This window comes from Nicotiana tabacum, chromosome 16 (genome assembly GCF_000715075.1).
Source record: "Nicotiana tabacum cultivar K326 chromosome 16, ASM71507v2, whole genome shotgun sequence".
NCBI lineage: Eukaryota > Viridiplantae > Streptophyta > Magnoliopsida > Solanales > Solanaceae > Nicotiana > Nicotiana tabacum.
In genome coordinates this window covers 168,222,436-168,366,614 of record NC_134095.1, presented here as the reverse complement: position 1 = coordinate 168,366,614, position 144,179 = coordinate 168,222,436, and the positions used below count along the sequence as shown (strand labels likewise).

At 38.5% G+C, this 144,179-nt stretch overlaps 7 protein-coding genes across 9 annotated transcripts in view; 3 read left to right on the top strand and 4 right to left on the bottom strand.

The window, feature by feature from the left end:
* LOC107769755 (insulin-degrading enzyme-like 1, peroxisomal) overlaps positions 1 to 1,457 on the bottom strand; it is a 17,900-nt gene extending 16,443 nt beyond the window's left edge. For all 3 annotated transcript variants that reach the window (XM_075233613.1, XM_075233614.1, XM_075233615.1), the window contains exons 1-2: positions 1,119 to 1,457; positions 779 to 854 (exon numbers count right to left, since the gene is read on the bottom strand). In XM_075233613.1, the coding sequence (XP_075089714.1) occupies positions 779 to 854; positions 1,119 to 1,247 (205 nt within the window). In that variant the 5' untranslated portion in view covers positions 1,248 to 1,457. The remainder of the gene's footprint in view (positions 1 to 778; positions 855 to 1,118) is intronic.
* A 63,750-nt stretch (positions 1,458 to 65,207) lies between these two features.
* Positions 65,208 to 79,916, bottom strand: LOC107821603 (insulin-degrading enzyme-like 1, peroxisomal). The gene is made up of 26 exons (XM_016648039.2): positions 79,666 to 79,916; positions 79,451 to 79,526; positions 77,948 to 78,015; positions 77,734 to 77,825; positions 77,546 to 77,619; positions 77,393 to 77,436; positions 76,322 to 76,373; positions 74,968 to 75,090; positions 74,779 to 74,891; positions 73,977 to 74,139; positions 73,176 to 73,268; positions 72,939 to 73,024; positions 72,035 to 72,121; positions 71,507 to 71,610; positions 71,274 to 71,376; positions 71,073 to 71,168; positions 70,642 to 70,831; positions 70,383 to 70,444; positions 69,883 to 69,987; positions 68,326 to 68,527; positions 68,041 to 68,249; positions 67,697 to 67,821; positions 67,544 to 67,595; positions 67,364 to 67,450; positions 66,182 to 66,304; positions 65,208 to 65,780 (listed from the first exon to the last, which is right to left on the bottom strand). The coding sequence occupies exons 1-26, from the start codon at positions 79,798 to 79,800 to the stop codon at positions 65,529 to 65,531; spliced, it is 2,916 nt and encodes a 971-aa protein (XP_016503525.2). The 5' UTR covers positions 79,801 to 79,916; the 3' UTR covers positions 65,208 to 65,528.
* A 10,127-nt stretch (positions 79,917 to 90,043) lies between these two features.
* Positions 90,044 to 92,566, bottom strand: LOC107824796 (putative disease resistance protein RGA1). Its single transcript, XM_016651603.1, has one exon. The coding sequence runs from the start codon at positions 92,564 to 92,566 to the stop codon at positions 90,044 to 90,046; it is 2,523 nt and encodes an 840-aa protein (XP_016507089.1).
* A 1,477-nt stretch (positions 92,567 to 94,043) lies between these two features.
* LOC107824801 (disease resistance protein RGA2-like) lies at positions 94,044 to 100,496 on the top strand. Its single transcript, XM_016651607.2, has 2 exons — positions 94,044 to 96,719; positions 98,260 to 100,496. Exons 1-2 carry the CDS (start codon positions 94,176 to 94,178, stop codon positions 98,266 to 98,268), a joined length of 2,553 nt encoding a protein of 850 aa, XP_016507093.1. The 5' UTR covers positions 94,044 to 94,175; the 3' UTR covers positions 98,269 to 100,496.
* Positions 98,410 to 101,271, top strand: LOC107824797 (putative disease resistance protein RGA1). The gene is made up of 3 exons (XM_075232437.1): positions 98,410 to 100,186; positions 100,695 to 100,725; positions 101,142 to 101,271. Exons 1-3 carry the CDS (start codon positions 98,410 to 98,412, stop codon positions 101,269 to 101,271), a joined length of 1,938 nt encoding a protein of 645 aa, XP_075088538.1.
* A 177-nt stretch (positions 101,272 to 101,448) lies between these two features.
* Positions 101,449 to 104,428, bottom strand: LOC107824802 (protein TEEBE-like). The gene is made up of 3 exons (XM_016651609.2): positions 104,284 to 104,428; positions 102,737 to 103,234; positions 101,449 to 102,193 (listed from the first exon to the last, which is right to left on the bottom strand). The coding sequence occupies exons 1-3, from the start codon at positions 104,369 to 104,371 to the stop codon at positions 101,670 to 101,672; spliced, it is 1,110 nt and encodes a 369-aa protein (XP_016507095.2). The 5' UTR covers positions 104,372 to 104,428; the 3' UTR covers positions 101,449 to 101,669.
* Positions 104,429 to 113,979: 9,551 nt separating this feature from the next.
* Positions 113,980 to 115,100, top strand: LOC107824799 (uncharacterized). Its single transcript, XM_016651605.1, has 3 exons — positions 113,980 to 114,221; positions 114,500 to 114,657; positions 114,721 to 115,100. Exons 1-3 carry the CDS (start codon positions 113,980 to 113,982, stop codon positions 115,098 to 115,100), a joined length of 780 nt encoding a protein of 259 aa, XP_016507091.1.
* The last annotated feature ends 29,079 nt before the right edge of the window (positions 115,101 to 144,179 follow it).

Sequence of the window (144,179 nt, the reverse complement as noted above, 5' to 3'; positions counted from 1 at the left end):
GGGTCGGTTATATGAAGCCTCACTGACCATGTTATTCCATAAAAGCTCATCTCAGGCCAATATTATACCCAAAAAAAAAAAGATGAATAGCACCCACGCTACAGGAAAAAAAACCTTTGTTTGCTCCATTAACACCCCAAATTCTTAGTTCAACAAACTCGTTCATAATTGATTAAGAAAAGCATCATTCTCCAAAGTTACTTCAAGAACAAGACTCAATAAAATACTAGGTGATTTTTCCCATTTACCTAAGCTTAGAAGGTACCTGTACTGGTGGGAGGTAACAGATACCCAGAAAATAGTCGAGAAGCACGCAGAGGCAGAGCCAGGATTTGAAGTTTATGAGTTCTAAACATGCCACCGAACCCATAGCTTGTTTTATACTAGATTCGCAATTTAGAATTTGTACATATTTAATGGATTTCCTAATACAAATACAGGATTTAAGCAAAAGCTACCACGCTAGCTCCACCATTGGATGTGCACAAGTTGGCCCGGACGCCAACATTATCAGAAAGGGCAGCGCGATGCAGGGTTCGGGGAAGGCACGGACCACAAGGGTTTATTGTATGCATCCTTATCTTGCACTTTTGCAAGAGGCCGTTTCGACGGCTCTAACCCGTGACCTGCTAGTCACACGGCAGCAACTTTACTCGTTACGTCAAGGCTCCCCTTCAACCGTTATAAGAAAGAAAAGAAGAAAAAAAAAGAACTAGAGCTAATACACTAGCTTATTTGACTAAGATTTGAAAGAAGCTATTGCACTAACTTAACTTACCAAGAAAATGAGCAAGGCCTTCAAGACCCTTAGGATCACTATAATATCCCACAGGCACGTCCATAGAAGCAGCACACTGATCCAACAACATAAAAAGTAAATTTATACAAGAATCCAACTCAACAAATTCATATAAAAGGGGCAGCCCGGTGCACCAAGCTTACGCTATGCGTGGTGTCCAGGGAAGTACCGGACCACAAGGGTCTATTGTCCGCACCCTTACCCTGCATTTCTGCTTGTTTACACGGCTTGAACCCGTGTACTGCTGGTCACACGTCAGCAACATAAAAATAGTTCAAAAATTTTCATATATTTTCAATAAAAATAGTTCAACAAAAACCTTGTCTGTTTCAGGATCACTGATGAGGAGGACTTCAAGACAGTTTTGAAGGACTATTCTTCTATACTCCCTCTTATCTGAACGAGCCTTAAAGATCTCCACAGGTTCTTCTACTGTGCCCACAGCCATTTTTTTTGAAACCCCAACTGCTCAAACGCACAAATTTTTAAGTCCAGGAATGCAAATGGGTATTTCAAGAATCAATGAAATAGAGAAAAAGAGAGTAAAGGGTAAGCGCAAAATGTGAACTTGGTTTAAGAAAATCTGTTTTCTTGAAATATAGAGAATTTTTTTGTGCTCTTGCTAGAGCAGAGCAAAGACTTTTGGTTAGTTGGGTTTGCTAGAAATGAATAATTTTGGCTAATTAATTTGAAAACCATTTCTTAGCACCAATTAGTGTTTGACAAAGTTTTAAAAAACTGCTTTTAAGTGTATTCAAAATACTTCTAAAAAAGTATTTTTCGAGGAAGCTACTTTTTTCTGTTTTTACAAAAGTACTTTTAGAAAAAAAAAATACTTTTAGCAAAAAGAAATTGCCAAATAAGCTGTAATATAGGAGAAGCAAGTGGCCAATGCTTAGTCGTCTTTTCATTTCAGTAATAGAAAACTTGGCGGTTGGTCAAGGAATGTATGTAATTGTAGCAAAATTGGAAAAGAAAGTTTTTCACAAGTCACTCACTCTTAAAAATAAAATAAAAAAAGGAGGAAGGAAAATGGTATAGAAATTTGCACGGCGTGTACCCACCACTTTTGACTTGAATACTATGATTTTTCAATTTTTAAAGCTCGAAAATCTTATTTAGGAGTGAAAAATAGAAGTTAATGATCCATTATTATTAAAATCGTCTGAATTTTGGTAGTTTGTGATTAAACTTTTAGTTCAAACACAAATCTGTAAAAATCTCAAAACTTTATTGTTGGACTTTGGAAAATAAGAAGACAAAGTTGATCTTTTTGATTTGGTATTATTTAACTAAATTGGTGGTCGAGGATTATTTGTGTTTGTATTTGAAAACTTTGTTTCAAAATTGAGATCATTTAGAACAGATTTAGGAAAATATTTGGGGGTTTTCCTGAACCTTATGTGGGATATTGATGTTTATGTCCCTTATTTATTTATTTGTTTTTGGTAAATAGCTTTTTTATTAACCAAAAAATGTATCATTTACAGACTCCAAGCAAAGAGCCGGCCTCTTGCACTCCTAATTACATTTGACAATCCCTAGCTTAGCTATACTAACAATAGGAAATCAAGGAAATATTGAGCTATCTCACTAAGGGTATGAACTCAACAGACTCAAAGGTTTGCGTCATTTCCTAAGGTTTTGTCCTCTAATGTGAATATGTACTGCTATTTCTCTACTAACTCTATCTTCATCATAGGTGCTCTTCTGGAACCTTAGTAGATTCCTCTCCCTCCATATGACATAGACTGTCATTGCATATACACAACCGGTGATAGCTCCCAGTCCACTCTTCCACTTGGCCATACTGCATACCCATTGCAATTCATGTTTGGCATCGCCTATGTTCCTGATGTGCCCAAGCCAGTTCAGTAATCTCAGCCACAATGCACCTATAACAGGGCATTTAAAGAATATATGTGCATGAGTTTCAATGTCACCATGACAAAATACACAAGCGATAGGAGCTTGTATGCTTATCATCTGCAGTCGATCCACTGTTGCCAACCTATTTTGCACTGTTAACCATAAGATAGATTTCTCTCGTGGATGGATGTTTCATTGCAGTGTAAGGCTTTTCCAGAGGACTTTTGGGTGCCGAGGTATCAGGTGTAGGTACATCTTTTTAATAGAGAAGGAACCATCCATGTTCTGCATTGTTCCTAACTTTGCAAGTTAGTCACCTTGTACCATAACCTGTTGTATAACCATATCTTGAGTTTCCATAATCTTTCTAACTACCCAAGTTGTTGTCTTAGGTATGGTCATGAGTTAAGAGATTGTTTCTTGATGTAGTAGCTGTGTACCCACTTTATCCAAAGACAGTCCTTTTTCTGTGCAATTGACCATAACTACTTTATTATTGCATCCTTGTTCCATATACATAGATTCAGTACATTCAATCCTCCAGCTGCTTGAGGTAAACACACTTTGTCCCAAGACACTAGTGCTTTCTTTGATAGATTAATCATTTCAATCCATAAGAAGGTTCTACACAGACTTTCAATAGCTTTCATTACCTTCTTTGGTATCATAAAAATCTATCCCCAATAAGTTTGTATTCCAAATATTACAGACTTTATCAACTGAAGTCTACCTGCATAAGAGAGGAGTTTGGTAGACCAACACTTCATCTTAGCAGTAATCTTTTCAATAAGAGGCGGACATTGGACCACTAAGAGTTTTTTAGATGACAATGGAATCCCCAAATATTTGAAAGGTAGATCACCTAATGAGTAACTCAAGAGTTGCACTATGTCTTGTTTAATGTCCTCTATCACACAAGCTATGTAAATGGAGCTTTTGGTAGCATTAACATGTAGACCTGAAGCTTGTGAGAATGCTTGAAAAGCACTATTCAATAGTCTAACAGACTCCTTATCTGTTCTACAGAACATAAGCAAGTCATCAGCAAAACAAATATGAGTTACTCCCAATTTCCTACACTTTGGATGGAAATTAAAATCACCATTTATGATCAGTTGATTCATCTCTCTTTGCAAATACTTCATAGCTATGACAAAGAGATAGGGGGACATAGGGTCCCCTTGTCTGATTCCTCTTTACCCAGGAAAAGGCTTGGTGAACCCTCCATTGATGACCAAAGAATAGGAAACAATAATTATACATTCCATGACCCATTGCACAAATTTGTGGGGAAAGTCAAGATCGACCATGACTCTTTTGATAAAGCTCCATTCCAATGTGTTATATGCTTTTCTAAGGTCCACTTTTAGTACACATCTAGGGGATAAACCTTTTCTTCCATAGCCCTTGAAAATTTTATGGCTGAACAGTATGTTGTCCAGGATGGATCTGCCTCTGATGAAAATTGATTAGGATTGGATGACAATATCACCAACAACCTTGCTGAATCTTGTAGTTAGAATTTTGGCTATAATCTTGTACAAGGTGGTACAACAGGCAATTGGCCTATAGTCTTTTACCTGATTTGGTGAAGGAACCTTAGGCACCAGTGTAATTGCAGTAAAATTGATAGCATGCAACATTCTGCCAGTTTGGAAGAAGTAGTATACAACTGCATAAACATCCTCTCTGACCACCTCCCACTGCTTGAGAAAGAATTCAATAGGATAGTCATCTACTCCAGGTGCTTTGTCCAGGGGTATTTCTTTTATGGCTTCCAAAATTTCATCATTTGTTACCTCTTGCACTAGTTGACATTGTTGTTGATAGTTCAGACAATTGCCTTTTTTTTTACCTCTGTATTTGGACAAGGTAGTTCTGAGGCTTTTCCCCCATAAGCCCAGTGAAGAAGGATATGAATTCCTTTTCTACCAATTTGGGTTCTGTTAGTTTGATACCACACTCAGTATAAACTAAAGTAATAGTGTTCCTAGCAGTTCTCATCCTCTATTGTGCATGAAAGTATTTGGAGTTTGTATCTCCACTAGTAATCCAGGTTGCCCTTGATTTCTACCTTAGGACCTGTTTTTCTATACTGCTCCACTTCTCCAAATCAAGCCAAATTTGTCTTTCTTTTTCAATAAGGAGTTGATCTTGTGGTTGGTGCTTGATTTGCTTGTGTTACTTCTAGTTCCTGTCTCTGCTACTCAAGCTTTTGCTTATATAATGCCATATAGGTTGTTAGTTCCTTCAAGTTGTCCTTTAGAAGTTGCAGCTTCCTCCACACTTGATGTATAGGGTCGTCCCTCACTGTCAAGTGCCATGTATCCTTAACATTTTCCCCAAATTCAGGATGGTGTAGCACATTTGAGAAGAGCTTAAAAGGTTTAGGGTGCAGCTGAATCCTTGCACCACAGTGAATAAGAATTGGTGAATGGTCTGATACTGAAGGATTCATGTAGTCAGCTTCAATGTGTCCATATTTCTGCAACCAGTAATAGTTCCCAAATGCCCAATCAATTTTACTGTGCACCCTGCTAGTGCCTTGTTGCTTGTTGCACCGTGTGAAATGCCAGCCAATTGCCTTCAGTAGACTCAGCTGCAAGGTATCAATATAGTGTTGGAATTCATGTATCTCTTGTTGAGTTACATGTGCTCCAGTCCTGTCTTCAGTAGATAGCACATTGTTGAAATCTCCATATATGAGCCAAGGAGTCTATATCTGGCTCCCGATAAATCTCAGTCCATTCCACAAAGCACATCTTTGATGAAGGTCATTATTCCCATATACTATAGTCAGATGAGTGAAGAAACTAGTAGTAGTCTCCTCTACTATGCAATGGATTAGCTGTTCAGCTGTGCTAATAATCTAAACTTTGAGATGCTTCTTCCACAGTAACCATATCCCCCATTCAGTTACAACATGATTCCCAATCAAGTACTATTTTCTTCATTATTTTTTTGGATTTTTGTTCTTTAACTCTAGTCTCAATGCATCCAATGAGATCTACTTTATTCTTATTCAAAAAGAACTTCAACTCTTTTTGTTTGAAGGGCTTGTTAAGGCCTCTAATGTTCCATGTTGCTATTATCATGGGGCTTACGCCCATTCTCCTCAGATGTGGAAGCTGCAGTCTCCAAGGTTGAGTACCTGTTTGTGGTGGCTACTCTAACCTCGTTATTACTTCTTTCATTTCTATCCGGTTGATTACTTGTCTCAGGTTGTCTCTTATCTTGATAAACTTTAGATATCATCTGATTTGTAGCAGTAATCTCCCTTTCCTTTCCTGTAGAAGGTTGTTTGGCAGTGTCAATCTAAGCCTCATTTGTTGTTTTAGCAGCTGCTTTTACTTACCATTCCATTTTCTGCAAATTCCTTTTGTTTCTTCTTTTCCTCCTCCTCTTAGGCTCTTTGAACTTCTCCTCCTCATTATGTTCATGCTTCCAACAATTGTCTTCTACATGACCAAATCTCATACATTCAGTGCAAAATCTTGGCCTCCAGCCGTATCCCATAGGTTGATAGAATACTCTTATTGGTGTGTTAATGTCTAGACAGTCTAACAAAGGTTGGGAGATGTCTACCTCAAACAAAACCCTTGCGTATGATATTTTCTCCATGTTTGCTATGTAATTATTAGTGTACACCGGTTTACCCACAACATTAGCCACCTTGCTTAGAGCTTCAGTTGACCAATATCCTACGGGTAATCCAGAAAAAGTCACCCATAAGGGAATTTTCGTAATGCACTCTGGGTTAAAAGTGAAGTCAATTTTCCAGTTCTAAATAATGAATGGTTTGTTATGATAATATAAGGGCCAGATTGTAGCACAAGCTCACATTCCTCAATAGTATTGAACTTAAAAATGTAATATCCTTCATTATGCATCATAATTTGTGATTTTGAGACAAATCCCCATACTTTTGTCACGTAATTCTCTATTGAGTTCATGGACGGAGTATCCCCAATCACGTATCTAATTAGAGCAGACTTCCAATAGCTCTCATGTGACGACCCAACTAGTCGTCTCATGTGTTACCACTCTGTTTTTCCCCATTTATGCTTCTTTATGCCTTGTTATCCGTATTTTGTGATATCGGGATGGTCGGATCGAACTCAGAATGATTTTAGTAAGATTTGAGACACTTAGTCTCTTTTAAAAAAGCTTAAGTTGGAAAAGTCAACTAGATATTGACTTATGTGTTAGAGGGCTCGGAAGTGAATTCCGAGGGTTCGGTTAGCTTCGGGAGGTGATTTGTGACTTAGGAGCGTAATCAGAATGAGTTTTGGGGGTTCGGAGTAGATTTAGGCTTGAATTGGCGAAGTTGATATTTTGGCGATTTCCGATTGGTAGGCGAGATTTGGATACAGGGGTTGGAATAGAATTCCGAGAGTTGCAATAGTTCTGTTGTGTCATTTAGGGTGTGTGTGCAAAATTTCAGGTCATCCGGACGTGGTTTGGTTGAGTTTTTGATCAAAAGCGAAATTCGGAAGATTTTAGAAAATTTGAAATTCGGAAGATTTTAGAAAATTTGGCTTGAATCCGATGTGTTTTGGGTGATTTGATGTTGTTTGAGGTGTTTTGATGATTGGAACAAGTTTGAATAAGGTATTAGGATATGTTGGTGCTTTTGGTTGAGGTCCGGGGGGCCTCAGGGTAATTTCGGATGGTTGACGAAAAGGTTTGAGACTTGTGAAGTTGCAGAATCTCACCTGCTTTTGGTATTTCCGCACCTGCGGATTGGGGACCGCAGGTGCGACACCGCACTTGCGGAAGAGGAGCCGCAAAAGCGGATTTTTGGAGGAATCGACATGAACCGCAGAAGCGGTTGGAGTACCGCATCTGCGATGGCGCAAATACGGACAGTTGACCGCAGATGCAGAAAAGAGAGCTTAAGTGATTTCCGTAGAAGCAGAGGAAAAACCACATATGCGGTACCGCAAAAGTGGCTATGAGATTGCAGATGCGAAAATCCCTGGCCAGAAGGTATATATTGCTTCCTTCGCAAATTTTTGCAAAATACTCCATTTTTAAAGACGGGAAAGAGGCTAAGGCATAGGATTTCGAGAGGAATCAAAGGATATCAGTTAGGTAAGTTCCCCAAGCTTAATTACTTGGGTTTAAGATCATTTCTTCATTGTTTAATCATGGTTTTAGTGGAGATTAAGAGAGAAAAATTGGGGATTAGGGCTTGAGATTAAGAGAGCTTTAAATGGGGATTTGAGGGGTCATTTGGACTCCGATTTCAGTGTTCTTAATATGTATAGACTCGTGGGAGGATAAGGATTTCCGTGGATGTGATTTTTATCGAGTTTCGAAACATGGGCCCAGGGGTCGGGTTTTGGTAATTTCGGGATTTTAGGTATTATTTGATTGTTTTCGCTTGGGCTTCGTTCCCTTAGCATTGACGCAGTGATTCTGATTTTGGATAGATTAGACGCGAGAGGAGGCCGATTCGAGGGGCAAAGGCGTCGTAGAGTAGTATTTTCACCGGTTTGAGGTAAGTAACCATTGTAAATCTGGAACTGAGGGTACAAACCCCGGTATTTGACTTGTTTTGATAAATGCGGTGACGCACATGCTAGGTGACAAGCATGTGGGCGTGCACCGGTAGCGATTGTGACTTGGTCCTTCCCGTAGCGACAGTTAAGCCGCGTATTTGATTTGGAAATATTATATTATTCCATATTTTGGATATTTATATTGTATTATGGGTTGTATGCTATGTGTGGGGCCTTGTGCCGACCTGTAGAAACCCTTAGGGGCATTTTGACTGTTTTTCCTCACTTTACTTGCTAAAAACATATCCCTAGTCATGTTTTACCTGTTTAAATGTTTAAAACTGGTTTCATCTTTCCACTTCTAATTGTGAGGATTGTTTGGGCTGAGTTCCCTAATTTCTATTGTTGTGCCCGAGAGGCTGTGAAGTTAATGATTGAGAGAGGTTGAGAACCTAATAGTGAGGATATTATATGTATGATCGGCCTGCGCGCCGCAGTGATACTTACATGGATCGGGCTGCACACCGCAGCGATATATATACTAGATCAGGCTGCACGCCACAACAATATGTATATTGGATTGGGCTGCGCGCCGCAGCAATATGATGCTTCGGCTGTAGGAGCCCCTCCGGAGTCTGTACACCCCTAGTGAGCGTAGTCGACTATAAATTACGGATCGGGCTGCACGCCGCAGCGGTTACTATGATTTCTATTACTATGAGATATTAGTGAGCCTGAGTGCTGAGAGTGGGTATTGAGTGACAAGAGTTGAGTCACGAGTGATTGAGAATGTTACAACCCATATCCACATGTGTTAGTTCATGCCATATATTAGTTAACATAAATCCAAGAAGGAATTATCTTTGAGATGATAAGAAGTCAATCCTATTGGTCTTAAGTGATACAAGAGTGTATAAGGGCGATTAACAAGTATTAGAAGTTAAATGAATCAAGGATGTTGTAACTCGTATTTTCAGGTAAATCTAGCGGTGCTTAATACACTTAAGAGGTCATGTATTAAGGTATTTTAATCATATAATATCCGTATCATAAGTGTTGAAGTCAAACGAGTTATGAAACAAAAGTCGACAAAAGTTGTTGCAACTTAGGTTCATAATTTTACTTAAACATTAGGTCAAATATTTCTAATCTTTTCTCCTAATTTACAAGGAATTACGGGGTGATCTACCAGCCAAATTAAAGATCTATGAGTCTAGTTTCCAACTCATTAAATCGTTTATCGATACGATGTCGGAGTAGAGATATATTCGTATTTTGGCGAGACTGCACCAAGCACCTCTCTATGGGGCCCAATAAGGAGGTTTAAGATATTTGGACCTATATAGGATGCCTCCAACCCATTTTAAGTCATTTATTTTCACTATTTTCAGACCTTAGAACCCTAGGAACATCCTCTCAAGGTTCTCTCAAGATTCAAGACCCAAAAAAAGGGTAAACAACATAAATCAATTGTCGGGAATTCCGTGGCGCTAGTAAGTCTCTTGTTCTTCTTGTTGTTTCTCATATTTGTGTTGTTCCAGCTCATGTGGGAGGTTGTTTTAAAGGTTTTATATTCTGTAAATACTCCCTCATGTTCTTAATATCAATCCTAGGTGATTTCAAGCCTTCTAAAGTGATTCTAGTGCCGAAAAACACTAATTGATCGCTAGTTTCGCTTTTTTGTTGTTGTGGCAGCATTGGAGGGATATTTCATGAAAATGTAAGGTCAAATTGGAGTTGTTCTTTCTTTATAAAGGTAAGGAACCTCTTACTCTATATGTATTTAAGATTATCCAAGTTGCGGCTAAGCCATTGAAGCTAGAACTTGTGAAATATATATCGAAAGGCTTGGTAGTAATGTTATTGTTTTGTGGATTGTTTTGCGTTGCTGTTGGGCTGCGTATTTTACTACTGTTTTGTGGAGTTTTGGAGGAGGAAGGGTGTGGATAAACACCATATATATGTAGGGTTGTGGGATAATAGTTATTCGTAACATTTCTGGGTCGTTTGACACGACTACGGTGGTCGTCGTATGTATGGAGTGATTAGGCTGTGCGTGGACTATTTTGGGAGGCTCAATATGTTTATTATTGATGTTGTTTGGGCTGTTTGGTGATTGTTTGGAATGGTGTTAAGTCATCTATATAGGGGAGGTGTTGTCCGTTTCAACGTAAAATAGGTTGTGGTCGATACATAATAGTTATGACGCTTAAATGATAACGATAGTATCGTTTCTCTTATTATAGACTAAGGAGTTGTGACAATTGCATAGCTTGAGATTTGGGCAATATATACAAGGTATGTGAGTCTATCCCTTTCCTTCTTTTGTACGACTCCAATTGTACATAATGTAATGAACGAGCTTCCAAGATACTCTACTCTTAGAAGCTAGCAGTACTTATATTGTTTTCCCTCTTATGGAACGATTGATGTTAATGTTGCTTATCTTATTCTTATGTTATCAATGTTGTTGGTACTTCCTGATTCTTATAAGGTTCATAGTGAAGAGTTAATCCTAATAACGTGTACAGAGGATACCGACCTTACGTCACTCCGAAAGGTTTAGAATATGATTCCATGAGTAGAGCATACATTATATATATGTATCTATTTTACTCTACTAAGCCACGCTATAGTTGGCTGGGTACGGCACCTATTGTGCAATTACTGATCAGTTGGGTTTTACCGAGCTCCACATGGCCGGGTACGATACTACCGAGCCTTATGATGGCTGGGTATGTTTTTTTTACCGAGCCTATTATGGTCGGGTATGATATGATGATGATGATGCCCACAGAGGCGTATGGTTTAAAAGTTTATGTATTTATGTATATGTATCATGTATTTCATGTCAGTAGCCCTCATAGGTAATCAGATGTTACAGGTTGTATATTCTCTATCCCTACTTACATTACTGTTCGTATTTATGGTTCCCTGCCTTACATACTCAGTACTTTATTTGTACTGACGTCCTTTTGGTTGTGGACGTTGCATGTCATGCTGCAGGTCCTGATAGACAGGCAGGTGCAGCTCCCCCACCACAGTAGGTTGTCTAGTTTAGCGGTGATTGGCGAGATCCCTTCTCCGGACTTGCCTTGGTCTTGGTATGCATTTTTGTTATAGACATTATGGGTATGTCGGGGCCCTGTTCCGGCTATATTGCAGCACTTATGTTCCTTTAGAGGCTCATAGACAGGTGTCAACTCATGTATAGTTTGGTATGCCTTGTCGGCTAGTTTTTATTGTATAGTCTTTCATGGTAGCGTGGTAGCTCATACCTTATATGTAGTTTCTTGATTGTCTGGTCATCCCCTGCTATATATGCTCATGCCGTCATATCTTATTGCTGGTTGTCCATGATCAAGGTCTACCTTTTATATTGATCTCGTCAGCCCTAAAAGATAATAAAGAAGGTTAGATGAAATGTACGTTGGTGCTCGGCAAGTGTGGTCGGGTGCTAGTCATGGCCCTCTAGTTTGGGTCGTGACAAACTTGGTATCAGAGCAAGTCTGTCCTAGGGGTTGTCTATGAGCCGTGTCTAGTAGAGTCTTGATTATGGATGTGTAGCGCGCCACATTTATAATCAGGAGGCTACATGACATCTAGGGTTGTTACCTTCTTCATGAATCTAGATCGTGCGTAGAGTTGAGTCGTAAGTGTTCGTCTCTAATATTCACTTTGTTTTCTTTCAGTAATGCCTTTGACTAGGAAGCAAACAATTAGTAGATGGCTTGATACAGTTGCGGGATAGGGTACCAGTCAGGTGCCCCAAGCCAGAGCAGGACAAAGTGAGGCTCAGAGTGAGATGTTGTCTTATACCTCTTCTACTCCATCTCCTCCAGAGGATATTAGGAGGCACCCAGCACCTCCAGTTCCTCCGTCTGGCACTACAGACCAGGATATGCGGAGTGCTTTGCAGTTATTGACTAGCTTGGTAGTTGCTCAGGCTCAGAGGCAGAATACAGGTGATGCTGAGAAACCAGTTAGTACGAGAGTTCGTGATTTTATTAATTTAGACCCTCCAGTGTTTACCGGATCAGACCCCAAGGAGGACCCGCAGACTTTTATTGACCAGGTTCATCGTACACTTTGGGTTATGCATGTTAGTGATACAGAGGCGTAGAGTTGGCTTCATATTGGCTACGGGATTTAGCGGTTCTCTGGTATGATAGTTGGGTGAGATCCAGGGGTTCGGACGCTCTTCCAGCTATGTGGAAGGAATTTTCTGAGGCCTTTCTTCGTCACTACTTGCCAGTTGAGATACGACGAGCTAGAGCTGATAAGTTCTTGAACCTTAGACAAGGTAATATGAGTGTGCGAGAGTACAATATGCAGTTCGATTCTTTAGCAAGGTATGCTCCCCATATGGTGGCCGAGATGAGTGATAGGGTGCATTTGTTCGTGAACGGATTGGGACCACATCTGATAATGAGTGCACGACAGTCTCCTTGGTGGAGGGCATGGATATTTCCTGTATTCAGGCTTATGCCCAGACCCTAGAGGATCATAAGCGCCAGCAGAGGGCAGATAGGGAGCAGGATAGGGGCCAACATAAAAGGGCGAGATTTGCAATGTATTCCAATGACTTCAAAGGCAGCGTCAGGCCCCAGTCTTCGAGGAGTTCGGCGCCACCTGTAGCTAGTGCTCCCCCACAGTTTCAAAGGCCTCAATATGATCGATTTACCCATTCTGGTCCAGGTCAGAGTTCGCAGGCATCAGGCTCGCAACATCACAGGGATACTAGTCAGACGAGACCCACAACACCACGTTGTGATCATTGCGGCAAGTCCCACTTTGGACTGTGCCGTCGAGGTTCTGATGCATGTTATTCTTGCGGACAGCCTGGCCATATAATGCGGGATTGTCCTAACAGGGGGGTGATGGTATGGCTCAGCCGACTGGATCTGTGTCTGCTTCTTCCTCATCAGTTTGACCTCCAGCACGGGGTTTTCAGCAGTCGACAGGTCGTGGTAGAGGTAGAGGTGCAGTGCCGAGTTTGAGGGGTGGTCAAAATCGAACCTATGCTCTAGTAGGTCGACAGGATCTCGAGTCATCTCCAGATGTTGTTACAGGTATATTGTCTGTGTTTTCTTATGATGTATATGCGTTTATCGATCAGGGATCTACATTATCATATGTTACACCCTTTGTGGCTAATAAGTTTGGCATTGAACCTGAATTGATAAGTAAACCCCTTGCGGTATCTACTCCGATAGGAGATTCTGTGATTGCTAGAAGGGTATATAGAGGTTGCACTGTGATGATTTGTAGTCGTCAAACCTTGGCAAATTTATTTGAGTTAGAAATGGTTGATTTTGATGTGATAATGGGAATGGACTGGTTGGCCTCATGCTATGCAAATGTTGACTGCCGTACGAAGATGGTTAGGTTTCAATTTCCTGGTGAACCCATCATTGAATGGAAAAAGAATATTGCTACACCAAAAGGTAGGTTTATTTCCTATCTTAAGGCAAGGAAAATGATCTCAAAAGGTTACATTTATCATTTCGTTTGCGTTAGGGATGCGGAGGCAAAACTGCCTACTTTACAATCAATCCCCGTGGTCAACGAATTCCCAGATGTTTTCCCAGATGAACTCCCAGGCCTTCCTCCTGAAAGGGAGATTGAGTTTAGCATTGATGTGTTGCCTGACACTCAACCGATCTCTATCCCTCCATACAGAATGGCCCCGGCAGAGTTGCGAGAGTTGAAGGTGTAGTTAAAGGACTTGCTGGATAAGGGCTTCATTAGACCTAGCACTTCACCTTGGGGTGCACCAGTCCTATTCGTGCGGAAGAAAGACGGGTCATTACGGATGTGTATCGACTATCGACAGTTGAATAAGTTTACTATAAAGAACAAGTATCCACTTCCAAGAATTGATGACCTGTTTGACCAACTCCAGGGTGCCAAGTATTTCTCAAAGATTGATTTACGTTCAGGGTATCATCATGTGAGGGTTAAGGAGAAGGATATTCCAAAGACGGCCTTCCGGACAAGATACGGGCACTTTGAGTTCTTGGTGATGTCGTTCGGGCTAACAAATGCCCCAGCAACTTTTATGGATCTCATGAATACTGTATTTAGGCCCTATCTTGATGTGTTTGTGATTGTATTCATTGATGACATTCTAGTGTATTCTCGTTCGGAGGCGGAACATGCGGGCTACTTGCGGATAGTATTACAGATGCTTCAAGATCGTAAGTTATATGCTAAGCTCTCCAAATGTGAATTTTGGATGAACTCAGTAGCGTTCCTTGGCCATGTGATATCTGATGAGGGTATTAGTGTCGACACTCAGAAGATTGATGCAGTAAAGAATTGGCCGAGACCTACAACACCATCAGAAGTCCGCAGCTTCCTAGGGCTAGCAGGATATTATAGGCGGTTTGTGGAAGGGTTTTCCTCTATATCATCACCATTGACTAAGTTAACACATAAAGCTACCAAGTTCCAGTGGTCTGACACTTGTGAACATAGTTTTCAGGAGCTGAAGAATCGATTGACATCCGCACCAGTGCTCACTCTCCCTAAAGGAACAGAAGGTTATGTGGTATATTGTGATGCCTCAGGTATAGGTTTGGGGTATGTATTGATGCAGCGTGGGAAGGTGATTGCTTATGCATCAAGACAATTGAAGAAGCATGAAAAGAATTATCCAACCCATGATTTGGAATTGGCTGCAGTAATATATGCTTTGAAGATATGGCGACACTACTTATACGACGTCCGTGATGACATCTACACAGATCACAAGAGTTTACAATACATCTTCAAGTAGAAAGAGTTGAATTTGAGGCAGCGTATGTGGCTTGAATTATTGAAAAACTACGACGTCGAGATATTGTATCATCCCGGTAAAGCCAATGTTGTGGCAGACGCTCTCAGCCGTAAGTCCATGGGAAGCTTAGTACATATTGAGGCAGGTAGATGGGGATTGACTAAAGAGCTTCATCAGCTAGCCAATATGAGAATCAGATTGTTAGACTCTGATGACGGAGGTGTTACTATACAGAATACATCAGAATCATCTTTGATAGCCGAGGTAAAATCACGGCAATATGAAGATCCTATCTTAGTACGATTAAGAGAAAGCATTCAACAGTGTAAAAGTACGGCTTTTGAAATCGAAAAAGATGGGCCATTGAGATACTAGAGCCGATTGTGTGTGCCTAATATGGCAGGGTTGCGAGAGAAGATTATGAATGAGATTCATCAATCCCGATATTCCATCCATCCCGGCTCGACAAAGATGTATCATGATGTCAAGGAGCAGTATTGGTGGGATAATATGAAGAAGTCTATTACAGAATTTGTAGCTCAGTGTCCCAATTGTCAACAAGTAAAGATAGAACATCAGAACCCCGGTGGATTGCTTCAGAATATAGAGATTCCGACCTGGAAATGAGAGGTGATTAATATGGACTTCATTATTGGATTACCTCGCTCTTATCATAAGTTTGACTCCATCTGGGTGATAGTTGATCGACTTACAAAATGTGCCCATTTTTTGCCAGTTAAGACAACTTACACAGCTGAAGATTATGCGAAGTTGTATATCAAGGAGATTGTTAGGCTTCATGGTGTGCCAGTATCTATTATATCAGACTGAGGAGCTCAATTTACAACTAACTTTTGGAGGTCTTTTCATAAGGGTTTAGGCACACAAGTGAATCTCAGCACTGCATTTCATCCGCAGACTGACGGACAGGCTGAACATACCATTCAGACACTAGAAGATATGCTACGAGCATGTGTTCCAGATTTTAAGGGAAATTGGGATGACCATCTTCCAATCATTGAATTCGCCTACAATAATAGCTACCATTCCAGTATTAAAATGGCCCCATACGAGGCACTATAGGGGAGAAGATGTAGATCACCAGTTAGATGGTTCGAAGTCGGTGAAACAGAATTATATGGGCCAGATTTGATTCACCAAGCTATTGAGAAGGTGAAAGTGATATAGGGGCGATTGAGGACGGCACAAAGCAGGCAAAAATCTTATTCTGATGTCCGACGTCGTGATCTGGAGTTTGAGGTTGGTGATTGGGTTTTCCTAAGGATCTCACCAATGAAGGGTATTATGCGTTTTGGGAAGAAAGGTAAGCTGAGTCCAAGGTATATCGGGCCGTATAAAATTCTTCGACAAATTGGACAGGTTGCTTATGAGTTAGAATTGCCATCCGAATTGGAATTTGTCCACCCGGTATTCCATGTATCTATGTTGAGGAAATGTATTGGAGACCCTTCTCGAGTCGTCCATATCAAAGATGTACAAGTTACAGAGGACCTATCATATGAAGAAGTGCCAATGGCGATATTAGATCGACAAGTCCGCAAGCTGAGAATAAAAGATGTAGCTTCCGTTAAAGTATTGTGGAGGAACAAAAATATGGAAGAAATGACATAGGAAGAAGAAGAGGAGATGAAGTCTAAATACACTTACCTATTCCAGAATGAAGATAACAAGGATGCTGGTGGAAGACAGGATACATTAGAAGGTGAAACGGCTCTATGAGGTAAGCAATAATTTGAGAATACTCCTCCTTAATACAAAATGGTGATATGTAGATAATGTAAATATGCATAATGCTTTATGTAGCCTTGTGAAGCCATATATTGGGCTTAATTGCTTGCAAGTTTTGCTAGTGACCATTTTATAGGGGAAAATTGATCGGAAATTTCCATTGGAATCCACGATGATTTAAACTCCCCATGAACCCTTACATTCGAGGATGAATGTTCCTAAGGGGGGAGGGTGTTACAACCCATATCCACATGTGTTAGTTCATGCCATATATTAGTTAACATAAATCCAAGAAGGAATTATCTTTGAGATGATAAGAAGTCAATCCTATTGGTCTTAAGTGATACAAGAGTGTATAAGGGTGATTAACAAGTATTAGAAGTTAAATGAATCAAGGATGTTGTAACTCGTATTTTCAGGTAATTCTAAAGGTGATTAATACACTCAAGTGGTCATGTATTAAGGTATTTTAATCATATAATATCCGTATCATAAGCCTTGAAGTCAAACGAGTTATGAAACAAAAGTCGACAAAAGTTGTCGCAACTTAGGTTCATAATTTTACTTAAACATTAGGTCAAATATTTCTAATATTTTCTCCTAATTTACAAGGAATTACGGGTTATCTACCATCCAAATTAAATATCTATGAGTCTAGTTTCCAACTCATTAAACCGTTCATCGATACGTTCTCGGAGTAGAGAAATATTTGCATTTTCGCGAGACTGCGCCAAGCACCTCTCTATGGGGCCCAATAAGGAGGTTTAAGATATTTGGACCTATATAGGATGCCTCCAACCCGTTTTAAGTCATTTATTTTCACTATTTTCAGACCTTAGAACCCTAGGAACATCCTCTCAAGGTTCTCTCAAGATTCAAGACCCAAAAAAAGGGCAAACAACACAAATCAATTGTCGGGAATTCCGTGGCGCTAGTAAGTCTCTTGTTCTTCTTGTTGTTGCTCATATTTGTGTTGTTCCAGCTCATGTGGGAGATTGTTTTAAAGGGTTTATATTCTGTAAATACTCCCTCATGTTCTTAATATCAATCCTAGGTGATTTCAAGCCTTCTAAAGTGATTCTAGTGCCGAAAAACACTAATTGATCGCCAGTTTCGCTTTTTTGTTGTTGTGGCAGCATTGAAGGGATATTTCATGGAAATGTAAGGTCAAATTGGAGTTTTTATTTCTGTATAAAGGTAAGGACCTCTTACTCTATATGTATTTAAGATTATCCAAGTTGTGGCTAAGCCATTGAAGCTAGAACTTGTGAAATATATATCGAAAGGCTTGGTAGTAATGTTATTTTGTGGACTGTTTTGCGTTGCTGTTGGGCTGCGTATTTTACTACTATTTTGTGGAGTTTTGGAGGAGGAAGGGTGTGGAGAAACACCATATATATGTAGGGTTGTGGGATGATAGTTATTCGTAACATTTCTGGGTCATTTGACACGACTACGGTGGTCGTCGTATGTATGGAGTGATTAGGCTGTGCGTGGACTATTTTGGGAGGCTCAATATGTTTATTATTGATGTTGTTTGGGCTGTTTGGTGATTGTTTGGAATGGTGTGAAGTCATATATATATGGGAGGTGCTGTCTGTTTCAACGTAAAATAGGTTGTGGTCGATATATAATAGTTATGACGCTTAAATGATAACGATAGTATCGTTTCTCTTATTGTAGACTAAGGAGTTGTGACAATTGCATAGCTTGAGATTTGGGAAATATATACAAGGTATGTGAGGCTATACCTTTCCTTCTTTTGCACGACTCCGATTGTACATAATGTAATGAACGAGCTTCCAAGATACTCTACTCTTAGAAGCTATCAATACTTACATTGTTTTCCCTCTTATGGAACGATTGATGTTAATGTTGCTTCTCTTATTCTTATGTTATCAATGTTCTTGGTACTTCCTGATTCTTATAAGGTTCATAGTGAAGAGTTAGTCCTAATACCGTGTACAGAGGATACCGACCTTACGTCACTCCGAAAGGTTTAGAATGTGATTCCATGAGTAGAGCATACATTATATATATGTATCTATTTTACTCTACCGAGCCACGCTATAGTTGGCTGGGTACGACACCTATTGTGCAATCACTGATTAGTTGGGTTTTACCGAGCTCCACATGGCCGGGTACGATACTACCGAGCCTTATGATGGTCGGGTATGTTTTTTTTGCCGAGCCTATTACGGCCGGGTACGATATGATGATGATGATGCCCACAGAGGCGTATGGTTTAAAAGTTTATGTATTTATGTATATGTATCATGCATTTCATGTCAGTAGCCCTCAGAGGTAATCAGATGTTACAGGTTGTATATTCTATATCCCTGCTTACATTACTGTTCATATTTATGGTTCCCTGCCTTACATACTCAGTACTTTATTCGTACTGACGTCCTTTTGTTTGTGGACGCTGCATGTCGTGTTGCAGGTCCTGATAGACAGGTAGGTGCAGCTCCCCCACCACAGTAGGCTGTCCAGTTCAGCGGTGATTGGCGAGATCCCTTCTCCGGACTTGCCTTGGTCTTGGTATGCATTTTTGTTATAGACATTATGGGTATGTCGGGGCCCTATTCCGGCTATGTTGCAGCACTTATGTTCCTTTAGAGGCTCATAGACAGGTGTCGACTCATGTATAGTTTGGTATGCCTTGTCGGCTAGTTTTTGTTGTATAGTCTTTCATGGTAGCGTGGTAGCTCATACCTTATATGTAGTTTCTTGATTGTCTGGTCATCCCCTGCTATGTATGCTCATGTCGTCATATCTTATTGCTGGTTGTCCATGATCTAGGTCTACCATTTATATTGATCTCGTCAGCCCTAAAAGATAATAAAGAAGGTTAGATGAAATGTATGTTGGTGCTCGGCAAGTATGGTCGGGTGCTAGTCATGGCCCTCCAGTTTGGGTCGTGACAGAGAGGCTGCCCGAGAGGCCACATTCTGAGTGATACCTTACCCGAGGGGCCTAGTTATGATATTTTCACTCATTTCACTCTTCTTTTAAAAATAGCCTCCATTGGAAAAATTGCTAAGTATACGAATTCAAATTTTTAAACTAAAGTTGATAATTTTACGATGAAACTGGTTTTAAACTGTGAATTGGATTTGTTATCTTGTTGTTTATTCAGTTATATGATTTTTAACTGCTCGTCACTACTTTCAGACCTTATTTACTTACCAAGTTGGCATACTCACGTTAATCCTTACACCTTGTGTGCAGATCCAAGTGTGCGAGTGGCAGAGTGAGGGTTCTCAGCTGATTCAGAGGTTGCCGGAGATTTCAAGGTAGCTGCATGGCGTCCGCAGCCCTGTTATCTCCTTCTTATCTTGTTCTTTTTCCGCATTTTGCTAGACTTTAGTTGTATTAGACAGTCAGTTATGGAGGCTCTAGACTCATGACACCAGATATTTGGGGCTGTGTTATCTTATTTTTTATTGGATTACGCATTATTTTAGTTGTTTTAAACACTTATGAAAATCGATATTTAATCCTATGTTGGAAAAATGGTTTTATAAAAGAAATCCGATGTGATTGATGGTTTGGGTTGGCTTGCCTAGTAATGTGATAAGCGCCATCACGACCGGGTATTTGTGGTTGGTATTAGAGCCTAGGTTTGGAAAGCTATTTGGAAAATTTCCCATGTATAATACAGATTATATTAACCCAGTCGTGACTCATGAGACCTATGTAACCTAGGCTCTGATACCAACCACATCAGTTTAGACTCTACTAAATCGGCTCATGACTCGTGAGACCTATGTAACGTAGTCTCTCATACCAACTTATCACGACCCTAAACCCGGACTCGGTCGTGATGGTGCCTCTCGCGGATCGGTACGGAGATGTTTGTATTTATCCTCGAGAGGTTGCAGAACCTTTAGGAAAAATTCTTTATATTCTTGAAATTCTTGTTGTGCATACTTGTTGATCCGAATACTAAACTTATGTTATTTCATTCTCTCAGATGGTGAGGACACGTGCTACCGGGCAGGGTGGACGACCACCAGTTCCACCAGTTGGGACCACTAGAGGCCGAGGACGCGATCGAGTCCGTGGTAGGGGCAGAGAAGCTAGGACAGCACCTGCAGATCCACCAGTTGCCCCAGTTCAGGATCAGGTCCCAATTGTGGACGCTATAACAACACCAGCTCAGGCACCAGCTGTGCCCATTGTGATTCCAGGCCTTCAGGAGGCTTTAGCTCAGATCTTATCAGTATATACCGGTTTGGCTCAGGCGGTTTCAGTTACTACAATCGCAGCTACTTCTTAAGCCGGGGGAAGCACCCAGACCCTTGTTGCTCGCACACCTGAGTAGGTTATATAGGGACTCCAGACATTGGAGGCACCTCCAGCCCAGCCTGTTGCACCAGCTTAGGAGTTTGTGGTACCAGTTATGTCGGACGACGAGCAACGTCGACTAGAGAGGTTTGGTTGGCTCAAGCCTCCGACTTTTAGCGGTGCAGAGGGCGAGGATGCCAGGGTTCTTAGATAAGTGCCAGATGATGCATCGCACAGTGGGGATTCTAGAGACCAGTGGTGTAGCTTTTACCACCTTTCAGTTTTCTGGGGCTGCCTTCACTTGGTGGGAGGCGTAGGCCTGTTGGTGCAGCGCCCCTTACCTGGCAATAGTTCTCTATTCTCTTCTTGGAGAAGTATGTGCCACAGTCTCGCCGAGAGGAGCTGCGCATGCAGTTTGAGCAATTGCGTCAGGGGTGTCACACCTCCTTTTTCCTACACCCGGAAGGGTATAAGGGAGTTTTCCAATTTAAGTGACAATCAAAATGGGATTATTAATTAAATTTAGAGTCGCCACTTGGGATAATTTATGGTGTCCCAAGTCACCGGTTAAATCCCAAATCGAGGAAAGATTGACTCTGTTTTACAGTCCGCGAACAAAGAAATCCGGGTAAGGAATTCTGTTAACCCAGGAGAAGGTGTTAGGCATTTCCGAGTTCCGTGGTTCTAGCACGGTCGCTCAACCGTTATTATTGGTCTATTTATCTTATTTAAAAAAACTTTTGAACCTATGTGCATTTTAAATTTAAACCGCTTTAAATTATTTTAAGGAAGATTCAACGTTATTTAAAACACCTCTTTGGATCACGCCACATGAAATGCACCCGCGATCCGCAACATATTTTATTTAACGTTGTTAGGATTTGAATTTGGGTCACATGAAATGCACACCCGAGGTTAGGAAGGTAATTTTAAATTACGCACCTAAAGCAACTACGCATTTGCAACTATGCGAGGGCCATGAAAATTCACTAAATGGCACACCTCGATTTCTAAAGCAAACACACTAATTAAATGAGGGCCGTGCATTTAAAATTTGGGTTGGCACAACGCATCTCAGTTCTGATTTTAATAGGGGCATCAAATTACATTAGGAGGGTCATAAACTATTTTTACTTAATATGACACACCTCACTTATTTGCCTAAAATTCCTTATCTTCAAACCATGAGGGCCATAGACTATGCTTTGCTCAATATGGCTCGCCTCCCAACTTTACCTATATAAAGAACATAATTGACTAACCGAAGATTATTTGCAAAGATGGAAAATTACGTGAAACTGCAATTCAAACCCGACCCGTCAAACCAACATTTACGAAATCCACATACATTAATCTTAGGTTTGGGCCTAATGAGAAGTCCACCTCTGAATGGAAGAGACGCCCAAATGGCAGGAGATGGACTACCAAGGCTGTCATGATATTCTTCAATTGGGCCAACGTTGGCCCATTCCCCAAAACTAAACCCTCGCTCGGTCAGTCAATGCCAATTAACGAAAAAGAAACTATAGGAAAACAATAAATCAAACTGATTCAATTATTTCTAAACCACACCCAATTAAATGTGAACCAATCCAACTAGCTTATGAATATTAACATTCAAGCTCTTTTAGGCCCAACCCATCATGAAAAATCCAGCAATGAAATCCCCATTCGAGTCCCCACCAGTACAAAATCTCAAAAGTAAATAACTCATTACACCAAACACATGGACTCATTCTCAATCAATAAACAAACCTACAGGTAAATAGGTTTGTACTCAATTTCAAAGCTGGTTTTGTAAGATGAGCGTAGGGAACTTGTAGGCCCTCTTTCACTACCAGTAACAAGATACAGGGAAACAAATATATTTCCCTTGAGTCTTTAAATGGTAAATCAAACCTTTAACTTTATGAATTCATTCCAACAACACATTAGTAGCAAAGAAGTTCTAGAGTAACATATACAATTTAAGAATTACATGTAGAGCACCTTTTGAACAACAACAAATCAGAACCTTACTTCATAGTTTAGCACGAAACTTAAATATTTCAGCATGAAACTAGTTATACATTTACCATTATCTATATAAGCCATTTAAGAAAGAAGGAAGAGAACTGGACAAGACTGAATAGCTCATATTAACTTAAGGAAAACACAAACTTCAAGTAGAGAACAATATCATTACATTTTTAGAGAATCCTCTATCGCCTATACATAACAAATCACTTTCAAAGGTCCGATGGCCACTCAACAGTTGAGGAGAATACCTGAAAATGAATAGAATTAAGAGATGGGAGGTTATTAGTAGCAAATAGCAGGAATCAGCACAGAATCAGCCAATGGAATAGTGAAATCAGCTCAAACCAGCAATGAAACAGTATTTCCCAACAATAAATTCAAACCAGTTTTAAAAATACCCAGAACTCAACTCATTTTCAGCCCAGAATCCAAAAAGAACTATCACAACTTCAATGATTTTAATTGGGCTATTCAGAATAACTGAAATCCTAACAAAATTTCTAGTAGCTGCTTAGAGAACCTCCAGAATTATAAGTTATTTATGAAGTTCCTGAAGAGCAGCCGTTTTCAATTTTCAGAATTTTTTATCTCTTCCCCTTTGCCTTGAACTGCAAGAAAATGTGCCTTTATAGGCAAGGGAATAGGGAAACACTAGGGAAATTAGATTTGCCCTTCTACCCTCCTTCAATTTTCATTTTAGCATAACTACCCTTAGTCCAATTTTCAGTTTTACAAAACAGTCCCCTCCCCAGCTTCCTAGAAGCTTCCCAAGCAGTTACCAACAGATTCCCTACCCCAATTTCCCCAACTTAACCTCTAAATCCTTTGTTTTTACCCTTACACCAAACGGACATGGGTCAATTTGACCCAAGGGTCCAGTTTCAGAAATTGGGCTTGCCAAAGTATTTGGATCCCTTTTCCCTGGACTTTGCCTAACATACACCAAATTCAAATCGAAGGACTTGAATTTGATGAGCCCAACAGGACTCATTCAAACATTTTTTATTGAAAAACCAAAAGAAACCAGAGAAACAAGAAGGTTAAACCATTATGCACCACTAATCTTAATTTGCAAGTAGATAAGCAGACATGACTCGAAACAAATACGAAAAACAGACAAGACAGATGGGAAGAAGTGAGAAGATGAAAGTTAACACCTAAAATGAAACAAAGAAAAGAAAAATGAAGGAAAGGAAAAGAGAAGTTAAAAAAATACCTAAAGACTGACCTGAACAAAGTCTTGAATCCACAACTCGAACCTTCGATTTTGGCCGAAACAGGCCTCAATCGTGTATTATCATGTGAAAACGCACAACTGAAGCCAATTTTGGCCTCAAATCTCAAACACTCGACGATTTGGATTTTTGGGATTTAGGGCTCGCCTTTTCAAATCCTGATTCGAGACGTTTCGGGGGTATTTAAGGGAAACAGAGTGGATTTCTGGAATGAGGGTGAGACGAGGGTTCAGGGGTGTTATTTTGGGGACGATTGGGTGAGTTGGAGTTTTGGTCTTCCTCTTTGATTCAATATTCGAAGAGTTCTGCTAGGATTCGAGGGAGGGGTTTTGGAGATTTGGGAATAGGAGAAGGAGGGGAGTCCATGGCGTTAATTTGGGGTCGATTGGAGTATCGCCGCTGGCGAAGGCGATTTCCGGCAGGCGGTTCCGGCGGAGGTGATGAGGGTCTTGTGAAGGAGATGAGAGGGGGCTGTTTGGACACTTATATATCAAGATGAGGTTAGTTCTGGACCGTCATATTAACTAACCTCGACGGTCGAGATCAAAGGATAACAAAACGACGTCGTTTCGGAGGAAGGAGTGACCGGACCGGGTTGGGGCGCGGGTTTGGGCCAGGTTTCAGGTGCTTAACAATTGGGCCTGCGGTTGGATTTAGCCCAACAGATTTTTAAGAGCCAATTCCTTTTCTCTTTTTCTTTTTCTATTATTCCTCTTTTCTTCTTTTTTTTTATAATTAATTGAAATCCCAAATTAACGCCTAAATTGATCTAATCTTTAAAATTAGGCTAATTATCTACTATGATATTTACAAAAATTAATTACTCCTAAATTAAAAGAGGGAATTACTAATTTAAAGCTAAAAGGCTAAAAATGCAAAAGTAAGCCAATTTTTGTAATTTTTTCCATTTTTATAAAACAACTAATTCTCTAATTAATCCTAGAATATAGAATTAAATCCTACATGCAAATGCCACATATTTTGTATTTTTCATTAATTAAAATAAAATAAACATGCACGGCCGAATACAAACAATTAACAGAAAATGTCACAAAAATCCACAAAATTGCCAACACTGAAGAAATTATTTTGTTTTGAATTTATGGGAGTGATTCATATAGGGCAAAAATCACGTGCTCACAGCTGCCCCTCTTTGCCCGGAAACACGAAGAGTTTTCGTTCAAAGATAAGTGAGCGGATACGAGCGATTTTTGCCCGTTTGAATACTCCGTGTGAAGCATTTTTGAAAGATCTGACCGCACCCTGCTTCTGAGGTTGCCTACATATCCTTGGCTAAAAAGGAATCAGGTCAATGTAGTTCGGGATGTTTTGGTAGCTGGGACTACCATGAAGCTGTGATTTCACTGTTGTTGTTGCTGCTACTACTGCATCCCCTTATTACACCATGATAAAATAAAAAGAAGTTGGATTATACTATGATCTATGCATTACAAAAAACTATTTATAACTTCAGCCTTGCTCTGGTGGTTCTTGTTGCCTTGTTGACTTGTATTCTCCCGATGGAATCCCTTTGTTGCTGCTTTGAATTATAATCTGAGATGTTTTCCTCTTCTCCAGGTGGATGCCTGACTGCCAACTACACTTTGATGATGTTTTCCCTTTCTTCGATTGGACGCTTGATTGCTGAACTTGAATGTATTCCCTGCTCTCCAGGCGGGCTCCTGATTGCTGAACTTGAAATGTATTCCCTGCTCTCCAGGCGGGCTCCTGACTTCAAACTTGAAATGTATTCCCTGCTTTCCAGGCGGGCTCCTGACTTCTAACTTGAAGTGCATTCTCTGCTCTCCAGGCGGGCTCCTGACTTCAAAAATAGACAAAACAAAGAATTTGAAAGCAAAAACTTGAATTGTACTCCCTTGTTCTCCAGGCGGGCTCCTGACTTCAACTTGAAACGTATTCCCTTCTCTCTAGGAGGGCTCCTGACTTCAACTTGAAACGTATTCCCTGCTCTCCAGGCGGGCTCCTAACTTCAACTTGAAACGTATTCTCTGCTCTCCAGGCGAGCTCCTAATTGCTAAACTTGAATGTATTCCATGCTCTCTAGGCAGGCTCCTGACTTCAACTTGAAACGTATTCCCTGCTCTCTAGGCGGGCTCCTGATTGCTAAACTTGAATGTATTCCCTGCTCTCCAGGCGGGCTCCTGATTTCAAAATAGACAAAACAGAGAATTTGAAGGCTAAACTTAAATTGTACTCCCTTGTTCTCCAGGCGGGATCCTGACAGCTGCACTTGAAAGTATTCTCTGCTCTCCAGGTGGGCTCCTGATTTTAAAATAGACAAAACAGATAAAACAAAGAAAATTTTCTGCCCCAGTTTGGTAGGTGGGCATATGGGTGAGTGTTAAACTGAATCATTCTACCAATTATTACTAAGAATTTGAAAGCTAAGTCCTATTATCCAAGGAGGTCCTGCAAACTGACAATTATAGATCTAAGCTATATCTTCTAAAGGTATTGCTTCCGCTAAGTCCTGTTATCTAAGAGGGTTTTAAACTACATCCTATTATCAAGGAAGGCCCTGAAAATCAAAATCAAGTCTTGTCCTAAAATGACACTTTTATGACTGAGTTATACTACCTTATGACAGGATTTTATGCTACATCTTGTGATCCAATGGAAATTTTTAAAGCTAGGTCCCATTATTCATGAGGGTCCTGAAAACTCCTAATTGAATCCTATTTTAAACATGCAGACCAACTTATATTTCTCTGGGGATACATTTGTGCTAAATTATGTGACTCATAATTGTTTTAAACTTTAAACAAGGTCCCATTTTTCAGGAGGGTCCTGAAACTTACTGTCAAACCTGTTTGATGCCTGCCTTTCCTTGCAGAGAGTTCCTCCGAAATAAACGAACTTTTCTTCCCCTGTTTCAATCAAAGAATATTTTGTCAGTTTAAGATGGTGGTTAGTTGATGGCATTTGTGTTGAAGATCCTTCCATTGCATTGTTTTGTTTTGACTGTCTTCCCCCGAACTGGCCCTGAACCGCTTGACTTTCCGATTGACTTTCAAACCCCATGACTTTGGATGACCCGAGTGTTCTATACCCAAACCGTGGTTTCATACCTCTGACCCCTTTAACTGAAACTCTGCATCTCCCATGAAATTACTAAATCATTTTGCCGATGGTACTCTTGCTAGCACTTTACCCCACTTTACAGCATGCTATCTTTGGTATGCTCTGGCCGCAATGTGCTTTGCAATCTTGAAGCTAGTAGTGAGCTTTGAAACTCCTCCTTATTTTCTTAAATAGAACTGACATTGGGAACATCTTAGAGAAATAAACCCAAAGGAACGAAATGCAATGACTTTTAGAGTTAAGGATAAGAAAATCCAAAACTGGAAGACTATATGAAGAGGAAAAAGGAAAAGGACTTATTTGGATGGAGCAGTGGGAACCAATGACCATGACCTACATTTTGGATTAATCGGCCCAATCTGTCCAACCAATCAACTTTCAATTGCCATACGTTATTGCCCCGAAATTTCCATAACCTGATTTCTTCACCCAAATCCTGACATTGTTCATCCTGCGGTGCCTTGGAAAGTTTCCACCAGCAGACCTCTCTCATCCGTTCGTCTCTCAACTCACTTTTGCCTTACGGTGCTCGTGAGGGTTTTCACTGATAAGACTCTCTCATTTTGATTTCTCTCAGCTCCCGTTGCCTTACGGTGCCCGTGAGGGTTTTCACCAATAAGACTCTATCATTTTGATTTTCTTTTTCCTATTTGGGCCAGGGTGTTGCCCCTGATGTGAATCACTGTTACCTGCTTGCCTTGGCATTTCTTAAAGATTGATCGGAAGGTCTTTCTTTGGACCGTAATGCGGGCTTTTGGATGGGATTAGAAAGTAAGGGTATAAAAGGCTCAAAACAACTCCTCATGGGTTTAAAATTACAACTTTCAGAACTAGATTTCTTACAACAATCGCAACTTCTGCCCCAGTTTCTTGCTTGGGGACTTTTGGATTTTTTGTTTTGTTTTGATGAGATCGAACCGTGAGGCTGCCTACTTATCCTTAAAAGGAATCAGGTCGAACGTAGTTCATGACATAGGAATTACTTTGTTTGTTGTGATTTTTCTCTTCTTTTTCTTTATCTTCTTTTCTTCTTTTATTTTTCCTTTTGTTGTTTTTTTTTTGCTCTTTTTCTTTTTCTTTTCTTTTCTTTTCATTCTTTTCTTTCTCTTTCCATTCTTTTCTTTCTCTTTTCATTCTTTCTTTCTCTTTTATTTTTCCTTTCTCTTTTTCTCTCCTTCCTTTACTTATCTTTACGCTTGTATTTCCGATATTTGCTATTGAATCCGTAGGAGGGGTATGAAAGAAAATAAATGAGGCTCAAAGGGGTAACGAGGGATAAAGTGTTCAGATAGAAGAACAAAATGCCTTCGTCATTTCAATATTCGAGACATGCCAAATACAAACAAGTACAATCAAAGAAAGAAATCATACATAATATTTCTTGATTGCATCAGAATTGGTAGCCATTTCTACACATTTGCCTTCTACATCTGTCAAATACAATGCACCATTGGACAACACTCTAGTCACAACGAATGGCCCCTGCCAATTTGGGGCGAATTTTCCTTTTGCTTCAACCTGATGAGGAAGAATGTGTTTCAATACTAACTGCCCCACTTCAAACTTTCGTGGACATACCTTCTTGTTGTATGCTCTTGCCATTCTCTGTTGATACAACTGGTCATGACACACTATTGCTAGTCTCTTCTAATCGATCAAACTCAATTGTTTCAAGCGGGTTTTGACCCACTCCTCATCATCGATCTCAGCCTTCGCGACAATTCGAAGGGATGAAATTTCCACTTCTGCGGGTATCACTACTTCAGTGCCATACACCAACAAATAAGGAGTCGCCCCTACTGAAGTACGGACAGTAGTGCGATAACTTAGCAATGCAAACGACAGCTTTTCATGCCACTGCCAAGAACCTTCCACCATTTTTCGAAGTATCTTCTTTATATTCTTGTTGGCTGCCTCACCTACTCCGTTTGCCTTAGGGCGGTATGGGGTAGAATTGCGATGTGTAATCTTGAACTGCTGATATACCTCTTTCATCAAGTGACTATTGAGATTAGCCCCATTGTTTGTAATGATCACCTTCGGTATCCCGAACCGGTAGATTATATTCGAATGCACAAAATCAATTATCGCCTTCTTGGTTACGGACTTGAATGTTTTAGCCTCTACCCACTTGGTGAAATAATCAATGGCCACCAGAATAAACCTGTGCCCATTGGACGCTGCTGGCTCTATTGGTCCAATGACATCCATTCCCCAAGCAACAAAAGGCCATGGTGCAGACATTGTATGTAATTCAGATGGTGGAGAATGAATCAAATCTCCATGCACTTGGCACTGATGACATTTACGCATGAAACTGATACATTCTCGCTCCATAGTGAGCAAATAATAACCTGCTCGGAGAATCTTCTTTACCAACACATACCCACTCATGTGCGGTCCACATACTCCAGAATGTACTTTGGTCATGATAGCCGCGGCCTGTCTGGCATCTACACATCTTAATAATCTGAGATCTGGAGTTCTTTTGTACAAAAATCCTCCACTGAAGAAAAAACCACTTGCCAAGCAATGAATTGTTCTCTTTTGATCACCTGTGACTTGTACTGGATATACTCCCCTTCGGATGTATTCCTTGATATCGTGAAACCAAGGTTCTCCATCGAGTTCTTCTTCCACCACGTTACAATAAGCATGCTGATCGCGGACCTGAATATGCAACGGGTCTACATAAACCTTATCTGGATGATGTAACATTGACGCCAGAGTAGCCAAAGCATCGGCGACCTCATTGTGGATCCTCGGAATATGCCTGAACTCTATTGATTGAAACCATTGACAAAGATCATGCAAGCATTGTCGATACGGTATGAGTTTTAAATCCCGTGTTTCCCATTCTCCCTGAATCTGGTGTACCAGAAGGTCCGAGTCATCCAAGACCAAGACTTCCTGGACACCCATGTCCACAACCATCCTCAAACCCAAAATGCATGCCTCGTATTCCGCCATGTTGTTAGTACAGTAGAACCGAAGTTGTGTTGTAACAGGGTAATGATGCCCTGTTTCAGAAACAAGTACTGCTCTTATTCCAACGCCTTTCATGTTAGCAGCACTATCAAAGAAAAGCTTCCATCCTGGCCTTTCAATCTGTTCCAAATCATCAATGTGCATTACCTCTTCGTTAGGGAAGTAAGTCTTCAAAGGTTCGTATTCTTCATCCACAGGATTCTCAGCCAAATGGTCGGCCAATGCTTGTGCTTTCATTGCGGTCCTAGTCACATAGATAATATCAAATTCTGTAAGCAAGATCTGCCACTTTTCGAGCCTTCCCGTGGGCATAGGCTTCTGGAATATATACTTCAACGGATCCAAGCGGGAGATGAGGTAAGTAGTATAAGATGACAAATAATGTTTCAGCTTCTGGGCTACCCAAGTTAGGGCGCAACACATCCTCTCAAGCTGAGTGTACTTAACCTCGTAAGATGTGAACTTCTTGCTGAGATAATATATGGCCTGCTCCTTCCTGCCGGTGATGTCATGTTGTCCCAACACATATCCAAATGAATTGTCCAAGACTATCAAATACAGAATCAAAGGTCTCCCTGGTTCTGGCGGGACCAACACAGGTGGGTTTGACAAGTACCCCTTTATCTTATCAAATGCTTCCTGACATTCATCTGTCCACTTGACTGCAACATCTTTCTTTAACAATTTTAAGATAGGTTCACAAGTTGTCGTGAGCTGAGCAATAAACCGGCTGATGTAATTCAATCTTCCCAACAGACTCATCACCTTAGTCTTGTTCTTTGGAGGTGGCAATTCTTGGATGGCTTTGATTTTTGACGGGTCTAATTCAATACATCATTGGCTGACTATGAATCCCAACAACTTTCCAGACAGAACACTGAACGCGCATTTTGCAGGATTAAGCTTGAGATTGTACTTGCGAAACCTTTGGAAGAACTTTCTCAGATCTCTGACATGGTCAGACTGCTTTCTAGACTTTACAATCACATCATCCACATAAACCTCGATCTCCCTGTGTATCATGTCGTGGAATATGGTCGTCATTTCCCTTGTGTAGGTTGCCCCAACATTTTTCAAACCAAATGGCATGACCCGATAACAGTATGTTCCCTAGGGTATGATGAATATTGTCTTTTCCGCGTCTTCTTCATCCATTAAGATCTGGTGATAGCCCATATAACAATCCACAAAAGAACCAACCTCATGTTTGGCATAATTATCGATCAATATATGGATGTTCGGCAATGGGAAGTTATCGTTGGGACTCGCCTTGTTGAAGTCTCGATAATCAACACACACCCTGGTCTTGCCATCCTTCTTCGGCACAGGCACTACATTGGCTAACCAAGTGGGATACCGAGTGACCCAAATGACCTTGGCCTCAAACTGTTTGGTGACCTCTTCCTTAATTTTCACACTTATATCAGTTTTAAATTTCCTCAGCTTTTGCTTGACAAGGGGGAATGTCGGATCAGTGGGCAATTTGTGAACCACCAAACCAGTGCTTAGACCTGTCATGTCGTCATAGGACCATGCAAAAACATCTTTATACTCGAACAATGTTTTAGTTATCTCCTCTCTAAGTTGTGGTTCAAGATGGACACTTATCTTAGTTTTCCGGACATTATCTTGGTCCCCTAAATTGATTGTTTCTATATCACTCAGGTTAGGCTTGGGTTTTTCTTCAAAATGGCTTAATTCTTTACTAATCTCTTCAAAGGATTCATCCTCGTCATATTCCGATTCAACATCACACTCTATTTCTTGAAGTACTATTTCAGAATTAGATTGGCTTTTAAGACTGGGCCGGAGATTCCGCATGCATGTCATATCATTGAAGCCAGCATAAAAAGAATTGTACAGGAAAGAAAGGAAAACAAAAATAAAACTATCAGGAAGAGAGGAAAAAAGAAATTGCATTTCATTGAAATTAAAGATAATCGGGTTTATACATCCAAACGGACGGAATATAGAATCTGAATTACAACCCTGGAATAATCCAGATAAATTAAAAGAAAATCAAAGCAAACTACCAAAACTCCCTCCTAGTAGGGAGAGGAGTAGTTTCCCAATTGTTAATCTTTGCAATGGGCCCAACAAATTGCACATGCGCCTTGCTAGAACCCTCTCCAGCTTCTAGCACGTTCACATCGGCAAATATCCTCTCAAACCTTTCCATCAAATCTCCATCCACATCAACCACCGAACTAGGAACCGTCGTCACTGGGCGCTTTCTGGTACCAGGTCTGACAAATGATCGGGAAAGACGCGGGTCTGGCTTTGGAAGGGCCCATGCTCTCTGTTTCATTTTTCTGGCTCTTCTCATGTCTGCGATAGTGGGCTTGAACCCCAAACTAAATGTATCCAAGTTTTTAGGAAGAGAAACCGGTTGTACGATACCTTGTAGAGATGAACCCAAACCCTTCCCCGACACAAAATCATTTTTCAACATTTCAACAGCTACCATGACTGATGCAGCAGCTACCCTTGGAGTCGGCACGTACTTCCCTTCAGGAATTTTCTCTACCGATACCGTGTCAAAAACCTGATAAACCCACGGCCCCTTGTCGTATTCAAACTCAATGAATGGAATAATGGCATAATTGGGAACACACAAATTGTCTTCGTCATGCACGATAATTTCCTATTTATCCCATTCAAACTTAACCATTTGATGCAGAGTTGACGGGACTGCTTTGGCAGCATGAATCCAGGGTCAACCTAACAACAGATTGTAAGAAACAACCACATCGAGCACCTGGAATTACATAGTAAATTCAACTGGCCCTATTGTAAGCTCGAGCACTATATCCCTGACCGAATCTTTCCCTCTACCATCGAATCCCCGAACGCAGATACTGTTCTTGTGAAATCTTTCATCATCCACCTTCAACTTGTTCAGAGTGGAAAGAGGGAAAATATTTGCACTGGAACCGTTGTCAACCAGTACCCGAGTAACCACAGAATCTTCACATTTCACCGTCAGATAGAGGGCTCTATTGTGCTCGGTACCCTCCATGGGCAACTCATCATCAGAAAAAGTAATTCTATTTACCTCAAATATCTTGGTAGCTATCGTTTCCAAGTGGTTTACTGAGATTTTGTCAGGAACGTGGGCTTCGTTCAAGATCTTCATCAAAGCCCGATGATGCTCGTCTGAATGGATCAATAATGACAAGAGCGAGATCTGAGCCGGTGTCTTCCTTAACTGCTCCACAATGGAATAGTCCTGTACTTTCATCTTTCTCAGAATTCTTCTGCTTCTTCCTCCATCACTGCTTTCTTCACGAACACTGGATTATCTTTTGAGGTCTTAGCTTTTCTCAACTCTTGGGGGGGCAAAGCATCTCCCTGATCGAGTCAAACCATGAGTCTCACACACTTCTTCTTTAACCTCTTTTCCCTTGTAAGTCATTGTCACTCGTTCATAATTCCATGGGACTGCCCTGCTGTTGACTATGGGTAATTGAGTTACCAGGCTTGTTCGTCATTCCTGGAACAACCACTTTTGCTTTTTCGTGTTTTCCTACAACGTCACTTGAGGACCCCTTCTTGACCTCCATAGATGGTTCATTATTTGCCCCATTCAACTTGATCACAGATTTCTCACTTGTTGACTTTCAAATGGCTTGGCTTCACTAGCCCTAATAATCATGACGGTTTGCAAAGGCTTCTTAGGCTCCCATCCCGTATGCACTATCTCAATCATATTAGTCTCATAAAGGGCCGACAACGGGTTCTGGTTGATGTTGGGTGCCTCCAGGGCTTGGACCTCAATCCGATTAGTATCAATGAGCTCTTGAATAGCTGTTTTCAACTTCCAGCATTTCTCTGTGTCGTGACTCGGGGTCCCTGAACAATACTTACAACTCACCGAGTGGTCAAGATTCTGGGAGGGGGATTCAGAAGTTTAGCCTCGATCGGATTCAACATACCCAACTGTCTCAGTCGATGGAATAGACTAGCATATGATTCTCCCAAAGGAGTGAAGGTCTTCTGTTTCTGCAACCTCTCATTCTTAAAGGCTTAATTTGGCCGAAAACCTGTTCCAGGGGGATTTCTGTAGGCTCTCGAGGGCGGATGTGCATTTTGTGGAGCTAGGTATGGACTTTGTGGAGCTGGCGCACGCCATTGTGCGTAAGCAGAAGGTTGGGTATAGGTTTGTACGTGATGGACGAAAAAATGGGGATCTGATGGTGGGTAGTAGTATTGTGGTGGACTATATGGAGTGTGGGGGTAAGTTTGGTGGTAGGGTTGGGGCGGGTTGTAGTAACGTGGAAGGTTCCTGGATCCAACCCAAGCTCTCGACTCAATTGTAGCAACATCCTCTTTCTTCTTCTTTCCGAGTACACCTACAATACCGTTTTGAATGGCCTGGGTGGTCGCTTTGATTGCTGAATAACTCATGATGTTGTTGGACTTGAGTCCCTCCTCAACCATGCCTCCCATTTTTACAACTTCATTAAAGGACTTGCCCATTGCTAACACCAAGTGACCAAAATAAGTGGGTTCCAAAGACTGCAAGAAATAATCAACCATCTCACTTTCTTTCATCGGAGGGTCAACCCTCGCTGCTTGCTCTCTCCAACGGAATCCATATTCCCTAAAACTCTCACCGGGCTTCTTCTCAATCTTTGTTAATGACAGACGGTCTGGGATAATTTCGAGATTGTACTGAAAATGACAGGCAAAGGCTTGGGCCAAATCGTCCCATGTGTACCACTTGCTGTGATCTTGTCCGGTATACCATTATAATGCCGATCCACTCAAACTTTGGCTGAAATATGTCATCAGCAATTCATCTCTTCCACCTTCTCCTCTCATCTTACTACAAAATCCTCTTAAGTGTGCTACTGGGTCACCATGCCCGTCGTACAGATCAAACTTGGGCATTTTGAACCCTGCTGGAAACTGAACATCTGGGAACAGACATAAATCTTTATAGGCCACACATACTTGACCTCCCAACCCCCTCATATCTCTGAACGATTGTTCTAAGCTTTTGACCTTTCTGATAATCTCTTCATGCTCGGGATTTTTGGGTGGCTTCTCGGTCTCTACCGGGAGATCAAGATGAGGGGTGTAAGAATATGGTTCTAGAACTTTGAAGGTGGGTTCAGGGGGATAGTACTGGTTGTCGTGAGTTTGGAATAGAGGTTCACTGGAAGATCGGTGTAATGTAGCAGGTGGAGGTGCCACAAAAACGGGTGTAATTAGTGGGGGAGGGTATGGGACCTGTTTGGGTGGTGGAGTTTGAGAAGTATGGGAGGTGGCACCATAGCATTGTTGGTAGAGGAAAAAGGCTGGAGATAAGTTTACAGTAGGAGGCTCCTGAGGTTGGGCCGTTGGTGGGATATAAGCGGGGTTGGCGGGATAAACCGGTGGTGGATGCCTTTTTGCCCAGGCTTGGTACATTTCAACCATCTGCTGCTTTAACTTATACATCTCTTCCTTCATTGCATTAACATCCAGTTCTTCCACCTCTTTTGACGGGTCAACAATACTTGTCTCCAGTTCTTGGTTGGCCATATTCAGCCTGTCTTTTGATCGGGTGTTGTATGAGTGAGTTGCCAGAATGCCAATCAACTAACCACCTGCTTGAGCTCAATACATCGACAACAATATTGTTAGTGATTAGGATTTAAACAGATTGGTAACCACATTTTGAGGAATGAATCCACCTAAGCAGTTAATCGTTTCTATTATGCATTTGATCGACTATTTGCGTCATACCGGCTTTTCCATTTGCAACTTCCTTCTCTTTTTCCATTCTGGCCTTTGCTTTTTTTTGTTTTTATCCTCTCATTTCCCTCTTGTTTTGCCATTGTTTTTCTCTTATTTTCTCTCTTTTCTTTTTTTTCCTCTCTTCTTTTTTTTTCTCATTTGGTTATGGTCGAATCCTATGGAGATTGCCTACGTATCATGACCCCGCATGAATCAGACCGAGCTTAGTTCTGGGAGATAAGTATGAAAGTAAATTGGGATTTTCGATTTCATAAAAAGTAAACGCTTTGATTACAAAGACTCAACACTAACGGACTCCAAAAAAAACGAACAGACGCTGATGAAAAGATGAAATACAGCCTCCAAAATAAACTATCATACTCTGACGAAAGAAAATACAGACTCAAACACAGTTGACAGACTCCAGCAAAAGGAAAATACAAACTCAACACAACTGACAGACTCTAACGGAAAAGGAAATACAGACTCAAATGAAAAATCATGAATACATCAATACTCCTGGTGCCCGCGGGACATCATTCAGTTTTGCTGCGGGCCTATATGAAAGATCCCTTTGAAGTCGGTCCAAGTCACTCATTATCTGCTTAACGAATGTCATTACTGCCGCGAAGAAGGTAATGCGAGTCATATCCTCACAGATTTGGCACTTCATAACGATGTAATTAGCGATGTTTCTGATTCTCTCTCTTATGACACCTTTTTCTTGTAAAAAATGCCCAATCTGCTGGGCCCTGGCCCCCAAAGTTTGCTCGGCCACATGATTCTGCTCCTAAAGTCATTGCAAATCTATTTCTAATTGTGCCAATGCTGTATAACAATATTCTCTTTCAAACTTGAAGTCTTTCGCCTGTTTAATCATTTTGTTTTCTGTGGCGATGACCCTTTTCTTTAATCCTGCAACCTCATCATCGTACTTTTATTTCAACTGCTTAACCAGGCGTGCTTGTTCATCTGCATTTTTAGCCAATTATTTCGATCATTGGCTAGTTCACTTTCTGCTTTGTTCAAATCAAAACTATAGTCACTCACTTTCTGCCTCAAGTTATCTATGAGTTTCTCATCTTTGGCACTTTGGGCTGGGTTTTCTGCCGCTATTTTTATTTACTGAATCTGGGCTCGAAGGGCCTCATTTTCTACGGATAGCTTTTCTTTTCTCCTTCATCCGCCGCGGCTTGCAAGCCATTTTCAAATTGAAAGTCCCTAACCTGTTTCTCCAATTTGCTTATGGTAGCCCTGTACTTGTTTTCTTTGGCCAACCAATCCCATTGCACCTGTGCTCCGTCGGTGAATTATTGGACATGGGGTCTCTTTGCGGGCCTTTCGGGCTCATGTTGAATGCGGGATCTTTTACCATACCAAGCAATATAACTGGGCTCCACCTCACCTCTGAATAGGTCTCGTACTTGAGTATTAGGCCCTAAGAATCTGCACTGATGCCAAATCCGACACACGTTTTCTTCTAGGAAGGGAACTTTTGGCTCTAACTCAATAACCTGCCGACTCAAATCTTCATCGTGTGGGATGGTCTGGTATCGGCCTAATTGATGTAGGACTCTGTGCGGAGCATAAGGCTGGATACTCCGAAGACCCATTAACAGCAGAAAGTATTCCTCAGCCGACATATAGATTACATCACTGACCGAGAGCCACCCGAATGTCCATTCGATCTTATTTGCAGTCAAAAATCTCAAATGAGAAAGCCATGCTTCCGTACCGTCCGGGAATTCGTAACCCTCTACCCGTTTTTCTTGTTTTTCAATGCACTCGAGGCCAGTCATACCACAATTCAAGTATCCAGGACGGTGGCAAAGGTATTCCTCCATCCATATTTGTAACAACATATTGCACCCTTCAAAGAACTTTCCCCCTTCTCGACAGAGGGTCAAAGCTCGGTAAATTTCCGCCAAGATCAACGACACTATAGTCCCATTTGCCTTTTTCATCATAAAGTCGGTTATCCCTACAAGTCCCAACTCTATGTTTCCGTCTTTTCTAGGGCAAACCAAAATACCGAAGAACGCCGCTATGAAAGCTAATCCTCTCCGAGCTTCCCACTTGTTTTGGTTTCCCGCGTGAGTAAGACCGGTATCTGGAGTTTCAAAGCCACGGGGATTCCCTTAACGTCAATACAGAAAGTAGAAGGTACAGAATCCTTTAGCCAAATTTTCATCTCGGATGTCACGACTGATGCTTAACAAGTCCAAAAGTTTATGAGAGGTTACTGTTCTAGGTACCACCGGGTATTGACTTCTAAGATTCCCTTCAAAGCCGGCATAGCCTTCTATATCTTCCAGTGTAGGAGTTAACTCGAAATCAGCAAAGTGAAATACATTATGTGCTGAGTCCCAGAATGGTATCAAGGCCTCGATCACGTCTTTTCTTGGCTTAACCTTCATTATCCCGATAAGACCACCCAATGCTTTTGTCACAGCCTTTCTTCTATCTTCCCCCAAATCATGCTACCACATATGCAGCTCCAAAGGGATCTCTTCACGGACTGAGAAAGGTTCATTTTAAATTGTGCTCATCCTGCACATTTATTAAGGTGATTTTAATTAAAAAGAAACTATGACTCGTTTTGATTCAAGAAGAATGACCATCTTTTTTCCAAAATTTTCACACAAATATCCGGCTTTGCCAATACGGCCTTTCAGCACTTCGAAAACGAAGATTTTAAGGCTATGTCGGCTACCCAGCCAAAACCTTTTAAAAGTGACTAAAAGTGGCTGTTCTTGCAAAAACTGCCTTCCGACGTCCTTTTAGGGACATTTGGCTATTTCTAACAAGAATGTTATCACCCTAATTATTTTCAAATTAAAGTAAATTTTTTGTTCTTTTGTGTTATTTTTGCAAAAAGAAAGTTGGACCCGATGGGGGTTGCCTACGTATCTCACACCCTGTGAGAATCAAACTGGCGTAGTTCGGAATTTTTTTTAAGAAAATAAACCCAACTTCTTTTTTCTTTTCCGAAAAACACAAAGATATTTTTTCCTACTTTTCTTTAAAATTCACAAAATTCCCCTTTATTTTCAAAATTTCGGCAGAGTTTCAGTATACTTTTAGGGACATTGGTTTTCTCCGCAGGTAATTACCTCACACTGCTATTTTCTTTTCCAAATTCTCTCCCTTTTATTCAAAAGCCAGTCAGCATGCAAACCCGAAGCAAATAAATGCACAAGTAGCAAGTAAGATGCATCAGGATGGTCTTTTTTATTTCGGGTGCACCTGTCCTAGACAAACCCAACCCCTGTGTTGAGTCTCCAAAGTCAAAATGCACATGATACAAACAAACGTTCCTACTAGGGATACGGCATGAGGTATTGTTATACTAAGTTTAAAAACCTGCGTTTATTAGTTCTAGACCTGGCTTACTCGAGCGGACAGCTCGAGCCGAGGGGGGCAGCGTACCGGGAATAAAAAGCTTCACCGACTTTGCAACTTGTCCGAACCTCGTTCTAAATTTGGAATATGACTCTAACAGAAAAGAAGTCACACAAAGTGCACACTTCTTCATGATTTAGAAAACTCAGAGAGAAGAGGGATTTCACAATAGTTTATATACAGTTCACGGAATATCAAAGCGGTACAAGCAATGAATTAGCACATTAGGCCCAAATCATGTAACAAAATCAAATAATGGGTAAAGCCAACTATAACAAGTATTCTAAGCTCGAATTCTTGAACCCTGAACCAGAGATTCTGGGTTCGTTCCCCAGTAGAGTCGCCAGAGCTGTCACACCTCCTTTTTCCTACACCCGGAAGGGTATAAGGGAGTTTTTCCAATTTAAGTGACAATCGAAATGTGATTATTAATTAAATTCAGTGTCGCCACTTGGGATAATTTATGGTGTCCTAAGTCACCAGTTAAATCCCAATTCGAGGAAAGATTGACTCTGTTTTACAGTCCGCGAACACAGAAATCCGGGTAAGGAATTCTGTTAACCTAGGAGAAGGTGTTAGGAATTCCCGAGTTCCGTGGTTCTAGCACGGTCTCTCAACTGTTATTATTGGCCTATTTATCTGATTTAAAAAAACTTTTGAACCTATGTGCATTTTAAATTTAAACCGCTTTAAATTATTTTAAGGAAGATTCAACGTTATTTAAAACACGTCTTTGGATCACGCCACATGAAATGCACCCGCGATCCACGACATATTTTATTTAACGTTGTTAGGATTTGGATTTGGGTCACATGAAATGCACACCCGAGTTTAGGAAGGTAATTTTAAATTACGCACCTAAAGCAACTACGCATTTGCAACTTTGCGAGGGCCATGAAAATTCGCTAAATGGCACACCTCGATTTCTAAAGCAAACACACTAATTAAATGAGGTTCGTGCATTTAAAATTTGGGTTGGCACAACGCATCTCAGTTCTGATTTTAATAGGGGCATCAAATTACATTGGGAGGGTCATAAACTATTTTTACTTAATATGGCACACCTCACTTATTTGCCTAAAATTCCTTATCTTCAAACCATGAGGGTCATAGACTATGATTTTCTCAATATGGCTCGCATCCAAACTTTACCTATATAAAGAACATAATTGACTAACCGAAGATTATTTGCAAAGATGGAAAATTACGTTAAACTGCAATTCAAACTCGACCCGTCAAACCAACATTTACGAAATCCACATACATTAATCTTAGGTTTGGGCCTAATGAGAAGTCCACCTCTGAATGGAAGATACGCCCAAATGGCAGGAGATAGATTACCAAGGCTATCATGATATTCATCAATTGGGCCAACGTTGGCCCATTCCCCAAAATCAAACCCTCGCTCGGTCAGTCAATGCCAATTAACGAAAAAGAAACTATAGGAAAACAGGAAATCAAACTGATTCAATTATTTCTAAACCTCACCCAATTAAATGTGAACCAATCCAGCTAACTTATGAATATTAACATTCAAGCTCTTTTAGGCCCAACCCATCGTGAAAAATCCAGCAATGAAATCCCCATTCGAGTCCCCACTGGTACAAAATCTCAAAAGTAAATAACTCATTACACCAAACACATGGGCTCATTCTCAATCAATAAACAAACCTACAGGTAAATAGGTCTGTACTCAATTTCAAAACTGGTTTTGTAAGATGAGCGTAGGGAACTTGTAGGCCCTCTTTCACTACTAGTAACAAGATACAGGGAAACAAATATATTTCCCTTGAGTCTTTAAATGGTAAATCAAACCTTTAACTTTATGAATTCATTCCAACACATCAGTAGCAAAGAAGTTCTAGAGTAACATATACAATTTAAGAATTACATGTAGAGCACCTTTTGAACAACAACAAATCAGAACCTTACTTCATAGTTTAGCACGAAACTTAAATATTTCAGCATGAAACTAGTTATACATTTACCATTATCTATATAAGCAGTTTAAGAAAGAAGGAAGAGAACTGAACAAAACTGAATAGCTCATATTAACTTAAGGAAAACACAAACTTCAAGTAGAGAACAATATCATTACATTTTTAGAGAATCCTCTATCGTCTATACATAACAAATCACTTTCAAAGGTCCGATGGCCACTCAACAGTTGAGGAGAATACCTGAAAATGAATAGAATTAAGAGATGGGAGGTTATTAGTAGCAAATAGCAGGAATCAGCACAGAATCAGCCAATGGAATAGTGAAATCAGCTCAAACCAGCAATGAAACAGTATTTCCCAACAATAAATTCAAACCAGTTTTAAAAATACCCAGAACTCAACTCATTTTCAGCCCAAAATCAAAAAAGAACTATCACAGCTTCAATGATTTTAATTGGGCTATTCGGAATAACCGAAATCCTAACAAAATTTCCAGTAGCTGCTTAGAGAACCTCCAAAATTATAGTTATTTATGAAGTTCCTGAAGAAGCAGCTGTTTTCAATTTTCAGAATTTTTTATCTCCTCCCCTCTGCCTTGAATAGCAAGAAAATGTGCCTTTATAGGCAAGGGAATAGGACAGCACTTGGGAAATTAGATTTGCCCTTCTACCCTCCTTCAATTTTCAGTTTAGCATAACTACCCTTAGTCCAATTTTCAGTTTTGCAAAACAGTCCCCTCCCCAGCTTCCTAGAAGCTTCCCAAGCAGTTACCAACAGATTCCCTACCCCAATTTCCCCAACTTACCCTCTAAATCCTTTGTTTTTACCCTTACACCAAACGGACATGGGTCAATTTGACCCAAGGGTCCAGTTTCAGAAATTGGGCTTGCCAAAGTATTTGGATCCCTTTTCCCTGGACTTTGCCTAACATACACCAAATTCAAATCGAAGGACTTGAATTTGATGAGCCCAACCGGACTCATTCAGACATTTTTTATTGAAAAGCCAAAAGAAACCAGAGAAACAAGAAGATTAAACCATTATGCACCACTAATCTTAATTTGCAAGCAGATAAGCAGACACGACTCGAAACAAAAACGAAAAACAGACAAGACAGAGGGGAAGAAGTGAGAAGATGAAAGTTAACACCTAAAATGAAACAAAGAAAAGAAAAATGAAGGAAAGGAAAAGAGAAGTAAAAAAAATACCTAAAGACTGGCTTGAACAAAACCTTTAATTCACAAAGCGAACCTTCGATTCTGGCCGAAACGGGCCTCAATCGTGTATTATCAGGCGAAAACGCACAACTGAAGCCAATTTTGACCTCAAATCTCAAACACTCGACGATTTGGATTTTTGGGATTTAGGGCTCTCCTTTTCAAATCCTGATTCGAGACGTTTCGAGGGTATTCGAGGGAAACAGAGTGGATTTCTGGAATGAGGGTGAGACGAGGGTTCATGGGTGTTATTTTGGGGACGATTGGGTGAGTTGGAGTTTTGGTCTTCCTCTTCGATTCAAGATTCGAAGAGTTCTGCTAGGATTCGAGGGAGGGGTTTTGGAGATTTGGGAAGAGGAGAAGGAGGGGAGTCCATGGCGTTAATTTGGGGTCGATTGGAGTACCGCCACCAGCGAAGGCGATTTCCGGCAGGCGGTTCCGGCGGAGGTGATGAGGCTCTGGTGAAGGCAATGAGAGGGGGTAGGGGGCTATTTGGACACTTATATATCAAGATGAGGTTAGCTCTGGACCGTCAAATCAACTAACCTCGACAGTCGAGATCAAAGGATAACAAAACGACATCGTTTTCGAGGAAGGGGTGACTGGACCGGGTTGGGGCGCAGGTTTGGGCCGGGTTTCAGGTACTTAACAATTGGGCCTGCGGTTGGATTTAGCCCAACAGATTTTTAAGAGCCAATTCCTTTTCTCTTTTTCTTTTTCTATTATTCCTCTTTTCTTTTTCTTTTTTTTATAATTAATTGAAATCCCAAATTAACCCATAAATTGATCTAATCTTTAAAATTAGGCTAATTATCTTCTATGATATTTACAAAAATGAATCACTCCTAAATTAAAAGAAGAAATTACTAATTTAAAGCTAAAAGGCTAAAAATGCAAAAGTAAGCCAATTTTTGTAATTTTTTTCATTTTTATAAAACAACTAATTTGCTAATTAATCCTAGAATATAGAATTAAATCCTACATGCAAATGCCACGTATTTTTGTGTTTTTCATTTATTAAAATAAAATAAACATGCACGGCCGAATGCAAACAATTAACAGAAAATGTCACAAAAATCCACAAAATTTCCAACACTGAAGAAATTATTTTGTTTTGAATTTATGGGAGTTATTCATATTGGGCAAAAATCACTTGCTCACAAGGGGGAGATGACTATGACGCAGTATGAGATGCGGTTCTCCGAGTTAGCCCGTCATGCGGTTTATTTGGTTCCCATAGATCGAGAGAGGATTATGAGGTTTGTTGATGGTCTCACATATCAGCTTCAGATTCTCATGACTAGAGAAAGGGTGACATGTGCTACTTTCGAGGAGGTTGTTGATATCGCCCGTGAGATTGAGACGATTTGCCGCCAGTAGCGAGAGGAGAGGGAGGTCAGTCAAGAGGCCTCGAGGATCTGGGGGTCGAGGGGTCAGTTCCAACAGGGCAGAGGCCGTCCCTTCAGAGAGGCTCATTCAGCTCACCCAGGGTATCGTGGGGCATCATTGGGTCATGGTTCTCATAGTTCTCATTAGGGCCACTCATCACTCAGTCCTTCCCAGCCCAGAGTTCGTCCCGTGCTCCATCAGTGCAGGGTTCATCCATGCCAGGTCCTTCTACTGGTCACTTCGGTGCCAGGGGTTCCCTTCAGTCCCCATCTCCAGCACCGGAGAGTTGTTATGAGTGTGGAGAGTTCGGGCATATGAGGAGGTAGTATCCTCGTCTTCATGATGGTCGGTGTCAGCAGAGGGGCAGCCCTTGACTTCTGCTCCAGTTACTTCACCACCCGCCCAGCCAGCTAGGAGTGAAGGTCAGCCAGCCAGGGGCCGCCTTAGAGGGGAAGGTCGATCAGGTGGTAGTCAGTCTCATTTTTATGCTCTTTCGGGTAGATCAGATGTTGTTGCTTCAGATGCCTTGATTTTAGGTATTGTTTCAATCTGTCATAGAGATGCTTCTATATCATTTGATCCTGGTTCCACCTTTTCTTATGTATCATCATACTTTGCCTGTTATCTGGATACGCCCCGTGAGTCTCTTGTTTCACCTGTTCATGTATCTACTCCAGTGGGCGATACTGTTGTCGTAGACCGTGTGTACCGGTCGTGTGTGGTGACTATTAGGGGTTTAGAGACCTGTGTGGATCTTTTATTATTGTGTATGGTGGATTTTGATGTCATTTTGGGCATGGACTGGTTATCCCCGTGTCGTGCTATTCTGGACTGTCATGCCAAGACAGTCACATTGGCTATACCGGGTGTCCCCCGGATTGAGTGGCAAGGTTTGACTGATTATATACCCAGTAGAGTGATCTCATTCTTGAAAGCCTAGCATATGGTTGGGAAGGGATGTCTTTCGTATCTAGCCTTCGTGAGGGATGTCAGAGCTGAGGCTCCCAGTATTGATTATGTCCCAATGGTGAGGGATTTTCCCGATGTGTTTCCTGTAGACCTGTCGGGCATGCCATCGGACAAGGACATTGATTTTGGTATTGATCTGGTGCCGGGCACTCAGCCCATTTCTATTTCGTCGTATCGTATGGCACCAACGAAGTTGAACAAATTAAAAGAGCAGCTTCAGGAACTCCTCGATAAGGGGTTCATTCGGCCTAGTGTGTCACCTTGGGGTGCACCGGTTCTATTTGTGAAGAAGAAGGATGGCACTATGAGAATGTGCATTGATTATGGGCAATTGAACAAAGTGACAATTAAGAACAAGTATCCTTTGCCTCGCATTGATGATTTATTCGACCAGCTTCAGGGAGCGAGAGTGTTCTCCAAGATTGATGTCACGACCCAAACCAATGGGCCGCGACGGGCACCCGGTACCTTACTCAACCGAGTACCAACGTAACGTATCTTTCTTATTACATCATCATATACACGTGTCATACGGGCCTAATAGGCCAACATAATCGTTTATAAACTCAAAACATAGGCCGACAAGGTCGTACAATCTTTCACATACACGACATATGTCTACAAGCCTCTAAGAGTACATAAATGACATAAAGGTCGGGATAGAGTCCCGCCAAACCAAACAATATACGTCTAAATCATACTAACCAAACAAGCAACTCCGAAGCAAATGGAGCGCATCAACATCTTCTGCTGAGCTGATAGCCTACTTGGAGGGCTCTCAACCTGTCTATCGAGGTCTGCGGGCATGAAACGCAGCGCCTCCAGGCAAAATGGACATTAGTACGAATAATGTACCGAGTATGTAAGGCGCATAAATAAATACATAAGAGACATGGAAGACATATAAAGTACATGGCTCAACCTGTAAGTCTGAATAACTTTGTAAATCATAAATTACTTTTAGCGTCATGCATATACGTTAGCTACATGTTTCATAACATCATCAGCCTCTGAGGGCATCCCATCATATCATATCGGCCACTGTAGGCAAAATCATCATCGTATACCAGCTGATCAGGTGGTGGTACGTATATAACATCATAACCTTTCCCATATCCTATATACATACATATATACGCGTATATAACGCCGTTTGAATCATATTTCAGCCACTATGGGCAACATCATCATCATATACCAGCTGATCAGGTGGTGGTGTGTATATAACGCCGTAACCTTTTCTCATATCCCATATACATATATTTACATATATACGCGTATATAACGCCATCTAGTGCAACTGTGGGCAAAACACATGTATGAAATGCATGAAAAATATGTAATAATCTCAATATTGCTTCCGGATAAATTTTTCCAACTGCATATTATTCTGAGACCCACGAATAGAAGATAATAATAATTCTCATGGGGAATCAAGAATATAGACACCCCTACTATTTCTATGAATAGAGTAATTTATAGAAACTGTGTATTTGCTTGTTTTTTCAGTATAATTTGGATCATGCCAAAAGAAAGAAGAGCTTAGCCTTAACATACCTGGAGTAGGGAAAACCCCGTATAATATTTTGTTGGAAAACCTTTGTTGGTTGAACGAAATTTTGCCGCTGCTCCTTAGAAATTCACGAACGAAATTTGTTTCTTGTTCCTAAAGATCTTGGAACGAAACAACGTTTTCAATTTCAATAGAAAACGTTTTCTAGTTCTTTGTTTGGAAGGAATAACGTTCCTTTTGGTTTGAAATTAAGAAAGGAAAATGTTCATAAGATCCTTGTTTTTTTAAAACCAAAGCATAATGTTTGGATAAAGATAATGCTTACCAAAGTCTTCTTGATAAGACTTATAACTTAGCCCTTTTGAAACTTTTTTCTTTTAAGACACATGTAAAGGTGAAATAACGAGTCACCTTAAACAAAGGGGTGGGGGCTGCCACATTCTCTTGAGGTGATTTGTTAATTTTTATCCACTTTTTAGTTAACCGGGTAATATTTCGTTACTCGGTAATTAATCAATTACCCGCAAAATTAAAAATTATTTCCACTTACTTAAAATATTACTCACTTTCACATACCTTATACACCTTACTATTATGTTCATGTGGTACCTTGTATGGTACTAGTCCATAAATACCGAGTATTTTAGCTCGAGCCCTATTTTATCCCAACATGCCAAACTTGGACGAATTTTTTTTTGACTTGCTTCCCCTTTCACCTTTACGAATTTACTAATCACTTGTGAAATAGAATAATCCTTATAATCCCCAAATAATCTTTTTCTTGGACTGATGTCAATTACCTTACGAGAATTTTAACGTAATATACTTCAGGGTGCAACATCATCGTAACTTATTACTGCGAAGCGTAATATCACAGTAATGTAATACTGTCAGGTACAACTCTATCGTAACTTAATACTGCAGGACGTAACATCAATCGTAATATATTACTGCATAGTGCAACATCATCGTAATATATTACTACAGAGCATAACATCGACATAATACTGCGGGGTGTAACATTATTCCTCCCTTTGGAACATTCGTCCTCGAATATTGACTAATGCACTTATCATTTTTATAACTTATATCTTTCGAATACTTTTAGAATTTCCCTTTCCATCTAGGCGACTGTTATGTGAATAAGTCCAAAGTCCAGGGTATTCTCCCCCTTAGGCCTCCTTCTAACACCACAACTTGTAGTCGGAATACTTCCAATCTCGTAACTGTTGCTACCTTTCATCATGCAACCTGTACGATTTTGACCTTGTAAGGGTGTCCAATCTCTAGGCTTTATATGTAGAGCGTGATAATATGTCCCTTTGGGCATCTATGAGTATACTGAAGTTCTTCTCTCGGTACTTTGTTGAATTCATGAATATTTCTATATCTTATCGCATAGGTCCGTTTAACCATCCATATGAATTTACTGCCATAACTCTTACTTTAATTTATCATTGCTGAGGTCTGCTACCAAATCCCAACTTACTCTCGTTGCTTATTCCATATGTATAAATTTAAGTCCTTTAATGCTTCCTCATTACTGCTCATCTTTAGAATGACGGCCTAATCTCATCTCATACTTTGTAACTTTTGTCCATCCATTGTTGATTCACCTTAATATTGATCTACAATATACCACTGATAACTTGAAACTTCTTACGCAATACTTTGCCACTAGGGCTTACGTTACATCAAGGAATTTTCGAAGTAATTTTTCTGATCCACTTAGCGGCGATACTGTACTTCAATAACCATATTCTATAGCATCCCAAGGTGATTCTCTTACGTGGGTATTTTAATGCAGTACAATTCATGAATCCCTTTTTTATCATTACCCAATCGAAGGCCTAAACGTCATCCTTTATCTATCACCATTACATCCTTATTCTACTATTAGGTCAGCATTCCATCTCTTTTAAATTCTACTTATGAAGAATAACTCCTTTGAGTCCATTCGGGCTATACTGAGGTTACTATAACATAGAGAAGCCAATAGCTCCCTTGTTTTCATGGGCTTAATCCTGAGGACTAATCCATTCTCGTCACCTTCTTACTGCCCTTTCTTATCTGTATTCCTGTCTTCCTAAAACCTTTTTGCTTTACCATACTTTAGCTTGCGACATATACATATCTATTTATACTACTCGTAACCTTCCTTCAACTTGCTTGAATTTCCTTGTGTTATTTTAGAACATCAAGCGAGACATCACATCGTCTCCAACCTTTCTCTATTCTCTTAACTAGATCTCTTAGTACTTAGAAACCATAGGCTGGAAGACATGTCGTCAATGCTGCTGCTATCATTTCCGGTTATTGGATCCCCATGCTTATAGCCTTCTATCCGAAGTATGGACTATTCACGATCTTCTTCCTTTGAGTGTCTCGTACGTTGTTCACATTTACCTTACTTACCTTAAAATCTCGCATCATATCTTTTATTTCTTTCATGACCTCCCTTCCACCTAGGTGTAATTCACGCCCATAACTTGAAGCTCTATTATAATACTCGCACCTCTGGTATATACACAATCCGGTGGGAGCTCCGTACTGACTTCTTATAAGGTCGGTACTTCTTCTAACCCGCTTTCTTGTAGAGTCATTATAGATTATGGTGGTTGTGTTATTTCTCTTGAACATCTGATATTAAGAGTGATTCTGTCATGTTCTCAAGCACAACTTCTATAATTTTTCTAGGTCCAATAATCAGACTCCTGATTTACGTGGATGATATAATTCTTTAGTTTCCTCTTCCTTCTGATCAGCCTTTACGTAGGCTTAAGCTATCTTCCGATCTATGGCTCATGGTATCAGTTATTACCTTATCTCATCATGGGCGTTATGAAATATATATGATACAATCTTTTAACAATTCAATCTTTTGTCTATACCCTGGGCTCAATTCTTTCTTTTAACTTATACCGGAGTTTTCTATGGCTGTATGATTGTCAACAAAATATGCTGCTTGGATAATGCTCCAAAATCTTGAGTGTATCCATAACATACTAACTCTGAATCATCGATCTAATAATTCTTTCGTTCCATCTTAGCTTTCTTTAAACGTGTGCAATTACTTTTCCTGATCTTTCTGCCCCTTGTTGCGGCCACACTTAGCTTATCTTAGTGCCCACACTTGCCAGAGTTTTCATACAACTCATATGATCCCGAATATTAGTTTTAATTCTTACTTCTCGTTCATTAGCCATGGTAGGTGCCGCTTTCCTTTGGAATGCTTACAATGTTGTTGCGAGATTGTTGTTACACGACGATTTCCTCTTTAGGTCGTTGTGCTTAGGTTGAAGCCTTCTTTCTTATCTCCTCAGCTAGTCTTTCGTTGTAGTACTTAGGGAGAACCCTTGACTCTCGTAAAGCTATGAGCTTATTACGAACTTTTTTGATGTCCTTACTTGCCTATAATCATCCGTAGTTGCTTAATTACATGCCCTTGTGCTTGTATGGTTGCTTCTGAACTGATATTTTGACTGCCTTCCTAGTGGCACTTTCTTTTATCCCCGTAACAGTCATACGGTACCTTTAACTACCCCGACTCTTATTTGAATATATCTCAAGTATTATAATGCTATTCTTTGAGGCTGAATTCTTCACGTTGGGTTCTACTATGTTTATCTTACACGATCTGATGACTCGTCTATAACCTCCTATTTAGCCATAACTGGGATCTTCCTGACCATTAACTACTCGTTGCCCATTCTCATATCAATATTCCTCGTACTTTTTCTTGGGTTATTTCTTTGGTCTTAACTTACGTATCACACTGGATCCTTAATTATCAATAACACATTGGGTAGGAACCCTTAGTTCTTCTCCTTGACGTCGCGTTTGCATAATGATCTGGAATCATAGCATATTTGTAGCATTTGGAAAGTGCAATCTCATCCCTTTCTTATTTTTATCGCATTCTTCCTTTTACCATTCCATATTCCCCCCTTTAGGGGAGTACTAAGAGTTGGAGCTACGACGACATGCCTATAGATGTTTCACCTTTTCATCTTTGGCATTCTTTCACATCATCGATGTCCCTTACTCACCTTGCGATAATCCTTCCGTACCAAGGATAGAAAAATTGCTTACTTACGAGGGTGAAACTTAGTATAGCTGGAACATACAGTCCTTTAAGCTTAACTTTTCTCACATTGCTTGTTGTAGGGAAACATCTTTCTGAATGACCATTCTCTGAATTTCTCATAAATCTTCTTTTGTCGTCCATTCTATTATTAGCAGAACAAAATATGAAATTCTTATAATGGCGACTATCATCAGTCACTCCGTCCCTAATTCATGTTTAGTTTATCTTGTTCACTAATCCATACTGGTTCTATTACTCAGGGGTCTAATTTTTCCTCTTGGTAACCACGCTAGAGTTGCAAACTTATTTCCCGAAATGAGGACATGATTGTATGGCCTATGCTCTTCTGTTGTCCTAAGGCCTGTCACTTCTTGTTTCTTCATTTACTTGACTATAAATTTTGTAATATTGTCATCTTTTGATCTACCGTTGTCATCCATGCATCACATCTTACTCATAATGCTTCATTAGCTCTTTTTTTTTTTCCCACTAACATTTATGCCTATCATTTTATTCTGAAAACTCGAACAAGACATTAGTTTGCTTTTAGCTTCCCTTTGCTCCATCCAATGGCTCTTCAAGTTGCTTAACGTTCTCGTTTTACTAGGGACGCGAGCCACACTAGGGTAATATGTATCCTTTCAAGGCTTATAGTGCATGTCTTTGTAGTACTCATATCTGGCTGTATTATTTTAAAGTGTATCATCTAGGTGTCTCACAAGGAGATTTACTAGCACACTTGCAATATCCTTCAGAAATGTCAACTAACACAAACAATCTATTCACCATTTTGGTTTACTCTAAACTCATCCAGGTCCTGATGTTCCGTCCTTTTCTTAAACTACACCTGTTAGCCCCCATAGGGCATAAATGAGATGGGTACAACCAATTGTACATACCTCTGTTGCTGTTGAGGATAACTCTTAATGCTTATATTTTTTGCCGGAATTGTAATACTGATAATCTTCATTAACTGGGCGCCTCGTACCCTTCTTCACCTTGCTTATTTTACTTCTTGAAAGCATTGTCTTTCACCATAATTATGGATAAATATTCTTCCCTTAAGGCTCCTTATTAAGAGGCTTACACCTTTCAGTACGCACATGATCTGCTGAAGACCTCATAGTTACTCATCATAAGCATGATGCAAAGTCGAGTTCCTCTGGCTCAACTCTTCCATAGCCATGTCTTTTACCAACCGTCTTTGTGGAAGTAAATATCGTCGTATTATGAATAAGATAGAGTTTAAGAAATTGAGTTCTTACAACTGAGCTCTACCACACGATCTAAAGTAAGAAAAAATAGTGACAGTCCTAAATGCCCTATAGCCTCCTGCTTATAAGTGTGGTGCACGACACACCCATAAACAAGACTCTAATAGACACGTCTTGTAGACTTCCTAGGATAGAACTGCTCTGATACCACTTTTGTCATGACCCAAACCGATGGGCCGTGATGGGCACCCGGTACCTTACTCAACCGAGTACCAACGTAACGTATCTTTCTTATTACATCATCATATACATGTGTCATACGGGCCTAATATGCCAACATAATCATTTATAAACTCAAAACATAGGTCGACAAGGCCGTACAATCTTTCACGTACACGACATATGTCTGCAAGCCTCTAAGAGTACATAAATGTCATAAAGGTCGGGATAGAGTCCCACCAAACCAAACAATACATATCTAAATCATACTAACCAAATAAGCAACTCCGAAGCAAATAGAGCGCACCAACATCTTTCGCTGAGCTGATAGACTACTTGGAGGGCTCTCAACCTGTCTATCGGGACCTGCGGGCATGAAACGCAATGTCCCCGGGCAAAAGGGACATCAGTACGAATAATGTACCGAGTATGTAAGCACATAAATAAATACATAAGAGACATGGAAGACATATAGAGTACATGACTCAACCTGTAAGTCTGAATAACTTTGTAAATCATAAATTACTTTTAGCGTCATGCATATGCGTATGAATACCATGTCGTGCATAAGTACATGTTTCATAACATCATCAGCTTCTGAGGGCATCCCATCATATCATATCAGCCACTATGGGCAAAATCATCAATGTATACCAGCTGATTAGGTGGTGGTGTGTATATAATGTCATAACATTTCCCATATCCCAAATACATACATATATATATATATATATATATATATATATATATATAACCTTTCCCATATCCCATATACATATCTTTACATATATACGCATATATAACGTAATTTGAGTACATACATATATATGCGTATATAACGCCGTTTGAATCATATTTCAGCCACTGTGGGCAACATCATCATCATATACCAACTGATCAGGTGGTGGTGCGTATATAACGTCGTAACCTTTTCTCATATCCCATATACATATATTTACATATATACGCGTATATAACCTCATCTGGTTATGGGTCAATGCACATGTATGAAATGCATGAAAAATACGTAATAATCTCAATATTCCTTCCGGATAAATTTTTCCAACTACGTATTATTCAGAGACCCACGAACAGAAGATAATAATAATTCTCATGGGCAAGAATATAGACACCCCTACTATTTCTATGAATAGAGTAATTTATAGAAACTGTGTATTTACTCGTTTCTTCAGTATAATTTGGACCATGCCAAAAGAAAGAAGAGCTTAGCCTTAACATATCTAGAGTAGGGAAAACCCCGTATAATATTTTGTTAGAAAACCTTTGTTGGTTGAACGAAATTTTTCCCCTGCTCCTTAGAAATTCACGAACAAAATTTGTTTCTTGTTCCTAAAGATCTTGGAACGAAATAACGTTTTCAATTTCAATAGAAAACATTTTCTAGTTCTTTGTTTGGAAGGAATAACGTCCCTTTTGGTTTGAAATTAAGAAAGGAAAATGTTCTGATTCTTCAAGTATTGGAAAGAATGTGCTTGATTCACTTGAATCCTTAGTAGATAAGATCATTATTTTTTTAAAACCAAAGCATAATGTTTGGATAAAGATAATGCTTACTAAAGTCTTCTTGATAAGACTTATAACTTAGCCCTTTTGAAACTTTTTTCTTTTAAGACACAAGTAAAGGTGAATTAATGAGTCACCTTAAACAAAGGGGTTGGGGCTGCCACGTTCTCTTGGGGTGATTTGGGTAATTTGTTAATTTTTATCCCCAATTAATTAGGTAATATTTCGTTACCCAGTAATTAATCAATTACCCGCAAAATTGAGAATTATTCCCACTTACTAAAATATTACTCACTTTTCACATACCTTATACACCTTACTATTATGGTCATGTGTTACCTTGTATAGTACTAGTTCATAAATACCGAGTATTTTAGCTCGAGCCGTATTTTATCCCAACATGCCAAACTTGGACGAAAATTTGTTTTCTTTGACTTGCTTCCCCTTTCACCTTTACGAATTTACTAATCACTTGTGAAATAGCATAATCCTTATAATCCCCAAATAATCTTTTCCTTGGACTGATGTAAATTACCTTACGAGAATTTAACGTAAAATACTGCAGGGTGCAACATCGTCGTAACTTATTACTGCAAAGCATAATATCACAGTAATGTAATATTGTTGGGTACAACACTGTCGTAACTTAATACTGCAGGACATAACATCAATCGTAATATATTACTGCAGAAGGTAACATCATCGTAATATATTACTACAGAGCATAACATTGACGTAATACTGCGGGGCGTAACAATTGATCTCCGTTCCGGGTATCACCAGTTGAAGATCAGGGACTCGGATATTCTTAAGACAACTTTCAAGACCCGATATGGTCATTATAATTTCTTTGTGATGTCTTTTGGGCTGACAAAATTCCCCAACAACGTTCATGCATTTGATGAACATCGTGTTCCGGCCTTATCTCGATTCGTTTGTCATAGTCTTTATTGATGATATTTTAGTGTATTCGCGTAGTCAGGAGGAGCACGCGGGGCATTTGAGAGTTGTGTTGCAGAGATAGAGGGAGGGGAAGCTTTTTGCAAAATTCTCCAAGTATGAGTTTTGGCTCAGTTCAGTGGCTTTCTTGGGGCATGTGGTGTTCAACAAGGGTATTCAGGTTGATTCGAAGATAATAAAAGTGGTTCAGAGTTGGCCCAGACCGTCCTCAGCCACAGAGATTCGCAGCTTTCTTGGTTTGGCAGGTTATTATCGTCGGTTTGTTCAGGGATTATCATCTATCGCATCGCCCTTGACCAAGTTGACTCAGATGGGTGCTTCATTTGTATGGTCAGACGAGTGTGAGGAGAGCTTTCAAAAGCTCAAGAAATCTTTGACCACAGCTCTAGTGTTAGTTTTGCCATCAGCTTTAGGTTCATATACTGTGTATTATGATGCTTCCAGAGTTGGTATTGGTTGTGTGTTGATGCAGGAGGGTAAAGTTATTGCTTATGCTTCTCGTCAGTTGAAGCCCCATGAGAAGAACTATCCCGTTCATGATTTGGCATTGGCTGCCATAGTGCACGCGCTGAAAATTTGGAGCCATTACTTGTATGGTGTGTCTTGTGATGTGTTTACTGATCATCGTAGCCTCCAACACTTGTTCAAGCAGAAGGATCTCAATTTGAGGTAGCGAAGGTGGTTGGAGTTGCTTAAAGATTATGATATCACTATATTGTACCATCCGGGGAAGGCCAATGTGATGGCCGATGCTTTGAGCCGAAAGGCGGTGAGTATGGGGAGTTTGGCATATATTCTAGTTGGGGAGAGACCTCTTGCAGTTGATGTTCAGGCCTTGGCCAATCGGTTTGTGAGATTAGATGTTTCGGAGCCCAGCCGGGTATTGGCTTGTGTGGTTTCTCGGTCTTCCTTATATGATCGCATCATAGAGAGATAGTATGATGATCTGCATTTGCTTGTCCTTAAGGACAGAGTTCAGCATGATGATGCCAGAGATGTGACCATTGGTGATGATGGGGTGTTGAGGATGCAGGGCCGGATTTGTGTGCCCAATGTGGATGGGCTTCGGGAGTTGATTCTGGAGGAGGCCCATAGCTCGCGGTATTCCATTCATCCGGGTGCCACGAAGATGTATCAGGATCTGAGACAACATTATTGGTGGAGAAGAATGAATAAAGACATTGTGTGATTTGTATCTCAGTTTCTCAATTGTCAGCAGGTGAAATATGAGCATTTGAGACCGGGTGGCTTGCTATAGCAGATGGATATTCCCGAGTGGAAGTGGGAGAGGATCACTATGGACTTTGTTGTTGGATTTCCACGGACTTTGAGAAAGTTCGATGCTATTTGGGTGATTGTGGATCGGCTGACCAAGTCCGCGCACTTCATTCCTGTGTGTACTACTTATTCTTCAGAGCGGTTGGCAGAGATCTATATCCGAGAGATTGTTCGGTTGCATGGTGTCCCAGTTTCTATCATTTCAGATAGGGGCACTCAGTTTACTTAGCAGTTTTAGAGATCTGTGTAATGAGAGTTGGGTACTCAGGTTGAGTTGAGCACAGCTTTTTACCCTCAGACGGACGGGCAGTCCGAGCGCACTATTCAGATATTAGAGGACATGTTGTGTGCTTGTGTCATTGATTTTGGAGGGTCATGGGATCGGTTTCTACCACTTGCAGAGTTTGCTTATAACAATAGCTACCAGTCGAGTATTTAGATGGCTCCGTATAAGGCTTTGTATGGGAGGCGTGTAGATCCCCAATTGGTTGGTTCGAGCCCGATGAGGCTAGGCTATTAGGGACAGACCTGGTGCAAGATGCTTTAGAAAAGGTGAAGGTGATTCAGGAGAGGTTTCGTACAGCACAGTCAAGCCAGAAGAGCTATGCTGATAGGAAGGTTCAAGATGTGTCCTACATGGTCGGCGAGAAGGTTCTATTGAAGGTTTTGCCCATGAAGGGTGTTATGAGATTTGGAAAGAAAGGGAAATTGAGTCTTCGGTTTATTGGGCATTTTGAGGTGCTTCTGAATATTGGGGTGGTAGCTTATGAGCTTGCTTTTCCACCCAGCTTGTCGAGTGTGCATCCGGTATTTCATGTTTCCATGCTCCGGAAATACATTGGGGATCCGTCTCATGTTCTGGATTTCAGCACGGTTCAGTTGGATGATGATTTGACTTATGATGTGGAGTCAGTAGCTATTTTGGGTCGTCAGGCTCGAAAGTTGAGGTCAAAGGATATAGCTTTTGTGAAAGTGCAGTAGAGAGGTCGGCCCGTGGAGGAGGCTACCTGGGAGATCGAGCGGGAGATATGGAGCAGATATCCTCACCTGTTTGAGGCTTCAGTATGTTTCTTGACTCGTTCGAGGATGAACGTTTGTTTAAGTTGGGAAGGATGTGATGACCTGGCCAGTCGTCTCATGTATTACCGCTCCGCTTTTCCCCATTTCTGCTTCTTTATGCCTTGTTATCCGTGTTTTGTGATATCGGATGGTCGGATCGAACTCGGAATGATTTTGGTAAGGTTTGAGACACTTAGTCTCATTTAAGAAAGCTTAAGTTGGAAAAGTCAATCGGATGTTGACTTATGTGTTAGAGGGATTAGAAAGTGAATTCTGAGGGTTCGATTAGCTTCGGGAGGTGATTTGTGACTTAGGAGCGTGATCTGAATAAATTTTGAAGGTTCAGAGTAGATTTAGGCTTGAATTGGCGAAGTTGATATTTTGGCGATTTCTGGTTGGTAGGCGAGATTTGGATATAGGGGTTGGAATGGAATTCCGAGAGTTGCAGTAGTTCCATTGTGTCATTTAGGGTGTGTGTGCAAAATTTCAGGTCATTCGGACGTGTTTGGTTGGGTTTTTGATCAAAAGCAAAATTCGGAAAATTTTAGAAAATTTGGCTTGAATCTGATGTGTTTTGGGTGATTTGATGTTGTTTAAGATGTTTTAATGATTGGAACAAGTTTGAATAAGGTATTAGGATATGTTGGTGCTTTTGGTTGAGGTCCCAGGGGGCCTCGGGGTGATTTCGGATGGTTGACGGAAAGGTTTGAGACTTGTGAAGTTGCAGAATCTCAGCTGCTTCTAGTATTTCCGCACCTACGGATTGGGGACCGCAAGTGCAACGCTGCACGTGTGGAAGAGGAGCCGCAGAAGCAAATTTTTGGAGGGATCGACAGGAACCACAGAAGCGGTTGGAGTACCGCATCTGCGTTGACCGCAGATGCGGAAAAGGGAGCTTAAGTGATTTCCGCAGAAGCGGAGGAAAAATCGCATATGCGGTACCGTAGAAGCGGCTATGAGATCGCAGATGCGAAAATCCTTAGCCAGAAGGTATATATTACTTTCTTCGCGAATTTTTGCGAAATACTCCATTTTTGAAGACGGGAAAGAGGCTAAGGCATAGGATTTCGAGAGGAATCAAAGGATAGCAGTTGGGTAAGTTCCCTAAGCTTAATTACATGGGTTTAACATCATTTTTCCATTGTTTAATCATGGTTTTAGTGGAGATTAGGGAAGAAAAATTGGTGATTAGGGCTTGAGATTAAGAGAGCTTTAAATGGGTATTTGAGGGGTCATTTGGACTTCGATTTCAGTGTTCTTGATATGTATAGACTCGTGGGAGGATAAGGATTTCCGTGAGTGTGATTTTTATCGAGTGTCGAGACGTGGGTCGGGGGGTCGGGTTTCGGTATTTTTGGGATTTTTGGTATTATTTGATTGTTTTCGCTTGGACTTCATTCCCTTAGAATATTTTGATGCTGTGATTCTGATTTTGGATAGATTCGACGCGAGAGGAGGCCGATTCGAGGGTCAAAGGCGTCGCGTGGTAGTATTTTCACCGGTTTGAGGTAAGTAACCATTGTAAATCTAGAACAGAGGGTACAAACTCCAGTATTTGACTTGTTTTGATAAATGCGGTGACGCACATGCTAGGTGACGAGCGTGTGGGCGTGCACCGATAGGGATTGTGACTTGGTCCGTCCCGTAGCGACTATTAAGCCGCTTATTTGATTTGGAAACGTTATATTATTCCGTATTTTGGATATTTATACTGTATTATGGGCTGTATGCCATGTTTGGGGCCTTGTGCCGACCTGTAGAAACCCTTAGGGGCATTTTGACTATTTTTCCTCACTTTACTTGCTAAAAACATATCCTCAGTCATGTTTTACCTGTTTAAATGTTTAAAACTGGTTTTATCTTTCCACTTCTAATTGTGAGGACTGTTTGAGCTGAGTTACCTAATTTTTATTGTTGTGCCCGAGAGGCTGTGAGGTTAATGACTGAGAGAGGTTGAGAACCTAATAGTGAAGATATTATATGTATATATTATGGATCGGCCTGCACGCCGTAGTAATACTTATATGGATCGGGTTGCACGCCGCAACATATATATACTGGATCGGGCTACATGCCGCAGCGATATGCATATTAGATCGGGCTGTGTGTCACAGCGATATGACACTTGGGCTGTAGGAGCCCCTCCGGAGTGTGTACACCCCCAGTGAGCGTAGTCGACTATAAATTACAGATCGGGCTACACGCCGCAGCGGCTACTATGATTTCTATTACTATGAGATATTAGTGAGCCTGAGTGCTGAGAGTGGGTATTGAGTGACGAGAGTTGAGTCACGAGTGACTGAGAGGCTTCCCGAGAGGCCACATTCTGAGTGATACCTTGCCCGAGGGGCCCAGTTATGATATTTTCACTGATTTCACTCTTCTTTTAAAAATAGCCTCCATCAAAAAAAATTCTAAAGTATACGAATTCAAGTTTTTAAACTGAAGTTGATAATTTTACGACGAAACTGGTTTTAAATTGTGAATTAGATTTGTTATCCTGTTGTTTATTCAGTTATATGATTTTTAACTGCTCTTCACTGCTTTCAGACCTTATTTACTTTAGTTACTTACTGAGTTGGCGTACTCACGTTACTCCATACACCTTGTGTGCAGATCCAGGTACCCGAGTGGCAGAGTGAGGGTCCTTAACTGATACAGAAGTTGCCGGAGATTTCAAGGTAGCTGCATGGCATCCGCAACCATGTTATCTCCTTCTTATCTTGTTCTTTTTCCGCATTTTGCTAGACTTTTATTGTATCATACAGTCAGTTATATAGTAGAGGCTCTAGACTCGTGACACCAGATATTTGGGGTTGTGTTTTCTTATGTTTTTATTAGATTCCGCATTATTTTAGCTGTTTTAAACACTTCTTATGAAAACCGGTATTTAATATTATGTTGGAAAAATGGTTTTATAAAAAAAATCTGATGTGATTGATGGTTTGGGTTGGCTTGCTTAGTAATGTGATAGGTGTCATCACGACCGGGTATTTGTGGTCGTGATCTCTGTTACGCAACGCCTTCCTGATGTTCTTTGGAAGGGCAACATAAGGCTAAGCAACCGATGTCAGTGCGGTTGTTGTCCGCCAATGAGGTCCTCGCCGCACGCTAGACTAGATTGTCAGTGACGTGCGGGAAAACCAATGTCATGAGCAATTGCGGAAGCTGAGAGAGAATTGGGTTTTGAATGATGATGATGAATTTTATTGATGACTGAAAATGCTGATTACAACGATGCGGTGTCGAGGGGGAGAGACACCCGAAAATTGCTTGCTTGAAAATGATTGATTGTTTGGTCCCCCTTAATAATGCTTAAAAAAATAAACCAACATTACATGACTAGTCCTAATAAAGCTGTAGAAGCACACTGAAATTGAAATGATGTAAACTAGCCTATGATTACAATGAAAAGGACTTAGTTTATTACAAGGTAGAACTAAGTCTGATGGCAGCAACTTTGTCTTGCGGGTCAGGGTCTGCGCGCGCGTTGCTGTGGGTGCGCGCGACATTTGATGTGTTGGCCTGAGGCTGGGCGCTGGTGCTTGGCATCAGGGTCTGTGCGCGAGGCGCTGCTGGAATGGGTCTGCAGCTGGGCGCTGGTGAGGCATCAGGATCTGCGCGCGCGGCATTGTCAGGGCGCGCGGCGCTGTTGTCATTGGCCAGCCCTTGGGCGCTGGCGAGAGGCATCGGTGGGGTGACAGAGGCACATGCGCGCTTGTCACTTGGCGCAGCCAAGACCACGGGGCCGACCATGGCGCTAGGCATTGTGAGGCTTGCTAGGCCGCCATGGGGCGCGGCCAAGGGGTCATGGGGCGTGTCTGGAAAGCATCCCATGACATTCTCCCCCACCTGAGTTGGCGCCATCCTCGGAGCCTTATGATGATGATGAGATGATGATGATTTTTCTGATGGTTGTTGGATGGGAGGTCTGCGCCCCTCTGTTCTGTGAGCTTATTGTTGTAGCGACGCAATGATTTCATGCGGCTGACATGGAAGACTGGATGGATCTTCCACCAGGATGGAGTTTTTACCTGGTATGTGGACTTCCCAATGCGTTTTTCAATGGGCAGGGCCCGATGTATTTTTGTTGCAGGCGAGGGTCATGGGTCCTTTCTGCAAACAAGTACCACTTTGGGATGCATAGCATTACTTTGTCCCCTGTTTGATGTTGGGCAAAGCAAAGATTTTGTTCGGTGAATCTTTTTGCCTGCTCTTGGGCTTTGACGAGATAGCTCCGCACTATCCCCATGTTGCGCTCCCATTCGCTCGAGAAGTTTGCAGCTCGAGGAGATTTTGGCATGGTTGATGCATTCACTGTTTGCGGGAGAAGCGGTTGATGTCCGGTAACAATTTCTAAAGGGCTTTTGTTTGTATGATGGCTCTTTTGAGAATTGAAACACAGTTGAGCAGCATCCAGGAGCTTCACCCAATGCTTCTATGATCCGGTTGTGAAGTTGCAGAGATATTCCTCCAGCATGTCATCGAACCGGTCTGTCTGGCCATCCGATGGTGGATGGATGTCTGAGGTGTGACTCAATGTTGACCCAAAGCACCTGAAGAGATGGGTCCAAAAGTTGCTAGTGAAGCGTGAGTCGCGCCTACTAACAATGTCTTTGGGCAGGCCCCAATGTTTGACAATGTGCGAGAAGAAGAGTCGAGCTGTATCTTCTGCTGAGATGTTCTGCGGGGCTGCTATGAAGGTTGCATAGTTTGAAAACTGATCTATGACAACCATGATGGATGCAAGATTACCGACTTGGGGCAATCCCGTGATGAATCTGAGGGAAACACTTTCCCATGGTCTCTGAGGGACATGTAATGGCTGCGAGGGTCCCGTCTGTGATGAGTGATCCGACTTGTCCTTGTGGCATGGCTAACAAGTCTTCATACGATAAGGAGCGTCACCAATCTTTTGAGGCCGATGACATGATGGTTGATTGTTGCTGCGAAGAGTAGCCGGAACCATGGGTTCATGTCTGTCGACTACCTTCTCCAACTGCATGGCCGAGATGTTTTCAGCGGCCATCTTTATGGGAAAACATGGTATGGTGCAGGGCTTGGCCCCGTTTTCTCCCATCATCAGGAGCATGTTGGCATATAATACCGGTATGGTGTTGGTTTGCCTCATGAACTCCAAACCCACTATGATGTCGAAGTCATCTATGATTGCGATGCGCAGGTCGATGCTTCTTTTGTATGGGCCAAGTTTCACTGGGACATTTGTAGTTGTTCCACCCAATGTCTGGGGTGGTGAGTTGATAGCCTTGACGCGGCCTTTGCTCTTTTGCACAACAAGACCTAGGCGCTCTACTTGCGTTGATGACAAGTAGTTGTGGGTGGCACCCGTGTCTATCAATGCGTGAAGGGGCTTGCCGTTCACTTTCAATTCGATGAACATTAGGGTCCTCGCTTGTTTAGGAGGCCTCTCGTCCATCTTTTCCTTCCCTTTCTTGGTGATTAAGACTGATGTTTTCTTAGGAGGACATGCACTGGTCCCCTAAGGCATGCGGGATAGAGCCAACAATTGCATTGAAGGCGCCTACCTGGTCATCTTCGGATGTGTCTGATGCGTCTGACTCATCCTCGACAGTCTGATGAGCATTGACCTTGATGTTTGGGCATTCATTGTTCCAATGTGCCCCACCGCAATGACGGCATTCTGAGGGAGGCTTTCTCCCCTGATTGTTGTTGATGGATGCAACACTGTTGCTGTTGGAGGGAGGAGTCTTAGTTTTGGATGCACTCCGATCTCCCCCACTTTTGCTTGGGCCACCATTGCTGGGATGGTGCCCGTTGAATCCCCCTCGGACAGACGGCTGGGGCCTGTCGTTCTGAGTTCCAAAATGATAATCGCCAAGGCATTCTGCAGCTTGAATGGCCTTGGGTAGGGTGTCTACCCGTTGTCTCTGTAGTTCCATACGGGCATGAGGTTTCAAACCTTCTATGAATGCGAAGAGTTTGTCTTTGTCCCCCATGTCGCGTATGTTTAGCATGAGTGCGGAGAATTCGCGCACATACTTTCGCACTGATCTGGTGTGGCGGAGTTCCCGTAGCTTTCTCCTTGCATTGTATTCCACATTTTCGGGGAAGAACTGCAGGCGTATGGCTACCTTCAATTCATCCCATGTCTGGAGAGTATCTTCACCGGCCTTGATGGCTTCGTATTTGACCCGCCGCCAAAGTTTGGCATCGCCCTGAAGATACATGGCAGCAGTCGCTACCTTTTTGTATTCTTCCAAATGGCCCACGGCATCGAAGTATTGTTCGATGTCGAAGATGAAGTTTTCCACTTCTTTAGCATCCTGGGATCTGTCGTATGGTTTTGGCTCCGGTATCTTAAGCTTTTGTGGAATGGGGGTGAGGTTTGCTGCACCCCCGATGTGGTGGTCGCCTCCTCGAAGTAGGCTCTGTAGGGCAGCATTGACAACATTGAGCTTGCCTATCAAGTCGTCTATGGTTTGTTGCATGGCAGTTAGTCTGTCTGCCTCTTGTTGCTGATGGGCTAAATCGTCGGCACGCTCCTGTTGGAGGTCCTCAAATTTTCCATGAATATTGGCAGTTTCGATGGTTGCCGTTTGTCGGTCATCGTCAGAGTCACGACTGATATTTGCAATGTCATTTTCGGCCTGCCGCATTCGGCTGTCCAGGTCGTCCAACCTTTGCACTAGGTTGTTGTTTTGATCAGGCACCGTATCCACGATGGGTCGTAATCGGTCAATCGTCTCTTCTAGGGATGCTAGACGCTCCTCATGATTCACCATGGTCAGAAATGGTGATGATGGCAAATGTGTTCCTTCGTCCGATGTCGAGCCTAGGCTCTGATACCAACTGTTACGCAACGCCTTCCTGATGTTCTTTGGAAGGGCAACGTAAGGTTAAGCAACCGATGTTAGTGCGGTTGTTGTCCGCCAATGAGGTCCTCGCCGCACGCTAGACTAGATTGTCAGTGTCGTGCGGGAAAACCAATGTCATGAGCAATTGCGGAAGCTGAGAGAGAATTGGGTTTTGAATGATGATGATGATTTTATTGATGACTGAAAATGCTGATTATAAAGATGCGGTGTCGAGGGGGAGAGACACCAGAAAAATGATTGATTGTTTGGTCCCCCTTAATAATGCTTAAAAAAATAAACTAACATTACATGACTAGTCCTAATAAAGCTGTAGAAGCACACTGAAATTGAAATGATGTAAACTAGCCTATGATTACAATGAAAAGGACTTAGTTTATTACAAGGTAGAACTAAGTCCGATGGCAGCAACTTTGTCTTGCGGGTCAGGGTCTGCGCGCGTGTTGATGTGGGCGCGCGCGATATTTGATGTGTTGGCCTGAGGCTGGGCGCTGGTGCTTGGCATTAGGGTCTGGGCGCGAGGCGCTGCTGGAATGGGCCTGCAGCTGGGTGGTGGCGAGGCATCATGATCTGCCCGCGCGACATTGTCAGGGCGCGCGGCGCTGTTGTCATTGGCCAGCCCTTGGGCGCTGGCGAGAGGCATCGGTGGGGTGACAGAGGCGCATGCGCGCTTGTCACTTGGCGCAGCCAAGACCACGAGGCCGACCATGGCGCTAGGCATTGTGAGGCTTGCTAGGCCGCCATGGGGCACGGCCAAGGGGTCATGGGGCGTGTCTGGAAAGCATCCCATGACATCTCTCATGAGCTTTAATGTCTGTTTCCTCAATTTTAACAGTGATTTTCCCATCCCTAGTAATTGGTGGAACATAGGTGAGAGCCTTACCCATTTGAGTGTTCCGATTGTTCCTACCTTCATCCGCAGGGGTTGACCGCTCAGAGGCTATTGCTACAAAGAATTGGTGTCGGCGAGCTGCTAATTCCTCCTTGATGCTTGTAGAAATCCCTTTTGTTTGTTCATCTCGTCCTCCGTCAGCTGGGATCTCAGATTCCTCAATTTCTTCCACAATCGTTAACATTGGAGGAAGAAAGCTTCCAAATGTTATTAGTGTTCTTTGAGTTTGGGTCTCCATTTCTGGTGCAGCCAAAACTTCTGGTTGTATCTGTGCCCGAATAGCATTTTTTCGGGCGTCGGGGCATTGTTCCTGGTGTACGTTAGCAAATCCAGCTAATCGTGCGCCGAGAGCATTCCCTAGATTAGTTTGAACTCATATCTCCATTATTTATTTCCAGAGCATTTTGAAGACATTATGAGTTTGCTATTCAAATATATTCATCGAAGTCTACCCGATTGGCATATATTCAACTCTACCAATCCGATACATAAATCTCTAAAAAGCAAAAGTATAACAATCGTCTATCGCTTCATAATCAAAAAGACCTTATTCTTTTAGTAGCATATTTGACAACCCAAAGGGGCCCTCAATACACTGATAAAATAAGAAAATTTAAGTAACAAACAAACTAAAATATAATGTAGTTTAATCTTCCTATAAAAAACATGAATGAATATTTACCGTTTCAGGTTTCATACATGCCTCTTATTGTCTTCTAATACATCTTATTCAGCAATCAAAATAGAATTGATGTTACAATGAGTACATTTACTTGTCCAAATCTCTAAGCAATCCATCATCAAATCAGTTGAGCAATTGACACAACTAAATATGAGAACTATTTTGCAGATCAACTACTCTTTGATGGACTCGCTAACGCAACATATCAACTCCATTCAAGAGGCTTCTCTTGACCATATATAGCATCCAAAGCTGCTACGTTTACCCTCTTACAATCTCACATGACCAAAGCCTCCTTTAAATGAACCATAAAGAGGCCGAGATCGTCTAAAGCTAAATATGTCTTCTATTTGAACTGCATTTGGTTCGATCTGCTCATTCTTATGTTCTTGGAACTGAGAAGAATGTGAGCTTCCATAGACTCTGACACTTAAAGCCTTCTTCTGAGGTACACCAGCCTTTATATATTCGTCGAAGAAATCAGTCAGCTCCTTCTGCGTCAATTGCTTCAGTGCTTCAATCTGTTTCACCAATATCACCAAAATGATTAGATACATTTTTCCCTACGATTATGGGAATGTTCTCAATTTCTTTTTTCCCTACGATTATGGGAATGTTCTCAATTTCTTTCAGCTGTCATGATATTTCAGAAGATATTTTTTAACAACAAATAGGGTCGTATCAGCCTATCTGCCTTTTTAAAGGTAGGGGGTAAGGTCTGCGTACAAGATCCCACTTGTGGGAATACACTAGGTTTTTTGTTGTTGTTGTTAAATAGGGTCGTATCATATAGTACTTGGATAGATTTGACCTTTTTCAGTGTCATTTTGTGCAAAAGCAAAACATAAAGCATTAGGAATATTATCACTTATCAAGCTCATGAAATGAAATTGAGCTTGAGAGACAATAACAATCTTCATACCTCACGTTCTCTTCTATCAAATTTGAGGGTCGCATCTGAAATCTCCCTCCAGTAAAATCGAGATTCCTCCCGTAAATTCTTGTGTTTCTCAAGCTTCATATCAATAAGTGCATTCACGTTGCTCTGTCATAAACGGATAAAAGTTAGGGACAAGAAAGCTATACTGGAAAATTACCCACGTATAATACAGAAAATATTAACCCAGCATGTACTGCAGACATGATACTTTGACAAAACCTATATTGCATTGTATTCTATTGATCAATCAGCAACAGTAGCTAGCTAGGTACACAATCGGGAATGTTTTAGTTGAAAATTATCTTTTAGATGTCAAAATTAAAAAACGGTATAGAAAAAGATAATTACAGAACCAGAACTGTATTTACTTGCCACCTGACTTGAAAGTTATATGACTTATCAGCTATGGATATATTTACTGACGGAAAAAAAAGGGAAAAAAGTGAGGTTCAGTACATAGGTAAATGAAATAATACTCGATAAAATTGAGAACTATGAGTTTGAACTTTCCCTGCTAACTGCTATGTCCAGAAACCTCTCTATCAGTAATTGTCGAACCACACAACAACAACAAAAAAAAACTATGTGAGGATTTAGAAAAGAGAAATGATGAAAATACAAGTTACACTTATTTATAGGTGTCAAACACATTAGACATAAGATATTGTCAACATGGGACAATATCTAACTTAAAAGACACTTTGTAATAGTAGATATTTAAATTTGAATGGATTAAAATATAAAAGGAACTTGGATTATGTCCTAAATTCAAACCATACTAGTCCCAAGTAAATATTGTTGGATAATATAATCAGATTAATTATTTATGTCCAACATATATTGATTTAATAAAAAGTCCTATTTCATTGGGTTAGACCATTTAATTGGGCTAATAATAATGGACCGACTTTATTAATCCAAGGTCAACTGGATGTCATCTTATCCAAAAGGCCAAAGTTAGTGCCACGTGTCAAGTGACGTGGCCGAGTCAAATGAAGGAGCCAATGAAGTGGTCAATTTTGTGGATAAGGATTATCCTTAAGAACATAGTCCTAAGATTAAACGAGTGACAGATTACTGGATCTTCCTGAGAATACTTGTACTGAATCAGTTGCTACAAGTTCTTTTCATTGGAGAAAAAGTAAAAAGTGTTACTAAGCTCACCTTGAATTCATCGCTAGTCATCTCATAAAGTTTGCTCTCAAACATCTTCAGAAATAACTCCACTCTTGAGTCAATGTATTTGGGATCCTGCCAAACAGCCAGTAGATTGATCATAAGCCATACTCAAGAGAAATGCCTGATCTCATTTCATGCGACAGTATCTATAATAAAACCCCTTACCTTTGCAGTTGACTGAATGATAAACTGCACCCCATGAACACCAGAGTCACTCCTAGAGAGAGAGTTGTAGTTAAGTTTAGGTAAAATAGAAGCTTTAAAGATGAACAGCAAACAACTTGCCAAACAGTATTCAGTAATACAAACATTATATACCTCTGCATGAGGACGGTGATATAACCAAGTTGTTCAACTGATCTAAGCTGGTGGAAGGCTGGCTGCTTTGCTATTAGAGCAAAAAGCTGGAGTTTGACATTCAGCATAAAATCATCCTGATGCACCTGGAAACTCAAGCAAAATTGTTTAAGAAGCAAAGAACCAGGAAAAGGTTGATAATACAATTCATTAATAATGCATTGGACATGGTTCTTTTCCATTTAGAAAAGAATAACCATTTGTACCAAAAATCTTGCAGAACAATTGGTAAAGTCTTTACGGGCTTATGTACATATGAGGAATAGCCTCTCATTCCATGCACATTGCATTAACCTAAGATGTACCTGAATATAATGAAGGAGGGAAGAATTTTCATCATTTGGATTTAGGCCCTCTGCACCATAGAAGTAATTTACACCTCTTTCAAGATTAACTACTCTGTTTGTCAGATGCTGAGATGCAAATAGAGGCTTGGATATTGGCTGCGGACCCTTGAAGAACGCATCCTCAATAAGTTGGGTCATGGACTCTGCTTCAGCTTGTTCAATGTTTCCTGAGAAGAGCAGTGAAAATCACAAGTTAGAGATGCAGAACGAAAATAACTTAAAACAGTCATTGAGAAAAGTTACCTGCTACATAGCACTCTAGAAAGGACCTCCCCAGCAAAAGTGGATAGAATTTAACCAGATCGTCCGCTTTAAGATGTGGAAGAACTTCAAGTTCATCAGTCCAAGGCCATGTGTTTTCTTGCAGCAGTAATGAGCAGTAATACATAGCCTGCTGATATGGCTGTTGGAACTTGTAATTCTGAAATTGCTTTGTCACTAATTCCTATAAACAAAAAGAGAACAAGAAGCAAATAGTGTTTATGCTCTTGATTAGCAAATAGAAAGAGATTAAGAAGGAAGAAATAAAGACAAATAGTAAAATTCATGAGTAAACATGGACCCTGAACAATAGAAAATCTAAAAGGCTGGGCAACATCACAGGTAATGGTGACCTTACGGAGAGAACAGACAAACCAATATCGCAGGTAATGGTGACCGAAACTTCTCACATCTAGATGACCAAAAGCAAATTCACGTAAAAGGACCCAAAAATAGAAAAATGACTTGTATAATCTCCTATTTGTTTCTTTTGAATTAACACAGCACGACATAATCACAAGAAAAAGTGGAGGAACTAAAGAAAGAAAATCAATTTGTATGTTACTCCTTCGATCCCAAAAACAAGGACCTACTTCCCTTTTTTGGCTCGTCCAGGCAAAATGAACTCTTTCTTAAAATGGCAAAATCGTATCTCTGACAATTATAAGAAATATAGATTACATTATTTCAAGCTTGAGGAGACACCTTTTTACTAATTGTTCCACCTTATTATGTTTCAAAGTATTATTTTGAATACTTGTCTAGCAAGTTCAACATAATAATCTATTCAAACAAGTTAACAGGTCAAAAGTATATATGTCTGTGTGTGTATTCATATACATACTAGTGCATACATGGAACAAGAGAATTGCAAGTCCGCAGAGTAGCGCTCCCCTACTTACAGGTGTTATGTCATTTATAACGCCGTGGGAACATATTAAGCAACGGGAAAAGAAGCCACTGATCATACAACACAACATTCTCTTGAATGAGGTGACTGAAAAACTTCAGAGTGATACATCAATTATAAATAATCATGATTCATCAGTATGTATGGTACAATGAAGACCAATTTAAATTGAAGGTAGAGATAACTAGCAGACATGTTGATGCACACAATAGTACCAAAAAGCAGACTAGATAGATGAAATAAACCAATAATTTGACAATAAATTTTCTCTTTAAAAACACCAAATGAAGTGATAAGTGCCCGACTGCAACTCTAACAACACTTTGAGAAAAGGATTTGATGAGAGAAAAAGTAAGTGAAATGGGAACTTGAAATGAAGACTTTGCTATTGATTACATGAGGAAATGGTTCGGAATTTTTAGCTGTGAACAGTGGAAACTTTGTTGAGAAAATGAATCTTCAGAATTTTCTTGCATTCTCTGCTTAAGTTATCATTGTTCATCTAGCCTAGACTATGGCATACTAGGATCCATAATGTTAAAGCCAACTGCCACGGGGTAACATTTTGGCTTGACGAGTTATGCATTCTTGCAGAGTGTGGATAAGCAGAAAAAATTGCTGACACTCACCTGGATCACAGAGAACCTGTCCGGTTTTACTTCAAATTTTGCGATTTTCTCAACAACTGCTTCCAGTAAGACTCTTAACTTGTCGTTATATCCAAATAATGTCAACTGCAGAAAAGAGAGGATGAGAGGGGGAACAAATGAAGGAAAAATAGATAGTATCATATTCAGGTCTAACTTTAAGAATTATTCAAACGCCACAGCAAATGCAAGAAGCTTAACAGACAATGAAGCAGCACTGTCAGTTCACTTCAAGAAGACAGGATGAAGCAGATAGTTCATGTTTTCACGGCATCAAAAAACTAAATATCTTTGGGCCAGCAGGAAAGAAGTTTACTTTAGGAAAGCAAACAAATATGGGTTTAATGGATGTAGCGAATATTCATTTTATGCATGGAAGGACTAAACTTGAAAAAAGAAAAGATTAGACAACCACAAAATAACAAGATAAACAACGCTCCTCAAAAGTTTGTATACATAGAGACAGGAAACAAGATGATCACCTGAAAACCATTGTTTGTTTTGTTTATACCATAATAAAGACCAGCGACTTGTGCATGATAAGCTGAAAGAAGCAAAAAGAGAGATTTACAGAAGTGTTATACCTTATGGAGGAAAAGCGCAAAATTGACATTGCAAATAATATATTGACGATATGAAGAAGTGAATGAAAAACATATTAACACGAAGATGTTAAGTCCAGCTTAATAGTAGAAGAGTTGTCCTGCAGTGCATAACTAGTCAACAATCTTGCAGACATACCGTATTCATTCAAGTAATCCATCAATAGACGTGTAAAGATCTCAGTAAGAACCTCAGCTTCTGGAGAATGTCCACAGTACGGGCAACTAAAATCGATCATAACATAGGCTTTTGGAGATGAAAATGCTGTATCCGGCTTATACCATAACCTTGAATAAGGTGACTTCCGCAGCAGTACTGGCACTTTTGTCTGTTTGACAAGTTACAAATAAGAAAAGACATGACATTGAAATTATACTCCCTCCATTTTACTTTACATGACGGTGTTTAATCGGACATGGAGTTTAAAAAAGAAAAAAGGTAAAATGGAAGTTTTAAAGATAAAGAGTTCTCAAATAAAAAAGGTATCACTCTTTTGGAACAGATTAAAAAGGAAAGAATGTCATTTAAAATGAAACGGATGGAGTAATAAATAAGTTCCAAATTAGCACCTTCTCAAAGACAGGCTTAAGTGATAAATCAGTTGGTATGAACACATTGGGAGCAGGGAGATGCAGCTCTTCACTGGGGGCCTGCTCCATCCAGTGCTGCAAAAGTAATTGTCAGCAAATGTTTAAATAAATTATTTTGGTCTCTGCAATAACAATATAACAATTCAAGACTTATTTAATGAGAGAGTGCTGTCATCAGACCTGGATAGTGGCACCATTAACTTTCTCTATAGAATACGCAGTTCCATACCATGGTTCAGTCATGCTAGTATTACCCTCAAACTTTGTCGACTCCCAGAAGATTCTGTTCAGAACCAAATTTCATTGAGGTCCTTATATACCTTCCACTTTCAGATTTCCCAAAAATAAAAAAACTGTGCAAACTGGTAACTTAAATTATATGCAGGCTAACTCTTTGGGAAAGAGTAGCTAACCTGACATTGTCTGGATTGAGTTCATTCAAGAATGACTGAATGACGCTAGGATTAAACTTTGAAGGCAAAGAGGATCCAACCAACCAATCTTCTGGAGGATAGTGCTGACAAGTAACATCACAAACTTATTAGGTTGTTCTTTCAATGCCAATATTCTACCAAAAGTTGCCAAGTCAAAACTGAAAAACTTAACAACCATTGTACAACCTACCCTTAAGTCTTGGTAGCACATTCAAATGACATATAACATATACCTATATAAAACATTTCCCAAAACAATTAACTCGCCTACCAAAAACTGGAAAATAAGTGGTTTTCTCACTTGTTGTCCAGGAAAATATTTTTCATGAAAAATTTCCCGCATACAACACACAACTGGTAGTTATGACGGTCTGCCTTCAGCTATAAAACATTGATGACTCCAAGAAACTGCATATATATTTTCTTCCCTTTGGTCTCAATCGAGTAAATATACTTGGCGTAGATACACTAATCCAAATAAAAATAAAAACATATGTTAAAAGATACCTGCATATTCATTGAAACATTAACCACGTAATCACTCGGCCGAATCTTGTCTTGGTAGTGGAAGGCAGTCTCACAAATAGCTGAAAGCTTAATAGACAAATTTTAACGATAAATTAATTAGAATAAATAATAACATATTAAGAAGGACGTAAGTTCATTAAGAGCAATAATGACTAAGACGCAACAAGAAAAAGAAGGCCAGGAAAAAACCTGGTCATGTTACGTGCCAAGATTAACAAAGGAAATTTACAAAAGCAAGATTGGAGAAGAGATGACTATGGTAGAGAGCTAAAGCTCTATTTTTTGGGTCAATCATACTTATGCAATCTATCATGCTAAAATGGAATGAACAAGGAGGATAATGCGGTATTATCTGATAGGGATCCTAACCGCATTGATAACATGCGGAATATTGTACATGCAATGTAACATTATTCCTTTCTGGGACTAACCCATTAGTGACCCTCCATTTTAGAATAAGAAGCTCTTCCTTCTCTTTAGAAATCTGACTGAGAAAATTCTGGTTCGTGAAAATTTTAAGAACTTTGCATGAATATAAAGATAGTAAGGATAGAGATGCGGTGGCATGGCCTAAGCTCATTTTGGATGGCAGGTACGAAGTCGAAAGTATGAACTGGGAGTTCATTTTTTCTGTTTCCAGCAACAAAAAATAAGGAGGCGTAAGGGGTAATTATTAAGAACTTTGGCTTCACATGCTTAAACCAACAAAGAAAATTTTCTTTTCAAATTAAGGATTCATACATACTAATTATGTACATTAAACCTGTTCATTAAATCATCTATAACAACGTTATTGGCATAATAGATGCAAATGACATATAATGCAGTCATGAAAAATTATAAAGGCATTGACTGGCATGCACGAGGATGCAACTAACACTACCTCTTCAAATATCCATTTGCAGCCACCGGCCTGTTGTAGGAGATGAATATATTTGAATAGCAGACCCATAATGTCTTCAAAATGCTCTGGAAATAAATAATGGACATAAACATCAATATCCCACATAAAGTTCAGGAAAAATCCCACCTTCAGCTTCACGCAATTAAAACTACTGTTAGCGGAGGAACAAATAAGGGTTTGGTAACATATTAAGGTTCAACACGGAAAAACAAGTACCTTGACCAGCATCAGTCAAATCAATACCCACTTTAAAGAAAGAGAACTCATCAGTCCAGTCTGATTCCCCAGCAGATAAACTTGTAGCCCAACCTGTAATAACAACCAAATAAAAGTACCTTTCTGAATGTTAAAATAGTTTGAGAAGAGAACGTTCATGCACTTGAATGACTATAATAGCATTATCAAGGATAACATGTAATGAATTCCAATGCAAGATCCAAAAAGAATGAACTGAGGTCACAAAATAATATGGCATTTTAGTTTCTTACAACATTGATTTCATCATTCAGGCATATGTGAAACCACATCTTATCACATTGACCAGATAAAAATTATTTCCCTGAACTGTTGAATACATGTTCTCTCACAATTGTCCTAAATTAAATGGTTGGTTGTAATAGTAAATACGAAGGGCTTAACATTGACTTAAGCATGTAGGCACACATATAGCAACTACCATGTCAGCAACTCAAGCATGAAACAAGTTATTAGTGTACATTTTGTCGTCATGTTTGCAAAGTGGCAGACGACCTACATACTTATTAGCTATGTTAGTACTTTCTACTGTAAGCATTTCCTAGGACCGAAGAGATTCATCCTCAAGAGTACTGTTTCAGATTCCTAAAAATAAGAACATCTTTTACAGTCAAAAGAAAAGGACACAACAAGTTTTTGCCTATGATTTGTCATTTCTCTTTCTAAATTAAAAAAAATGGGGAAGGGTGAGTTGAAGCCAAGAAATGAATGAGTAAGGATAGGATAGATGAAGGGCGTACAATTAATTAGTTGAGAACTCACCTAACTTTTTCAAGATATAAAACAACGATCCTTCTCCTTCATGGCCAATCAAGTGACCCAAGTACCTACTAGGCCCTTCCTTGTAGTGACGTATCCCTGGGGTAACTGGCCATACAATTTTCAACTTGTGACCTTGTTTTATTGGAACAGCTCGCACAAGAATCTGAGAAAAAAACGTAACAAAATAGAAATATTAAATGGACAATGAAACAGTAAATTCAGTTTGATAATCTGCAGAACATGGCACTCGCTAAATGGCCTTCAAATCTCTAAATTATTTAACTGAATTTTTAGTTATTTTTTGAATGTTATCAAATAAGTTGTCTATTTCTATAAATGAATAGGAAATTAATATGTAAAACTTACTAAAGGAAAAACAAAATATACAAGGCATATGCAAAAGACAGAGGTACACAAATATGACTCTATAAGGAGCACCCACGTGTATACTAATTAGAGTCTCATAGTACTCCAAATATTGCAGAAAAAGTAAGTTTTTTTTTAATCAGTAAAAGGCATTTCATTAATGTCAAAACAGCACTAAGGCCAATTTAGCTGAGGAAGAGCTTTGGTTTTGGCACTCCAGTTCAATAAAAATGAGTTATATCTTCTTCTTTTTTCTTTTTGATAGTAAAAAATGAGTTATATCTTAAGCACGTTGAACAAGTAGATTCAGACAATAGACGTCATGAACAGATCACTTGTCGAATTCAACAGCTCAATTGAAAGAAGCCAGTTCAAAACCACCCCAGTAAAAAAAGAAAAAGAAAGGTAACACATCTGCGCGTTGTCACTTGGATACCTGGAGATGTTCTGTGGTGCAAGGCTGACCAGTAAAACGAATTTGATTGCGATCAATGTTTGGGATATCCTGAAATTTGCTCCGTACTAGCTGCTCAGCTTTATCAAGACTATCTGAATTATAATTATACAGACTTAGCAGTTGTTAATTTGGGCCACCAGTAATGTATTTGCAAATAATTATCCATACCTTTTGAATAGACGACCAAGTGCATGAGGTTGGCTGAATAATTTTCTGAATAAAATTTAAGAAGCTCCTGTCTTGTATCTATGCCTCTTTCTTTTGGCCTCACTTCTAATGTATCCCAGCTGCCTATGCACATGATGAGTGATGCGATCATTTCTTTTTCTTGGGATAAATAAAACTATAATATGGTCATTTTTTTATGTCAGCAGAAAAATCTTCTGTGATATGAGCATATAAAAAGAATCCAGTATGCTTAACTCAAAACTGAATTTCAAGGCAATGATTTTATAAATAAAAAAAAAAAAAAAAAAAAAAAAAAGCTAAAAGGAAATCCTCAGACTAAACTCTGAAATCTAGCAATTCAAGAAGTAAGGTTGAAACACTAAAAAATGTCCAAGGGTGAAGAGGAAACAACTTGAACAGAAAATCAGCTGATTCTATTCTAAGTGTTCACAAAGAAGGCAAAAGCACTTGCATGGCTGCAGATTCAAGAAGAAGGCCCCTACAGCCATCAAGAAGATCAAAAAATTTGCGCAGAGATCTATCGGCACCAAGGATGTAAGAGGGGATCTGAAGCTGAACATGTATGGAGCAGCGGCCTCCAAAGCGTTCCCAAGAGAATGATGATGAGGATACAAAAGAAGGGTTACTGTTGCAGAGATCGCGCCCGAGGAATTGAAGGGTCTAGGTACCAAAATCATTGAAGCTGAGGACTATGAAAAACTTCGGGGATTGAAATCTTTTAGACGAGAAAAAATAACTTATTAGGGGGAAAATGAAGAATAGAAATAAAGGGCCAACTATGTCGACAAGGGACAAAATCAGAATATATGAAATAAAGAAAGCTCTAGAAAGATAGATTTAGTTAGGAGGGCTCATAAGTCATAATCTTCCGTACTAAGTTGATTTTACTAATACAAGAAATATATCACCTTCCAGAATTAGTCTGTTTTCTGTAAGATTTGCTTTCAAGGGAACCCTACTGCTTGAAGATATATTTTATTCTTTTGTTCAGCCAAAGCAAACTATATCTTGATTCTTCACTTTATTTAATAGTGTTAACTGTGATCAACTGCTTCTGTGGCATTATGATGTGCTTTTCTCCATCTTAGAGAGAACAACTGCAGTTTTATTTCATGAAGGAGAAACTTTCTGACAGTTCAATGTATAGTAAACTAGTCATAGTTCTTCATGTATCATAGTAGACAATCACAAAGCAGACATTGAACAACTAAAACCATGGTATAAATATAATAATAAAAACACATGACAAGGCCATAATCATAATAGAACCTCTTTTTAATAAGAAAAGCCATAGCAGAATCTAAGAATATGCACCATTGAAAGCTGTGCAAACCTGTGCTGAACTTATGGTATGGATAATTTTTTGCACTTAGATGTTTTTGAAGCTGCACAGAATAGTATTTAAAAGTTAAAACCTTTTCACCAAAGAAAACAATTGCAAAAGAAATAATCCAGACAACTTTAGCATCATGAGACTTCTAATCTCTAGATACTGAAAATTCCCGATATTGTTGTCAAAAGATGTAGTACTCCTTAAAGCTTTTCTATGTTCAAGAAGACTATTTTTACTTGAAAGAGTCACCACTCTTACTATTTGCTTTAAAAAGATAAATGAAAGTCCAAACCACTCCCTATCCTCTGAATTGGCCCAATGTAGTGGAGCTGTCAACCTCTCTTTTGCACTCAATGTGTTTTGTTCCATCTGCATTTTCTTGAAGCCACTAATGAAACTACTGACTTTTTTTTTTTTTGGATGACCGAGAAATCTGTCTGGGGCCGATCTTTTGGACCAACCGTAGCCTTCGAAACTCGGTGGATAATGTGCCCGCCCCTCTACCCTTCTCCACTTAAATACCGGGCTTTGCTTTGCATGGTGTGGGGGCTTGAACCTGTGACCTAAGATACAAATCCACCGCTCTTTGCCACTTGAGCTAGGCCCTGGGGGCTAATGAAACTACTGACTTCATAAAAAACAAAAAATAAAAACTGATTGATGCAACAAAGGTCAATCACATTGGTGCGGAAAACTAAGAAGTCTTCTTTTTTCTTTTTCTTTCTTTTTCGGGCCAAAAAAAACTAAGACTATTCATAACATAGGCTCCTGGAATTTATGTAAGAATCTTGATTTAATCAGACAGTTTCATTTAGCGGAAAAGTTGGTGAATGATTTAGAATACACTTCCTAGTAAAAATCTCATTGTATGCTTGTTGTCCTCATCATTCTCTCACATAAAAATTAAAATATATATATTTTTAAAAAATATCTTCTCCTAATTACTGTTTCTCTTGAATAAATTTCTTTTTCCTTTTATTTAGTCGGCAAATGGGACAGGCCTTCTCCAAGAACAAAAGGAGATATAGTCAAATACCTGGTTTATCCTTTAAAAAAAAAAAAGCCAAATACCTGGTTCATTCTCCAAGCATCAGAGAGTAGATTCTTCTGGTGTTCTGCATTGGCAAAAGAGTTATGCGACGATGAATCACTTAGAACACGTAAAGCTAGCATAAAAACACATGTACTAACCAGAATAATATGCATAAAAACACATGTACTAACCAGAATCAACAGCTTTAATTTCTCGAGTGGTAGCATCGGATGACATCAATGGTTTGATAAAGAACTGGGCAAATCTGGAAATATAAACCAAATAACTCAGCCGTGGAGCCTTTAAAAATACTAACATGATACATTTATCAAAATAAAATATTAACATGATACTTAGCCATAGATATTAAACAATTTACCTGTCCAATGCTTCTTCAAAACCATCAGCATTTACTTCAAAATAGTAGTTGGTGTCCTCAGAAGATGTAAAAGCATTTGTACTACCTCCATTCTAATCAAGAAACAAAAAACATGACTTGTAAAATACAACTATTTTGTTAAATCAATAGGAAAATAAGGAGCATGCAAAAGCAATAAAGGAACTTATTAAACAATGAATTACAGAGTTGTTACCTCTGTGATGTACTTCGAATAACTGTCCTCTACAGGATACTTCTCACTTGCATAAAACAACATATGCTCTGGTATGTAAAGAAAAGAGGCCAAATGAAAAAGTAAAAGAGAAACATTAGACAACAAAATATTCTAGGAAAGCAACAGAAACCTCTAAGGAAAGAATTAAAGATATGAGTTGCACAGTAGCACACCCTTAGCAGTTCCTAAAGCCAATAGAAAAAGGTTATAGTGCTTCCTAGCAGTCTACTAATACATATCCTCTATATAGATGATTCATTGTGCAAGGTTGTTTCAATTGACACAATTCATCATCATTCACCATTTTCTTAAATGAAAGACTATCCTTAAGTCCATAGAAAAAACAATCAAAGTTAGCGCAAGAATTAAGAAATATATTTTTTTCCTGATAGAAAGATTGACAATGTTTAAGCACAATGAAACCAAATCGCCTGCAACTAGATTAATAAATTGGACCTTATCTAATCCATCCAACTACATAGATCCCGTTAGAAACTATTATGTTTTGCTTGACCAACTGGATTCAAAGAACTGATCCTCCACCTGTAACACGTGGCTAATCCACCACCAACCATCGGTATAGCATTCCTGGAACCATATCTTTTTTTTTCCTTTTTCTTTAAAATAATGGTGGTGTCCAAGCCAGCTTGTGCACCTCGACTATTCCACCGAGTACCTGCTACCTTCCACCAGCACAAAGTATCGGGTAACTCAGACCCACTACCTTAGGCAGATGGGAAGAAATCACCTTTCCAGCGAGTACTTGCTAACTCGCACCAACACAAGTACCGGTAACACTGCCACCAATGCTTTGGCAAATGGGAAGAAATTACCTAGTGTTTTTTGCTTCCGCTGGGATTTTAAACTAAGACTGCATGGTTCTCCTCCACTTCCTGGTACCATTTCATTGTATCTCAACTATTTTTCATCGGGAACATAGTCTTCTACAACCTAAATTTAGCAGTTCAAAAATCCCCTACCCATTTTTGAACAAAATACATACTCTAGTAATACTGAACCTTGAAACTGACTCAGAAAATGAAATTGTGGCATTCAAAACCTGATTTCCATCCTCAAAGACCTCAACCACAGGGCGGAGCTACCTTTGATGAAGGGGATTCAACTGAATCCCCCTCGACAGAAAATTGCACTGTCCAAAAAGGGTAAAAACATAATTTTTTGTCTATAACTATATATCTAAACTATTGAATCTTCTTGACATAGGTTCATATCGCAGGTGTGATATTTTTTACATTTTTTTTTTTTGTATTCCCCTTACTCAAATTCCTGGTTCCCCTACTACTCAACCAAGTCTAACTCTATTGCTGTGAAGATTACAGTGCCCAATGGTATTTCAAAAATTAAATCAAATTACAGTACAGCAACTTATTTACTCAAATTTAAGGCTAAAAATAAGGCAAAACAATAGACCCAATTAAGCACATAAAGAATGAACTTTTTTGCCCCAAAAAAAATTCATACCGAGAAAATGGGCAAGCCCTTCAAGTCCCTCGGGATCGCTAAAAGCACCAACACACACATTCATTGAAGCTGCACACTGATAACAAATACCCCCAAAACAAAACAAAACAAAACATGAAATTAATACGCTTTTAATGAAACCAAATAAATTCAAGCTAAACCCATATTTAAGAAACATAGAAAAATATAATATAAAATGAATAAAAGTAACATACTTTATCAGTTTCTGGGTCACTGATGAGAAGGATTTCAAGATTATTTTGAAGAACAATTCTTCTGTAATCCCTTTTGTCAGTTCGCGGTTTCACTATCTCCACTCCCATATTTTCTTCCTTTCTTCCAACTGCCATGATTTGCTCCGTGTGTGTGTGTGTGTGTGTGTGTGTGAGAGAGAGTAACTTGGTATAGAGTTTTGGAATTTGGTTATTATAGGAAGAAGCATGGAAATTGCAGCCTTGGAAAATCAGGGATGCTGCTAGTCCTAGTTGTACCTTTTCTTTTATTTGTTTTTAACATATAAATGGAAAAGATAGTTGTACCTTTGCCTTATTTCACTTTAAAATAAGTAATTGTTATAAAATAAAGACTATAAAGTAAAGACAAGTATAGAGAGAAACTGATATATTATTCGAATTCAAACTGATGTACATAATGAATTGAAATCTCTTCTATTTATAGAAGAAAGGAAGCTGCTCTGTAAGCTGCTACTATACAAGATATGGATAATCTTCTACTGAGAGCAATGTTTATCCATAACGGAGTACTTGAAAGGATAAGCTTATCCGTTATGGATAAACATTGCTCTCAGTAGAAGATTATCCATATCTGGTATAGTAGCAGCTTACAGAGCAGCTTCCTTTCTTCTATAAATAGAAGAGATTTCAGTTCATTATGTACATCAGTTTGAATTCGAATAATATATCAGTTTCTCTCTATACTTCTCTTTACTTTATAGCCTTTATTTTATAACACGTTATCAGCACGAAACTCTGACATCTCGAGCAAATACTTTGAAAGTATTAGAGGTAAGAACTTTCTTTTCCTAAATAATGTCAAATCTTTCTAAACTTGAATTTGTAGCCCTGGATATATCGGGCAAAAGCTACATGTCTTGGGTGTTTGATGCTGAAATTCATCTTGATGCGATGGGTCTGGCAGACACCATCAAAGACAAAAATCAGGCATCAAACCAAGACCGTGCCAAAGCAATGATATTCCTACGCCATCACCTTGATGAGGGCCTGAAAATGGAATATCTTACTGTTAAAGATCCAGTCATACTGTGGAATAATTTGAAATATAGATATGACCACCTGAAGATGGTCGTTCTTCCACAAGCACGATATGATTGGACTCATCTAAGGCTACAAGATTTTAAATCTATCAGTGAGTATAATTCTGCTATGTTCAGAATTATTTCCCAATTGAAGTTATGTGGTGATAATATTGTTGATCATGATATGTTGGAGAAAACTTTCACCACTTTTCATGCCTCGAATATGCTCCTGCAGCAGCAATATCGAGAGATGGGATTTAAAAAGTATTCTGAACTTATCTCACATCTTCTTATAGCAGAGCAACATAATGAGTTATTAATGAAAAATCATGAAAGCCGACCTATTGGTTCATGTCCATTCCCTGAAGTGAATGAGATGAACTTCCACCAAGCTAAACGTGGAAGAGGTCGTGGCCCCAGTCTTGGTCATGGCCGTGGTCGGGGAAGAAACCCCAATCATGGTAATAATAATGCACCAAAGAAGCCTCCTCACCACCAGCAGTGGAAAAGGAAGGAACAAAAGCATGAAACGGTGCAAGCGCCAAATGTAGAAAATGCATGCTATAGATGTGGAGGAAAAGGGCACTGGTCACGTACTTGTCGTACGCCAAAGCACCTGGTTGAGCTTTATCAAGCCTCCCTGAAGAAGACAAAGAAAAATGCTGAAGCAAATTTAATTTCTGAAGATAATTTAGACTTCATGCATTTGGATGTAGCTGATTATTTTGCACTCCCAGAAGGAGAAACAAGTCATGTAATCGGTGGTGAATCTGTAGAAATGTAAATATTTTAATTTTTGTTATTTGTAATAGATAGTATGGCTATGTAATTGTTGTACATAAAGAAAAATTATGATTTGATAATGATATTTACTATAATATATCTTATTTATGTCATTTTAAAGAATATGGATAATATTATTAGATCAACTTAAACTCTAGCAGAGTTTGCAAGAAATATACAACCACCAGAAGTAGTTATATTTCATATATCTCATTGTAATTATATTTTGTTAACCACCAGAAGTGGTATATGTCTATGATCACCAGAAGTGATAATTTAGGCTTTCTATAGTTACAATTGAAGATAAGCTACATAAATATTCTCTATATTAAATGCACGCCTCGATTTGCTCCTGAAGTAGTAAATATTTTAAAAGAGGTTGAGGCATCACAATTTGATTTGATTAATGCGCATTCATATAATTATGTTCGGTTTCCTGAAGGATGAGAACTTTTGATAATATTAATCCATTCCCTGAAGTGAATGTGACAATACTAATAAGTCGGGTAAATATGAACGCGCTCTTGATGTGAATACATTACAATTCACCTCCACAAGAGTTAATATAATTGAGAGAATATATACTCAATATTTCGTATTTTAAATTTGCTCCTGAAGAAGTAACACAGTTGAAATTGCCTCCTGAAGTGGAAAAATATTAGGAAGAAGAGTTTTCGTGTGCTTAAACAATTGTTTTACATTGTTTATTCGATTGTGATTTTCTCTCATGACACCAGCAGTGTCTGAGCAATATTTGATAGTACAAAATGTATCAATAACTCCTGAAGAGCTAAATGTTTGCCTAAAGAATACATGACACCAGTAGTGCCAGATTAATATTAGATTGTAGATAATAAATTAAGGCTCTCGAAGAGCTTATATACAAATATGTCATTCATATTATATGATTATGGTCAAAACATATGTTGTAGTAAACCTGAAGTTTACTAATACAAATGACTATCATATTGAGACTACAAATGATTGGAAGATTGATAATCTTCATGTTTACACAATCATAGGGGGTAAAATAATATGTATGTGAGAAGTTACCTACCTTATTCTTTAATTTGTACTATATCATGTATCACAGTAAACCAGAAGTTTACTAAAGCAAAAGTTTATGCCATAGTAAACCAGAAGTTTACTAAGAGATATCACATGACATGATAAACTTGAAGTTTTCATTTGCCATTTTTAAATGAGCTATTTGAGAATTCAGATAAGCATATACTAAAGAACTAGAAGATTCTTCAGGAATTCTCATGTGTTGCTTGTTCTCATAATGAATTGATTATACCAGCTAAAGTTGGGACTAAGACCCCTGATTCTGAAATATATAAAAGGTGAATATGGGTCCGTTCACCTATCATGTGAACCACTTATAGGTGCATATATGAGATGGTTACATGTGTAATTATTGTCAACCTGCAGTTTGGCATTTGGAATTGGCTTTTCTCGATTAAGAGCATAATTTTCAGATTATGAAATCAAGACAGTTCATCTTGATAATGTTGGTTTATATCCAATCTAGTTTAGCATTGAATACCTCCTATTAATGTCTAAACCATTGCTTATGAGAACAAAGCTTCATGTGTTGGTCTAAGATTTTCTAAATTGCATATAGCAGCACTTGTATGCATCAGATCAACAATATATGATAAGTCCTCCCTTCACAATTGGTTTAGGATCAGAAACCAAATATTTTTACTATTTTTTGTTGCGTGGTATATGATTAATTTCTCTACCATAATACACAAAGATATGTTTCCCAAAGATGATTGGGGATATATGTTAGTTTTTCTAACATTTGGGGGATGGAATAAACAGTTGAAAAATATGCTATATGAATCGAATTATCATGATCCTCACTTAGAAGATAATTCAAGTCGAATGTCAGAAGCATTTGCTGATCTAAAATTAAATATCATATTTCAGCTGCAAATGCTCCTATTAAAATTAAAGTCCCTGAAGGATAGAGTTTACTGTACGCATGAAGCGTGGTAGACCAATCGGTTCCAAAGGTAACAATCCTTGAAAAATAGTAGGAGCTAATGATCAAAATGATCATAATGAGGAGGAAATATGCTCTAGAAGAGCCCACGACATAACATTTCATGAAACTCCCGAAAAAGTTCAGGTACCTGAAAATAAAGAAAGTGATGAGATCTCCACAAGTTATGTCGCTTCGGAACTGACACAAAATGATCGTCGACGATACATTTAATACAATATAGTGCACAATATTGTAAACGATTGTGAGGATCGGACTAGCAGTCCAGACACTTGAAGATGTCGTACCATTTAGATACAAGTCTTAACCTATATGACTTATTTGGCTAAATCTATATGAAGATCCTTGAAGGATTGAAAATGCCCGAAGCATATAATTCAAAGTCTTGAGAAATGTACTCGATCAAATTATAAAGATCTTTGTACGGTTTAAAGCAATCTGGGCGCATGTGGTATAATCGCCTTAGTGAATATTTGCTGAAAGAAGGTTACATAAATGATGTTATTTGTCCATGTATTTTTATAAAGAAAATGACATCAGAATTTGTTATACTTGTTGTTTATGTTGATGACATAAATCTTGTTAGAACTCCAGCAGAGCTTCAAAAGGTAATTGAATATCTTAAGAAAGAATTTGAGATGAAAGATCTTGGAAAGACAAAACTTTGTCTTGGTCTGCAAATTGAATATTTAGCAGATGAGATATTTATCCATCAATCTGCATATACAGAAAGGGTCTTAAAACGCTTTTACATGGACAAAGCGCACTCATTGAGTACACCAATGATTGTTTGATCACTTGAAGTAAATAAGGATTTGTTCCGACCTCCAGAAGAGGACGAGGAACTCCTTGGTCCTGAAATACTCTATCTCGGTGTAGATGGTGCACTTATTTATCTTGCTAATGCTAACAAAAGTGGTGCAGATCATATTGGTAATGCAGGTTATTTATCCGATACCCATAAAGTTCGATTTCAAACCGGCAAGCAGGGAATGCATATGATTGAGATCAGTGATTCATTCGAGAAACATGTGGGTTGAAATGTGATAAAAGACCCACAATATTATACGAAGACAATGTTTCATGCATAGCACTATTAAAGGGAAGATTTATAAAAGGAGATAGAACGAAGCACATTTCACCAAAATTGTTCTACACACACGATCTTCAGAAAAGTGGTGACATTGATGTGCAACAAATCCGTTCAAGTAATAATCCAGCATATTTATTCACTAAATCTTTGCCAACTTCAACTTTTGAGAAGATGGTATACAAGATTGGAATGCGGAGACTCAAATATTTGAAACAAGGTTTTCATCAGGGGGAGTAAAATACGCGATGCACTCTTTTTCCCTTACTAAGGTTTTTCCCATGGGGTTTTCCTTATAAGGTTTTTAATGAGGCACCTAGCAATGCGTCTTACTAAATATGTGTACTCTTTTTCCTTCACTGGTATTTTTTTCCCACGTGGTTTTTCCTAGTAAGATTTTAATGAGGCACATTATCTTTTAATGAACATCCAAGGGGAGTGTTATAAATATATTATATTATGGATGTTCATTTAGTACTCCGTTGTAAATAAGCTTCCTGAAGAAGCTTATCCATATGGGACTCCACCGTAAATATGTTTATCTATTTAGTACTATATTGGAAATAAGCTTCCTGAAGAAGCTTATCACTTCGGTACCCGGTTATGGATAAACATTACCCCCAGTAGAAGTTTATCCATATCGGGTATAATAAGCTTATCTTTTCAGTACCCAGTTATGGATAAACATTACCCCCGGTAGAAGATTATCCATACCGGGTATAATAAGCTTATCCATTCAGTACTCCGTTATGGATAAATATTGCTCTCAGTAGAAGATTATCCATATCTGGTACAGCAGCAGCTTACACAGCAGCTTGTAGTAGCAGCTTACACAGCAGCTTATAGTAGCTTACACTGCAGCTTGTAATAGCAGCTTACACAGCAGCTTGTAGTAGCAGCTTACAGAGCAGCTTCCTTTCTTCTATAAATAGAAGAGATTTCAGTTCATTATGTACATCAGTTTGAATTCGAATAATATATCAGTTTCTCTCTATACTTGTCTTTACTTTATAGTCTTTGTTTCATAACAAATACATTATTTTTTTTAGCCGCATAAAATAGCTACATAATTATTATTTTGAATTAGTAATGAAATTAACCATATTGACCTTTTTATATTATTTTTTCATTTTATTTTATACTTGATATAATGCTATTTTGGGATTTAGGAGGTGATGATTAGCAACTCCCAGTAAACAAAGCAATCGGCATAACTCATTGAAAACTTATTACATAGTCTCTTGAACGAGAAGGGGGACAGGAGCATTGTACTGGGTGATTTGGAACTCTCAGGGAGTCGTTGTGACTTTGGGTATTGTAGGCGGATTAGAGTTGATGAAGTTGAGGGGGCTATGCGTAAGATGAGCCAAAGCGACCGGGCCGAATGAAATCCCGATGGAGTTTTGAAAAAAATGTGGGCAAGGCGGGCTTGGAGTGACTCACTAGGTTATTTAATGTCGTTTTTAGAACGAAGAAGATACCCGAAGAGTGGAGGTGGAGCATGATGGTTCCCGTATACAAGAACAAAGGTGATATCCAAAATTGCAATAATTATCGGGGTATCAAGCTACTTAGCATACTATGAAAGTTTGGGAGAGAGTGGTACAACTAAGGGAGAGAAGGAGTGTGACTATTTTCGAGAACCAATTTGGGTTTATGCCGGGGTGTTCGACTATAGAAACCATCCACCTTGTTAGGAGATTGATGGAGCAGTATAGGGAGAGAAAGAAGGACTTGTATATGGTGTCATCGACTTAGAAAAGGCGTACGATAAAGTTTCGAGGGAGGTTTTGTGGAGTTGTTTGGAGGTTAGAGGTGTTCCTGTTGTCTGCGTTAAGTTGATTAAGGACATGTATGATGGAGTAAAGACTCGAGTGAGCACGGGGGTGGGGGGAGGGGGAACTCGGACCATTTTCCGGTTATGATGGGGTTGCATCAGAGGTCAGCACTCAACCCATTTTTGTTTGCGCTGGTGATGGACGTACTGACGCGCCACATCCAAGGGGAGGTGCTGTGGTGCATGTTATTTGCATATGATATTATATTGATTGACGAGACGTGAAACAGTGTGAACGCGCAATTAGAGGTATGGAGGCAGACCCTAAAATCTAAGGGTTTCAAGTTGAGCAGGACCAAGACAAAACACTTGAAGTGTAAGTTCAGCGGCGAGACTCTAGGAAGGGAAGGGGAGGTGAGACTGGACTCGCAGGCCATACCTAGGAGAGGGAATTTTAAGTACCTCGGGTCTATTATTTAGGGGGGTGGGGAGATTGATGAAGATGTCGCTCATCGTATTGGGGCAGGATGGATGAAATGGAGACTCACTTCCGGTATTTTGTGTGACAAGAAGGTGCCACCAAAACTTAAGGGTAAGTTCTACAAAGTGGTGGTCAGATCAACGGTGTTGTATGGGGCTGAGCGTTGGCCAGTCAAGATTGCTCATGTCCAAAAGATAAAGGCAGCAAGGATGAAGATGTTGAGATGGATGTGCGGGCACACCAGGTTAGATAGGATCAAAAATGAGGTTATTCACGATAAGGTGGGGGTGGCCTCTAGCGCGACTTAGGTGGTTTGGTCATGTGAGGAGGAGGAGGAGCACATACGCCCCGGTGAGGAAGTGTGAGAGGTTGGCATTGGAGGCCTACGGAGAGGTAGAGGTAGGCCAAAGAAGAGGTGGAGAGAGGTGATTAGGCAAGACATGACACAACTTTAGCTGACCTAGGACATGACCCTTGATAATAGGGCTGTTCATTTGGATCGGATATCCGAAATCTGAACCGATCCATTCAATTTTGGATTTCGAATTTCTGATTGGATCGGATTTTGGATTGTGTTTATTAAAATTTCTGATTTCGGATCGGATTGGTATATTTAATCCGGTCCGATCCGAAATCTGAAATTATTAGGCAATGTATAAATACTAACTTTAATTTCGAATAGTCAGTACTTCCTTTACATCTTACTCCAAGTTATTACATTTACAATTGCTAGATTTAGCTATATTGGCACCTTAGTACTCTCATAATTGCATAAACATGAATTTTTCTTAATGTATTGCCTCTTTTACAAACAAAATATACATATTAGTTTGCAACTTTGAGGTATAAATCTGAAATCCGATCCGATCCAAACTTTAATATTAGATCCGATCCGATATAATTCGGATCGGATCGGATTCGGATTGCATTTTCTAGAATTTGAAATCCAAAATCCGAATCCGAAATGTGCTAAATCCGATCTGATCCGATCCGTGCACAACCCTACTTGATATAAAGGTATGGAGGTCGAGAATTAGGGTATTAGAGTAGGTAGTGTAGAGTGTTCATAACATTAGTATTGGCATGCAATCTCGTAATCTGTTGGTAGTAGGTTTTTATGACTAATCGTTATTTTCTTTCATTGTTGATTACTTTACGGTCTTGTTGTATTATTCTGCTTTTATATGGCTTTTTGATACTGTCCCTTCTCGCCTATATTTTCATTAATGTGGTACTTATACTATCCTGAGCCGAGGGTCTATTGGAAATAGCCTCTCTATCCTTACAAGGTAAGGGTAAGGTTTGCGTATACACTACCATCCCACCCTACGGTATGGGATAATACTGAGTTGTTGTTGTTGTTGTAGTAATGTATATAACAATCTTCTCATTACTAATTATATTGTATGACTCCCTTCATCATTTAATCACCACTTAAACAATCCGTACATTATAATGGTAACGTGATTTTGAAGTTTATTCTAACTCATTTGACTTAAGCATTTTGAGTGCTAGAATTGAATTTATAAATAAACAATTACACGTTTGTATTGTATAGATGTGTTGAAATTGAAAGTCAATAACTTTTCGCTGCCCTATATAACATGTTTAAGTTGTATCGTACAAATGTATGCTCTAGAAAAATTATACTGATTTCTATATGTCAAAAAATTCATGTTTTATTAATCAAAAACTTATCTAAGTTTGAAGAGCCCAAAGTACGATTTACAAAATTAGATTTGAGCTTCAAACGTGATATTCAAGTTTTATTAGCGTTTTCTTGATCGACATGGTAATCATCAACCCAAGTTAAACATACAGAAATGTTAATTTTGTTCGTATATTATTCATTCATTCAAATAGAATGTCCACATTCACTAGTTATCCATGACAAAATTATGTTTTTAAGAAAATAAACCTTAAAATTACTCAATCTCAAAAGCTAGTTTATAAGGTGATTAATGCTCAAAATTATATAAAGAGACAACATATTTTCTCAAATTAATATGGGATACTGTGACAAACCAGCATATACAATATAATATGGGGCTCATGCATTTGGTAAATCAAAATTAGAAATCAGTCTAACTCAAATACTATATTATGAAAATGAACCTCAAACCTAACTCAGCTATTCTTAACAGCTTAGACTCTGATTCGACTAGGCGAAGTATTCATCAATCCATTTGGATGTCAAATTTTGGGGGTTAATTTCTTGAATTGTCACTCAATTTTTACTTTATTGCACCAAAATTTCTTAACTCTTTTTGTTATATAATGAACAAAATCACTATACTATTCTTTCAACCAAAAATTCACTCAATGTATCACATAAAGTTACTAGGTGGAAACAAAGGAGACACTTGCTAAGATACTTATGCAAAGTTGAATGACTTTTTGGTAACAAAAAAATATTCAGTGATTTTTACGACACTTAGGTAAAATTGAGCCACTTTTTTCTTTACAAAAAATAATCCAATAACTTTGATATAATAAAGTAAAAAATTAAAGTGATCATCCATAAAATTACCCCTGTTTGTTATTGACTCCACATGCTTTACATTTAGACAAAAAAATTACTACAGGCGTAATATTAATTCACTACACAAAAAAAAAAAAAAAAAAAAAATCAGTACACAAATATCCAAGAGTTTAAAAAGGGCAGCCCGGTGCACTAAAAGCTAAAAATATCCATGAGTTTAAAACTAAAAATTTCTCCTTTCTTTAGAACTGCATTTGAAGTTACACCAGAAATGTAGCTTGTTTTCCCATAAATAAAGCAGTTAGAGTGCCACAACAGTCAACACAATCAAGACATTGGAACAAGCAGATAGGAAAAAGCTAAAAGCTGAAGATAGTGGAAATTGAGAAAGACCATGATAACCAACCAAGGCATGAAGGAAGCAAAACGAGGGACCATAGGTACATAGACTATAAAAAAGGGCAGCTCGCTGCACAAGCATCCCACGTTCACGCAGTGCCGGGGGAAGGGCCGCACTCCAAGGAGGTGTGAAGTAGGCAGCCTACCTTGACGCAGGCATCAATGGTTGATTCCACAGCTTGAACACGTAACCTATATATAGACTATTTGGATAATTGGATCAGTTTTCCATTGATTTGAGCCTCAGAAATGATGAGATATCCTACCCGAGTATTCTGAACTCAAGATCAGTCAGTTATCGATCCTAAGTACCTTCAGGTTTGTGAGGCAACTCATCCCCTCGGGCAATGAAGATAACTTACCGCACTTGGAAATTTCAAGTTTTTCAAGTGTGGTGAGATTTTCCAGCCACTTTGGCAATGCTGCAAAATTGGGGCACCTTTCCACCCTCAGGTATTGTAGAGTAGCACTGGAGCCTTCAAGCCATCGGGGCAAAGTAACTAATTGTGGTAACCCGGCAAGCACCAACATCTTAATGTTCCCGAGGCATTGAACATCTTTTGACTCCAATCCAGGTAGGCCTCCAATAACCAGTGACCGGATCATCCTAAGTCCTTCAATATCTTGCCACTCCAATAATGTAAGCTCTTTACAGTCAACAATCAACAGATTCTCCAGAGCAGTAAGGTGTTTCATAGCACTTGGGAAAAAGGTCAGTCTTGGGCAACCGATAATTGCCAATGTGCGAAGGCTAGTAAGATACTGCAGGCCTTCAGACAAAGATACGAGATTCGTGCAGCTATAAAAATACAAAGAACGAAGAGATGATAAGCAGCCAATTGCTTTATCAGGAAAACTTGATTGCTTGGTGGTTATATGCACGTGTCTTAGGCTGATCAAATTTCCTATATCTTTAGGTAATCCTTCAAATTGTGCACAATGAGAAACTCGAAGTGTCTGTAAGCTCAGCAACTTGTTAATCGAATCAGGTAATTCTCTAATGCTGCCATTGGAACTTATGTCAAGATATCTTAAGTACTTCAATTCGCCAACAGAGCGAGGCAGCTCATCAAAACATGAATCACTTATATCTAGCACCCTAAGTTGCGCGAATCTTGCTATGCAGTTCTCAACGAACATTGTACTCATCGGCCCTACTCCATCAACAGAGAAGGATATGGTCCTCAATGTCTGGTTATTGAGAAGGGATGCTGGCAGTTCCTTGCCTGTCAAATCATAGTCAGAAAATACCACATGTCTGACCTCATCAGAAATGCTTTGTGTGTGAGAGGCTACCGTACAGAATTCAACCCCTGCTGCTGACAGTGCAAGATCATGTACAAGGTCATGCAATCTACAGAGTGAGGTAAAAACAGAACGATATTCTTCAACTTCTTGAAAAAAGGATCTCGACAATAACTCTTGGAAATATTGAATCCCAATGTGTTCAAGATCTTCTGACTCATTAGACTTACTAACAAGACCTTCTGCTACCCACAACTGTATCAGTTTATCTATTTCAATCACACAGTTCTTGGGTAATATTGAGCAGTAAGCAAGACAAACTTTGAGATTAGATGGCAATCGCTCATAGCTTATGATTAGTGCAGGTGAAATATTGTCATTCTGATTTAAGTTCCACATATTTTTAACTTCATGCCACTTCCATTCCTTAGTTTCCATGTGTAATGAAGATCCTACAAGCATTAAGAGTAAGGGATTTCCCTCACACTTCTGCACTATATCTGACGCAATCCCAACAAGATTTGGATATAGTACTTCTTGGCCTTCTTCAAAGGCCTTACTCAAGAACAAAGTCAGACAATCTTCACTTGATAAACCCTTCAAACAGTATGCAGGAACCATCCCCATTATCGAAGCTACTGCCTCATTCCGCGTAGTTACAAGAATCTTGCTTCCACAAGCACCTACCATCAACAACTTCTTCAATTCATCCCACTTCACTGGATCCTCATTCCACACATCATCTAGAACAATCAAATACTTCTTTTCATACAAAGTCTCACGAATGAGAGTCTGCAGTTCATTCATATCATCATTCTCACACAAATCTTCTCTAACTGAATTCACAATTTGTTCCAATAATTTCTGTACTTGAAACACACGAGACACACGAACCCACACACGCAGCTGAAAATGACTAACTATCCTTGGATCATTATACACCAGTTTCGCAAGAGTAGTTTTCCCAATACCTCCAAATCCAACAACAGGAAATACAAAAAGGGCTGCTTCATTTCCTGATTTTAAAAGCGTTTCAACGACAATATCTCTATCAAAGTCCCTCCCCACAACACCAGAGTCATGCACATATGCACGTGTATGCATAAGCCCCCTTGCTCTATGAGGACTAGGAAAGCCTCCATATGCCATCCTCTTAAAAAACACTCGGTTCCTACTTATCTTATCCAATATCTTAATGAGCTTTCGCATTACAAGACACATTCGAATCCTATAGGCCAAAGGGTTTGATCTAGAGAAGAAAAAAGCACACACCTTTGCTGATGTCGAATTGGAAAGCAACTGGTTTTGCAAAGAGCAAATTTCATACTCTTCAATTACATGTTCAGCTTCATAAAAAGCGGGTTTTAGCATCTCAGCTACCTGATGATCAAAGTGATCATCAGATTCTGTGCCTCTAACAAAGAGCTCTAGTTTTTTGAGTTGGGAATGCATTTTCAAGGTCCTTGCAATGTCAACAACAGTGTACAATTTCACTAGAAGCATATCGACTAGTACCTTCATATCCATGGTGATGGAAGGGAAAGTTGCAGATTCTTGAAGCTGATCCATAGAGAAAGATTGGTTCTTGATTTACAACTTTCTTTTAGCAGAGGAAGTAAAGGAAGTACAAACTATTCCCTCCGTTTTAATGTACGTGAACTCAATTGACTGGATACGGTTTTCAAGAAGAAGGGAGAAACTTTTGAACCGGTGGTGCAGAATAGAGCACATACATAAATTGTTTCCAAATAGAGAAATACATCATTCTTTTTTGCACGGACTAAAAAGTAAATAAGTAACTCAATTGAAACGGACGGAGTAATTAATAAGTGCAAAGATTGGTACTTTATTGGACTATAGGATATCCTTGTGAGAACTGAAGAGCGTTTGCTTCTTGTTGACTTCTAGGGAATAAAATTAAGTCATAATCAACAAACTAGGAAGTTTCTTCGCATCAGCAAGTTGGGTAAAAAGAAAAAGAGGACAAACTTTACAGTGTTGACTTGACTTGCTAATTGGCAATGTTTATTACAATGGGTGGTGCAAACTTGACATGCTTGCCAGTTGTTTTAGAGGTCCTACGCTCTCAGAGGACATTTCACGAACAGGTGGGGAGCTTCACCTTCACCGCACTGAAATCTTGCGGCCAATGTAAATTTGACTAGTATTTCTTGTTTGGGTATAGGAGGAAAATACATAAATTACTATGCCCACCCACCATGTAAAAAAATCTTTAAAATTTTTTTCTTCAAATTCACCCGACCTACCACTCTCCAAGAAAATGTTACAGAGAACTTAGTAAAAATGTATCCTATTTTATTCAATAATTTAACTTCAAAACAATACTTTACCATTTAAAATTACCTTAGTGAAATATGATTTACAACAATACAAATATTTTGGCTTATACTAGATAAATTTCAATTTTTTTATTTTTTTTAAAATTTCATGTCTAATCAAATATGGCCTATGAATTTTTATACCATTGATTGGTTTTGCTAATACCTATAGCCAAACGTGCCTAATTTTGTAAACCCCAAAAGTCAAGTAGTCAACTCCCATGCCTCAATCCAAGGACAAAGTGCAGCAATAACCACACCAAGTTGCTGTTAATTTAAAATTCAGGATACTTCTGAACTAGAAAGGGCAGCCCGATGCACTAAGCTCTCGTTATGCGCGGGATTCGGAAAAGGACTGTACCACAAGGGTCTATGGTCAATTGTACGCATTCTTACCCAATATTTTTACAAGAGGTTATTTTCACGGCTCGAACCCGTGACCTCCTGGTCAAATAATAACAATTTTACTAGTTACGCCCAGGCTTCCCTTTCTTGAATTTCTGAACTACTAATTTAATATTTAGGACATAAGATTAAGCTTTTGCATATAATTTTTGAACTTTAAGATTCGATGTAATGCAATTTGAATTTTGAGGTTTAAACTCTAACACATTGTGTCCTAAAATTTGAGCGAAAATTGACTAATCCTTAAATAACTAAATTAAAAGTGACTGCCAAAATTTTCTTTCCCTTCAATCCAACTCACTTTCCTTGTTCCTTCTCAGTTATAACCAAGTCATAGAGAACAGCAAACTTCCTCTATCCAGCTTTTTTCCTAGCAAGATTTTCACACTGCCAAAATTTTCTTTCCCTTTACCTTTTCACACCATCTGAAAAATATGGCAGCAGAATCTTTTCTCTTCAATATTGCAAACTCCATCTTAGGAAAATTAGGATCACATGCACTTCAAGAATTTAACTTAATTTGGGGTGTTAAAAATGAGCTTAACAAACTAAAAAAAACCTTAATTACCATTAGAGATGTACTCTTGGATGCTGAAGAGCAACAAATCAAGAATCATGAGTTGACAAATTGGCTTGAGGAACTTAAAGATGTTCTTTATGTTGCTGATGATTTTCTTGATGAAATTCAGACTTATGGTCAACAGAGGCAAAGGCTTAAATCTAAGGTTGGTATTTTACTCTCACCCTTTAAACTGATTCTTTTTAGATACAAAATGAGTCATAAGATAAAGGAAATAAGGGGGAGATTAGATAGTATTGCAGCTGATAAAGCTAAATTTCACTTATCTGAGAGAAGTATTGCCTTAGAAATGAAAAGGGATTTGACATATTCCTTTATACTTCCATCTGATGTTGTTGGAAGGAGGAATGAGAGTGAAGAGATTGTTGAAGTTCTAATGCAAGAAAATGGTTTTGATGAGTGTCTCTCTGTGGTTTCAATTGTTGGAATTGGAGGTGTGGGGAAAACTACACTTGCTAAATTAGTGTATAGAGATGAGAGGGTAGTAAAGCACTTTCCTTTGAGAATTTGGTTGTGTGCATCACAGGATTTTGATGTTATAAAATTGGCTAGGAACATTGTTAATTTGGCGAGTGGTGTACCGTGTGATAACTTTAACGTTGAACAAGTGCACGCTTCGCTTCAAGATGCGTTGAGGGAGAGGCGATTTTTACTCATCATTGATGATGTTTGGAGTCGTGATCGTTCAAAGTGGTTAGAATTGAGAAGTTTGTTGATGGTTGGAGCGCGTGGAAGCAAGGTTGTTGTAACCACTCGTAGTGATTATATTGCCTTGATGATGGAATCTGTAGTTACATACAGCTTGAAAGAACTACCGCATGAGGATTGCTTCTCTTTGTTTCTGAAATGGGCGTTTAGAAATGGACAGGAGAGACATTTTCCGAACCTAACGAAAATTGGAGAAGATATTGTAAAGAAATGCAAAGGAGTGCCTTTGGCAGTGAAGACTCTAGGTAGTATGTTATATGCGACAACTGATGAAAGGGAATGGTTAAAAGTGAGAGATGACGAGATATGGCAACTAAAACAGGAAAATGATGATATCTTACCTGCACTAAGGTTAAGCTATAATCAGTTGCCATATTACTTGAAGCAATGTTTTGCTTACTGTTCAATATTTCCCAAGGGTCAAGAAATCGCGAGCATCATGCTGATTCAATTGTGGTTGGCGCAAGGGCTGATACACTCGTCTAATGAAAGCCAAGAGTTGGAAGATGTTGGTGTCCGCTACGTGAAAGAGTTGTGTTCGAGATCTCTTTTTGAAGAGGTTGAAGCATACGACTCATTCATAACTTTTAAAATGCATGATCTTGTTCATGACCTTGCAGTATTAGTTGCACAAACCGATTGTCGTGTCATAAAAAACAACACTGATAGTATAACTGAGAAGGTTCGTCATGTAACGCTTTTCAGTTATAGTCCTTCAGAGAAAAGCATTCCAGAAATTTTATGCAAACAGAACAGAATTCGGACCATCTTTGCTCCGTCTGAAGGATTTGAAAGATATGCTGCTCTTTTGGTTGGTCAATGCATTACAAGATTCAAATACTTGCGTGTATTAGATTTACGCCATTCAAGTCTTGAGACGTTGCCAGATTCCATTGGAAACATGAAGCATCTAAGGTACATTGATTTTAGTGGCAACAACAACATCCAGATGCTTCCCACTAACATTTGCAAGTTGCCGAATCTGCAAACTTTGCGGCTTGTTCTTTGCACGAAACTTCAGAAATTACCAAGGGAGCTGGGAAATTTGGTCAGTCTAAGACATCTGTACTTGACAACCAAAGAGCAGAATTTGCCCGAGAAAGCATTGGGATCCTTGGCTCTTCTTCAATCCTTATCAATATTTGGATGTGAAAATCTTGTATCACTATTTGAAGGAATACAGAAGCTCACAGAACTTAGGACTCTAGTGATCGGTGATTGTCCGAGGTTGACTGCTTTGCCAAAAGGCATAGTTCACTTATCAGCCTTAGAGAGCTTTATGATTGTCAATTGTGAAGCGCTTATGTTGTCCGACTGGCAAGATATTCAAGGTCTAAAGCGAATACGGTCACTGGTGATCGGAGGGCTTCCACATTTGGTGGCTTTGCCTGAGTGGTTGAAGGGGGATTCTAATAGTCTAAAATTCATTCGCATCTCGACTTGTCTAAGCTTTGTTGCATTGCCTGCTTGGCTGGAGAATGTCACAGCCCTCGAGAAGCTTGAGATTACAGGATGTCCACAATTGTCATCTCTGCCGGATAGCATGAGTTCTCTTACTACATTGAGGATGCTGAAAATCCAGAAATGCCCTGGATTAACTAGAAGATGTGAAAAGGATATTGGAGAGGATTGGTCAAAGATAGCTCACATCCAAGAAATTCATCTTAATGATATCAGAATATACAGTGAGGTACAACTTTCTTTTATTCTTCCTTGATTCCTTTCTCCTCCCACCCCATTAGAGCGCAAAAACTCGAGCAAAAGGTCTTAAAATTGAAATTTGAACTTTATTCATGTATATACTTTATTGCTTAGTCTAGTACTCTTTATCTCTTTTGGCTAGTATAGGTTCCAGAATCAAAGAATTTTCAATGCCCTTTGATGAATCTGTCATAATAGTCCCTTCGATGGGCTACAATTTTTTCCAAAACATTTTTGTCTGAATTAAGAGGATTCGTAAAAAAAATGATTAGTTTTAAGTTGGCTGTCAACCCACTGCAACCCTCCACCTTTATCATGTTTGTGAAGGTCAAAGTGAGCAAGCTCACACGGAGTTAAATTTTAGTTTGTTTAATCCAATATGTTATACTGATTGCTCTTTATTAAGAACTATCTCAGGTGATAAAATGCACCACGGGGAATGACCCAAAATCGACCTTATGTTGGCCTGGTAACTTACTGGCTTCCTAGAGGATATCGAGGCCTCGTTACTAGATGCTTCAAACAACATGATGAATTGCTTCTTGTAGTCGTGTTTTGAATGAACTACTACAGTTTTGAGTTTGAAGGTTACATGACTGAATATGAAATTCTTATGGTTAGTGGTTACATAGAGCCAAAATGCTTTCTGATTATCCCTCAAGTGCCCATTTTCCTTAATGATCTGTGCCCCTCTCTCTCACACACACACAAAATGGATGAAAAAAGTACACCTGAAGCCGTATTCGCATATGAAACCAAGTTCTTGAATGTCTGTTAAACGAGCTGTGTCTGTTATGCTGTGTTTTCTCTTGAGTTCATTTGCCACTTCCACAATTGTATCTCAACCACGTGCATCTAAAGCACCTTTTACTAAGATCAATGTAGTTGTATGTAAACCAAGAGCTATAGCATAACAACAACAACAACAAACCTAGTGTGGGTCTCATAGGTGGGATTTGGGAAGTGTAGTGTGTATGCAAACCTTACTCCTACCTTGTGAAGGTAGAGAGGCTGTTTCCTATAGACCCTCGGCTCAAGAGAAACATGTAAAGAAAATAATCCATGTAAAGAGAAGCAGTAACGATAGTCAAAAAATAAAATAACTGAAGCAACACCAAGAGCAATAACATAAAAAGGGTAGCCCAGTGCACTAAGCTCCCGCTATGCACGGGGTCCGGGGAAGGGCCGGACCATAAGGGTCTATTGTACGCAACCTTACCTTGCATTTTTGCAAGAGGCTATTTCTACGGCTTGAACCCGTGACCTCCTGGTCACATGGCAACAACTTTACCAGTTACGCCAAGACTCCCCTTCTCCAAGAGCAATAGCATGATGAACCAAAAAGTCTCCACGGCCTATTGTTAAGAATAATGAATTACTATCTTGTCTGCATTAATGACTGAATTATGCTGATTTCTCACATCATATATCAAATATTGGACCTATTACTAACAGGTTATTGATGCATTTCCATAAAGATGTTAGTCCTCTGACTCCAATGCAACCTAACTCATCAACTTTTGATGTAGGTGAGATGAATATGTCAAATTTATGATGGATGTCCCACATCACATGGGAGTTAAGAGATCACAGCTCCAGGAGTAAATAACCAATTGTTGTAGGTGAGATGAATGCATCCAATTTATGGTGAATGTATCAGAACACATGGGAGTTTATAGATGACTCGCGTGTTTAATGTAGAGAAATTATTAAAACAAATTGTGAATTCAGTTAGAGATGATTTACGCGAGAGTCTTGATATGAATGAACTGCAGAATCTAGTTCGTGAGACTTTGTATGAAAAGAAGTATTTGCTTGTTTTAGATGATGTGTGGAATGAGGACACAATGAAGTGGGATGACTTGAAGAAATTGTTGATGGTGGGTGCTTTTGGAAGCAAGATTCTTGTGACTACGAGGAATGAGGCAGTAGCTTCGATAATGGGGACGATTCCTGCATACTGTTTGAAGGGTTTATCAAGTGAAGATTGTCTGACTGTGTTCTTGAGAAAGGCCTTTGAACAAGGTCAAGAAGTGCTATATCCAAATCTCGTCGGGATTGCATCAGATATAGTGCAGAATTGTGAGGGAAATCCCTTACTCTTAATGACTTTAGGATCTTCATTACACATGGAAACTAACGAATGGGAGTGGCATGAAGTTAAAAATCATGAGATGTGGAACTCAAAGCAGAATGACAATATTTTACCTGCATTAAAAGTGAGCTACGAGCGATTACCATCTAATCTAAAAGTTTGTCTTGCTTACTGCTCAGTATTTCCCAAAGGCTGTGTGATTGAAATAGATAAACTGATACAGTTGTGGGTAGCAGAAGGTCTCGTTAGTAAGTCTAATGAGTCAGAAGATCTTGAGCACATTGGGATTCAATATTTCCAAGAGTTATTGTCGAGATCCTTTTTTCAAGACGTTGAAGAATATCGTTCTGTGTTTACCTCACTCTGTAAATTGCATGACCTTGTACATGATCTTGCACTGTCAGCAGCAGGGGTTGAATTTTGTACCGTAAATTCTCACACGCAAATCATTTCTGATGAGGCCAGGCATGTGGCATTTTCTGACTATGATTTGTCAGCAGCGGAACTGCCAGCATCCCTTCTCAATAACCAGACATTGAGGACCATATCCTTCTCTGTTGATGGAGTAGGACCGATGAGTACAATGTTCATCGAGAACTGCATAGCAAGATTCGTGCAACTTAGGGTGCTAGATATAAGTCATTCATGTTTCGATGAGCTGCCTCGCTCTGTTGGCGAATTGAAGTACTTGAGATATCTTGACATAAATTCCAATGGCAGCATTAAAGAATTACCTGATTCGATTAACAAGTTACTGAGCTTACAGACACTTCGACTTTCTCATTGTGCACAACTTGAAGGATTACCTAAAGATATAGGAAATTTGATCAGCCTAAGACACTTGCATATAACCACCAAGCAAACATGTTTTCCTGATAAAGCAATTGGCTGTTTATCATCTCTTCGTTCTTTGTATATTCATAGCTGCACGAATCTCGTATCTTTGTCTGAAGGCCTGCAATATCTGACTAGCCTTCGCACGTTGGCAATTATTGGTTGCCCAAGACTGACCTTTTTCCCAAGTACTATGAAACACCTTACTGCTCTGGAGAATCTGTTGATCGTTGACTGTGAAGAGCTTACATTGTTGGAGTGGCAAGATATTGAAGGACTTAGGATGATCCGGTCATTGGTTATTGGAGGCTTACCCGAATTGGAGTCAAAAGATGTTCAACGCCTCGGGAACCTCCAGATGTTGGTGCTTGCAGGGTTACCACAGTTAGTTGCTTTGCCCCGATGGCTTGAAGGTGCAAGTGCGACTCTACAGTACCTGAGGGTGGAAAGGTGTCCCAATTTTGCAGCATTGCCAAAGTGGCTGGAAAATCTAATCGCACTTGAAAAACTTGAAATTTCCAAGTGCGGTAAGTTATCTTCATTGCCCGAGGGGATGAGTTGCCTCACGAACCTGAAGGTACTGAGGATCGACAAATGTCCAATCTTAAGTTCAGAATCCGAAGGCACTCATATTTCTGAGGCTCGTATCAACAGAAAACTGATTCAATGATCCAACTATCTGTATGGACCCTTGTGTTGCTTCCTTCATGGATAATCATGTACTGTTTAATGTTATGCCTTGAGTAGTATCTTTGCCTATTGTTTATACTTTTAGCCTTTTGCATCTGATAATCACGTAAAGCACGTGGCGTCATCACAGCCAGAGGTACTCTAAAATATATCTAGGCATGATGAGTACTAGTTTCTTTCTGAATGTATTGGTAAAGATTATGCTATGTCTTAAAGAGAGAACTTGTACTGGTTCCTTGTAGCTAATAGAGCCCGGTAGTCTGTATGTACAGACTGTAATATCTCGTGCAGCCAACCACCGGACTGCTTGCTTTCTGGATTATTTTATTTAGTTTAACCATCCAGCGTCTGACACCTTAGACGGGAGAGATGCTGGGTATATAAGTAGACATGCCTTAGATTTTTGTGAGGCATTTTAAAGCCGTGCGGTCCTAGGCCCAAAAAGGATAATATCACTAGTGGGTTGGGTTGTTACATATAGTATCAACGTCACTCCGCGTGCAACCTTGAACATAAAGGGGGTGTATGTGACACTGTAGGCGAATCTCACATCGACAAAACAAGGGAGAGATGCTGGGCATATAAGTAGACACGCCTTAGACTTTAGTGATGCGTTTTAAAGCCGTGCGGACCTAGGCCCAAAGCAAACAATATCACTAGTGGGCAACGCTGTTACAACATCCGTAGCCCACTAGGCTCGATTAATCTTGATTGCATGGGGTAGGCTATCTAACCAATCAAGTTCATCAGTACCATGACTCTTCTTTCATCTTCGATTTAATTTGTAAATAGGTATACTCCTTCCAAGGAAAAGCTCAAAGGATCAGGAAAGTTGATGGTACCATCAGATTTGGAACCAAGAGAATACATGATTAAGCGGAAGGGGAGCCTTGACGTAACTGATAAAGTTACTGCCATGTGACCACGAGGTCACAAGTTCAAGCCGTGGAAACAGCCTCTTGCAGAAATGCAGGGTAAGGCTGCGTACAACAGACCTTTGTGGTCAGGCCCTTCCCGGGATCTCGCGCATAGCAGGAGCTTAGTACGTCAAGCTGCTTTTTTTTAGAATACATGATTAAGCACTTTATGACTTCTAGAGGAAACAAGAAAGGTATGTTACTACTTTTATTGGATATGTCATTCTTGTTCAGAATGAAAACTTAAAGAAACATAAAAACAATGGTAGATTTCACTACCCTTCTTCACACATGTGTTCACTTGATTGAGTATTACAAATTTGATCTTGAAAAGAGAAAAATCTATTCCTATTAAAACTTGTCTAGAAATTGACCTTTTCTGAGTATGCTCATTTCCTTCTGCTTATCTACGGACACGAACAAGACTAACATCATCGATGACAGGTCCACACATGTGACCGAAGTCATGTATCTTCGTGTGATAATATGGATTATAGAAAGCTATTGTTGTTCTACTCGTATCCGCCTGGAACTTGAAGCTTGCTTTCTTGTACCATCCTTTTCCACTTGATACAAAGGAAACTTCTGTCCTGGCCTTCCCCGCAAATGCTTGAACTGTCATAGATCCGTGGCAGTCATTGTTGGCATCGCCAATGGTGAAAGTCAGGTTGTAGAATTGTTTGGGGACTGTCCTTACGATCTGTGCAATGCCTGTTTCCCTTCCTCCTATCAATTCAACAGCTCCACATCCTGAAGGCACTAAGAAATGCTTCGAGTCGATGTATTTTGCTGGTTTTGCAAACTGAACCATCCATCCGGGGATTGGTGAGTACTTGTCTTGTTTTAGAGGCAGGACGAGCACCCCTGTCGAGAAGTTCTTGAATACATGAGGACCATTTTCAAATCCACCATTTTTCACCAAGTTACCTGCATACATTGTCCAAGAAAAGGTACTGCATCAGAATCTGATTTTGTATGCACCATTCTACTAAGCTGAGAATTTCACAATGTAGTAGGCACATTTGCACAAATGGCCTTTTTGAGGCCACTATTTAAGTTCCCTTGCAAGGTATAGGACTATGGTCGTAACAATTGGTTTGGGCGATTAGACAGTCTCCCTTGGTTGGGATTTAAGTTTGCTAGCAAGATTCTGGTCAAAGCCACACGACATTGTGGTGAGACGTATCATCCAACTACTTTTAAAGACGAAATTTAGCCCCCTGGACAAATGAGGAAGGATTTTAAAAAAGGGCAGTCAAGTCCCCGGAAGGTCCGGACCACAAGGGTCTATTGTATGTAGACTTACCCTGCATTTCTGCGAGAGGCTATTTCCACGGCTCGAACTCGTGACCTCCTGGTCATATGATAGCAACTTTACCAGTTACGCCAAGGAAGGGAGGGTTTAAAAAAATGGCCTATAAAAGGCCATATGGCGCAAATAATCCAATATATTGTAGGGTAAAAACTTACCTTTAGTATATGTTGCCGGGCTCATTTCCTTGATTGCAACATGGTCTATAAGTGGTCCACAAGTTGGATCTTCTTGGATGCCAGGGTTGTGAAATGTGACCTTAACAAGATCAGAATTTGCTTTGAAAGCCCAAGCATAAGTATCACCACCATCAGCACTATATAGTGTCTGAATGGGAAGATCACCCGACATTCCTGCAGCTGAGACAGTAAGGACCTCGTCTTGAGCACAAGTCCTGGTGGCTCCAAATGTGAGGGAATATGTTTTGTTTGGCTTCACTTTTACATATTGAGAGATAGAAGCCTCATTCCCTAACCGAACCGCGTGGGCCCCACGAGGGATCGGAAAGTAGAAGCCGCCCGGCTGGGGCCCACCGGATACCCATTCTACTATACCCTTTTTTTCCCATTTGGGCAAGGAGTATTTGCCAATGATCACTGTTTTCTTCATATTTGATGGTTTTGGCCCTTGTTCAAAGTCTCCATTTTGCAGTAAATCTGTGAAATATTACAAAAGAGATCAATATCATCTCTCAGCTAGCAGTATATTGGAGATAACATTCACCCAAATATTCTGAGTGATTAGTTATTTCAGGAAACAAATAGCTCAAGAATTTCATTTGCTGTGACTTATAGACCTACAAACTTGTTAAACCCATGCATACAGTCGATGTTGCTCAGACTCCTAAAAAATGCAGACGCGTGCGTGTGGGATCCTCCAAAAGCAGTGCATTTTTTGAGGATCCGACACGGAGGCGGCAACATATTTGGAGAGTCCGCACAACATATAGCATACAGTACAAAAATGCTGAAATGCAATCTTATTAGCTGAGGTCTAAAAGTTAGCTACAACCACAACTTGATCTATTTGCTACTCTTATAGTAGCAATGGCGAAGCTACGAATTTGGCTAAGAGTGTTCAACATTTAACTAATATGCATAAAAAGTAATATTAAGGTCACGGTTCGAACTGTGGAAGCAGTCACTAATGCTTGCATTAGGGTAGTCCGCCTTCATCACCAAAGGCGGACCTATGCTGTACTAAGAGGGGTCACCGGCCCCCTTAAAGTTCGACAAAAATTCCATATATACATATATATGTACTTAAAAAATAGTAATATATTAGTAGTGCGTACCCTATATACAAATCAGATTTTGGTTGAATCCAAAAGTGCACCCACGTTCAAATCCTAGGTCCGCCTATGTTCATCACACCCCTTGGGGTGCGACCTTTTGCGGATTCAACTTTAATACAAGTTGCCTTGTACACCAGGCTGCCTGTACACAGTATAATGTACCGGCAAAAGGTGTTCAACTGATTACCCATACGCACTACCAAATGACTCCTACGTATCAATAGCATCATTTTTTTTTTGGAACCCCAAGAAAACTCGCGGCCGCTACAACCTGCCCTTCGGGTGAGCACTCTATTCGCACCGGGTAAAATAACATTTCTAAGTACTACTCATCTTTATAGCAGCTAGAGTTGCTCACTTTTAATAACATTCAAGAAAGTAAAGAAGAATTTACATAAGAGTAGAACTTACCATCAAGATAAGGAGCAGATGTTGCAGAAGCAAAGCTGATGTACAAACAAAAAATGAGTACAAAAGAAAGAGAAAAAAGGGAAGCCATTTTAGTGCAAAAACTTAGTGAAAAAAGTAGTGTCAAATAGAATGAAGAGAAAAAACCAAGAACATGTCCTATTTAAAGATTAATGAAGGAAAGAACATAAAAGTTTAGTAAAGATAAGAATAAAAAGAAAAAGAAAAAGAAAAAGTGTATAGCCATTACATAGTGCCACTAAATTAGCCGTGAAATGTGTCGGGTTGTCTCATTTTCCTCTTTATTTGATTGAAAACTTGATATTATTTTATTAAGAAAAGAGCTTAACTTTTATGTACTTACAAAATATACTACTGTCGAACATCTCTATAACGGTTACTATCATTTATAACCATTATACAAAATATACTACTGTCAAACATCTCTACAGTCAACACTTTTTTATAACGGCTAAGTGTTTTTTGGAATCAAATTTCATCTTGTGTGTAATACATATTCTTTATAATAGCACTTCGCTATAGCAGCAAAAAAATGTCCGAAAACAAGGTTATTATACAGAGGTTTGACCGTAGTTTCTTACTCCCTCTGATCCAAAATAAGTATTTTTTAGCTGTTTTCACACAGATTAAGAAATTCACCTTTTAACATCAATTAGCAATTAAACTGACCATATTAATCTTTACTATCTCTTCACATAAATACTCCTAACACATACTCCAACATTATTTACTCCAAGGACAATGTAGGAAAAAAAATTAATTTATTCTTGAAATTTGGAAAAATCACTTATTTTGGACCACAAAAAAAGGACTAAAAAATCACTTATTTTGGACCGAAGGGAGTATTATATCAGATTAACTATTGACCTACAACAACGAGAAGTTTTATTTTGTGACTCATAAAACTTACACTAGTTGTATGACGCTCTTTTTTGTCTCACAAATTTGTGGACCCCAATCTTATTCTTTTGGGTCCATAAAACTGTGAGACAAAAAAGTTACCTCATACAACTAGTGTCAGTTATACGAGACACAAAATAAAATTTACGTACAACAACCAATAGCATAGTAGTTTGATTTGACAACTTAAGAAACATAAAAACAACATATTATATTCAGTTAAACTATATGAATAGTGTAAAATCTTTTTACAATATATAGTGAGATAATTGGAAACTTCTTCCTCTTAACTAGAGGTGAGATAATTGGAATCTTTCTTCTGGTGGCGGAGCGAGGATTTTTATAAGTAAACACGCGAAACAAGTCAAGAAGATAAAATATATGCTATTTATGCATAATTTTTTTTTTAACCTTATAGATACAATGTAATTTTTCGGCGAACGGGATTCGAATGAACCCTCTTTCGATACCCTAGCTCTACTCCTGCCTTTCGCTTAACTAGAGGTTTCTGGTTCGCGCTCGAAAATAAAAAACTTCTTAGTAAAGAACATTTTACCCTCTTATGAGCTTACTCAGCGCAAATTTAAATTAGTTTTCCATGATTTCGGATACCAAATAATTAAAAAAATTATTAAATTCTCAAACGAGTCAAATACAAGCCAAGAACGTGGCTTACCTAAAAAGTCTTAATTAGTTGCCGTAATTTCCTCTGTGTCACTTGGAATAATTGAAAAATGTAGATTTCAATGAAGTTTCATTTTTGTTTATTCTTCTACTTCACATGATATCTTAACTTAGCCTTTGACTTATAATCTAATGAAATGAATCTGTACAGACAAGTACAAACTGACTTTTCATTTATAATTTATTTTCATTAATTGATAGAACATGTTTGCTTAATACCCTTTGAATTTTATTAATTATTAAATATAAGTTAGGGTCCCTTTAAGTTATGGTTGATATTTATGATTTGCATGTGAACCTGAAAAATACATTCTGCTTATCATTTTTTTCCATTGTTAATTAATTGATAAGCAAATATTTATAATATTATATACCAACGGGTGAAAATTGAATAGTATAGAGTATCCTAACAAATTCATAAAATTTATACTCCTCGTCATCGGGGGCGGATCTAGACTTAAGCCAGTGGGTTCCCGTGAACCAGTAGCTTTTGCCAATATCATGTATTTATATTAAAAAAATTATTAACTATCTATAAATACATAATTGTGAACCCAGTTATTATTGTACATATAACCAAATTAGTGAGCATTTCTGTATCATTTTCGTAATATTGAGAAATTCAGTGCATAAACAAGAAAGCAGGATACCAACAAGGAGTGAAAGGTTAATTTACATATGCTCACTAAGTTTTATTCACTATTGCAATAAAGTCATAAAATAAATTTTTATTTACTCACTGTTATAATAAAGTTACAAAACTATTATTCACATAAAATATTTGAACTTTAATTATAACAATAAAATTACAAAATTTTACCCGTTATAATAGTATACTTAGATTATGTTGTTATAGTGGAAAAAATTTAGCTACTTTTACTGTTAGTGAGTAATTTGGTTAATAAGTTCGGTGATTTACTATTATACTAGGTAAAATTTAATTGTTTTAATGTGACAGAAGTTATTTTTTTAATTTTATTTCAATAGTGAATAAAAGTTACGTGAAATTAACCCGAAAAGTGAGTTTTCTCACGTGACAATATCAAGATTTTACGTAGGATTTGCATTATGTGGAATTTTTTCTAGAATGTTAATATTTCTTTTTAACTGAATACAAACAAAGAAAAAAGAAGGCAAAATACCTTACCACCTCCCTAAACTTGTCACGAATTATTAGTTACAATCTTAAACTATTTGTGATTTTAATTACCCCTTCAACTAGGCCTTTTGAGAGTCATTACCCCCCTGGACGCTGATGTGACAAATTGTGTGAGTGCACTCGCCTGCCACACGGATTTTTCTGTATATGTGGCATTTTTTTGAAAAATAAAATATATTTTTACCTTTTTAAGTATATTACTTTTTTAGATAATTTATTTCGAATACAATTTATAATAAAACTTGAATAGAACTATATTATTTAGGCTAAATATATTTTATTTGGCTAAAAATAATAAAGTTTTATTTAATTTTTTTTTAATTTGACCTGAAAATAAATATTTATACAATTAAAATAAATAGTTAAGACATCTAAAAAGTTATAAAAATACATAATTTGAAATTAATTGTGTGGCAGGCGAGTGCACCCACACAATTTGTACCGCAAATAGTTTACGGCTGTAACTAATAATCCGTAATAAATTTAGAGGAGTGATTAGGTATTTTGCCAAAAAAGAAATAAATTCTAAAATCCAACTTGTCCCCTTTGGTACGCCGGTTGGTACGGCAAAGCGCGGTGCCCATTTCACTTGCATGTGCGATCATAAGCTTCCTTGATTATAATTTGGTCTCTACGCACTCAATTTTTATTTTTTTTAAAATTCCTTTTCACACTTATTGTCATTTGTTAAATTTTTTGTCTAATGAATCTTATTCCTGCCGTTAGAAAAATTCTCATTTTTGTCCCATTAACTCATGACAAAATTCAAATCTAAGAGTAATTTTAAATTTAAACGATAAATTAAAAAAAAAAACAGTCTAGTGCACAAAGTATCCTGCATTCATGCAGGGCCTGGGAAAAAGTCACACCCAAAGGGGCAAGGGCAGCTCAACAAATTTGGTGGCCTAAAGCCAAATTTCGGCCTTAGTTTTAAACATACATAAAAATTAAGCACTATTCCAAAAGTTTTTTTTTTCTTTCCTTTTTATAATTTTTTAAGAAAATAGTAATATACACATATAACAATATAAGTAAATGGGGCCCCTCAAGAGTTGGGGGCTAAAGCAACAGCCTTAGTGGCCTCTCCCTCTAGCCGGCCCTGCCAAGGGAGTGTAATGCAGGTAGCCTACCCTGATGCAAGCATCATCGACTGATTTCACGGCTCGAACCCGTATCATATAGGTCATACAAAAACTACATCGTTGCTCCAAAGTTCCCCTTTAAATTTGGACGATAAATATAGAACTCTTTTTCTCAAAGATTTTGGTCAAGTCGAGTCCACCCAATTTTAAGTGTTTATGCTCAAGTTAAAGGTTTTTTTGTAGTTGAGAAACTGAAGATTTTATTGAAAATATACTAAAGTTATTCCATACTATTACATGCCACAGTGATGCCACCCAACTTGATGATGAAGTTTTAAATGTTGGCTCTACGCCAATCTCGCTACATGAAATGTTCCAAACTGAGTTCAATCCATGGGAAGGTCTCGGTTATTCTTCATCATCTGCAATAATCATGGAGGCAATGATAACTAACACTTTGACAATAGAGGAGCAACTCGCAAACCTGACAAAGGCGATTGATGTCTTAACAAAGTATGCTCAAGATCAAGATATCTGTATCGCAAAATTGACAGGCATAGTTGAAAGCATGATGGATGGAGAATTAAGTCATGCACCTGGAAAGCTCCCTGAAGTCCACGGGAAGGTTGATCTTCCAACAAAACAAGTGTCATCCTCCAAGAAGTTTATGTCTCCTCCAAAGGATCAACTCCTATCGAACAATTAAAGGAATTCATTATGGGAACTATCAAAGATAAGTATGAGGTCACTTCAAAGTCTTCTCTCACGTACACGAAGCCTTATACTACAAGAATCGATAGCTTGAAGATGCCTGCCGGCTATCAACCTCCCACATTTCAACAGTTCGATGACAAGGTAAATTCAAAGCAACATATCGCGTACTTTGTTGAGACATGCAATAATGCAGGGACTTATGGAGATTACCTTGTCAAGAAGTTCGTCCGCTCACTAAAAGGGAATACTTTTGATTGGTACACCGACCTCGAGGCTGGATCCATTTATAGTTGGGACCAATTAGAGCAAGAGTTTCTCAATCGCTTTTATAGCACGAGGCGTACTGTGAGCATGGTGGAACTTACGAACACTCGCCAACGAAAAGATGAACCAGCTATTGACTTTATCAACCTATGGAGGAATGCAAGCATTAACTGCAAAGATATGCTAAGCGAAGCTTCTAGCATAGAGATGTGCATCCAAGGAATACATTGGGGACTTCGTTACATCTTGCAAAGAATTAAGCCCAGGACATTTGAAGAACTTGCCACCCATGGTCATGATATGGAGTTGAGCATGGATTCTGTGGGAAGTGAAGGGCTGCCCATCTACGAACCTCGCAAGGGAAGAGATAAGATAGAAGTCAAGAAATGGAGTAAGTTTATACCCAAGAATGAAAGCAAGGAATCCATGAACGTCAATGCCTCTCCTTTGAAGTTTACTACCAAGGTGAGCATGAAATAGAGTATGAAAACAACTTCCTCTCAAGACAATGCAAATCGAAAGTTGACTCTCAAAGAGATGCAAGAAAAGGAATACCCATTTCTAGACTCTGATGTGCCTGCAATATTTGAAGAACTCCTCGAGCTAAATCTTATTAAGCTGCCAGAGATGAAGCGGCTAGATGAAGCTGGAAAAAGCAATGACCCGAATTACTACAAATACCATCGACTTGTAGGTCACCCTCTTGAGAAGTGCTTTATCTTCAAGGACAAAGTTATGGATTTGGCTCGTCAAAAGAAGATCGAGCTCGAAGACAAAAAGGCAAGCACAAACCATGTGTCCATTGCCTTTGGCTCATTCGATCATATTGAAATATGCACTTGTGAAGGGAATAAAGATGAAGAATTGTTAGAGGATGACAAAGTCCGAGTTGATCAATTCGATGAAGAAGGTTGGACCCTGGTGACTCATCGAAGATATCGTACATTGAGTCCGCCAAAAAGGATCAACGAAGCAACATACAAGGAATAAGATGGTGAGAAAACCAAAAAAGCAACAAATGGTTAAGAACCCAAAGAAGGTGGAGATAGAGACACACAATCACTAAAAGCCACGCCACTCGGTGACTTTGGGATAATTTTTTCCGAGTTGGTTTCGCATGAGGACATCTGACGATGATGATAAGGCATTGTGTTGTAATACTGATAAAGAAGAAGATGAAAAGAACGAAGTCACGTCAACACTGTCTCTGTCATTGTCCAATAGTCTTGTTGAGCCCTCCTTCCAAGAAGCACATGTCTGTAATGCAAAAATAATCTTCATTGAAGACGATCTCCTACTTGGTGAGACACCACACAATCGCCCTTTGTTTATGGTGGGTTTTGTGCTCGAGTGGAGGATAAACAGAATCTTGATAGATGACGGATCTGCAGCTAACATTCTTCCCATTCGAATAATGAAAGAACTCGGCATCTCAACTAAAGAATTTTTTGAAAGTCGACTGATGATTCAAGGATTCAATCAAGGGGACAAAGGGCCATAGGAGCTATCAAACTAGAAATCACCATGGGAGATATGCAATCAAATGCATGGATGCATGTGATTGACGCAAAAACTTCATACAATTTGTTGCTTGGCAAGTTGTGGATACATGAGAACAAAGTTGTCCCATCAACTTACTACCAATGTTTAAAATATAATAAAAATGGAGTCGAAAAGAAGATAGTTGTTGAAGACAAGCAAGTAAGCAGAAGGAAAGACTAAAGAAGCTCTAAAGAATAGCATCAAGGTCTCCATCTATATCTGCAGTCTATGGTCAAATTCCAAAGGCGAACTTAAATCATAGGCGGGCGGCTTCAAATTTTCCATTCGTGATAACCCAACACCAAATCCTGGTTCGTTACAACCTTCAAATTGTTTGTGACGTACTACAAATCTGAAATCCGTCAAGCTCAAGCTCTCAAGCTTCTTGAACCATCGTCTGTGAGGAGAAGAATCAGTGGACTACATCTCTTTAGATCTAGAGATATTTTAGAGATTGTAACTCCATCATTTGAAATCGAATATAATATTTTTCGCTATATTTCTTGTCTTGATTATTATTTTTCAGGAACGAAATTTAGTTGTTACAAATTTTGGCAGAACTCTATTGTGGTTTTCAAGACATGCAAAAAATTATTTAATCCATACAAAATTTGGGTTAAATTCTAAATTACTTTGGGTCAAATAATTAATTTGGACTTTACAAATTAAATAAGTCCATTTTAATATTTTTAAGCCCAAGGTCCATTTCATCTTAAGGCCTAGACTATGCCATGTGTCATGGCATATCCAGTCAAACTCTAGGCCAATAAGGTGATGTCACATGTTAAATGATATGGAAATCCAAGTCAAAAAAGCAAGAACCAACCACAAGTCGCCAAGTGGCTAAAATGACATGGACGAATCAGAATCAAGCAAAAAAGTCCTTATATAACTGGACTGTCCATCCTCTACAACTATAAATAGAGGGGTTACATAACTCTCAAAGGACATTCTGAGTTGGAAAAGAGCATTTCGCAATTGGTGAAGGCATCCGCAAACAGAGAGATCAATCATCAAGAGCATAGTTCTTCACCAAAGGAGTGAACAACGGAGTTCTTCTCGGAGATCAACTCGTAACAACAAAGTGCTGCTTGATGCTCTTGGCGATTAAATATATCACTAGGAGGTCTGCATCATCCTACATTTGAGAAAGATGCTTCTCAAGCCCTCGAATCACGGAGAATTTTTAGAGAGGAGAATCAAGGGATACATAGAATTGTACTCACAAATATTTATCAATAAAATCACTTTTTATTCATATTATTTTTGTTGTAGTTTATTTTTTGTATTACAAGAATTTGTTGCAAACAAATTTTGTCACGCCTAGTGGGACCAATTCCGCCCTTCATCTCTCCTTCTTGCAAGTTGAAAACTACAAACTTCAGATCTACTGCTATAATGGCCTTCCGCAAGTGTGATGTTTCATGCAAAGATGCTACTGTTGCCGCATCCGCTGAGTTCAATCATGTTGGCCCAATCACTCAAAGCAAGTTCAAGGCTAGTGGCTTGGATGGATCCGAATACTTCGCCTCCTTGGATATGGCAAAGAAGAGCAGATCTTATATGACGTTCGTAACAACAATCTCTGGGGGCAACACCACATTCTCGCTGTTCGACGAACTTTCTCAAACAACCTCAGACCTTGGCGGATTTGAGGATTTGGTGGATTATTCTGTTTCAACGAAATTCAATGCCTTGATGACTTTCCGCTACCAATTATTGAACTCATGGTTGACGCTACAACAGGGCATGAAGCTATGTCATTCATGGATGGGTCCTCCGGATATAATCAAATCAGAATGTCTCCAAAAGATGAAGAGTGTATTGCTTTCTGAACTCCAAAAGGGATATATTGCTACAAAGTGATGCCCTTAGGTCTGAAGATGCAAAACATCTTTGACGACATGCTTCATAATAGGGTTTAATGCTACGTCGATGACTTGGTGGTGAAGACAAAGAGTAGGCGTTACCACCTTGAAGACCTTCGAATTGTTTTTGAAAGGTTAAGAAAATTTGACTTGAAGATGAATCCACTCAAGTATGCATTTGGAGTTACCTCAAGAAAGTTTCTTGGCTTCATTGTGTGTAATCGTGGAATTAAAGTTGATCCTGCAAAGATTGACACCATTCAAAATGCCCAAGCCAACAAACTTTAGAGAGCTTCGAAGTCTCCAAGGACACATAACATTTATCCGGAGGTTCATCTCTAATCTTGCCGGACGGTGTCAAACCTTCAATCATCTATTGAGGAAGGATATCCCTTTTTATTGGTATCAGTCATGTCAAAATGCTTTTGAAAGCATAAAAAAATACTTGCTGAATCCACCTGTGTTAGGGGTGCCAATGCTTGGGAAGCCATTGATACTCTACATCGTGGCACAGGTATGTTCACTCGGAGCACTACTTGCTCAAGAGAATGAGGAAGGAAAGGAACACGCCTTGTACTACCTTAGCCGAACTCTTATAGGAGTTGAGATGAACTATACACCTGTTGAGAAAATATGCTTAGCGTTACTTTATGCGATAAAGACGCTAAGGCATTATTTTGAAGCATACACCATCAAACTCATCTCTCGAGCAGGTCCAGTGAAATTCGTGATAACTCAACCTGTTCTTTCTGGATGCCTAGCAATATAGTCCATATTGTTTAACCAATATGAGATCATATACACACCTCAAAAAGTTGTGAAAGGACAAGCACTAGCCAATTTTCTAGCTAATCACCCTCTTCCAGTGGAATGGGAGCTTTCGGATGAGTTTCCAGATGAAGACATTTTGTTCATCGAAGAGTTTCCACCACGGACAATTTTCTTTGATGGATCTTCACGTCGTAACAATGTGGGGCAGGTGTTGTATTGATCTCTCCAGAAAGACAAATCTTGCCATTCTCCTTTGTTTTAGGTGAAACATGCTCCAACAATGCCGCAGAGTACCAAGCTTTGATCGTCGGTCTCGAAATGGCATTAGAAATTAAGATTCTACAGTTGGAGATCTACGACGACTCTAAGCTGATCATCAACCAACTTTTGGGAAGTTACGAGGTAAAGAAGTAAGATCTATTGCCATACCATCAATACGCTTTTGGTTTACTTGAACAATTTGACCAAGTGTTCTTAAACCACGTCCAAAGAGAAGAAAATTGCAAGGCTGATGCTTTGGCTAACTTGGCCACGATGATGGCACTTGGAGAGAATGAGTCAACAAAGGTATATGTGTGTCATCGATGGGTTATTCCTAGACTTCTGGATCTTCAAATCAACAAAAGCCATCATACGTCTGTTCTAGTGATTGAAGAAGAAGATTAGAGGCAACCACTGATAGAGTACCTTGAACATGGAAAGTTACCTGAAGATCCGCAACAAAGAACAGACATCAAACGAAGAGAACCACGATTCATCTTCTATAAGGGGACATTGTTTCGCTGCTCTTTTGAAGGATTATTCTTGCGATGTCTTAACAAAGAAGAAGCCCACCAAGCGATGGAGGAAGCACATTCTAGCTCATGTGGAGCAGACCAATCTGGTCCCAAGATCCATTTTCGCATCAGGAGGATGTGCTACTACTAGGAGACAATGGTGAAGGATTGCATGGATCATGCCAAAAGATGTCAAGCGTGTCAATTTCATGCCAACTACATCCACCAACCTCAAGAGCCGCTTCACCCAACTGTAATTTCATGGCCTTTTGATGCATGGGGACTTGACGTTGTTGGACCACTTCCAAAGTCATCAAAGGGACAGATGTACATATTGGCTGCTGCGGACTACTTCTCTAAATAAGCTGAAGTTGTTGCACTCAAGGAGGTGAAAAAGGAAATCGTTGTCTATTTTATCAAGTCATATATAATTTTTAGGTACGGTATACCAAGATACATAATCACTGATAATGTAACGCCATTTGACAACAAGCTCGTGAAGAGTCTGTGCAAGAAGTTCGGTTTCAAACAACATAAGTCTTCAATTTATAATGCACCCGCCAACGGCCTTGCTGAAGCTTTTAACAAGACGCTTGGTAACCTTTTGAAGAAAGTTGTTGCAAAGAACAAGAGAGACTGACATGAGAAAATTGGTGAAGCTTTGTGGGCATACCGGACAACCTTCAGAACTGCTACACAAGCAACTCCTTACTCTTTGGTATATGGCGTGGAAGCAGTCCTTCCATTGGAGCAACAAATTCCATCATCGCGGATCGCAATCCAAGAAGGACTCATGTCTGAAGAGAATGCTCAACTTTGCCTAGCAGAGTTAGAGGCATTGAATGAGAAAAGATTAGAAGCGCAACAAAAATTGGAGTGCTATCAAGCTCGACTAGCTAGAGCCTTCAACAAGAAAGAGAGGCCACGATCATTCCAAGTGGGAGACTTAGTCCTAGCTGTTCGGCGACCCATAATCCTCAACAAACGCATAGGCGACAAGTTTACCTCAAAATGGGATGGGCCATATGTTGTGAAATAAGCCTATTCAAGTGAAACATACAAAATCGTTGATAAGGATGGTCTTAGAGTTGGTCCAATCAACGGAAAATTTTTGAAGCAGTACTTTCCATGAAAGTCACCGACGCTCCTCGACGTACGAACCTAAACTGCAAGTCATGGCGCTCCTCGACGTACAAGCCTAAACTACAAGTCATGACGCTCCTTGATGCATGAGCCTAAACTGCACGTTGCTACACTCTTGGCCCGCATGAGTCTAAACTGTGTACGGCCCAAAAAAACAATAAAGAAGTCCACTAGGTTGAAAACCTCACAAAAGGCAGCCTAGGCAAAAATTTGGACATAAAAAAGAAAAAAAAAGAACTCACCCCTCTGAACTACGTTGTGACTTGATCCTCTTCATCGAGGTACATAGGCAGCTTAGAGTTTCATTCTAAGTTCAGTTGCATGAGTTTAAAAAAGAAAAAGGTTTGGCTTATGGGATCATCACATTAACTCTTTCAAGTATGGAGACATATATAAATACGAGGAAGAAGACAATTTGCATTGAAGCGTAAAAGATATTTTATTGCTTCAATCTTACAAAGTTGATACATCCAAAAAATGTGGAGATGAAAGGAATTAGACATTATCCTATACAAAAGCCTAAGTAATGAAAATGATCGTAAACTAGGCTTTGTTACTGGCGTCTTGAATGCTTTTCTGAGTTTGTATAACGTCCCCACATTTAATACACCACTCGCGATGTACGTCTCTCATGTTCAATATTTGTGACGATCTCTTGACCATGGGTCCTGTTGTTAGGCCTCGAGCAGGATGTTGCTTCTCTTGTGAAAGTGTTGGTTAAAGGTCCCATATGTAAGAAGTTGTCTCTCTTTAGAAAAAACCTTCAATCATCGTGGGAGCCGCCATTTATGAACTTCAAGACTATCAACAATTCAAGTGCAACAATTGGCGAAGGGGTGGCTTCGCATGACGATCTACTATAATAATTTTTTCTTTTTCATAGAGATTTTGCGTGCTCAAAACTTCAACATATCCGCATCCTGTATGATATCTCAGTCGGATATTCGGACCCTTTGAGCTCCTTTGCAAGTCTGCAAAAGAAATAAACAAAGAGATAAGATTTGTGATGATAGTCGAATCCATTACAAGGCTGTAGAATCAAATTCAAAAATATTTGTTAGGCTAACTAAGAATGAATGGAGCTTCATCTTCAACAAGATTATAGTTCTCGACGTCTGAATTTCATAGGATCAAACTGTTGGTGATTTCGACGCTCCTAGTTCAAGATACAGTTTTTCTAGCCGAAAGCACGCAAAACTGAAAGTTCCCTGTGGTCAGTTCGACTATCAATATTTTTCTGTTTCTAGCCCGAGAGGTGTTCCGGGATGAAATTTCTATGTGTTGCAGCTCTATGATTTGCTTTCCAATGGCGCAAACGGATTGCAGTTTTGACACTCCTAGCTCAAGTTATGAATTTTTCGACAAAGGTGCAGAGAGCTGAAAAGTTAGCTTGGCAGACGTGTGGAACAGCTTTAAAAAATCGTACCGGTCTACCTAGAGAGTGTTTTACCCTGAAATTTGGATATGTTGAAGCTCTGAATGTTCAGTTTTTAATGATATAACTCATTTATGATCCGGACCCTTATAGTGTAGCTCAGAGCAGGAACTTTTCGGTAAGCATGCGCAAGTCTGAAAAGCAAGTTCAACAGACATTAGGAGCAATTTCAAACTACTGTTGCAGGCAACCCGAAAGGAGTTCGTCCATGATATCTTCAAGTATTGCAGAAATTGTAGTTTTCTTTCCAACATTACAAGTGGAGCACTATTCCAACACTTGTAGTTTGAGATATGAATTTTTCCACCAAAGCGTGCAAAGCTGAAAAGCAATTTCGCGGACAGATGAGTCAAGTTCAGAAAGTTGCTGCGAACAATCTGCTAGGAATTCTTCTATGATATCTTGAGGATTTCATTATATCTGAGTCTTCTTTCCAATGGCACAGACGGCTCACGATTTGGGCATTCCTAGTTTGAGATATCTACGTTTTGATGACATCATATAGTGCTATAAAGTCAAAATGTTCGATATGTATACTAGCTTCAAAAGTTGACTCCGGCTAATCCTCAAGGAATTTATCCGTGAATTCTTTAAAGGATCTAACTTTTCAAGTTTTGATTCTTTGAAAGTAAGAAGCTTCAGATGTCATCGCTCCTACATCAAGGAATTAATAATTTTGCAAAGGTTCGCCAAGCACTCGCCCGCCAAGGATGAAATATGGTCGCTCGAGCTCCAAGCCTCTTTCTTGCCAAGTCGCAAGGCTGAGATGCACCATGTTCTCGCTCGTATGTTGCAAAGTGGGGATATGGCTCGTCGATCAAGCTCTCTTAGAAATACTCTAAATTTCTCTCGTCAAGCTGCAAGAAGGGATATACCAAGTTGCTGTTGTACTCTCTTGAAAACCTGCAAAAATAAGAAAAGATTTTGGAGACCTAAGTGCCAGCAAGATAACTTTTTTGCAGATACGGTGTGAGTAGCACGACGATCAGCTTGATTGATGGATATCGGTGCCATAACATGATGTTTCTGCTTCTACAGATACGATGCCAGTAGCACAGTGCTTCGATTCGGTATGATGGACATCGAGGCTGATAACGCTATCTTCCAAATCAACATGGGAAACATTATGAAATATAGTTTAATTCATCATGAGGAATAGCAGTGCAGTACGCCTAGTCCTCTCCAATTTGGATGTTGATCGGAAGTCCCCAATGGTACAAGATGAACAACTTTACATCGCAAAATCGAGCATCTTCTACTAGAGCAAGCGTCGTACATCCCTGCTGTTGTGTTGTCCCTGAATACTTTGTCGTCATTAAAAAATTGAGTTAGCGCCTGCTAATCTAAATCGCATGGCCCCTCCGTGTAATCAAGATGGTTGCGGCATGACTCTTCTCTATAATCATTGGGGTTGCGGCACGACTCCTCTGTGTAACCAATGCGGTTAAGGATGGCTCATGCATAAGTAGCCTGCTATTGTTTTGTATTACAAATCTACAAGAAGAAAAAACATAGTAGTACGTTGCAAAAAAAAAAAAAAAAAAATTAAGGCCAGAACAGGAAATAAAAAGAAGCAAAGATATTATGCCCAAAAAAAAAAAAACAGATTCTTGGCTAGAGATTTTGAAGACTGCGATTTTCTTGTCCTAGCTTGTGGTGATCCTGTTCTTCTCATGTGTTTTGAGGGCCCAATTCTTGTCTATTTATAGATTCTTAAGGGCGGTGTTCCCAGTCTAATTAGAAGTGCATGAGCTGTAAGTTTCTTAAAGTGATAAAAATTTATTTCTTTAAGGAATCAAAATTATTACAATTCTTGAATGTGTCTCAACGTGCATTAATTTTGGGCTTGGAAGCAGGTAAGACAAATCATATTTCAATAATATAATATTGACTTTGGATATTTATCCATTTAGCATTACAAGAAATCGAGAGTCAATCCATTCAAACCACACTTTGAAATAAGCCTCAAGAAAATACTGGATTCATAGGATTGTGTTATTCACCGGTACTTCAAACCCCGTCATCAAAACTCGACAAGTCTATATTACGATAAAGCTTGAAGTAGGGGCATTTGTAGACATAAAAAAAATTATTTAATTCATATAAAATTTGGATTAAATTCTAAATTACTTTGGGTCGAATAATTAATTTAGACTTACAAATTAAATAAGTCCATTTTAATATTTTTAAGCCCAAGGTCCATTTCATCTTAAGGTTCAGAATATGTCATGTGTCATAGCATATCCAGTCAAACTCCAGGCCAATAAGGTGACGCCACATGTTAAATGATGTGGCAATCCAAGTCAAAAAAGCAAGAACCAACCATAAGTCGCCAAATGGATAAAATGACATGGGCCAATCAGAATCAAGTAAGAAAGTCCTTATGTAACTGGACTGTCCATCCTCTACAGCTATAAATAGAGGGGTTGCATAACTCTCAGGGGACATTCAGAGTTGGAGAAGAGCATTCCGCAATTGGTGAAGTCATCCACAAATAGAGAGATCAATCATCAAGTGCATAGTGCTTCAACGAATGAGTGATCAACGAATGAGTGATCAACGAAGTTCTTCTCGGAGATCAACCCATAACAACAAAGTGTTGCTCGACGTTCTTGGCGATTAAATATATCACAAGGAGGTCTGCATCGTCCTACATTCGAGAAAGACGTTCCTCAAACCCTCGAATCACAGAGAATTTTAGAGAGGAGAATCAAGGGATACATAGAATTGTACTCACAAATATTTATCAATAAAATCACTTTTTCTACATATTATTTTTAATGCAGTTTATTTTTCGTATTACGGAAATTTGTTGCGAACACTATAATAAATTTTAAAGAAGAATCTTCGTCTTTGTCTGCCAGCACCTTGGTCTCAACAAGAGGAGGAGAGACTGCCATATAGACTAAATGATCCATGTTAGACTGATTGATTGCCTTCTTGGCGAGTAAGTGGGCTACTTCATTTTCTTCCCTGAACTGTGCATAATCCTTGGCTTTCCCATTCCAGATATTAATAACATGCAATCATAAATTAAGGTACCGTAAGTAGGACATCCATGCTTCAAGTATTTTATTAACTTAGTTGAGTCAATTTCCACTTCCAGTGGTATGAGATTCATTTGCATAACCACTTGGAGATCTTGTTTGAGTGCCAGGAATTCTGCTTGCAAAAGAGAAATAGCTTTGGAATAATCATGGTAGCCTATTACCTAGTCACCTTTACAATTCCTTACTACACCTCCCATTCCACAACACAATTTGTTGACATTGAAGGCAACATCGGTATTTAACTTGTATCATCTAGCAGGTGATGTATACCATCGAATATGTATAGGAATTTTCTTAGTGGGATTATTTTACATGTCAGTCATGAACTTATATTCCACAACATGATTAATAGCAGTCATAGAGCTTATGGCACTGTTTGTATTATTTTAATTGTTACGATTTCTGTTCGTCCAAAGATTCAAGATATAAATGGAAATAGATCCTTCCAAAGTCAATAATTTATTAACATTAGTCGTGGGGCTCATGTCTCTAACTGTAATAAGCCAATGCTTATTATTAGATATTTGGTGATCTACTGCAATACCTAACTTGTTCCAAACATTACGTGCTGCATAATAGTACAAAAATATATGAGTAATGGTTTCTTCGGCTCCTCTACATACTGGACATACTATGTCTATGTTCATTCCGAGGTAGTTTAGATAAGAACGATAAGGGAGCCTATTGTGATAACATAGCCATAAAAGGAACTTAATTTTGTTCGGGGAATGAAGTTTCCAAATCCATGTAAAATCTTTCTCTGTATTACTAAAGCCATCGATGAATTTGTAGCAGAAGCTGGTAGTAAACACACCACTACTGGTAATATCCCAAACTAGAGTGTCATAGGCTTTGGGATAGAGTGGATAAATAACTAGGTTGATATTGTCAATAATATTGCGGGGTAAAACAAATGAAATCTTCCTGAGGTCCCAGTCGTTGTTCGTGCACAAGTCTTCAATAGTCAAATTGAGGTCTGAGATGTTTAGAGGCCCCTCTATAGTGCTTCTAAGGCTATGAATATTTGGGATCCATCTGTCATTGCACACATTGAATATAGAATTTTTATGAGGGATCCAAAGCGTTCCTAAATTACAGTAGTACCACCCTTTGATTATGCCTCGCCATATAAATGAAGGATTGGACTTAGGTTTACCAGATGCATGGCTACTAATAAGAAGTTGAGACCACAAGGCATTGAGAGAATTAAGTAGTCTCCAAGAAAATCCAGTGAAAAGTGCTAAATTTTTTGATTTAGCCTTCTTTATTCCTAATCCACCGTTGACTTTATTAGTAGTAATAACATTCCAGTTTAGAAGATGGAGCTTTTTCTTTTGGTCTGTTGTACCCTAAATAAAATTTCTTTGAATTTTATCAATTTCTTTCAATATTTTTTTGGGGTAATAAAGTAAATTGCATCACATGATTAGCGATAAAGGCTAGGGTAGAGGATGTTAATGTAGTCCTACCAGCTATATTCATGCAACGTGTTTTCCAATTGGAAAGCCTTGAACGCATGTTATCAAAGATAAAATAAAAATCAGAAGGCTTTGGAGCGGTTTTCAGGATTGGAAAACCTAAGTATTTCCCAAAGTAGTCATTAATATTGATACCTAAGTAACTAAATATCCTTCTTGTTGTCCTTGTGACAATTTTTGGAAAAGATAATTTTTGACTTGTCATAATTTATCTTATGGCCTGAAAGGTCACAGAAAAAGGTTAAGGCTTTTGAGAATTGATTCACTAGCTTTTCTGTTAGCCTTAGCCATGAGAGTAAGATCATTTACGAAGAAAAGATGCAAAAATGAGGGACTTCTATAATTGACTTTAATAGGAACCCAGTTCTTAATATCTACTTGGTGGCTTATATATCTAGACAACATCTCCATACAAAGGATAAAAATATAGGGAGATATTGGATCACCTTGTCTTATACCACGCGTGGGATGAAAATAACTAGTTCTAGAGCCATTAACTAAAATGGATATATTACTGGTAGTGATACAAGTCATGATCAACTTACTAATCTTCGGGGAAAAGTGAAAAAATAAAAAAGTGCGGTAGATAAAACTTCATTTTAATTTCAATATGATCAATTTTTGAAATTTTTTTATTTTTTCTTTTGAAGTTCCCAAAAATTAGTGTAGTGTAGGTTTTAGGAGAAATTTTTTCTCCACTCACAAAATTTTAACTTTTTCTTCAAATAAAATGCATGTTCAAACACACCTTCAACTTTCAAATATTATTTTTCACCATAATTTTTTTTTAAATTTTAAGTTTCAACTAAATCTATGTCTGAACGCTAATTATGTTTGAAACTCATTATGCTTTGCAAAATTGAGAATCTGAACATGTTAAATGGAGTAAAAAAGAGAGAGGAGACTAATGGAACAAATGATTTCTGAGATTATGGGTTTATAATGACATGAATGTGGATGGTCCCAAAAGAGGGCTCCAACTCAATGAAATCCAAAATAAAATTTATAAATAGAGAAAACATTGGACATTAATATCTACCAACATAACTAAATTAATTGATGAGGAAGTCAAACTAAAATGAAGATTCTTACTTCTAACTACAATTAATCCATCAATCAACTAATCCTCATCTCAAATTACTTAGGAACATTCATTTGAGAGAAAAAGTATAGAACATCCTAAACTCACTAAATCAAAATAAAGAATTAACTTGGTCACTATCAGAACTCTTCTGAGACAACATCTTACCACGAAAATTTTTATTTTGTGTCTCATACAACTGACACTAGTTGTATGAGTCAATTCTTTTATCTCACAGTTTTGGGATCCATATTTCTGTGGACCCAAAAGTGTAAGAGTGAGGTCCACAAATTTGTGAGACAAAAAGGAGTCTCATACAACTAGTGTAAGTTGTATGAGACACAAAATAAAACTTCTCATCTTACCACATACAAACTGAGTACATGATTTCAATTTAACTAAAATAGTACAAGGGGAACTATTCGTAAAAATAGCACGGGCTAGCCAGTTTTCGGACTGGTCATTCAAAAATAACCAGCGTTTGCAAAGTTATTGAAAAATAACCACTATTTTGCTACAACAAGGACCAGTCCAGCATAATATACTGGAGATCGGTGCACCTATGTACGTATGAACTTCCAGCATATTATGCTGGAACTCCAACGCGCGGAAAGTTCCAGCATAATATACTGTAGATTGGAGCACATGTGTATATATATGAACTTCCAGCATAATATATTGAATACAATATTTGTTTTGATTGTTACTTAAATTTTATTGTATTGTATCGTTAAATTCATCATTACGTAACGACGAAAAGTGCCACTTTATGGAACGACGGATTTTCGTTACCTTTCTTTTTTTCGCACTTCCTTAGTATTAAATAATTATATTTTCGTTACCGCTTAGCATATTTGATGTGGCAAATTGTGTGGGTGCACTCACCTGCCATACGAATTTTTCTGTATACGTGGTATTTTTTTGAGAAATAAAATATATTTTTACCTTTTTAAGTATGTTACTTTTTTAGATAATTTTTTTCGAATACAATTTATAATAAAACTTGGATAGAACTATATTATTTAGGCTAAAAAATTTTATTTGGCTAAAAATAATAAAGTTTTATTTAATTTTTTTTTGAATTTGACCTGAAAATAAATATTTATACAATTGAAATAAATAGTTAAGACATCTAAAAAGTTATAAAAATACATAGTTTGAAATTAATTGTGTGGCAGGCGAGTGCACCCACACAATTTGCCACATCAGCGTCCAAGAGGGTAATGGCTCTCCAAAAGGCTTAGTTGAGGGGGGTAATTAAGACCGCAAATAGTTTAAGACTGTAACTAATAATCCGTGACAAGTTTAGAGGAGTGATAAAGTATTTTGCCTTCTTTTTTCTTTGTTTGTATTCAGTTAATTTTCGTTACCTTTCTTTTTTTTCGCCCTTCCTTAGTATTAAATAATTATATTTTATCCTTTATTTTATTCCTTTATATAATAATTCTACTCCGTATTTTATTTTTTTTAGTAATATTACAAGTTTATTCTTTATATTATTGGTGCATAATATCATGAAACAACGACAAACAATACAATCTATCCAAACATTAATTGTATTCGTCAAATAATATAATACAACACAGTACAATACAATACGATATATTATAAAACGACACGTAACAACAATCCAAACAAGTTGTTAGGATTTGTTCCTAAGTTGAGTTAGTGTAGGATTTGTCCTCAGCTATAATATAAGACGACTAAGGGTTGAGATTCACATATATATCGCAATTAATGGAGGCTGCTAATTTCGAAGAGCACGTTCCTTCGTGGACCTACGCTGCCACACTCGGTCTCTTCATCCCGGATTATATATATCCTTTCGAGTCATCAGAGGCGGAGCCATGATTTGAAGGTTATGGGTTCGGAGTTCTAATCATGTTAAATTATTGGGTTCTAAATTAATACTCCATCTGGTCCAAAATAAGTGATTTTTTGGATGTTTTCACACAGATTAAGAAATCCACCTTTTAGCATTAATTAGCAATGGAATTGACCATATTAACCTTTACTATCTCACATAAACACTCCTAACACATATTCCAACACTAGTTACTCCAAGGATAATGTAGGAAAAAAATAATTAATTCATTCTTGAAATCTGGAAAAATCACTTATTTTGGACCACAAGAAAAAGGCCAAAAAATCACTTATTTTGGACCGGATGAAGTAATTAATATATATTTAATGAATTTCGTAAGACAAATATAAGGTTTGGACCAAAACTATTAGGATGACAAGTTTGAGTATTATTTTCAGGATCTCATACATTGTTTGATAGGCCAGGTACATAAATTTGTTGGTCCAGAGTTGAACAAGGGTAGTACTTCTTGCCAAAACTTGGAGATGTCGGTTGGTTTAACTCTGAAAATTGATTAGACCTATATTGCGTGGACTCTCCAAATTAAATCAGCTGTCGCATCCGTATCGAATCCTCAAAAAATAGTGTATTTTCGGAAGATCCGAGCAACATATTGGACTCATTGATGTGATTAAGAAAGCGGATACAACACTTTGAGAATTCCAAGCTCACTCATTGACGTTTTTGTTACAATGATATTCTATGGTATAAACTTGTTAATTAGTCATGATGGCAAATTACAAACTCTTCTATTTGATGTGATGAACACCTTATGTTTCTCACTCAGTTATGTTAAGAATTTTATGCCATATCAACTTTTCGATTAGTTACTCTCTTGTATATAGTCAAACCTCTCTATATAGCAGTCTCGTTTGTTCCAGATATTTTTGGTGTTATAGTGAATTTCTATTATAGAAAACATATATTATAACAGAACATGAAATTTGGTTCCGGAAAAACTTGGCTTTTATAGTGAGGTGTTGTTATATAAGGATGCCGTTATAGAGAGGTCTGACTGTATAACCATAATTATACTTTTCGAAACTCTTTGTTGAAACATCTTGAAATCTTTCATGATACTATGTTTCGTTTGTTATATATGTAAATTAATACACAATTTTCAATATAACACATGAGTAAACTAAGACAGTATTTGAACATTTTATTCGAAGTTTTTTTTAGAAATATAAGGAAAGATGAAATGCGAACAAATTAATCGTGGGAAGGAAAAACTGAAGAGTGCCAAAAAATCCAATTAGTTTGAATTAATTTGATGTCTCGTGAGAGAAGCATATGTTAATATTTTATGCATTATAATAGCAAAAAATGTGAATAATCTGAGTTTTGGTGATATTTCTAAAAGAGAGAATATCCATTCATATTCAGTTGAGAATATATTTGCAATCCAAGATGCCTTTGTTTCCTCTATTAATGTGTTTTTGCAGGCAAAATGAATTATTTTTTAATTCCACATCAGAAAAGGTTGGAAAACTAAGATAATACATTACTGAATGGGGTAAACTTATTTTCAACAGAATCAAAATATCTGGGACATTTTTTTTTAATTATCTTTTAGGATTCAAATCTTTAAAAGTTACTAATAATTTGTCTTTTAAACTTGTATACGGGTGAAACCGAGGCTAACATACACCCCGATTTCTTAGTAGGTCAAATGAAGCAAGAGTATGAATACATGTAATCGAAATCGAAGTTGGGAACTTCTTGTATCGAGGCCCGAATGAAGTGCTTGCCATCGGACCTAATAAAACGATGCACCACGGACCCGGAACGAGTTCTGAGACTTCGGGAAGGGCATGAATGGTTATGGGCGACAGATAGCGGGTCGTGATACCCGGAACCAACAGGATATCACGGCGTGAATCTCGTTCGATGGCGGTTACAGATCAGTAATTAACGAGAGAGGAGAATTTTTATATTTTTTAGATTTATACTAGGAGTGAAACTCTCCTACTATATAAAAAGGAAGTTCTTTTTTGATAACACACATTGTAGCACGCAAACCAAAGCAATACAAGTTCATTTTCCTGCTTAGCTATTGCAAAGTTCTTATTTTATTGTTGTTCTTCATACGTAATTGTGAAAATCAAGGAAAAATGTTGTTTTAGAAAAAAATACAATAGTTTCTGATTCCTCCGAACTTATGGGTTAATTATTGGGGGCATTTGCATCTATACCCGCTTTTTGGGTCACGTTTTAACTTGTGCCCGCTTTGCAAAAAAAATTGCAAGCGTACCACTTTTTCGCGTAACTTCAGCATACGGGGCTGAAGTAGCAAAGGCAATCACGCAAAATTTCAGCATTCTAGTAGACGGGACTGAAGTTTTTGTTTTTGTAACTGGCGAAGTTATTATTTTGTAACTGGCGAACTTCAGCTCTAGCGCTGAAGTTTTTGTTTGTAACTGTCAAAATTTTTGTTTAGTAAGTGGCAAACTTCAGCTCTAGTTGCTCATGAAGACACCTCTGGACTTCTATTTGCATTTTCAGTGCTTCCTTGATTTCTATTCCACTGCAAACAAGTTTGACATCAGATTTCTTTTCCAGCTAAAAATTTTAGCCTAAAATGATCACTAAAATAAACAAGAGAATAGCAAATTGATAATACGTTTTGCCCTCGATCTCTGTCACATTATCCGGACTGTTTCTCTTTTCTGATTTCCCTGCTACATGAAAATGAGAAAAAACCAAGATCTTCAAAAATAAACGTTATATTATTTTTAGCAGTATCGTTCTTGACGATAAATTTGAAGAAAAAAACGAAGGAGGAAAAGGAGGAGGAGAAAGGGGCTAAAGTTGTTTAAAAACTGGGTACAGATTAAAACTTTTTAAAAAAATGGGTATACGTTAAATGGGGGCAACCAAATAGGGCGCCCCCATGCAATTTTTACCAATTGAGTTATGACCCAGTCAATCAACTCTAAGTTGAACTTCCGGTAAAAACTAAAGCCTTACCTTATAGAATGAAATTTTATTGTTTTGTAATAACTTGGCTTTTTTCTCCATTTCAACTAGCTTTGGGTTGCCGAGCGGGACTGCTGAACGTAAATACTTATTTTGGCATAGTGTCTTTATTTGCTTTCTTTAATTATCGCAAAGACTTGTTAGAAACTGCATCGTTAAGATCTGTTCCATGTTGTAATAACTCTCTTTAAACAGAAAAATAAGCACTTCGGAGGGGTCGGGGTGGGGGATGTAGAACAATTCTATGATTTAATCCAAAATAAAATACTTTATTTTTTATTTATTTATTTTAAACAGAAAAAATTCTTTTTGTTTTTTAAGATTTTACATAGGACTAGGAGAAACAAATTCCTGATTCTCTACCGTATATCACGCCTAAAGATATGGATATAGCTAGCCAATAGTTTGATTTTTCACCGAGCATTTTCTTATTTATATCACTTGTTAATTAAAATAAATTTTATTGAATAAATTAATAAAAAATTCTTTCAATTTAACAAAAAGACTCTCATATTCCTATAATTTAAGTAGATGCAAGATATATATAAAAAAATTCCTAATTGTTGAAGCTTCATATACTCGAATAAGAAATAAGAGTGGCAAATCATATTAATAAAATAAAATTAAAAAAAAAACATTCGATATATTTAAAAAATATATCTACTAAATTTTATCACTTTCCCTACCCCGCCAAAAATTTAGGAATCCAGTTTGAATTCTAAAAGGCTAAATCTTTCTACTTGGTTTCTTTTCCTAAAACATCGTCCAATATTATGACATTGAAATTATTTTTTCTCTGCCTTTAATATCTAAAAATCCTTTTATCTTCTATTTCTTATTTGTTTTTCTTTATGACAACGTAAAACTCACATATAGAATTTATACTAAAAATTCAAGTAGAATTTGCATTAATATTTGTACAAATATTACTACGTCCTTTATCATGGGAAATATTCACTAATCATATATCATGTGTATATATAACTCCTTAGTCTTTTTCCTTCTTTCTTAATATAATTCTCATTGTTTTAAGAGCATAATTATTTGCAGATATGGAGATTAATAGAGAAAATTATAACCAAATATTATCAGATGAACAGTTTTTTGACTCAATTCCAATAGGTTATATGTTTTTACCAACAGATGGTGAGCTCGTTGAGTTTTATTTGAAGAAGAAAATTAATGGTGAAGCTTTGCCAAGAAATAGAATTCGTGAAATATGTATCAATCATCATCATCCTCAAGAACTTTGCAGTAAGTCTTTTTTTTCTGAAATTTTTACATATGTTCTTTTGTTTGTCCTTTTGTTTGTTTTGTATGTGGTATCTAGATCAGCTTGTGAGCACCTCAACTATTTCGTCCTTTTTATGACGGTGGTGTCTGGGCTAAGCCTCGACTATTTCACTGGGTACCTACTAGTTCGTACCAGCAATTATTTTACCCTTTTTTATGACGGTGGTGTCTGGGCTAAGCCTTGACTATTTTACTGGGTATTTACTACCTCCGACAGCAAAGGTACTAGAAAACATACTTTACCCTTTTTTATGACGGTGGTGTCTGGGTTAAGCCTCGACCTTTTTTATGACGGTGGTGTCTGGGCTATGCCTCGACTATTTCACTAGGTACCAACTATTTCCTATCAGTACTAGATAACGTATTTTTTTCGCCAAGACTTAGATGGATAAGAAGAAATTACTTGATATTTTTTTGCTTATGCTGAAATTTGAACCCTAGAACTCATGGTTCTCTTCCACTTTCATTGACCACTAGGTCATACCTTCGGGTGTTGAAAATTAATATCTTGTCTCTTTAGAACCGTAAAAAATGATGTGGAAAAACATTACTAGCGAAACCCTAATTATACTATGTGGTGCAATATCTGTTAAAATTTGAACCCGAGAATTCATGTTTTTCTCCACCTTCATTGACCACTAGATCACACCTTCGGGTATTGAAAAATTAATGTCGTTTATTTAGAACTGTAAAACGAATGGGAAAAAACATTACTATCAAAACCCTAATTATATTATCTGGTGCAATATTCTTTTACCTTACATGGAGATGTTGGAGATAATAAACAAGATTAGTATTGAAAAGTGTAAAAACACTTTCTTTAATGTTGATTGTTTGGGATTAATGGGTTTAATGATAAAGAATAAGAATAACTAATTTAAACAGTTGCACAGTTTCAAAAGGTTGTTAATTACCAATAAGGAAAGAAAGTTATTTTGCTAGAAATACTCAAAATAAAATTAAGAGAGATAGATAAGCTCAAGTCCAATTTTCACATATGGTGGATAAGTATTTTAGTGGGAAATAGGTGGACTAGTTAAACTTATTAAAATATTTTTACTGAAATAGAATTATTAAAAATATTTGTGACGATTTTATGACAGAATTTATTAATGTTGCGTATTTCGAAAAATAATATGCTGCAAATATTATTTTTTCCTGTGGTCATGATATATTTATAGTTAGCGGTACCCTCAATGGTAATTAGTTTAGTTAACACTCTTAGTAAAAAAATGTACTATATATATCAAATTTCAGAAGGTGAGACTTGACATAACTGGTAAAGTTGTTGTCATGTGACCAGGAGGTTACGGGTTCAAACTGTAGAAACAGCTTACAGAAATACATGGTAAGGTTGCATACATTAGACCCTTGTGATCCGACTCTTCCACACAGTGGCGGAGCCACTCATTAGCAAGGGGAGTCAATTGACTCCATTTCATTCGGAAATTATATAACGTAAATAGATTAAATATTTTATTTTTATGTATATATATATTATGTGTTGACTCCCCTTAATTTTTTCATATGCTTATTTATTTATATTTTGACACCCTTAGAGAAAATTCTGGCTCTGCCACTGCTTCCACGGACCCCTATGGCAGGAGCTTAGTGCATCGGGCTGCCCACACATATATCAAATTTAATTTCTAACATTCTTAGCGAAATTTTTCGTTTTACCAATGGTTGTTGGTGCATATAACTTAATCCTAATATTTTACCGAAGGTCTATCGGAAACAACCTCTCTATTTTTCACAAGGTAGGAGTAAGGTCTGCGTACACACTATCCTCTACAGATACCACTTCTCAGATTATATTGTCAGATTTTGACCAATACAGCTGCCACGTGATTAGGAGGTCACAGGTTCGAAACGTGGAAACTGGCTCATAGAAATAGAGGGTAAGGCTGCGTACAATAGACCGTTGTGGTCCGCCCTTCCTCAGAACCGCGCATAACGAGAGCTTAGTGCACCGGGCTGCCCACACATATATCAAATTTCAGACATTCTTAGCGAAATTTTTCGTTTTACCTATCCTCCACAGATACCACTTGGCAAATTATATTGGGTATGTTATTGTTGTTATCGCAAAAGTAACCATTTTTAAACAATTTTTTAATTTGCATATCTTTTGTACAGATAGCCAACAAAGAGAGAGGAGCTGGTATTTCTTCACTGGAAGGAAAAGAAGGTACAAAAATGGAAGAAAACCAAATAGACAAGTGATAGGCAATAAAGGCTATTGGAAAGCTACAGGTGTTGATTCAGAGGTTAAATACAATGGCCAAATTGTTGGCTACAAAATGACACTTGATTTTTATGAACAAAATGGAGTAAAATCTCAATGGAAAATGCATGAATATCGTCTTGATCGTAAAAGTTCTCTACCTGATGCAAATACCTCTATTGAAAACCAGGAGGTTAGTATTATATTTACTCATTTGCATAATAGTCGAGTCGTGGAAACAGCCACAAATGTTTAGCATTAGTGTAGTCTGTCTACGTCAAACTCCCTTAGGCCGGGTACGGCTCTTATTACCCGGATCCTGCGTGAACACGAGATGCTTGTTCACATGATTGCCCCTTTATTTGCATAATATATATTGTGTAAAGAAATTTTTATACTATTATGTCACGTAATCTGATATAACATTATTTTATTTTCAAGATTACAAACTTTATTTTTTGTGAAGTCTTCTTACCTATAAATATCAAATACCTGATAGTTTAAAATTTTCTTTATAGAAACGATGTATATATAACTTAAACTCACTTATTTTAGTTTTTACTATTTGTTTGTGTGTTTCTACTATTTTTTGTGATTAGACTACCATGTAGCTCACTTAGTGATGGAAGGATGAGATTTATTATAATTTTTCAGTTTTATTTTATGTGACACATTTATTTTTTTAGTATGTTTAAAAGAAAAGTCACCTTTATGTATTTGGAAATAGTATAATTTTGAACTTCCTATTTTGCAAGTAGTGATATATTTTTATAATCACAAAAATATTATATTCCTCGTATATATGTTGCCATAAATTTAAAAGAACTTCTTTCTTTCTAAACATCATGTCTAATCAAACACCATCACATGAAACGAGACGTGTATATGATATGTTTATCTGTGTGTATATATGTGTATGTGTGAGAGTTGCATATATAGATATCTAGCTTCGTAGTATTAATCCTCGATGCATCATTATTAAAAATAATGATATTTGTTTTTATCCCTTGAATTGTGTGTAGTTGGACAAATATGTGTTGTGCGAGATCTATATAAACACTAAAGCTAAGAACGTCAATAAACGAAGCAAGAGAGAAAACGATAGTGAAGATTTGCCAACAGATGATGATGAGTCTATGAATTCTCCCAACAATGACAATATTATTCAAGATACTGATTCGACAGAACCCAGTAGCTACAGTTCAATCTTGTCCGATATCAACATGTATCCTTATGAAGCAAAAATGGAGCATGAAAATTTTTTAGGTTTCAAGAATAATGTAGAGTTTGGCGATCAATTTATCCAAGAAATTAGGAGTAATTTCTTGTCATCAAGTAATTATGATCAACCCTCGATCCTGCGTGAATGCGAGATGCTCTGTGCACCTGACTGTCCAAGTAATTATGATCAAATATCAAATTTTGGTGATGGAAATTTTCATGGCTTCCAGGGTTTTGATGAGCTTGGTGCAGTGATAAAACATTTGTTTCCAGAGATGAAAAATGAAAAGAGCATATAGTGTTACTTTTTTCTCTAGGTTTAACATACTTTTCTTAGCACATGTTATTAAACTAATAGTGATAAAATATTAGTATTGGTATTCTTTTGTTTCGGTTTCCTTATCATCTTATTTTACTGTTGTCACTACTTGCTGTTACTATTTTTTTTTTTCATCCTTTCTTGAATCGGGATCTGTCGAATGCAGCCTCTCTATCTTCAGGTTAAAGGTAAGGTCTGCATACATACTATACTCCCTACTTGTGGGATTATAATGGGTTTATTGTTTGCGATTTAAAGAAGTACTAGAACTTTAGCCACAATAAGGCCAAGAGTGGGGTATACTATTTTCTCTTCTTTTTTTTTGTTTTGTTTTTGTTTGTGTTTTTGAAGGCTACGTATAATATACTTTTGTGGTCCGACCTTCTTCGGACCCTGCGCATAGCAGGAACTTAGTGCACCGAACTGCTCTTTTTTTATTTGAAAGTGAACTTCATACACAGAACTACTATGGCTTTTGGCTACCCAGTTGCTATATTATTTTGGGCTACATTTGCAAAACAAATTTCTTGGCTAGAGAGGTGCAATTGGGTGTAAAGAGTTGTACATTTGTGTCGATCTTTTTTATAATAGAAAGTTGATGGGCTTACAGTTTTTTGTTGATGGGCCTTTCTCGGCCCAAGACATTGTTTTGGGCTCAAAACTTTAGTCTAATCTTGTACTTAAATGGGCCTCAAGCCCAAATATATTTTTTGATGCAATATACTTCAACAATGTAGGGCTAGGATGCTAGTGGTTATCTACTGATGTAGGGCTTTACCTGTTAGTTATTATTGTACTTTGTATTTATTTCGTATTTCTTATATTGTTGTTATTTTATTATGATTCTATTGATGGTACTAATATATCGTCTCTTGTTGCCTTCTTGAGCGAGAGTCTCCTGGAAATAGCCTTTTGCCCCTCGGGGTAGGGGTAATGTCTGCGTACATATTACCCTCTCCAGACCACACTTGTGCGATTACACTGGGTCGTCGTTGTAGTTGTTGATGTTGTTGTATACTTTTAATAATTTTGTTCACATATTTAATATTGATGCTTTTCGTTTTGAAGAGTTAACCCAAAAACCCGTCCACCTAATCTCCTAAATTAAAAATAGCCGGCAAATGTGTAAAATATGTATAATTCATGTATAATATATGTATAATCGACGTATAATCTATGCATACCGACTAAAAAAGTAAACAATGAATTTGACCGGCTATTTACGTACAATCCCTTTCGTTTTTCTTTTTTCCTTTTTTATTCATTTGGGGACTCCATTTACTAGTAAATATATAGCAATAAAAACAATAAAAAAAAATCTAGGATACTCTTCTCTATTTGGAAATAATGCTAGACTATAAAGTTTCTTGAGTAAACAACCTCACAACCAACAACAAATTTAATGGCTTATATTAAAGAAAATGAGCTTAGCTAATGAAAAACATAGCTATGCAATCAAATATAAACTTTACCAATTTTAAATTCAATTAGAAAAAGGAAAAAGCATTTGTGGGAAATTTCAACTATGTGAATTCCATCATAGTGAGAAAAATTGACCCAAAAAAAAAAAGTTTTAATGGAAAAAGGTAGAAAACCAAATAGAACATAGAGAAAAAAAAAGGGGGGGGGGGGGGGGGATTTTTTGTTCTTCTCCTTTTGGTTTTTTTAGGGGGGGGGGGTGGGGGGGGGGGCGGTGGGCTAGCTAGGTTTGCTAGATATATAGTAAGACAGTTCATGATACAAGAGTCATGATTCATGTCTAATAAAGAGAGCCCAATCTCAATCAATATTAGATCCCACAGTCAAATCACATTTGCTTTATGAGAAAATTTTTTAATTTTTTTTGTTTGTGTTTTTTTTTTAAGTGAGGTACTTGGGGTTTTTAAGCCGAGGTTCTATTGAAAATAACTTTTTCCCCCACAAAATAATAGTAAAATCTATGTATATATATTATTTTTTTCAGACCCTACATTGTAAAAATACACTGAAGTATTGTTATTATTGTTGTGTGGAGGAGGGGGAATCCGGTAAGGATTTTCTTGAAGAGAAATAGGTAAAATAACATTTAAGGGCATGATTTATCGGTCAATGAAGTCGGTTAATATAATAAAAGGTCAGATTCCAAATCCGAGCAAAAATAACCGATACTAAGCTAGCGTTTGGACATAGATTGAGTTGAAACTTGAAAAAATAATTTTTGAAGTAGTTTTGAAAAATAAATTTTGGAAGTTGAAATTATGTTTGGACATGCATTTTATTTGAAAAAAAATTGAAGTTTTGTGAGTAGGAACTTGATTTTCACCCAAAATCTACCATAAACTAGATTTTGGAAACATGAAAAATATTTTCAGAAATTTTTCAAAAACAGATCACTAATCTATGGACAAACAATGTTTTCAAAAAAAATTTGAAAAAAAATTGCCAAAATGTATGGACAAACGGGGGCTAAGTGATTTCTTTTGATTTGTCTACGTTATCAGATATTTGGGCTGATGGAAGATAGTAAATATCCCGTAAAAAAGTTAAAATATACACAAGTTGGTCCGAATACTACCGTTATTAAAAAGAACAAAAGTGGCCACATATACCATAACTACTGCACATGTTATTGGTGGGAAGAATTGAGAGTGGAGTCATGTTTTTAGTCCTTTTTGTCTTTGAAAAAGCATATAGTAAAAAGAGTGAGGGCAGGTTATAAAAACTTAGTGGGCGTTTGGATATAAGAAATGTAAAATTCCAAAAAAAAAAAAAAAGTGAATAAAAAAGATTCAAGTAAAAATAATATTTGAAAATTAGAGTTGTGTTTGGACATGAATATAATTTTGGGTTGTTTTGAAGTTTTGTGAATGATATGAGTGAAAATTTTGAAAAATACCTTTTTGGAGTTTTTCAAATTTTTGAAAAATTCCATAATTCATCTTCAAGTGAAAATTGAAAATTTCATGACCAAACACTGATTTGAAAAAAAAGTGAAAAAAATTCAAAAAAAGTGAAATTTTTTTAATGTCCAAACGGGCACTTAGAACATGGGATTTGGTTGTTCTTGTGTAGTACAAACATAGCAGTCTTTTGGTAAAAATAATTGGTTTACTAATATCTTGACTATAAGCAACTCATTTCATATTTGCCCTTATTTTTAATAAGAGCTCTATCGAAAAATAATTGGATTTCTCACGTGTCCAATGAAGTCCAAATTAAGTCTTTAAGAAAAAAAAAGTTTAAATTTATCCTTTAACATTTGATTATAGCTTAAGTGGGCGTTTGGACATAAGAATTGTGAAATTCCGAAAAGAAATTAAAAAAAAAATCAAGTGAAATTGGTATTTGAAATTTAAAATTGTGTTTGGTCAAGAATACAATTTGGAGTTGTTTTTAAATTTTTGTGAGTGATTTGAAGTGAAAAAATTCTGAAAAACTGTTTTTTGGAGTTTTTAAAATTTTCAAAAAATTTTGAGTCAATTTTGAAATTTTCATGGTCAAACGCGGATCCCGAAAAAAAAGTAAAATTTTAATTGTTTTTTATGGCCAAACGGGCCCTAAAATTACCATTTGGTTGAAGTGAAATTCAAAAATAGCCAGATTTACAACTGGTAGTTCAAAAATATCTCAATTTCAAAAGTAATCGAAATTTAGCCACTTTTCATGTAAAGATAAATCTGAGCAAAAAGACTGTTCAAAACCGAAAAATACGCCAGTATATTATACTGGAGTTCCAGCATAAGTATGCTTGAACTCCAACATAATATGATGGAGTTCAATCATAAGTACACTAGAACTCCAGCATAATATACTGGAGCTCTAGCAAGTATAATTGTCCAGTATAATATACCGGAGTTTGGAGCACCGGTGCTCCAGTCTCCAGTATATTATACTGGAGTCAGCAAGGCATACCGGTCCAGTATAATATGCTGGAGTTCATATACAGGTGCATCGAACTCCAGTATATTATGCTGGACCGGTCTCAATTTCAGCAAAATAGTGGCTATTTTTCATTGACTTCGTAAATGCTGGCTGTTTTTGAATGATCAGTCTGAAAACTGGCTATACCTTGCTATTTTTACGTTTTGTAAAGGGCCAAGCGCAAAATTGAAATTTTATCTATCGGTGATAGTAATATATTAGACCAAAAATTTAATGACAGGTAAAATTAAGTAATTTTAGATAATATATGAATAAATTTTACCTTTTTCTCTCTGAAAAATGAAAAAGTAAATTGACATACTCATTGAATTCGTCGGGTTGCATGAGATTAAATTAAATCCATAACCTTTCGATTGGTGGTCTTCTGATTAAAGTACAATAGTAATTTAATTATAAAAAATTAATCCACACACTAATCTCATACTTAATATCTTAGGAAACTTGTAAAATTGGATTAGCATATGGTGTTGATCTTTAATCTAACATGAGGGGTAATTAATCAAAAGTTGCGGCGTTTAAAATATATATAGTATTTAATTAATTAATTAATTAATTTCCAAAGGAATATGCTACAAAAGCTGTGATGAAATGATTAAAGTCTGTTGACAATGATAAAAGAGATATCATTATTGTCATATGCAAAGTGCCAATTCCATGATTTCTGCACATTTTCTGCTGAATGGATGTGAAATTCTTTTATTTTCTATTTTTTTTTCTTTCCAAACCTCATGATTATAAAAAATTGCAAAACAAATGTGATATATTTTTTTTGTATAACCATTCTGAATTAGTAAAAGTTGTTGCTGAGTCAAGCCGTGGAAATAGTTTATTGCAGAAATGCAGGATAATACTGAGTACAATAGGTTTTTGGTGGTCTGGCCCTTCTCCAGACTCCGCGCATAGCGAAAGTTTAGGGCATCGGGTTGCCCTTTTTCATTCTGAGTTAGTACTCATTGGACTGACTGATTAATTCAAATTTGAATCGTGTAGACCTATTAAAGGTGCAAATGTTTCGTATTATACATGTTAATTTCAAACTAAAATCCGAAACTTTCTAATTAAGTCTGGTTTACATTCCTTGTGTGGTTTGCAGGCTATTGCATAATGGAGACCTAGTGCGCACAGTGTGCTTACCCAAAGGCAGAGGTTATGGCAATGGTTGTGACGGCCGCAAGTTTTCCTTGGGATTCCAAAAAAAAAATTAAAACTAAAATCCGAAACTTTTTAATTAAGTGTAGAGGAATATACTGTGTTTATTTTATTTCATATCTATTTTTTATTTATTTTTTTTGTGAGAGAGGGGGTACCCCTACTATCATAGATACATGTTAAGACCCTACTTGTCAGTGAGAATATTATTTATGTGTCTCACAAACCTCTTTTTCCTAATTTGTAGGTCCATACACATTGTGAAATAATTCAATTCACCTTCAAATTCAAATGTGTGAATGGAAATTCAGTCCTTCAATCATACATGTACAAAGTCATGAAAAAGAAAAACCAAAGCCAAGAAACAATAACACCACCAAGAAAATCATGTGATTATCAAAAGTTTTTTTACCAACAAAAGTTGTAGTGGAGCGATTAATACTCTTATATTCTTAACCAACGATCTCAGGTTTGAATTTTGGGTATAAAATTGTCTTTGATAAAATATTTTACCTCCAAAATGGAATTCTTCGACGAAAATTCGAATAATCGGATCTCAAAGTAAATAATGAATACTTTAGTGGAAAATACATGTAAAATATAAATAAATAAATAAATAAATAAATAAGAAGACAAGCATTGGACTATCAATTACCACATCAGCTTTAGGTGTATCAACTTCAAGAATTATTGTACTGTCTCTGCTCTATTCTGACCCACTGGAAAAGTGTCAATTAGAATTCCCCTTTCACAAACTCCCCCCACCCCCCACCTCCCCACCCCACCCCACCAATCCAACCCAGCCCCCTACCCCTTGGAAATATTGAATCTAATACAAGTACTATAGTCTATAGTAATACTAGCATGTGATGTGTGAAAAATCTAAAAATGTTTAAAAAATCTGTATATCCATATTATGTTGGTTTGGTCCAAGTATTTCATACACTAGAGAATATCGTACACATATTGCACAAAATATTTTGCGTTCACGCAAGATCAAAGAAGGGTTGCATCCCATAAGATTCTAATGTATGCATTTTACCCTGATGCAATACATAAAGGAGTCGTTTGGTAGGGTGCATAAGAATAATGCTGAATAGAGTGTATTAGTAATGCTGATATTAGTTATACTTGCATTAGTTATGCTGGTATTAGTTATGCTAACATATTTCTTATCCATTATTTGGTTGATGTATTAAAGCATTGCACATTTTCTAAAAGAATTGTTTGTTTACAAAAATGCCCTCAAAACTAGCCCACACTCTAACTTTTTAAAAGAAATATATGTTGAGAAATGTTTTTATATGAAAAGGTTTAAAAAAATTATTTTATTTGTCTACCTATATTGTAAAATAAAATTAAATATTTATTTATAAAAAAGGAAATATGCTAAGTATTTATTTATTTACTAGGGATATAATTTTATTTCTCACTATTTGGATTATTTTGAACTTGCATTAATATACTAACTAGCATATTTTAATCAAGCATAAATTTTGAAGGACAATTTTGTCTTTAACTAAGCTAATGCATGCATTAAAACCCATTGCATTGCTAATACCATTGTTTTCTATGCATTAGTTATGCATAGGATAATACCAAATAGGATGTATAACTAATGCTTGCATAACTAATGCATAAGTTCAAAATGTCTACCAAATAATGTATTATTAATACACAAAGCTAATGCATGCATTAGTTTATCTAATGCATCCTACCAAACGACCCCAAAGTGTTCACATAGACACTTTAGTGGGCCGCATCCCACTATAGAATGAAATACAAATAACGAAATTCATCCGCATTAATGAAATCTAGGTCAAATACATAGACAGCCCCTTATGCGTTTAAAGTTCACGCTTACCGATCTTTTTACAAGTTACTATAGAACGGTTTAAAAGGCACATTTTAAGTGTGAATAAAGTGTTCAAATTGAACTTAGCGAAGTTAAAATGCTAAAATAAATTCCGTGTTATGTTTGGGGGGTTGCCTATGTATTTACAACACAGCACATCATACTCGGTGTAATCCCATATTGTGGCGTTTGGGTAGGGAAAATTTACGCAAACCCTTCCCCTACTTTGTGGAAGTAGAGAAGTTGTTTCCGAAAGACCTGTTTGAACAAATAATTGTTAAACCAATTAATGATGAATTAAAGGAGCGAATCTTAGTTGAACTTAATTGATTCTAGACTGAATAAAATAGAGCACTTGTGAAACGAGTAGTACTCAAGAGCATTAAATAGCAGATTTAACACATTATGATTGACAATAAATATGATATCATCAATATGTAATAAATGTAAATAATGACAATGAATGTAATGAGAAAGGATCTACCACCCAATTATTATATGATTGCGATGTTTCTTTCTCCTGTCTGCGATATGGAAAAGTGAGAAGTCAGGATGGATATGGAATCATTGGCTTTATGGATAAAGATTGAACAACGTGTGCTTCAATAATATTATCAATAAACAAGACAACTTTTTGATATTCTCTTTTGTCAACCTTTACAATGTATTTTTCTCCAAAGGTTCAGAAGATTCTCTTTTTGTTCCCTATCTCTTCCTATTTATAAGGGATACTCCCCAAAAATCCTAAAAAGTACAATATAACGAATATCCAAAAGAATATTCTTTATATCCACTTTTAACATATGCTACCGTTATGCTCTCATCTCGGCTGCCCGTTTTTGACACCAGCCTTTGTTAGAATGACTTTCAGTCGTTATATTATGGTCGACCCCGTCTTTGGTCTTACTTATCTGTTACCGTTGAGTCACCAAATTTGGACCTATACAGTTAGTCCATCCGCTTGTTGAGGTTGTGGCCCTGCACGCCCTCGATGAGCGGACATCATTTACCTTTGTCTCGGGGGAATTTGTCTATTGAGCAAGCCGGGTCGACCAAGATCGAGAAAACGACACAACCAGCGGAGTCATGACTGGTGTGGTTGCCATGGGGTGACGTTACAACCACGCGCATCATCATTACGCATCTTCCTGAGACAGCGTCTGCATGCCTGTCGCTTCGGTTTTGGTGTCATTAATAATCCTTTGCTTCAATTCTCGCGCCATCCAGCCCTATAAATAGACGGGGGTTTCATTTTTCAGGAGTTTCCACCATCCTTCTCCTTGCATGAACATTGTTTTCTTTTGATCTTCTTTGCCAGTTCCTGTTATTGACTTTGGTTTCACGATTTCGTTTCTCCCCTTCTTACCCAGTCATCACCTCTTTCTTCAGGTTTAGTAGCATATTTTTTATCTTTGAGATGTCACAGACCCTTCGCATTCATGATGAGATTTTTGACGCCACTCTGTTATCGATGGCTTCTCATCCTGGCGGTGAGGATCTCGTGGCTAAAGAGGGTGAGAGTTTTCCTACCGTAGAGGAGATAGTTCCCATAAACCCCTTGTCCAGAAGCAATTTTCATAAGGAACCTGCTCCCACTCCCACTCCGGTGATCTCCGAGACAGGGCCGTCTCATATAGCCGAGCTTTGATCTACATATCATATCCCTTCTCACGTTGAGATAGTTCCGGCTAGTAGCGACATCGTGGAGGTCCATTGACCTGGGTACTGTGCCTGTTATGTATACCCTTTCTTAATTGGTTATACTCTCCCTCTTCTTCCGTTGGCGGAGGAATTATGCCGATTTTACAATGTTTGCCCGGCACAGTTATCCTCGTATTTGTATAAAGCTTTCCTGATGCTGACAAAATATGCAGAATTAGCCGGTTGCGAGGTCGATATCTGCCACCTATTACACTTGTTTCCACCAAGTTTTTACATAGGCACTATGATACACCTGCGATATCGCATGACCAGATGGTTGATAATTGGAATGGACGATAGGACGAATCAGAAGTTCTGGCATAAGTACTTCTTTGTCAAAACCGAGCACTTGGTATCGGACCCTAATCGATTTCCCGAGCAGTACAATCATAATCGTAGGTGTTGATGGCATATGCTTGTTGTCTTCGTTCGTCCCTTTGTTTTTTATTCATTTGTGGTTTGTTTGTGTTGTTTTTTTTAGTTGAAAGGAGTGCACCTTTTCCCGTTCTCGGCATTGAAGACTAGGTGGCACGCGTGTTACCTTACATAGTGGGTATTCGAGATTGGGCGGTTTTCTACAAACGTTTTGGACCGAAGGTCCCGTATAGTAAGTGTTACTTTTGTTTTGGCCTTCTGTTTTTTGTCGTTATTTGTTAATACGACCTCTTTATGGTGACAGGTAGATGGGCTTCCAAAAAGAAACCTCCAGTGCCGGTATTTCGCCAGGCTATTGTATCGGCAAGGATGCAATTTACTTTGGCTGAGTCCGTCAGCGGAGGTCTTACTTAAACTTTGTCAACAAGGGACTCGCCTCCATGGAGTATTGCTATACATGATGAGATATCTTCGCGACCTACCTACCACCTTGTAGATGAGTCATCTAACGGATAGGATCCACCCTCAAGAAAGAGGAGGAGAATGAAACTTGGGAATACCGTCGCCACTAGTGTTGAAAAGAGGAAGGTTGTTGCCTCGGGAGTGGCGTCCTTCCTTGTGCTAGATGCATGGGCTATTTTTATGGCGGATGTTATCAGAACGGGGAGGTCTCCTAGGGCCGAGGGGGTACACCAAGGTGGGGAGCCTGCACGGGCCGCTAAAGGTGGCGCGTTATCGACGGCCGGAGGAGATGGAGCGGTGCTCGCAGAGGATGATGGTTCAGGCTCGGACATCGATCCCGAAGAGGTACGTGCCTTTTTTGAGAGAAATACCTGCGTGGAAGTGAGTACGGAGGGTCCTAACCGACACGTAATTATTCCCGTGGGTTACAATATTTTGGCATACTCTGAGCAGGCGGTGTCGTCCTTCACCCCCTTGTGCACCGCCTCTGAGAACATGACGCTTCAGACGATGAGTGATGCGGAGCTATCGCTGAGTATTTCTGGCATGGCTTTGCGAGTAAGTGCTTTTTCTTTTCATGTTGGGATTTATTTCGCATGTGTAATCTGCTTATGCTGACTTTCTTTCCTTTGCATGCCAGACCCTCGTCATGGGGATCGAGCACAACTGAAGGGATGAGCAGAGGACGACCATTTTCAAGAAGGTGACCTCTAATTACAGAGAGTACCGTACCAAGCACCGTGTGCTGGCCGATGTTTTTACCTAAGATAGTGAGTTTCAGCTATTTCGTGACGGGCTTAAACAGAAAGAGGAAGAGTTGGCGGGAAAGTTGAAGAGCTGAAGGAGCGGGATGGTGAGCTGATAAAGGCCATAGGTCGATGCAGCGAGCTTGAGGCGGTTCTTAAGGCCAAGGAGGATGAGCTCGAGGGGAGCAAGGGGGATGGCCGAGAACGCCGATCTTTAAGCGGGGGTGGCTTCTTTAACTACTGAGCTTGGGCAAGGGAAACAGAGGTTGTCGATCTGAGGGGCAAGCTAAGTGTTAAAGTCGATAAATTGACTCGTGCCGAAAAAGGCAGGGGTGGACGCCATATCCAAAGTAGCGGCTTTGGATGATGCCCTCCGTGCTTATAATTCTGAGAGGGATAATAAGGTGGAGATGTCAGCGCTCAAGGTAGCAAGGTTAGAAGAGCGGATCTAGTATCTGGATGCAGAATTGTCCGGATTAAATAAATAGGTTGTTTCTTTGAAGGCTGAGGAAGTGCGACGGCAGTCGTAGCTGTCTACATCTCATACTTCTATCGATCGTAGTTCCGCGGGAGTTATATGAGATGTGGGTTCATACCGAGGCTCAGCTAGATATGTACAAGTCCCTGAAGGCCGACGGGAAGGTTTCCGAGGCAGAGCTCGAGGGTGTCCGTGTTAAAGCATGTGTGTCTCGTGAAGCTTGTGGTTATTGTAAGCACGTGATTTTTGCTTTACGAGCAATCGCTCCAAAAGAAAATAAAAATAGTAACAAATGGTTTCGCTGTACAAATGTTTGAGTTTTCGTGACATGTGTTGTTAGTCATTTGTGGATCTGTCCATTTTTGCATTTAATCATTAACAAACAAAATATGTATGTCAGGATGATTAAACCATAATTCGGTCAGTAAAAGAAAATTCAAAAAATAGATATATATGTGTGCATCGTTTGTTCTAGGTTTTTAACTTACTTAAATAATTTTGTGGTAATTGTGTTAAAATGTTGCATTGTTGTTTAGTTTTAATTTCGTTATTTATCATTTTTATTTTTATTTTTTGTTTTAAAAGAAAAAAAAAATGAAATTAGAAAACAAAAGTGAAGGAAATCGGTTTGGGCCAGAAATTAAACAAAATAACTGGCCCAACCAGCACTCAGGCCCAGTCCAAATCCGGTTGCCCAGATACCTCCTGAAACGACACCGTTTCAGGCCAATCCATCTCAGCCGTTCCAATCAATCCAATCCAACGGTCCAGGATCACTTTCAATAACCCAGGTTCAAACCCGACCCAAATCTGACCCAACCCCTCACTTAAACCAAACGACCCCGTTTAACTACCAAACGACCCCGTCTCAGTTCTCACCCTCAGATCCAAGCCGTTGAGATCATCTGATCTAACGGCTCAGATCCAATCCCATAGACCATATATAAACCTTCCCTTACACCCACGCCCCCTATACCAAAGATTTGAGTCGAACCCGGACCTATGCCAAACCACCCCATCTTCATACCAGACATTCCCCTGACCTTCCTCGTGACCAAACCAAGCTTGGTTTGGTCCGAATCTACCCACAACTTCCTAAAAATCAGATCTGGAAATCCAGACCTTAGAACACATGCACCTGGGGAATCCGGCCGGTCTGGACAAGGGTTTGAGGTCTAAAAGACCTTAATCAAGGTGTTCTCATGTGAGAACACCCTGATTAAAGTTTGTTCGGCCTCAAGAGTTCGAAGTTGAATCAGAATTTGGGTCGTTTTGATTTCAAACCTTTTTGGGTAAGTTTTCCTTTCTTTCGTTTTAGTTCTAATTAAGTTGTCAGCATAT

Bases quoted from the DNA above. Each gene is read 5' to 3' on its own strand.
- LOC107824796 (XM_016651603.1), bottom strand. From the start codon at position 92,566: ATGGATCAGCTTCAAGAATCTGCAACTTTCCCTTCCATCACCATGGAT.
- LOC107824801 (XM_016651607.2), top strand. From the start codon at position 94,176: ATGGCAGCAGAATCTTTTCTCTTCAATATTGCAAACTCCATCTTAGGA.
- LOC107824802 (XM_016651609.2), bottom strand. From the start codon at position 104,371: ATGGCTTCCCTTTTTTCTCTTTCTTTTGTACTCATTTTTTGTTTGTAC. The intron at 103,235-104,283 runs GTAAGTTCTACT...AATATTTCACAG, and splicing joins ATCTGCTCCTTATCTTGATG to ATTTACTGCAAAATGGAGAC. The intron at 102,194-102,736 runs GTAAGTTTTTAC...CAATGTATGCAG, and splicing joins CCCGGCAACATATACTAAAG to GTAACTTGGTGAAAAATGGT.
- LOC107824799 (XM_016651605.1), top strand. From the start codon at position 113,980: ATGGAAAGTTACCTGAAGATCCGCAACAAAGAACAGACATCAAACGAA. The intron at 114,222-114,499 runs GTGAAGGATTGC...TATAATTTTTAG, and splicing joins GCTACTACTAGGAGACAATG to GTACGGTATACCAAGATACA. The intron at 114,658-114,720 runs GTAACCTTTTGA...AAATTGGTGAAG, and splicing joins AGCTTTTAACAAGACGCTTG to CTTTGTGGGCATACCGGACA.
- LOC107824797 (XM_075232437.1), top strand. From the start codon at position 98,410: ATGACTCGCGTGTTTAATGTAGAGAAATTATTAAAACAAATTGTGAAT. The intron at 100,187-100,694 runs GTAAGTTATCTT...TTAACCATCCAG, and splicing joins ACTTGAAATTTCCAAGTGCG to CGTCTGACACCTTAGACGGG. The intron at 100,726-101,141 runs GTATATAAGTAG...ATTTGTAAATAG, and splicing joins TTAGACGGGAGAGATGCTGG to GTATACTCCTTCCAAGGAAA.
- LOC107821603 (XM_016648039.2), bottom strand. From the start codon at position 79,800: ATGGCAGTTGGAAGAAAGGAAGAAAATATGGGAGTGGAGATAGTGAAA. The intron at 71,611-72,034 runs GTATCTTTTAAC...GTTACTTGTCAG, and splicing joins ATGTTTCAATGAATATGCAG to CACTATCCTCCAGAAGATTG. The intron at 71,169-71,273 runs GTCTGATGACAG...TTACTTTTGCAG, and splicing joins TTAATGGTGCCACTATCCAG to CACTGGATGGAGCAGGCCCC.